Genomic DNA, 114,060 nt, shown 5'->3' with positions numbered 1-114,060 from the left:
AAAGATTTTCAAGGAAAATATTTCTACATTTCAAATTATAATTGAGAGTTTCAAGGACAGAGAAAAATATGAATTTAAAAATGATACTACTAAAAGTGAATGAATGAGGAAAAAAAATTGTTACTTCTCTCCAGCGTTTAGTTGAGAAGCTTCCTCCTCTCGAGTGTGAATGTTAATTCACACAAAGGTCGACCAGATCATGACTGATACTCTCCTCAGTGACTAATTACCCTTACTTTCTTTGTCCCTTGGTGTGGATCCGAGTTGTCACACGAAGAACTACTACGTCGAGGAAACGATTTACACATCAATAAAGATGGACCCCTATTAGGTGAACTTAATGAGCCAACATGGAGAGTCCACAAGGATAAAGTAAGTAAGGGTTGATAGTCACTGAAGGAGGATCAGCCCGAGCCAGTTGACACTCGAGAGTCCACTTATCAATAAACATCTGTACTCGAATTAACAAAGGAAGGAAACAATAAAACTAAATTTGCCTATCCTTGAAATTATTTAAATAAATGGGGACTTAAGTAAACGGACAGTGTTTACTCCCTACTCCTTGGTAGCCTTGCCCTATAATTGTCCCATCTAAAACATAAAATAAATTAAAGAAGCATGAGAAATAGGAAAAGAAATTATTTGCCTGCACGTCCTCCTCCGACGATGTCCCGATTCCAAGTGACGGTTTGTCATGGTCCAACCCAGGGTGGCAATGGCGCATGATTGGTGCCGACTCGTGTTGGATTTATGTCGATATTGGACAATGTGGTCAATATCCATGGCCCTTTCCCGCTCCAACTGAAACAGAAAAAAAACAAAAATAAATTTGAAAAAACGGGTATTCAACCCGAAATGTGGAAGGATTTTCAAGGAAAATATTTCCACATTTCAGATTCTAAATGGGAATTTCAAGGACAGACAAAGATATAAATTAATAAAGCATGCTACTAAAAGTGAATGAACAGAGATGCTAACGAAATTGTTACTTCTTTCCAGCGGTTAGTTGAGTAGCTTCCTCCTCTCGAGCGTGAATATTAATTCACACAAAGGTCAACCAGATCATGACTGATACTCTCCTCAGTGACTAATTACCCTTACTTTCTTTGTCCCTTGGTGTGGATCCGAGTTGTCACACGAAGAACTACTACGTCGAGGAAACGATTTACACATCAATAAAGATGGACCCCTATTAGGTGAACTTAATGAGCCAACATCGAGAGTCCACAAGGATAAAGTAAGTAAGGGTTGATAGTCACTGAAGGAGGATCAGCCCGAGCCAGTTGACACTCGAGAGTCCACTAATCAATAAACATCTGTACTTGAATTAACAAAGGAAGGAAATAATAAAACTAAATTTGCCTATCCTTGAAATTATTTAAATAAATGGGGACTTAAGTAAACGGACAGTGTTTACTCCCTACTCCTTGGTAGCCTTGCCCTATAATTGTCCCATCTAAAACATAAAATAAATTAAAGAAGCATGAGAAATAGGAAAAGAAATTATTTGCCTGCACGTCCTCCTCCGACGATGTCCCGATTCCAAGTGACGGTTTGTCATGGTCCAACCCAGGGTGGCAATGGCGCATGATTGGTGCCGACTCGTGTTGGATTTATGTCGATATTGGACAATGTGGTCAATATCCATGGCCCTTTCCCGCTCCAACTGAAACAGAAAAAAAACAAAAATAAATTTGAAAAAACGGGTATTCAACCCGAAATGTGGAAGGATTTTCAAGGAAAATATTTCCACATTTCAGATTCTAAATGGGAATTTCAAGGACAGACAAAGATATAAATTAATAAAGCATGCTACTAAAAGTGAATGAACAGAGATGCTAACGAAATTGTTACTTCTTTCCAGCGGTTAGTTGAGTAGCTTCCTCCTCTCGAGCGTGAATATTAATTCACACAAAGGTCAACCAGATCATGACTGATACTCTCCTCAGTGACTAATTACCCTTACTTTCTTTGTCCCTTGGTGTGGATCCGAGTTGTCACACGAAGAACTACTACGTCGAGGAAACGATTTACACATCAATAAAGATGGACCCCTATTAGGTGAACTTAATGAGCCAACATCGAGAGTCCACAAGGATAAAGTAAGTAAGGGTTGATAGTCACTGAAGGAGGATCAGCCCGAGCCAGTTGACACTCGAGAGTCCACTAATCAATAAACATCTGTACTTGAATTAACAAAGGAAGGAAATAATAAAACTAAATTTGCCTATCCTTGAAATTATTTAAATAAATGGGGACTTAAGTAAACGGACAGTGTTTACTCCCTACTCCTTGGTAGCCTTGCCCTATAATTGTCCCATCTAAAACATAAAATAAATTAAAGAAGCATGAGAAATAGGAAAAGAAATTATTTGCCTGCACGTCCTCCTCCGACGATGTCCCGATTCCAAGTGACGGTTAGTCATGGTCCAACCCAGGGTGGCAATGGCGCATGATTGGTGCCGACTCGTGTTGGATTTATGTCGATATTGGACAATGTGGTCAATATCCATGGCCCTTTCCCGCTCCAACTGAAACAGAAAAAAAACAAAAATAAATTTGAAAAAACGGGTATTCAACCCGAAATGTGGAAGGATTTTCAAGGAAAATATTTCCACATTTCAGATTCTAATTGGGAATTTCAAGGACAGACAAAGATATAAATTAATAAAGCATGCTACTAAAAGTGAATGAACAGAGATGCTAACGAAATTGTTACTTCTTTCCAGCGGTTAGTTGAGTAGCTTCCTCCTCTCGAGCGTGAATATTAATTCACACAAAGGTCAACCAGATCATGACTGATACTCTCCTCAGTGACTAATTACCCTTACTTTCTTTGTCCCTTGGTGTGGATCCGAGTTGTCACACGAAGAACTACTACGTCGAGGAAACGATTTACACATCAATAAAGATGGACCCCTATTAGGTGAACTTAATGAGCCAACATCGAGAGTCCACAAGGATAAAGTAAGTAAGGGTTGATAGTCACTGAAGGAGGATCAGCCCGAGCCAGTTGACACTCGAGAGTCCACTAATCAATAAACATCTGTACTTGAATTAACAAAGGAAGGAAATAATAAAACTAAATTTGCCTATCCTTGAAATTATTTAAATAAATGGGGACTTAAGTAAACGGACAGTGTTTACTCCCTACTCCTTGGTAGCCTTGCCCTATAATTGTCCCATCTAAAACATAAAATAAATTAAAGAAGCATGAGAAATAGGAAAAGAAATTATTTGCCTGCACGTCCTCCTCCGACGATGTCCCGATTCCAAGTGACGGTTAGTCATGGTCCAACCCAGGGTGGCAATGGCGCATGATTGGTGCCGACTCGTGTTGGATTTATGTCGATATTGGACAATGTGGTCAATATCCATGGCCCTTTCCCGCTCCAACTGAAACAGAAAAAAAACAAAAATAAATTTGAAAAAACGGGTATTCAACCCGAAATGTGGAAGGATTTTCAAGGAAAATATTTCCACATTTCAGATTCTAATTGGGAATTTCAAGGACAGACAAAGATATAAATTAATAAAGCATGCTACTAAAAGTGAATGAACAGAGATGCTAACGAAATTGTTACTTCTTTCCAGCGGTTAGTTGAGTAGCTTCCTCCTCTCGAGCGTGAAAATTAATTCACACAAAGGTCAACCAGATCATGACTGATACTCTCCTCAGTGACTAATTACCCTTACTTTCTTTGTCCCTTGGTGTGGATCCGAGTTGTCACACGAAGAACTACTACGTCGAGGAAACGATTTACACATCAATAAAGATGGACCCCTATTAGGTGAACTTAATGAGCCAACATCGAGAGTCCACAAGGATAAAGTAAGTAAGGGTTGATAGTCACTGAAGGAGGATCAGCCCGAGCCAGTTGACACTCGAGAGTCCACTAATCAATAAACATCTGTACTTGAATTAACAAAGGAAGGAAATAATAAAACTAAATTTGCCTATCCTTGAAATTATTTAAATAAATGGGGACTTAAGTAAACGGACAGTGTTTACTCCCTACTCCTTGGTAGCCTTGCCCTATAATTGTCCCATCTAAAACATAAAATAAATTAAAGAAGCATGAGAAATAGGAAAAGAAATTATTTGCCTGCACGTCCTCCTCCGACGATGTCCCGATTCCAAGTGACGGTTAGTCATGGTCCAACCCAGGGTGGCAATGGCGCATGATTGGTGCCGACTCGTGTTGGATTTATGTCGATATTGGACAATGTGGTCAATATCCATGGCCCTTTCCCGCTCCAACTGAAACAGAAAAAAAACAAAAATAAATTTGAAAAAACGGGTATTCAACCCGAAATGTGGAAGGATTTTCAAGGAAAATATTTCCACATTTCAGATTCTAATTGGGAATTTCAAGGACAGACAAAGATATAAATTAATAAAGCATGTTACTAAAAGTGAATGAACAGAGATGCTAACGAAATTGTTACTTCTTTCCAGCGGTTAGTTGAGTAGCTTCCTCCTCTCGAGCGTGAAAATTAATTCACACAAAGGTCAACCAGATCATGACTGATACTCTCCTCAGTGACTAATTACCCTTACTTTCTTTGTCCCTTGGTGTGGATCCGAGTTGTCACACGAAGAACTACTACGTCGAGGAAACGATTTACACATCAATAAAGATGGACCCCTATTAGGTGAACTTAATGAGCCAACATCGAGAGTCCACAAGGATAAAGTAAGTAAGGGTTGATAGTCACTGAAGGAGGATCAGCCCGAGCCAGTTGACACTCGAGAGTCCACTAATCAATAAACATCTGTACTTGAATTAACAAAGGAAGGAAATAATAAAACTAAATTTGCCTATCCTTGAAATTATTTAAATAAATGGGGACTTAAGTAAACGGACAGTGTTTACTCCCTACTCCTTGGTAGCCTTGCCCTATAATTGTCCCATCTAAAACATAAAATAAATTAAAGAAGCATGAGAAATAGGAAAAGAAATTATTTGCCTGCACGTCCTCCTCCGACGATGTCCCGATTCCAAGTGACGGTTTGTCATGGTCCAACCCAGGGTGGCAATGGCGCATGATTGGTGCCGACTCGTGTTGGATTTATGTCGATATTGGACAATGTGGTCAATATCCATGGCCCTTTCCCGCTCCAACTGAAACAGAAAAAAAACAAAAATAAATTTGAAAAAACGGGTATTCAACCCGAAATGTGGAAGGATTTTCAAGGAAAATATTTCCACATTTCAGATTCTAATTGGGAATTTCAAGGACAGACAAAGATATAAATTAATAAAGCATGTTACTAAAAGTGAATGAACAGAGATGCTAACGAAATTGTTACTTCTTTCCAGCGGTTAGTTGAGTAGCTTCCTCCTCTCGAGCGTGAAAATTAATTCACACAAAGGTCAACCAGATCATGACTGATACTCTCCTCAGTGACTAATTACCCTTACTTTCTTTGTCCCTTGGTGTGGATCCGAGTTGTCACACGAAGAACTACTACGTCGAGGAAACGATTTACACATCAATAAAGATGGACCCCTATTAGGTGAACTTAATGAGCCAACATCGAGAGTCCACAAGGATAAAGTAAGTAAGGGTTGATAGTCACTGAAGGAGGATCAGCCCGAGCCAGTTGACACTCGAGAGTCCACTAATCAATAAACATCTGTACTTGAATTAACAAAGGAAGGAAATAATAAAACTAAATTTGCCTATCCTTGAAATTATTTAAATAAATGGGGACTTAAGTAAACGGACAGTGTTTACTCCCTACTCCTTGGTAGCCTTGCCCTATAATTGTCCCATCTAAAACATAAAATAAATTAAAGAAGCATGAGAAATAGGAAAAGAAATTATTTGCCTGCACGTCCTCCTCCGACGATGTCCCGATTCCAAGTGACGGTTAGTCATGGTCCAACCCAGGGTGGCAATGGCGCATGATTGGTGCCGACTCCTGTTGGATTTATGTCGATATTGGACAATTTTGCCACTAGGAATAGTCCTCTTCCACTCCACCTGAAAAAAATAAATGTTAGTACAATTTGAAAAAACGAGAATTTAACCTGAAATATGGAAGGATTTTCAAGGAAAATATTTCCGTATTTCAGTTTATAATTAGGATTTTCAAGAACTGGCAAAAATGGTATTTAATACAAAGATTCTACCAAAAATATATGAACAAAAAAAAGAGAAAATGGTATTTGATTCTAGTTATTAATTGAGAAACTTCTTTCTCTCGAGAGAGTGAACGTTAATTCAATTAAGATGTACTTCCATTAGTTGAACTGGAAATGTGAGAAGAGAGAATCTCCGTGGAGAATGATGTTGAGGTGATTCCCTTTATTTTAAAAAGAAATAAGAAATATGAAAATGATAACCCGCCTAATACCGAAAACTTTATTGCCTAACTAATTCGCAAAGCTAAAGAGACTACATATGTACAACTCAAATCTAAACCTTAAAGAAATACAGAATATACACGCAAAATAGAGATAGACGCAATAAAGGACCAGAAATAACATGAAAAACAAAAACAAGAAATGATTTTAACCGAAGAAGGACAAATTGCTACCTACTGGTAGATTTTCGGTCATTCATCAGTTAACAAAAAAAAAAATTCCACGGATTTGCCCCGTGGGACTCACTTATTCGGTGAATTTCTAGCCAAAATCCATACATATTCTGCAATAATACCGACGATGGGAATATCGATGTTATTGCCGGTCATAATGAAGCTGGAGATGACGACGCTGATGTTATTCACTCGCGAAAATTGATATTTAAGCGATACTACGCGACGCGATTTGTTTTTAACGTACACTACTAGGGACAACCGCACTACGCGACGAACACTTCTCAACTGACACTATGATACTCGGATTTTTCTTACGGCAGTGCGCGACGCGATTTGTTTTTAACGTACACTACACGGGAGAATCGCACTACCTGACGCGCAATTAACGACTGATACTACGAGACTCGGAATTTTCTAACGGCACAGCGCGACGCGATTTGTTTTAAAGTATACTACGCGGGACAACCGCACTCCGCAACGAACACTTCTCGACTGACACTACGAAGCTCGGATTTTTCAAACGGCACTGCGCGGCGCGATTTTTGTTAAAGTATACTACCCGGGACAACCGCACTCCGCGACGAACACTTCTCAACTGACACTATGATACTCGGATTTTTCTTACGGCAGTGCGCGACGCGATTTGTTTTTAACGTACACTCCGCGGGACAACCGCAATACGCGACGTTCACTTAACGACTGACACTAGGAGATTCGCGCTTTTGTAACTGCACTGCGAAACGCGATTTTTTTAAAAGTATACTACGCGGGACAACCGCACTCCGCAACGAACACTTCTCAACTGACACTATGATACTCGGATCTTTCTTACGGCAGTGCGCGACGCGTTTTGTTTTTAATGTACACTACGCGGGAGAACCGCACTCCGCGACGAACACTTCTCAACTGACACTATGATACTCGGATTTTTCTTACGGCAGTGCGCGACGCGATTTGTTTTTAACGTACACTACGCGGGAAAACCGCACTCCGCAATGAACACTTCTCGACTGACACTACGAAGCTCGGATTTTTCAAACGGTACTGCGCGGCGCGATTTTTTTTAAAGTATACTACCCGGGACAACCGCACTCCGCGACGAACACTTCTCAACTGACACTATGATACTCGGATTTTTCTTACGGCAGTGCGCGACGCGATTTGTTTTTAACGTACACTACGCGGGACAACCGCACTCCGCAACGAACACTTCTCAACTGACACTATGATACTCGGATCTTTCTTACGGCAGTGCGCGACGCGTTTTGTTTTTAATGTACACTACGCGGGAGAACCGCACTCCGCGACGAACACTTCTCAACTGACACTATGATACTCGGATTTTTCTTACGGCAGTGCGCGACGCGATTTGTTTTTAACGTACACTACGCGGGAAAACCGCACTCCGCAATGAACACTTCTCGACTGACACTACGAAGCTCGGATTTTTCAAACGGTACTGCGCGGCGCGATTTTTTTTAAAGTATACTACCCGGGACAACCGCACTCCGCGACGAACACTTCTCAACTGACACTATGATACTCGGATTTTTCTTACGGCAGTGCGCGACGCGATTTGTTTTTAACGTACACTACGCGGGAAAACCGCACTCCGCAATGAACACTTCTCGACTGACACTACGAAGCTCGGATTTTTCAAACGGTACTGCGCGGCGCGATTTTTTTTAAAGTATACTACCCGGGACAACCGCACTCCGCGACGAACACTTCTCAACTGACACTATGATACTCGGATCTTTCTTACGGCAGTGCGCGACGCGTTTTGTTTTTAATGTACACTACGCGGGAGAACCGCACTCCGCGACGAACACTTCTCAACTGACACTATGATACTCGGATTTTTCATACGGCAGTGCGCGACGCGATTTGTTTTTAACGTACACTTCGCGGGACAACCGCACTACGCGACGTTCACTTAACGACTGACACTAGGAGATTCGCGCTTTTGTAACTGCACTGCACTACGCGATTTTTTTAAAAGTATACTATGCGTGAGAACTGCACTCCGCGAGGAACACTTCTCGACTGACACTACGAAGCTCGGATTTTTCAAACGGCACTGCACTACGCGATTTTTTTTAAAGTATACTACCCGGGACAACCGCACTCCGCGACGAACACTTCTCAACTGACACTATGATACTCGGATTTTTCTTACGGCAGTGCGCGACGCGATTTGTTTTTAACGTACACTACGCGGGACAACCGCACTCCGCAACGAACACTTCTCGACTGACACTACGAAGCTCGGATTTTTCTTACGGCAGTGCGCGACGCGATTTGTTTTTAACGTACACTACGCGGGAAAACCGCACTCCGCAATGAACACTTCTCGACTGACACTACGAAGCTCGGATTTTTCAAACGGTACTGCGCGGCGCGATTTTTTTTAAAGTATACTACCCGGGACAACCGCACTCCGCGACGAACACTTCTCAACTGACACTATGATACTCGGATTTTTCTTACGGCAGTGCGCGACGCGATTTGTTTTTAACGTACACTACGCGGGACAACCGCACTACGCGACTTTCACTTAACGACTGACACTAGGAGATTCGCGCTTTTGTAACTGCACTGCGATACGCGATTTTTTTTAAAGTATACTACCCGGGACAACCGCACTCCGCGACGAACACTTCTCAACTGACACAATGATACTCGGATTTTTCTTACGGCAGTGCGCGACGCGATTTGTTTTTAACGTACACTACGCGGGACAACCGCACTCCGCAACGAACACTTCTCGACTGACACTACGAAGCTCGGATTTTTCTTACGGCAGTGCGCGACGCGATTTGTTTTTAACGTACACTACGCGGGAAAACCGCACTCCGCAATGAACACTTCTCGACTGACACTACGAAGCTCGGATTTTTCAAACGGTACTGCGCGGCGCGATTTTTTTTAAAGTATACTACCCGGGACAACCGCACTCCGCGACGAACACTTCTCAACTGACACTATGATACTCGGATTTTTCTTACGGCAGTGCGCGACGCGATTTGTTTTTAACGTACACTACGCGGGACAACCGCACTACGCGACTTTCACTTAACGACTGACACTAGGAGATTCGCGCTTTTGTAACTGCACTGCGATACGCGATTTTTTTAAAAGTATACTACGCGGGACAACCGCACTCCGCGACGAACACTTCTCAACTGACACTATGATACTCGGATCTTTCTTACGGCAGTGCGCGACGCGTTTTGTTTGTAATGTACACTACGCGGGAGAACCGCACTCCGCGACGAACACTTCTCAACTGACACTATGATACTCGGATTTTTCATACGGCAGTGCGCGACGCGATTTGTTTTTAACGTACACTTCGCGGGACAACCGCACTACGCGACGTTCACTTAACGACTGACACTAGGAGATTCGCGCTTTTGTAACTGCACTGCACTACGCGATTTTTTTAAAAGTATACTATGCGTGAGAACTGCACTACGCGATTTTTTTAAAAGTATACTATGCGTGAGAACTGCACTCCGCGAGGAACACTTCTCGACTGACACTACGAAGCTCGGATTTTTCAAACGGCACTGCACTACGCGATTTTTTTTAAAGTATACTACCCGGGACAACCGCACTCCGCGACGAACACTTCTCAACTGACACTATGATACTCGGATTTTTCTTACGGCAGTGCGCGACGCGATTTGTTTTTAACGTACACTACGCGGGACAACCGCACTCCGCAACGAACACTTCTCGACTGACACTACGAAGCTCGGATTTTTCTTACGGCAGTGCGCGACGCGATTTGTTTTTAACGTACACTACGCGGGAAAACCGCACTCCGCAATGAACACTTCTCGACTGACACTACGAAGCTCGGATTTTTCAAACGGTACTGCGCGGCGCGATTTTTTTTAAAGTATACTACCCGGGACAACCGCACTCCGCGACGAACACTTCTCAACTGACACTATGATACTCGGATTTTTCTTACGGCAGTGCGCGACGCGATTTGTTTTTAACGTACACTACGCGGGACAACCGCACAACGCGACTTTCACTTAACGACTGACACTAGGAGATTCGCGCTTTTGTAACTGCACTGCGATACGCGATTTTTTTAAAAGTATACTACGCGGGACAACCGCACTCCGCGACGAACACTTCTCAACTGACACTATGATACTCGGATCTTTCTTACGGCAGTGCGCGACGCGTTTTGTTTTTAATGTACACTACGCGGGAGAACCGCACACCGCGACGAACACTTCTCAACTGACACTATGATACTCGGATTTTTCTTACGGCAGTGCGCGACGCGATTTGTTTTTAACGTACACTTCGCGGGACAACCGCACTACGCGACGTTCACTTAACGACTGACACTAGGAGATTCGCGCTTTTGTAACTGCACTGCACTACGCGATTTTTTTAAAAGTATACTATGCGTGAGAACTGCACTCCGCGAGGAACACTTCTCGACTGACACTACGAAGCTCGGATTTTTCAAACGGCACTGCACTACGCGATTTTTTTTAAAGTATACTACCCGGGACAACCGCACTCCGCGACGAACACTTCTCAACTGACACTATGATACTCGGATTTTTCTTACGGCAGTGCGCGACGCGATTTGTTTTTAACGTACACTACGCGGGACAACCGCACTCCGCAACGAACACTTCTCGACTGACACTACGAAGCTCGGATTTTTCTTACGGCAGTGCGCGACGCGATTTGTTTTTAACGTACACTACGCGGGAGAACCGCACTCCGCGACGTTCACTTAACGACTGACACTAGGAGATTCGCGCTTTTGTAACTGCACTGCGATACGCGATTTTTTTAAAAGTATACTACGCGGGACAACCGCTCTCCGCGACGAACACTTCTCAATTGACACTATGATACTCGGATTTTTCTTACGGCAGTGCGCGACGCGATTTGTTTTTAACGTACACTCCGCGGGACAACCGCACTACGCGACGTTCACTTAACGACTGACACTAGGAGATTCGCGCTTTTGTAACTGCACTGCGATACGCGATTTTTTTAAAAGTATACTACGCGGGACAACCGCTCTCCGCGACGAACACTTCTCAACTGACACTATGATACTCGGATTTTTCTTACGGCAGTGCGCGACGCGATTTGTTTTTAACGTACACTCCGCGGGACAACCGCACTACGCGACGTTCACTTAACGACTGACACTAGGAGATTCGCGCTTTTGTAACTGCACTGCACTACGCGATTTTTTTAAAAGTATACTACGCGGGACAACCGCACTCCGCGACGAACACTTCTCAACTGACACTACGAAACTCGGATTTTTCAAACGGCATTGCGCGATGCGATTCGTTTTAACGCATACTACGCGGGACAACCGCACTACGCGACGAACACTTCTCGACTGACACTACGAGACTCGGAATTTTTAAACGGGGCACTTCGCGTTCGAATTGTTTTTAACGTACACTACATACGAGCGACAACCGCACTACGCGACGAGGATTTATAGAATGACCCTATGAGATGCGGATTTTTCGAGCTGCACTTTGTGACGCGAAATTTTTAAATGCGCACTCTCACACGATAGTGAGGTCGCCCACCGTAACGGAAATAAATTATTCACAGTTAATTTTATAGTATTAATTTGAATTTATATAACTTTAAAATAATACGAGTAATACTGACAGGCTATAACAGTCCTTTATGCTTCTGGCTTTAATCGCTACAGCACTCACACACACATACATAATAAACGCGCTACGCACTGACTGTAGTCACAAATTTTCTAATTATTACGCGAATCGCAGACAGATAAAAGCTTTTATTTTCATCACACACTGCATTCTATTATTATATATTCTATTAAAATGTGCCAACTGCATTACTTAAAGTTCCCTCTTGACATAATTAAATACGCGGAAACTATATAGAAAAGTTAAGTTTAATTTTTAAACAATTTGCTTGTCACCAATGCCGAATACTTATAATTTTTTTACAACACTAACTATTAAAAATTTGAACCAGAATTTTAATATTATCTAGAAATTAATAATAATTATTAAAATCTTAATTAAATTTAAATAACTTGTAAAAAAATAATTAAAGCTAATTAAACTTATTTAAATTTTATAAAACACGGCAATATTTTATTAATATTATAAAATAAATAGCACATATGTGACGAATATAAAAAACTAAATTATTTTTTTTTTTATGCTTTTAGGAACCGCTCTGAAAAGATACCAGCGGCACAAGCGCTTTTACTTCGCGCGCCTAAACTCATCCTTGCTTGCTTCGTACATTATGTATGTATGTACTATGTGTATAATGTATATACAGGGAGGTTCTCTAACGGCGGCATATAGGAGATTCGTGTTAGTTGACTATAGCGCTCAGGATGATGGTTTCTGAGAACGCTGATTGGTCAATATCATGTAGTGCCAATATGAAATGGTCCGTTACCAATAGATGAATAAGTAAAATGAGACCCATCCGCCATTTTGGAGTGGAGAAGTGTTTACATGCTAGTTGTAGCAGAAAGAGGAGTGAAATGGAAAAATGACAAATAGTGAGGTTACTAAAGTAAAAATAGAAAATAATGAATGGAAAATAAGAATATTCGAACTTTCCATTCATTATTTTCCATTTTTACTTTAGTAACCTCACTATTTGACACTTTTCCATTTCACACCTCTTTGTGCTACAACTAGCATGTAAACACTTCTCCACTCCAAAATGGCGGATGGGTCTCATTTTTCTTATTCATCTATTGGTAACGGACCATTTCATGTTGGCACTACATGATATTGACCAATCAGCGTTCTCAGAAACCATCATCCTGAGTGCTATAGTCAACTAACACGAATCTCCTATATGCCGCCGTTAGAGAACCTCCCGTATGTATATATATTGCAATTATGGCTGTGTTCCATTATTTACTGTGATTTACTGCCAGTACTGACAGTAGAATCTTCATCATTTCGAATATTCCGATCAAACCCTCTGTAGCCGCATTACGGAACGAAAAACGAGGGAAAATTATCCAGCGTTATTTTTCGTCCGATTTCAATGTTTATGGGCTTGTGTTGGAATCGTTATGTGTGTGGCACCTTGTCGTAAAAAAGGCCTAATTTTTTTATTTGTTTAGCGTTTAAATATTATTAATGCAAATTTTTAAACAATTTTTTTTTTTTCATTTTTTAGAAAATGCGGCTTTTTTATTAGAAGGTACAAGTCCTAACGATTCCAATAATCCCATAAATATTGAAATCAGACCAAAATAAAGCCTACGGCACACTATGCTGGATTTCGTGCTAGAATGCTTGCTAGATCTGTGAAGACCAATGAGATTATTATATTTAATTCACAACTGAATCATCATTGGTCTTCACAATTCTAGCAAGCATTCTAGGCATTCTAGCACGAAATCCAGCATAGTGTGCCGTAGGCTTAACGCTGGACAATTCTCTCTCGTTTTTCGTTCCGTAATGTTGGCTATAGAGGGCTTAAGGGTCAATTCGACCAAGTAGGCTAGAGCCCAAGTCTGACTTAAGTTGGTATAGTCCCCGTCACATTAACTATACCAACTTAAGTCTGACTTGGGCTCTAGCCGACTCTAGCCTACTTGGTCGAATTGATCCTAAGGGATCCCGTTCTGTTAAACCCTTATAATGGAGAAACAGTCACTAGCGTCACTGGCCGTAATTCAAGTCGTTCGTTATACTTATATTAAGGCCGGTATTCATAGTCGTTACTTATACGTCTGACTTTAGTCTCGATTGTCCTTTTTTATATAACAGTAATAGAAAATCTAATATTAAAAGTATGTCTATATTTTTAAAATGACTCTCATCGGATTCAGAGTTTAATAAATTACAAATTTCATTAACACATTTTGCTACACAAATTTTATTGTCATGTCCATTTTTATAACATCTTTTTCTTGCTTTTTAAAGTTAAAATAGTATGTATTTTATGTATGTACGGGTCTTTTCCTAACAGCGGAGCATAGGAGATTCGTGTTAGTTGACTATAGCACTCGGAATGATGGAATCTGAGAGCGCTGATTGGTCAATATTACGTAGTACCAACAGATAATAGGCCGTTACCAATAGTTAGGTACAAAAAATGAGATTCATCCGCCATATTGGTGTGAAGAAATGTTTAAATGCTAATCCTAGCAGAAAGAGGTGTAAAATGGAGAAATGTTAAATGGTAAGGTTACTAAAGTAAAAATTGAAAATAATGAATGGAAAGTATGAATATTCTTCATTTTCCTTCAAAGTATTCAATTTTTACATTAGTAACGACAACATTTGACATTTTTCCATTTTACACATCTTTCTGCTACGATTAGCATGTAAACATTTCTCCACACCAAAATGGCGGATGAATCTCATTTTTCGTATTCAACTATTGGTAATGGCCTATTATATGTTGGTACTACGCAATATTGACCAATCAGCGCTCTCAGATTCCATCATTCCGAGTGCTATAGTCAACTAACACGAATCTCCTATGCTCCGCTGTTAGGAAAAGACCCTTATACATATGTATATGTATGTATGTGCTACTTGAAAAGAGCGTTCCGTCGTTTTAGTTAATTGCATTAGACTCACAGCAATTCACTCGAACGAAAGAAGGGAAAGAAGAAGCACGTGGTTCATATAGAGTCCCAGAGAGGCTATCTTCAACGGCCTGCGGGGTTGAATGGTATAAAGCAGCATAATATATTTAAAGTATAAACAATTTTGTCTCTATTAAGTAAATCTAAGCACATCGAACAATAGTTATATCATTACCGGTTAGAAACTACTTGGGTTGAAGGTCTAACCTTCTCCCCGGGAGTTCATATAACCACTCAGCCTGAGCATTACAAAATCATTCGTTAAAAATTATATTGTCTTATGAATTCTGAGAAATTTAATAAGAAATAGTGATATAAGCAGACGAAATCAAGTGATTAGCTTTCTGCCAGGAATCTTACAACAGAAGAACAAGTAAATTTACAAAAAAAAAAAAAAAACCAATATGGAGTTCATCAAACATTCCAATAATATGCATATAAGCGAAAATGGCCAGGAAGGCTACTCCTCAAGAAATGAGACAGAAGATAGAAGAGATATTCAACAAAACACAAAATACATCAATAAAGCAAGGGAACAAATGGAAAATAGATACAATGGAGATCATACAGGCCCATATGTAGTAAACCTGATTTCATCAAGAGAAGCAGATAACCTAGGTAATTACCATCTAATGAAGGTAAGCCAAATAATTAAATCATATTTTAAGGAAGATTACAGCTTATCAAAGGTGAACTACAATACTATAAAAATTAAGCTCAATAACTACAAACATGCAAACAAATTGGTGGAGTTACAATATAAAGTGGAACATCGTGACTGGATTTTCTATATCCCAAACAACGCTATAGCTAGAATTGGAATAGCAAGGTACGTTCTTACAGACTTAAGTCTGGATGAAATTAAAAATGATATAAACTCCAATAAAAACAACTCCCAAGCCATTTCCTTGGAACGCCTAACAAGATGGGACCATACTAACAAAGTACCTATTCCCACAAATACTATAAAGATAACATTCCTCACTAATATTCTGCCTTCATATATATATATTTTTAATGTGAAACTAAGGTTAAAACCATTTATTGATAGGATCAAAAAATGTCAGAAATGCCAAAGATTCGGTCACACCAAGATACAGTGTCGTGGACATGAAAGATGTCAGAAGTTTGCAGGGGACCATACACAGGACAAATGCACAAACAAAATTAGATGTGGAAACTGCCACAAAATAAATGAACATGAAAGCCTCAGTAATCTGTGTCCTACGCTTAGATACCTTAAATTAATAAAAAAGGTAAGAGCCTATAATAACTGTAATAATAAAGAAGCGAAAAAGTTTATAAACGGACAAAGATTCACTACTGAATTTGAAATAGATAGTTACTTTGAAAGGTCTAACAACGATAAAAACAACTACTTATTCGAATGGATTAATATATATATGGAGAAAAGGAATAATAATATGACTTTTACAACCAATAATAATGAAACAACAGAAGAATTGATTGCATATCAATCGGAAACAGTTCCATCAAAACATCAAGAAGACAAATTAAATAAAAAAGTCTCAAGAAAGAAGGAATATATGGGAAACAAAGAAGAACATGAAGAAACCCACACACCAATAAGCATACCGGAGATATATCAAGATATAGATATTGATAAAGAAATTAATCCAGAAAGGGAGAAAATGATTATCCAAGAAATGGAACCCTCTGAAACAATTAATTCTAACATAGATATTTCCCAATCATTGGAAGATTTTGTTTTTGCTGAATTAAACAATATTAAGGAATCAATTAAGGATAGTACAAGTACTCAAGAAATTTCAGATTTCAATTATAATTCTCAACAATCAGAGAAACTAAATTCACCTCATGATGTAATCAACGTACTAGATATTAACACTAAGAAACAAGACCACATTTCAAAATTGCCTAAAATAACAAAAATATCGAAAAGAAATACTGATCATATAATTAAAAAGAAGAAAACGGATATTAGAGACCTGGCCCGCAATTTATATTTTCATAAAGAAGGGTAAATAATAAGGTTAAACTAAATAACAAACAATAAAAATAATAACATTACACAAACGAAAGGATTAACCAACTAAAATGAGCCAAAAAAAAAAAAAACTCAGATATGGTAGTAACATTAACCCTATGGAACTCAAGAAGTATTAAATACAAAAAAGGTTCGGTGTTACAAATTATCAATAACAACAACAGTGATATAATCTGTCTAACGGAAACATGGCTCTCACAAAATGATGCATTTTACATTAATGGATATAAGATAAATAGAAAAGACAGGGATAGTAATGGAGGGGGAATAGCTACACTTATAAGAAATGATGTGTTAGCATACACAGTTCCTCTAGACACAAGTAAAATTAGCATAAAAGAAATAAACTGTACCAAAATATCAATCAAAAATCGAAGCATATATATAGTGCTTATATATAATAAGCCAAATAACTATATAAGAGAAACAGAACTTAACATCCTACTAAAGGAAATTGAGGCAATCACAAAAAATAAAAAGAATTTTATAATACTGGGAGACTTAAACTGTCAACACAACAATTGGGGATGCTCAAGAAACAATTCTAACGGAATTACACTAAATAAATTTCTGGAGAAAAATGACCTTATAGTAGCTAATAAAAATAAATCCACCCTAAACAGTCACCCAAACATTACAAGTATCCCAGATGTAATAATACTTCACAAAAACTTCCCAGAAATAGATTCATATATGACTATGGTGGATGAAGTTAACTATGATAGCGATCACTATCCAATCACGATTAAATTGTCATTAGGAGATTACAATGAAAATATATCATACAGGAAAAAGATAAATCACAAAAAATTAAATACCAGCATATTCGACAAAGAAATAAATAGCGAAATAGTAGCTTCGGAAATCAACAACAATAATTTCTTAATAGAATATAATACTCTATACAAAACATTAATAGAAATAATAATAGAAGCAAGGGGATTATATGATGACCAAAACAACTTAAAATTACAGATGAAAAAGAAAAATAAAAAATCTATTCCGAAATCATGGTGGGACGACGAATGCAAAGAAGCTTGGTTATTGAAAAACATTGCATATAAACATTACTTATTAAACACATCCCAACAAAACCTAGAAATTTATAATGAAAGGAATAAGGATTTTACAAAAATAATAAGAAATAAAAAACGTGATTCATTTAATAATTTTATTGAAGGTATAAATTTCAAAACATCGATAAAAGAAGTTTGGAATAAAATAAAAATGCTAAAAAACTCAAGATACTTAGGAGAAAATATCATAATAGAAGCCCCATTAGAGAAATCACTAATGAACACTATACGTGATTTGATACCACCAACAGTTAATATACTACCAGACTTTAAAACCAGACAAGACCTATACACAGAAAATAGTGGAACCTTCACTCCAACATGTAAATGGGACAACAGCAACATCACCCTAAAGGAATTGGATTTCGCCATTAAGAATCTAAAACCTTCCTCGTCTCCGGGAAGAGACATAATTGATAACAAAATCCTTAAGAGATTAAACCTAAATTGGAAAAATAGATTACTATCTATATTTAACCAGATACTACAAACAGGAGATTTTCCCAAACAATGGAACGAAATGGACACAATCCTATTAAAAAAGGATAAATCAGATAAATTCAGGCCAATATCTCTACAAAGTTGTGTGAAGAAACTATATGAAAAAACCTTAACAGAGAGGCTAAAGAAATATATTGAATTAAACAAAATTCTACCAGACTATCAATTTGGCTTCAGAACAAGTAAATCATGCAATGACTGTCTGATAATATTTTCATCCCACATATATCAGGCATTCATAACCAGATCCAATCTAATCGCTACATTCCTAGATATTCAGGCAGCATTTGACAAGGTTATACCACACATCCTAATTGAAATCCTTAAAGAACTCCATATACCTGAAAATATTCTTAAATATATATTCCACACACTAATAGACAGAAATATAAAATACTATTATAACAATACATTCATTACAGAAGGCAACTCATCTATTGGAGTACCGCAAGGCTCCTCACTAAGCCCAATACTGTTTAATATATACGTCAGCAAACTGCAGAAAGGATTGACGGGAAATTGTAAAATGATGCAATACGCGGACGATATAATAATATATACGATAGAGACAAACCTAGAAAAAGCAACATTGGACATGAAGGAATCGATAAACAACATTCATCAATACCTAAAGGATATAGGTATGAAGATATCTGTAGACAAGTCTTCACTGATGCACTTCACAAGGAAAATATCTGTAAATAAAATAAGAGAGTTACAAGTAAACTTTGGCAAAATCAAATTTGTAACTAAACAAAAATTCTTAGGTGTCACATTTGATGAAAAACTACTATGGGACCAGCACTTTAAATCAGCAAAAGGAAAATTCATCCCAATGTTCAATCTGATAAAATGGCTCACACACTCCAAATGGGGATGTAATCCAGAAACCTTACTGAAAATCATTAACACCCTAATAAGACCGAAAATAGAATGGGGGTCCATAATATTCCTAAATCCTTCTAATAATACGGTTCTTAACTCATATGATAGTCTAACGCTAACAATAATAAAGAAAGTTCTAGGGATTTTCCCATCTGCATCCAATAATATAGCATGGTTCTTATCCAATGACATTAATATACTAGCCAAGACTAAGATTAATCTAAATAAAATGATACTATACAGACTAACTATAGCCAATCACCCAACCATACTAGCAATTAAGGAACTAGACAATCTAATCAAATCCAACCAACATACATCAAGAAGATATATTCCATTCTATATATACTCCTTTAGGGAATTGGCGAAATGGTATAGAAATATTCCAATTTACAAGGCATCATCAGAGCTCCTAATACCACAATTCAATAAAGACAAGGTTCTGGATACAAATATAGAAATAGGAACAACTTTAAAACATTCCACAAACCCAGATACACAATACAATAAGTTATTGTCAGAGATCAAGCAAAAAATGACAAAATTTTCAGGTCTCTACTACACGGACGGCTCCAAAAAAGGGAATTTTCCATTAGGACAATGCTACTCCGCGGTGGTGGATCAGGAAAATAAAATAATACATAGACTAAAGTTAAATGACCTAAATGACATTTTCTCGGCTGAACTTTCAGCAATATGGTTCACTCTCATAAAGATCAAAAAAGAGATTATCAATAAAAAGGAAAATAATGATCAAGGCATTAGTAACTTTATAATAGTAACAGACTCTTTATCTTCAATCAAGAAAATAGAGTCTATGAACTATAAAGGTATACATAATTTCTTCCTAATCAACATAAACCTAATTCTGGCAGAATTGGAAAATTTAAACACAAAAATAACAATGATTTGGATACCCAGTCACAGAGGGATAAAAGGAAATGAGCTGGTAGACAAAATAACCAAGAACAACAATATTAACCCACAACTAAATATACAAACCATAGACCCAAGGAACATACTAGATCTAGAAAAGACCAAGATAATAAAAGAATTCAATGACAAAACGTCAACCCCAAAAAACGATACAGAAATTCGTTTTTTTAGGGTTTTTAAAAAGGCTAAAGAGAAAACCTATTGGTTTAATAGTGACATTATAACCAGGAAACAGATATCCACCATTAACAGAATAATGAATAATCAATATACAACTAACTACTACCTACATAAAATAGGACAAATTGAATCACCACTATGTGAATGCTCCCTAAGAGTAAATCAAACATTAGACCACATATTTTGGGACTGCCCAATTTGGGATGAAAAAAGATATCTCATGATAAAAGTAATAGAAAACTGTCATTCACCACATGAATTTAACATTCTAAAAATTATAGAACAAATAGATCTAGCTCATGTAAAAATCCTATGCAATTTTCTTAACAAACCATAAAAAAAAAAAAAAATAAAAAATAAATAAAAACAATAAAAAATAATAATTTGAAGATTAAATTAGCAAATCCCAAATAATAAGTTTGAGATAAGTTTGTGATACTAAATATTAGAAAGGTAAAATAATGAACAAACATTGTCATTACAAACACATTGAATATTAAACCAGAAGACAAACACAACAATAGTAAATTCCCTGGAAAATCACCTATTAAGGTGGTATCCATTGAAAAGAAAAGAAAGAAAGAAAGACTCACAGCAATTCACGTCAGTTACTCTCATCCAGTATTGTATGTAAACTGATGTAAACTATGTACTGTTACTGTAGTACACTATTGCTCAATAATCTTGCGTCAGGCGAGGGGCAGTGGGGATAAGAGAGGCAAGGGGTTATCTAGGGAATTCTAGTGGACACCGTCAAATTTTTGATCGGCTATCCCTTTGACGCAAAAGAGCTGTCAAAAGCTAAATTAACCTGTATTTTGAAGAAATACAGAAACATAAATATTTTTAAAAAACAAATAAGAAGAAAGAAAGAAAGGATTTTAATAAATATATAAAGAAAAAATATCAGATGAGTATTAGTTAATAGGAAATGTTAAAGTAATTGTTAATTATTAAGAAAATATACTTTGTGGTTTTTTTATTTCTGTTACAGGTTAAATGCTGTTTCTGATGAGCTTAAATTACAGAAAAGAAATATATATAGACCAATAAATAAAAAAGGACTAATTTATGAAGCATTTCTGTGTGGACCAGTCATTTCAATAATTATGATGTAATGTTCTAATAGTGAATGTGTAAGCGTTTGGTGTATATACACAAAGAAATTTTATTATAAATTAATAATTATATATAATAATGTGTTGATTCTTATTACTATAAATTAAAGCTAGTTCAATTAAAATATTCTTTTTCTTTCCTCCTTATCTGAATTCTATACATACATAGTAATTACATATTCTCGTAGAATCTATTCTTTAAACTAATTAAATTGTAACTATTTGGAATGTGCAAGTCATAACTATTTGCTTCAATGATATTTATTATTCATTGTAAGAGAAATTGCATAGAGCCTCTGCAAATTTCTTATTAATATGTCACATCCTTCTACATATTATCTTTTATGACATTTATATGCCTCCTTTGCACTATTTTCTTCTAGTCTATAACATATAAAAATAATTTTACAATCATTAATTATTATACGCAGATCTGATGATTCTGCTGATCTCTAATTAATTTTATAAATATTGAAATCATTGATAAACCATTGTCTAGTTAAATTTGAAAAATAGGCATTTGAATGATGTTATTTAAATTTGGTATCTCTTTTGTGAGATATGTTTTCATAGTACTTGGGAAGATAAAGTTCTTTAGAAGGTATGTGTACACTAATGAGTTCATTTTGCTTTCAGCTTCGAATAGTTTTTCAACTACGTGTTTGGATATACATTTTGAATATAGAATATATTTATTTTGTTACTCCTATTATAATGTTGACAGAATTGGTAGTAAGATATATCAATCATCTGAAAATAATAGAATATATATATGGCGACTAGATAAATTAAGGATTTAAGACAGATAATTCTCAACAACAAATAGGAGTAACAAAATAAGTATTGTATATTAGGAATGGATATCCAAATATGTAGTTGGAAAATTATTTGAAGCTGAAAACAAGATTAACTCAGCAGTATACATGAATGTATTGGAGGACAATATCCTGTCAAATGTAAAGAAAAGATATCATGTAGACGAAGTACCAAACATTATATTTAAGTACAATAAATTAAGTGAAGTGTCTAGATTCTTCAAATTTAATAGAGCAATAGCTTACCTATCATCCTCACATTGATAGAATCAATTAGACAGCAGAATAAGCATACTTCAGCGTATTTGAAAATATCTAGAGAAATATTGGTATATGTTGAAAACTAGAAGAAGAAGGAACAATCAAGGCAAATAAATGTCACACAAGATGTGAAAGAATGTGACAGATCAATAAGAAATTTGAAGAGTCTCTATGCAATTTGTCTCGCATTGAATAATACAAATAATTGAAGCAAATAGTTATGACTTGCACATTTCAAATAGTTGCAATTTAATTAGTTTAAAGGATAGATTCTATGAGAATATCTAATTACTATGTATGTATAGAATTTGGATAAGGAAGAAAGAGAACGAGTATTTTAATTGAACTAGCTTTAATTTATAGTAATAGGAATCAACACATTATTATATATAATTATTAATTTATAATAGAATTTCTTTGTGTATATACACCAAACGCTTTCACAATCACTATTATAACATAATTAAACCATAATTATTGAAATAACTGGTCCACACAGAAATGCTTCATAAATTAGTCCTTTTTTATTCATTGGTCTATATATATTTCTTTGCTGTAATTTAAACTCATCAGAAACAGCATTTAACCTGTAACAGAAATAAAAAAACCACAAAGTATATTTTCTTAATAATTTATAATTACTTTAACATTTCCTATTAACTAATACTCATCTGATATTTTTTCTTTATATATTTATTAAAATCCTTTCTTTCTTTCTTCTTATTTGTTTTTTAAAAATATTTATGTTTCTGTATTTCTTCAAAATACAGGTTAATTTAGCTTTTGACAGCTCTTTTGCGTCAAAGGGATAGCCGATCAAAAATTTGACGGTGTCCACTAGAATTCCCTAGATAACCCCTTGCCTCTCTTATCCCCACTGCCCCTCGCCTGACGCAAGATTATTGAGCAATAGTGTACTGGCAGACAGCAGTGAATAAATGAACACGGCCCTGTAGTTAACCTTCTTTCGTAAGGCGGTATTTCTGGAAATAATTCCGTTTAAATTATAAACATATGATTAAATATTATTTTTATATTGTAATAAACCAATAATGTAAAATATTGGTAGTTTATTTCACATTATATGAAATGCTAAATGCACATTCGGTATATCGTTGTAAATATTTTTGTACTACATGTTTACTGATAATTATTTCAACATTTCAACTCTCGCGGTGCTCGCGGTTTGACGACAGGGGTGAATGTGTTGTGTAAATTTGTTAACTTTTTCTCGTATTATACGTATCATACAAATAAGTGACACGTGCACTGCATGGATTGGTCATTGAATCTTATGTATTTTTATTTATATTTGTACGATTTTTGTTGAAATCTTTAAAGGTACGTAATTCTTTTAAATGTAAATTATATCTATGGTGTTAATAAAATGGTTGTATCTCGAATATAAATGTTTGCAATATAAATATGACTTACTTCAACAAATTTTTTTTTTAGTTTCTTTGTAAATTTATATATTACAAGTGTAGTAATATATTTTATAAAAAATTTATTTTGATTATAATCATGAATCTATTAAGGATTAAAGTTAGTACATTTTATGATTGTTCAAGTTATTATTTGGCTTAAATTCATTTATTTATATTTATATAATTATACATTTAATTGATTAGTATTAATTAACTGGCTGCTTATTAATTGTTTTTTGTTACAGATGTGGCTGCTTGCAGTCTTTTGCTCGCTGCTGCTTTGTTCAGAACAACTTGAAGCAGATAAGAAAGTTAACAAATATGTAACTACTTTAATTAATGCAAAATGGAATGATACCCCTTTGGTTTTGGAGGCAGTAGAATACTTAAGTGATGAAAATCCAAATTATTTTTGGAAATTTATAGACGAGTATTCAACTAAATCTAGAAATATTAAGGATGGTAATTTTATTTTTTACTTATACAATTGATATAAATAAGACCTACTTTTATTAGTTTTGGTTTATAAATTAATTTTTGCAGCTACTGAAAAGGAACAATATGAATTAATTATTGGCTTAGCTAGTAAGTTTTTGAGTACTACAGAAATTGCAGTCTTTAAATTAGGTTTATCTTTACGTATTTATGCTGCTCGTGTTGAAATGTTTTCACAAATGGCAGAAAATAAGAATGCTTCAAGTTATAACTGTACTAATTTGGTATACATTAATGGACAATTCACTTGCTCTTTAGAAGATTTAGATAATTTGATTACAAAGGTAAAATACTAATGTATTTCTGGTTTTTTGATAATTTCAATTATTATTGCTATATTTTATTTTCAGGATAATTGGATCAAACCAAAAATTTATGCCATAGATCATAGATATTTAACTACACATATGACTGATAAAGTTATAATATTTTATGGTCAAATTGGAACTCCAACATTCCATCAGTTTCACCTGAAGCTTAAAGATTTGGCAGAAACCAACAATATTAACTATATATTTCGTCATTATGTGAAGGATAGACCTGTGAGAAAGTTACAATTATCTGGATACGGAGTAGAGCTACAAATGAAATCAACTGAATATAAAGCAACAGATGATTCTGATATTAAAGATAATTCTGAAGAGAATAAGGATGATTTATCTGATGGTGTTGAAGAAATTGAAGGCATTAACTTTATAACATTAAAGTAAGATGTATTTATGTAATTATGGTTTGATAGGTTTCGATTGTAGTCTTATGTAAATTATTTATGACACTGTTATTATTAGAAAATTATACCCTGATAAACATGCAGACCTTGATAAATTACAAAACTATCTGCTTGAAACTAGCCATGAAATTGGAGCATTAAAAGTATGGCAGTTTAAAGAATTAAGTCATCAAGCAGCTGAAAGAATAATGAATTCCCCTATGAGTGAGGCTATAAGAGTGCTTACAGATATATCACAAAATTTTCCGATGCAAGTGAGTAAATGATTTTCATTTTATTGTCTACATAATATCAAGAATCACAGGAGTGTTGTTGTGATGGCAGGTATTTTTAATAAGTAAACAAGGCACTGCTGTCTTTTATGGAAAGATTGTTTATTTTTTTTTTTAATCACCTTTTTTTTATAGGCTAAATCATTAATTAGAACAAAAGTAAGTAGTGATATGAAAAAGGAGATGAAACTTAATCAAGAAATTTTTTCTGCTAGTTTAAGTATTCAACCAACAGATACAGCACTTTTCATTAATGGTTTATTCTTTGATTTGGAAGCAATAGATGTACTTACTTTATTAGAATCTTTACGGGGTGAATTACGTGTAATGGAGGCTCTTCACAAAATTGGTAAGATATGAATCTTCTTATCTTGTTAAAGTTTCTTTATGTTGGTTGTGAAATTAACTTGTGCCATTCAACAAACCATAAATAATGATGAATCTCATAAAAACAAATAAGGAAGAAGTAAAAGGTTTTTAGTTTTAGGTTTTCTATTAATTAACAGAGAGAGAGGGAGAGAGAGAGATTGTCTTGATGATTTCTGATCACATAGAAAAGTGTTTAATCCTTGACAAATTTTTATTTAAGACGTAATTAAAAATTTTATAGAAATGTTCTTATATAATTCTTTTCCATATCTATATTTTTTAGGCTATCGCGAATTAATCCTATACGTCGTGTATATGTATGTGTATAATAAGTTGTTTATTGTCTTCCTTTTAAAGGTTTCAGCAATGAAAAAATGGGCAAGCTATTAGCTTTGGATTTATCTGGACAAACAGATTATCAAGATTTTGCAATGGACATTAGAGACTCTGCTATTATTTGGATAAATGATATAGAGAACGATTCGCGATACAGTAGATGGCCACCTTCTTTAACAGAACTGCTTAGACCAACATTTCCTGGCATGCTGAGAAATATAAGGCGTAATCTTTATAATCTGGTTAGTTTATATTTTATTTAACATTGTTTTAAGTAAAGATATTCTTGTAAAAGCATATATATTTATTAATGTGCTATTATTTTTCATTACTAGGTATTGATTATTGATCCCTTAAAAGAAGAATCTATACCTTTAATTAATTTAGCAATTTCTTTATATGCATATAATGCGCCATTAAGAATAGGATTTGTACTTGTAACAAATTTTGACACTTCTAAAACAGGATTGCAAGATGCTAGTATTGCTGTAAACAGTGCATTTCATTATTTTGTAGAAACAAAGACTCCTAAAGAAGCAATGCAATTTTTAGCTGATGTGAGTGTGTATGCTGTGTAATCATTCTTATATGAAGCATATTAACAAGGATAATTAAAAATTACAAAGCTGCTTAATTTTAGTTAGGAAATTATATTGGAATTTTTGGGGCTGATGTGAATGATGTTAAAAAAGCTATTAAAGGGAGAGATTCTTCAGCTAATATAAATTATATTCTTGGTGAAGAATCGGAATATGACGTTGGACGGCATTTAGCTAGTGACTTTGTAAAACGATCAGGTTTTGTTAATTTTCCACAAGCTTTGCTCAATGGTATAGCTTTGCCATCTGATCAGTTAAATGCTAATTTATTCGAAGAGGTTGTTTTATCTACTATTATGTCCCAAACTCATGTTTTGCAAAAAGCTGTTTATAGAGGAGAAATAACCGAAAGCGATGATGTGTTAGATTTTATGATGAACAAGCCAAACGTTATGCCGCGGTAAGAAGTCGATATGATATGTTATGTATTACTAACATTAAAAATAAAATATTATTTATTTATTTATAGATTGAACGAACGCGTGTTAAAAATTGACAAACACACTTGGTTAAATCTGATAGGTTCAGAGCCCGAAGACAAAGAATTTATCAAATGGACTCCCCAAGATATGTCCACGTGGTTAATGCAAGAAATGCATTACCTGTATGTTTCTCGTCGCAGCCATGTAAATCATTTGTACAGTTTTTGGATTGTAACAGATTTGAAGACGTCAAAGGGCAGACAGCTGCTTAAAGAAGCAATAGAATATGTAGTATGTACATCAGTAATTTTCTGTGGTATTTGTGATTTTATAAATTATATTAATAGCAAATCTTGAATAGGGATTTAATGCTGATGTTAGAATATCTTTTATTATCAATGCTTTCGAAGATAGTGTTGATCCTGAAAAAGATTTAAATAACATAGCTCTTGCTGCATTAAATGTGTTACCTGTTGACCAATCTATTCAATTTATTAGTAAACTTATTACTGCTGAAAATGCTGCTTTAGTGGAAGAAGGCAAATTTACAATAGATGTATGTACTTATGTTTAAAATATTTACATTTTTGTTTGTATGATAAAATACAAAATTCTTATGCGATTATTTCTCATACAGAATGCTGAAGTGAAGAAACAATTAAATCAACAAGATTTTCTTCTCAAAGTACACGCACATTATGTTAAGATTATTTTAAATTTAGAAAAAGGAGTGAGAACGGTAATTTGCAATGGTCGTATAATAGGTCCATTTGAAGAACATGAAGAATTTACTACTGAAGACTTTTCATTGTTAGAAAGATTTAGTAAAAACACATATGGCAATAAGTTATTTAAGCATTTGTTACAATCTAGCCTCTTTGGAGATGATAATGAATACGGTAAACTTTTCTTTTGCATTGTTATAATTTAGTTGTAATTCTTTTCAAAAGTAGTTAATTTTTTTGTATAGATAAAACGGATATCACGGATGACATGATAATAAAAATTGCTTCATTATTGGTACCTCGACCTCAAACTCGTAGTCGTTTTGATGTCACTTATCACGGCGACGAATACAGGTATTATATTTGTTTAAGCTTGTCTAAAAGATTTTGTAATCAATACTATTGATTTCAGTGCCATAAAAATTCCGGCTAAAGATCAAAATGCTGTTGCTTTTAACTTAATTGCCATTGTTGATCCTGTTTCACGGGGAGCCCAAAAACTTGGTCCAATTTTAAATACATTACAACAAGCATTAAATTGTAACATTAAAGTATTTCTTAATTGTTTGGATAAAAATAGTGATATGCCATTAAAGAGGTATAACTAAAATTAATAGTAATAATTGTTGATTATTGTATCATTAACATTTAAAATTTATAGCTTTTATCGATTTGTGCTGGAACCAGAACTTCAGTTTACTACTGAAGGTGATATTAATGGAGCTATAGCTAAATTTACAAAGCTCCCTACATCTTCATTACTTACACAATACATTCATGCACCAGAGAATTGGCTGGTTGAAGTTGTCAAAAGCGTTTACGATTTAGATAATATAAAACTGGATAACGTGGCAATGGGGGTACACAGGTATGTTTTTGAATTTAATTTTATTGTTAAAAGTAGAATTTATTTTTAACATGTAAAATATTTTTTCATAGTGAATTTGAATTGGAATATCTATTGCTTGAAGGCCATTGCTTTGAAGCAGTAGTTGGAAATCCACCCAGGGGCTTGCAAATTACTTTAGGATCTGAAAAAAATGGGCCGATGGTTGATACCATTGTAATGGCTAACTTGGGTTATTTCCAACTTAAAGCAAATCCAGGAGAATGGATCTTAAGGCTTCGACAGGGGCGTTCTGCTGAGATATACGGTATAACCAGCGTCGATGGCCAAGATGTTATTCATGATGGCGATGATGTAAAAGTTTTAATTAGTTCACTCAGAAGTCATGTTCTTAAAGTAAAAGTTTCGAAAAAACCAGATAAAGCCAATATGGACCTTTTATCCGATGATGATAAAAATTCTGGCTTATGGAATTCTATTTCGAGGTACATTTGCCTCTTTGTAAATATTTTTGCTTTACCTCAACTTGAAAACCTTTCTTCTTTTAAAATCTTACAGTTTTCGTCTCTCTCACACACATAAATAAGATATTTATTTCCTTCATTTAAATTCATTCTATTTTATTGTTTTAGCTTTACCAAATTTTGGTAAGCGTTTAATTATTCTGTATACTCTATGTTTATTCGAAAATGCCCAACCCCTAGTATCTTTTTCACTGCAGAAAATTTCAAAATTCGTCACGACACGTCGATTTTTTTTATAAGTTGGACTGTTTTTGACGCAAATAGGATCATAATAGATATATCCCTCCGACCGCCAGCATTCAAATTTTAATAAGTATAAAGGATACTAAGCATGGGGAATTTTCAAATGAACACATTGTATAATTGCAAATATTTAAGATATTTCTATTTTATTAAGTACTATATGGTCAGTCGTATATACTTAACTAAAAGAAAAATTTCTGTCAGTAATTTAAAGATATTTTATATTTAGTAAAGTTAAATTAATTATTTTATTAAAAAAACATTGTTTAACCGTATAATTTTCTATAATTAGGACTTTTACAACTGCAGACGAGGGGGAAGAAGAAGAAGAAAAATTAAATATATTCTCTCTCGCATCGGGACATTTGTATGAAAGATTTTTAAAAATTATGATGCTAAGTGTTATCAAGCATACTAAAACCCCGGTGAAATTTTGGTTCCTTAAAAATTATCTGTCACCTACATTGAAAGATTTCCTACCGCATATGGCTAAGGAGTATGGATTTGAATATGAGCTTGTACAATATAAATGGCCTCGTTGGCTGCATCAGCAAACTGAGAAACAAAGAACAATCTGGGGATATAAAATTTTATTCCTTGATGTACTATTTCCATTAAGCGTAAAAAAAATTATATTTGTTGATGCCGATCAGGTATGTAGCAAATTGATAATATACCAAATTGTTAACAATTTTAAGGAAAATCATTTTTCCTTGATAAAATTTCTGATTTTAAAAAGGTCGTTCGAGCTGATTTGAGGGAATTAGCTAACTTGGATCTCGGTGGTGCACCATACGCTTATACACCATTCTGTGATAGTAGAAGGGAAATGGACGGTTTTAGATTTTGGAAACAAGGGTATTGGAGAAATCATTTACAAGGACGTTCCTATCATATTAGTGCATTGTATGTAGTTGATTTAAAAAGATTCCGACGCATAGCCGCTGGTGACAGGCTTAGAGGGCAATATCAAGCTTTAAGCCAAGATCCTAACAGTTTAGCCAATCTTGATCAAGTACTTGTTATTTATATAAATTAATGTTATACGTAAATCTATAATTTTAAAATAAAACAATGTTCATTTATAGGATCTTCCTAATAATATGATTCATCAAGTGTCGATTAAAACATTACCACAAGAGTGGCTGTGGTGTGAAACATGGTGTGATGATAAATCCAAGAAATACGCAAAAACGATTGATCTGGTTGGTATAGCTTTGATAATATGTACTCAAGATTATAAAATTTTATCAGCTTTTTCAATTTGGACATTTCGACTAGTTAATCCTTTCCATCCAATTTCAGTGTAATAATCCAATGACTAAAGAAGCAAAACTTCAAGCTGCTATGCGTATTTTACCAGAATGGGTAGGATATGATGAAGAAATTAAGGTTTTACAGCAAAGGTTGGAAAATGAAAATAGGCAGCTAGAAAAAGAAGTTAATGGTAAGCATAGTTATGAGAAGCTTTGTACATTCTTAAAAATTATATGTTTTTATTGCAGAAAGTATCACCGACTCTTCAAAGCACGAAGAGTTATAAAACACGCCATTTATTAAATTAAGAAGTATCAAGTTATAAATGAATTGACTGAGTGTCTATATGTTTTTACACATTTTTTGAAAAGTCTGTACGTGTTATTGGAAAGGAAGGCCCCAAAAATTGATTATATTCAATCAAAAAAATTAGCCTTTCATTGAAATTTTTTATTCATAAACATGTCAGTTATTTAAATTACATTGATTGTAATATTTCAGTTATATCAATTGTCGATTATACATTCACGTTATATCACGTTACTGAGATACAGAGATTTTTAAAGTTGTGTACGAAAATAAAAATAGTCGGTGAATACAGTATTGTAGCTATTCAAAGGCGCTGATTAATATTCATGCCGTTGAAACCATTGTGATTTTATATTGTCCGCATTATAATAAATAAGTAATACAATTGTAATATTTGTAAATGTGATTTAATCATATTTCCAGATTTACTGAAATATACATATTAATTTTTTGTACATCTACAAACAAAAGCGCGTTGATGCTCATTGAATATTTGTAAGTGCATATTTTTTCTTACTTATTTCATATTTTTCTGTACACTTTTGTGCGATACCATGGTTTTTAACTAACACTCTAACAAAACATACCAATCATACGCTAGTAAATGAATAAACGATTAGAGAGCAGTAATGACATCTTTCGTCAAAGCAGGCTAGAAGTTACTTAAACTTGGGTTGACGCGTATACCGAGCGCGTAATCCGAGAGTGTCTTCGATGTTTCAGTCAAACGTACATTAATAACGTTTAAAGTACAAGTTTTTTTTCTCTGTTGAGTACTATACATACGCCAAAAGTTAATTAATAATTAACAAAGATGGCCGAGAAAGAAGGCAAAAACATCGGGACGTAAGTTTGATTTTTCAATAGCTAGCAATATCATTCTCCTCGAGAACTATTCCTTTTTACTACAAGCTGTTTCACTTTTTCCGCGTCAATATTATAACAAGAAACAAACTATGTCGAATCCGACACAGGTAATTTAACGCAATTAAATAGCTAAATTGGTATTTAGAGGTGTCAAGTTCATTCTCAAGATTACGTTCAAGTACAACATTATGAAGGTAGGTTTTCTTTACTAATAAAATTCATTTATACTAAATTAGTTGATTTAGCACAGCGAACGTTGGCAGTCTGTTTATTGAAAAAACTCTTTTTTGCGCTACGGGAACGAATGTCAATCAAGTTATATTCACATATTATTAATTCTTCTGAAAATTAATTATTAGAGCATGAACAGGGGCTCGGTGTCATATCTTTGATTATATCTTTTTGTTATGAAACAAACTCGGAAGTCGGACTAGTCGGAGGGAAAAAATTGAATTTTAACCTTCGGCTGACAGTTTTGACATTGCAGCTGCGTAAACAGATATTTAATAAATGTCTATTTATCATAGCATATTATTATTGTTTATTTTGGACTATATTCATTCATGATATACTTTATATCCCCTGACTGATCCAACTAGACACCGAAGATTCCTGTCTGATCCATACTTTCGTAGGTCTTCCAGGTCTTCCAGCTTGAAACAAGTTTAAATGATAAATTTATTTCTTGGTCAACGCGCGATGAGGGTTTTCCCCAATATCTATAAGTATATCTGAAATATTGTTGTACCTTGAAGGCTCACGAGAGTCCAATGAAGTAAGGCGTAAGCAATGTTTTGTTTGTTTTGTCTGCGGAAAAATGTAAATAATCAATTGAGATATTGCACGACTTAACTGAATTCTTTTCTGATTTCGCACCAATCAGCTATTCGTGATCCCTGTGTCTTCGCATCAATCCCGATAATAATTTCAAAATTCATTGCGCAGATATAATTAATACATCAATGTCAAGATAATTTGATGAAACTAATGACTTTTATTTTAGCAACCTGTTCGCTTCCGTATATAGCCTATACTATATATTAAAGCGCATTCGGTTTATTTAATTTGTCCGGTCAAGAGACACTATCGATTTTTCAGGTTTTAAAAAGTTTAAGAATTGAAAAACGTAGCTTACATAAGCTTGTACTACTCCTAATTGGTTCCTGTATATGAAAAAAGTGTTGGTGCATTATTTTATAAAGATCAGCTGGTATGTTCAGTGTTTTTAAGTAATTTGCGATACTTCCGTTATACATGTATAATACAGTGGAAAATGCAAGCTTGTACATGCATATATACATATTCTGCTTATAAGGTGCTGCGCTAACGACGTTACCCTACTCCTGCAGCTTTTATACATATATATATATATATATATATATACACTCCGTTTAAGAAAGGACGAAATAACAAACTGGGATTAGAATAGCCGGTGCTAATAAAGGGAGCGGATGGTTATTCCTCTGTTTTTAAACTTTTTTCATCACTGGACCTACGGATGAATCTTCCATCTGCAGAATAGACGAGTATGTTTCAACAATATTTTCAATACGATTTTTATTCACCGATCATTTTTATGCCGGGTACAATCAAATCTCACTCCAGTTTAAAGGGTGGTCGCTCTTCTTACACTGCGGCTGTCTAATTAAAATCCTTTAAAATTTCAATTAGCAATTGTCCATTCTCTATACAGAGTTACGAGCTTCGCAAAATTAGTGGTTTGTTTTTTTGTTTTTAACACTTGTGATTAGCTGCGAGAACGAGTCGCACCAATGCTAATACGTCACTCAGCTTGACATCTCGACCAGCTGGAAGCCTCCGCTGCGATTTTAATGATACTCGAAGGTTTTTAATAAGACACCTGTCAGGAAGCATACACCTGCCTAAATTTAATACGATCTTTGTGTTTTACACTCTGTAAGTTATTTTTCTTACGTACATTTGTTAAATTTCATCGGTCCATCTAGCAATCGACATGGATCTCAAAAAGATTATGATTTCTTTAGCTATTTTCTTTTGAATAATGCTATTTATATAATACGTATACGTTATAATTGTTATTCTTGTATTTGAGCATACTGTTGTGAGAAAGGAATATTATTAAATTGAGATTAATGCAACACTGACATTACAATAACATGGGTGCTTAAAATAGCTATCTTATGCACAACAATGACACTTGGAAGCAATCAATAATTATTCATCGGTTTATCGCATCTTTTTTGAAAAATCTTAATCGATACTCTTTATCAAATAATTCTTATGGTAGGCACTTTAACAATGCCAACAGTAAGATTCTAATAGCTTATTCGGTACGATTTAATACTGTTTCTTCTTGTCTTTCTATTATTATTCATAAGAGATTCTACAGTTTGTACACATGTTTGAGTTGAATACGTAAACATGCACTGACATATACATATATTATTTAACTAATTAAAAAGACATTTAAAATTGAAGGATGAATGTTTTATTACGTAAAGAGAATATCAATGTATTATTTATATCCAAGTGCTTCGGTAGAATAGTGTATACTACTGTAACCCATGAGTCGGATTGTTTTATTCACAATTAATGAAATTTCAATACCAGCAGACGAAACCCTCCGTATTAATTTTGCCAATTAATCGCGAAACCGAAAATGGTTTCATGAATAAAAATTTGAAGTTTTACAAAAAAGAAACCCGTTACAATTTACGCAAAAAGTGCTATTTTTCGTCCTCCTTGTTTCCACGAAGTTAAATCTTAATTATCAACCTTCGATTTCTTTGTTCAGCAAATACACCGTTTATAATTTTCAAAGTCATATATATATTACCCTAGTTGAAATTCCTTGTAATGCTGAATCGTATATGTATAAGTTCAATCAAAATTGATCCTGCTTTTTTTTTCTTCTATTTGCTTTTATAATTAAAACCAATTATAGTCCACGTGGAATTTAAAAAAGACTTTAATAACACTCGATAAATATACAACAGGGATGGTAGATTAAAAAAGGAGAAGCTTAGTGATTCGGTTTTAAAGAGCTTATCATTGATGAAATTAATTGTAATGTTAGTCTGTAAAGTTGGTCGATGAATCAGGGAACGCGCGACGGTGAAACGCTGAAAACGATCGAACACTACGGGATCATGAACAATCGGATAGTCGACGATCGAGGCTTGATTTAGACGCATCTGCGCAACTTGTATTCCTATACGATCTGATAACGAAAAATTTTTCGCGCGTTACGTATAGCATCACCGGCTAATAAGATCGATGAATTAACGTATTTTTTTTGCGATAACGATATACGCGGTGTGCAAGAAAGTTTGGACCCCCGTAACTTTGAAAACAGCGATTAATAAAAACTTGGCTGCTTTGGTGGTTCCACTGTAACCATGGGTGAACTGTTGAAGAAACACTATTAAGGCCAATTTAAGTTTGATATGTCATTGAAAATAGAGGCTATCCAGAAAAGGTAGACGTTTTTTTAAATTTTGACACACACACACAAAAGGAGGGGGAAGCTAATAAAAATAAATTCTACAAGAATACGAATAGTAAGCATAAAAAATACAAAATATAAAAGAAAAAAAGCAATAAAAAAGAATTCCATTTAAATGGAAGATCGGTAAGTACGCCAAACGGGAGATTATAACCACGTTGTATATATACAGTAGAGATTGCACTAAATTTTTCGCACTCTTTTGAACCGTGAATCTTCCTTTAAGAAGAAAAATATTTTCTGTATAATAATAAACGGTACAATTGCTCTCTCTCTCTCTCTCTCTCTCTCTCGGTTGAAGCAGATGAAGATACGAGTATTGCGAAGCGAAGACTGAGAGAGGGAGAAAGTGAGAGGAGGAGAAGAGTGGGAGAGTGGAATAAAAAGAGATTTGTAGAGAGAGAGAGAGAGAGAGAGAGAGAGAATAAATAGTAAAGAGATTGGGAGAACAGATGGAGGATTGGTGGGGTGGTGGCAGCGAGAAATGGGAAGATGAGGGAGGGGGGTGGTGGTATCGGTAAGCAAGCGGTGGCGGGAGAGGCGTCGAGAGAAGTGGAGAAAATTGGTGAAAAGCTGCGAGTTAACTGTGAAGAGAACGTAAGTGCATGGGGGAAGGACGACGCGATGAAGAGGAATGGGAAGAGGAGTCAGAATCAGAATCTGGTTGCGAGAGTGTAGGACGGTCGAGCCGATAGGTTCCGGACGGCGTACTTTTGCCGCTGGATTTTCTACTCTACTGCTCAACTCGTCGAGTCGAGCGATTGAGCAAACTAATAGCGACGCTGCCCTTTTCTCTTCTCGCATCGTTATTCCCATCACTCTCGTAACCGTAATACGTGTGTTTAGTCTCCGCCGACTGGGCCGCCGATCCATCGCCGAAAGACGCGTGCCGCTCAACACTGCAGATATCAGATCCGTCCGTTCGCTCGCGAAGATCAGTGCGATTTTAAGGAGCACCGAGGAAAAACTGTGAAATTGACGCTCTCTCGACACCTCCGATTCGGATTATCACACTCGCCAAGCTCTTTCAGTTTTTCCCTCTCTCCAATTCCCATCGAGATTGTTTCCTCTGAGCAAAGTGAGCAACGCGAAGGTGCACGCGCGCGCGCGCGCGCGCGTACGGGCCTACAACCGGCAACTTCAACCTTCCGATTCTTTTTCCAATCTTAACAGGTCAAACACAATACGGTCTGGCTAACGTGCAGCACCATGGACGACGAAAAAATCAATCTGTGAGTTTCATCCACTTTTTCTTCCGTTTCCTCTCTACCTGTACATGCATACACTCTCTCTCTCTCTCTCTCTCTCTCTCTCTCTGGAGTTTCTCTTGCGATTCGCACCAATAGAAACCTATACCGATAAACACTCGACTTTCTCGCACGCCACTCGCGATTCTTTGCCCAATCGAGCGTTACGTGTACCTGTACTTCTCGTACCAGACTCCTGCAATTGAGCTGCTGCAACCGTTCACAATTTTCACCACTCTGCGCCATTTCGTTTCTTCTTACGTCTCAGTTCTTAACCGCGCGAATCTCCGAAGAATTTTCTCGATCGTTTTTAACGCGTTGCTTTTTTTTCTATCAGAAAAATGTATTTACCATCCATCCTAGTAGGTAGTCACAGCTGTACAGGATTTCCAGGCGGATTCGATGTTAATTATCATCCGGCAGTTTCAACAATAGTGTTTATTGAATTATACATATGCTCGTTAACAATAGGCTGTAATTATTCTCTCATATACGAGATGTCGTAAAGTATTTTTCCTTTCCATCGCGAGTACGCGATCCATTCATTGTTGCATGTGAATCGCCGTTCGATAAACTCTCAACCGATGCTTATTCCACAGTCTATATAAGATTCTTAGCAGTTTCTTGGCTCTGAATCTTTGCAAATTTTATACTCGACCTCTTGACCTTTCCTTTTGTAGCATGATCATCGGGTTACAATAACGTGCATTGTCTCGTATATTGTTATGATTTTTTCTGTCGAAGCTTCCAGGATCGGTAGAAATGGGATTATTTACGTAATCAACTGTTTTTTTTTTACGCAGATTGATGATTATTATCGTAATTATATAATTTAAATTACAATTTTTTGTTCCGCGTAATTTGTCTCGTAACTCGACTTGCAATTGTTGTCGACCCTCTGCAGTATTCTTGCGGATGTTCTCCAGTTGAGAAGATCTAATCTGTTTGATAACACACGTCCGTTTTTCTCTCTTTTTATACTACAGGCACGATTGAATTTATTACAAAATTTTCATCGAGCGTTATCGCGTGATGCAGAAAAGTCAGGGTTCTCCTCGAGATTTCCATACTCGTCGCTGGGTTTCTTCAGTCCCGTAAATTGGCCGTGCAGTTTGTTTCTCTTGTTTTTCCATTGTTATTATTATAGAAGAAAAAGTATAGTAATTCTTTTCTATCGGTTAGATTGAATAATTGGAATGAACGTTACCGCGCACACTCGTCGCTCATCAGCAGCATGACGTATCGGTAATCATTGTAAATTTGTATTATCGAGAGGAGGGTGTAACATCCTTCTCGTCGAAGGATTTCTTTTAACGAACAGATTGACGGAGTTTTATTGATATATACAGTAATACGAGGCAATTGGGAAATTTACCGAAAACGAGACAACTTACATGCTTTTCTTTTCTTTTGCTCGCAATGATTGAGAATTGATTTACTCTCGACGAAAAGATCTTACGAATCCCAAACATGTTATAATAAGAGTTACATGCACGAAGCGTTGGTATAACGGAACCAGTTACGGTGGATCCGAATTATTCCGAGGGAAATAAAAAGTATGGTTGTGTTGTAGTAGTACTGATGAAAAATATGTCCTTGAAACACTTTCTAGTGCCACTGTGCTCCACGCTTGTGTTATGATGTAACTTTCTCATCCTCGCGTGGACAAACCAATAAGAGGTGTTTTTGTTTTAAATAATTTCTCTCTTTTTATTGTTTACCAATGAAATTCGTTTTAATAAATTAAACATGTGTCTCATAGGTAAAAAAGCTTGGGGTGACAAACGCTGGGTATCGGCATGTTGGTTGGTGAATGAAATATAATCTAGTGGAAAGAATATGATATACTCTTGACTGTCGTCGATTAATATGTCGCAGTAATTTTGCGCTTGCTGATATTTCGCATATCAACTGAAATACGTGTTTTCCATTTTGCTATTGTGGTTTAATTATATGTATGCTTGAAAAAGCATGTCTACCCAAGCGCAAGGGATTTGTTTAGTCATTTCCGTATATATATATATATATATATAATATATGAGATAGAAATTGGTATAAACTATACATATAGTCAACGTAAATCTGTTTCGTTAATTCTTACTGAAATTTATTTTCATAAATGATCAATGCACTTATTTAACGTATACAGACTTGTTATTAAAAATTTTTGGAGTAAATCTTAAATTGAATGTGTTGATGAAAAGCAAAAACAAATTTAAACCATTACGCAAGAGAAATTTTTTATCATTTTCTTTAGGGGAATAATTTATCAAATATTATTTCAAATAAAATCTATCCTGTTTAGGCACGTATCTTATCGGTATCAAGATACTAGATACAAGTAGCGTCTTGCCTGATGAAATATTCTTCGCTCGCTACGCGTACGATAAACGTCTTAGTATGAACTAAAAATCTATCACCTTTGACCAGTAATGACCATGAATATTATATACATTTAATTATGAGCAATAAGTTCGAGGCTCCAACTACTTATGTTGTGTCTACAAAGAATCGATTATTACATTGTATTTGCTGTTAATCTATTGGCTATAAATGGGCGTTACTTGAAATAATTTACAAGCTTGTTTATACATTTTTGATAAATAAAGAATTAAAAATAATAGTGTATCAATATAATTGCACGCAATGAAAAAGTAAAATAGACTCGTTGCTGTGAAATCGCTTTTCATACTGTCCTCATAATAATATAATACTGACATGCAAGGCCGTTCAACTTTCGCGAGTAGGTACGAATGAAGAGTAGTATTTAAAGAAAAACTGTCAGCAGATTAACAATATCGCTTCGTTAACAGCTGAAATATTTAAAGTAGTACGTACTGTTAGCGATAACAAGAAAAAACAACAATTCTACCGTTAAATATTACTTCTACGAATAATTGATTTTACTGTTCCAACAATCTTACGAATATCTCCTTCCACGAAAAGGTTTTATAGGGTTTTCGTTTATTTTTGCTCTCTGTAACGTTAGGCAAAGCAAAGCAGATAGGAATGCAGATAAAATATCGTTAGTGAACGGAAGTCTGGTGAAGTTCGTGGACGAGGCTGTCAGGGTCTACGGATACCGAGTGACAATCGTTGATAATGATTCAAAGTCACTGAGAGATTCTGATTAAAAAAAGTACAAAGGACAATTCTTAAAGAGAGGAGGCAATGTTACGAAATAAATAGGTCATGGAGAATCACGTTCGGCCACTCTGATACGAAGGCTCCTATATATTTAAATTCTTTGCTGTTGACCACCCGTGGAGAAATTTGAAACAGTAGTGTCGATCTCTACCGACATCTAGATCTAATAAATTTATGCCGATTATTAAAATATTTCTTATCGCTATCATTCAATTCAATTAATGTTCTGCCAACATTTTTTGGCAGGCTATTGAAATTACTTGGATATAGCTATATAAATATTTAACCTTATATATATATATATATATATATATACGATTTCTTCTATCAAAAAATTTCAAAAATTTATTTACTGTTATTATTAGTAAACCTTCCATGATATTTTTAGTGATTACTAAACTCTGGATCTTTATGCAAAATATAACTTTTTTTACATTTTATCGACTGGAAATAAATGATAAATTTTAGTATATTCTATTTTTAGTTTGTAAAAATTTCATGAAAGTTTGACGTGAATCAAAGAGATTTCAAAAAATAAATTTCTAAAATTATCTTGCTTATTTGCTCGAAGAGCAGAAGTCTAGCAACTATATACGCAAAAGGGAATTTGAAATCTTGGAGTATTTAATGAAATCAAGTATAGCTTTGCTATGAATTGCATATAACGAATGAGGAAGATGAATTGTATTTATACGTGACAAAACAGAGATTCTCCTGGATTATCTTTGCGCACGACTTCGCGTAGATAGATAGTGTTTCACTTTTGTTGAAGATACCAATCGCGCAATTTCCAACTGTTTATGTCACATGATTTGCACGCGGTTCACCTCTTTCGCTGTCCTCATCATCGTTTGTATCGAGTCGAGCCTGATACGACATTACAGTTTCTTATATATTGCGAAGAAATATACGCGCTTCGAATGCGCATTTGCACACGGCGTCATTGACTTTATATCCCGCGAGATAAGGAAAATCTTAGAAATTTGATAATGATGAGAGTGCAGACAGATCAGAGATCAATCATGATATATAGAAATTCTATATTTAACTGTTAACTTCAATCAAAGAAAAGTTCAATCATTTTCATACGACATAAAATTATTTTTAAATACTCGAGTCACCTATCCACGAGAAACATTTATTGGGACTAAAAATATAATTAGAAGATAAATTTACTAAAACTTTTTGTTTAATTAGAAGTGTGCAGTACTTATTTTCACTATTATTTAAATGATAGGCCAAAACTCTATCCAAATCAGTATATAAGGAGTTGTGACTGTATCGATGTATGTTTGTCAAGTACTGGATGCATGGATGGTGAGTTTTTGAAACTCGTGATTCTCTTCTAGACTTATTACAAGCTTATCGCTTAATAATGTTATTACCCCTATACACACGAATATGTGAACAATGTTGCACTCTTGAGTTAATCGGACATTAATTGCGGAATGCAAGCAAAATTGTAGACAAACAGAGTCATTAATTAAACCTAACGTTACAATGACATTAGATAATCATTGACGAACCAAAATATAGGTATATATACACATATATCTATAAAATTATACGTTTATAATTTTATTTATTATTGATTGAAATTAAATAAAGTACAATATTATTTCAGAGAAATGCGCTCACTCTCATAGCGAATTAAATTTATTATTGGATCGAGGATTAATAATAAATCATTAAATTTACTCACTTAAACCGAAAGACAGTAGTAAACAATAAATGGAATTTTTATCGCAATTGAAAAAATAGAAGTAACTTACCGAATGACTAATAACCAAGTAACCTCCTTTAGACTCAATGAGAGTCTTATAAAAAAAAATGTGACGAAATTTGTACTAGCTAAAGGAATAATACAATGCATATAAATGCATTATAATACAATTGAACTGATCGATTCGTTTCAAGAGGGCAAGCATTTTAAATTATTTATGAAGGCTACAATAAGTATCATTGCTTCAACAATTAACATTGTATTGTATATGAAAATAATGATGGTTGGATAATTTTTAAAAGAACAGGGTAAAATATTTCTTCCTACTAGGCAATTCTTCAAATTGTCCATACGTAAACGTAAGTGTGTGTATTTCACATCTTATATGTATATTTATGTAAATGTGATATGTAATGCTATCAGAGTAATAGCCCTATTTTTAAATGTGACGTCAAGTATTATAAGGCTATCACTCTAACCCTTTAATTAAATACAATGAGGTAATTATATTATTAAACTTTAATTATGTTATGTTAAAAAAACTAATAAAATAATTAAGGTAGCACTAGATAGTTTGAAAACTGTTTGTACAATCATTCGTTGGATCACAGATTTATCACGGGTTAAAAACTCGTTACTAATTGCAATAAAAAAAAGATCCCACCCATTAGTGCTTTTTTGCGAACAATCATTTTTGCTCCACTTACAATAGAATGTTAGATGTCGAGATTGAATAACACACTTTTTACACACTTCCAATTAGATCACTAGTTGCTTGACAAATTGAATTGTTAGTTGAAAAATAGTGAACGAGGAGGGAGCAGTCTCTCTTTAAAATGGATAATAAAGTGTTATTACTACAAATATATTTAGTACAGATAAAAGAATATAGCAAAACACTAGATAAACAATGAAATTGCTTTAATCCCTTTCTTCGTAAGCTTTAAGAAGCAAAGTGGAGTATAACGAAGCTTGAAATAATTTTGTTTCAGATTTCAAGACAAGGCGGTGTTTGGTTATGGAACAAGCATCCCGCCCAACAATAACGAAACTGAAGACGCAGAGGTGACATCGCGCAAGGTGATATTCTGTGTTCATGGGAAGTTGTCTGGCTGCTGTACGCTTGTCAAAGGTGGTACTATCGACAATAACATGCCTGTTGCCGATTATCAACAAAATCCCAATAGTAAGGATATCGCTTAATCTGTAAACGTAAACTATACAGATAGAGGGTCGAAGAAGAAGAGTCCAGGCCCTCTTTTTCACCTAATTAAGTCACCGCATTAATAACAATTACAAGCAGATATGATTGCCATTAGAAAAAGTTTGTTGATTGTCCCTTAAAAATTTGTGAACAAAAAAAATTGTCAATCAAATCTATAAATTTATCATCCACCATTGTCATATGAATTATCAACTGGCTTCTTGTTGTTTCAGTGTCTCTGGAAGACCACTGCCATAGAGAGAGAAATGAAGAGATAGACAAAAAAGCTAGAAGGAAACTGCTGATTGCCAGTATACTCTGTGTTATTTTTATGATAGGAGAAATTATAGGTAAACAATTAAGATATAAGCAGTTTTTCTATTATATATATATATATATATATATATATACATATGACATGAACAATTATTCTAAATAATAATATGTCTATCAACAACAGGAGGAGTTTTATCGAACAGTTTAGCAATTGCGACAGATGCAGCTCATTTATTGACAGACTTTGCATCATTTATGATATCGTTATTTTCGATATGGGTTGCGGGAAAACCCGCAACAAGAAAAATGCCGTTCGGCTGGTACCGAGCAGAAGTCAGTATACCCTTATCGTTATTATTTTACTATACGATAGCAGCAAAATAAATATATAGATTTGACGTGCTGCTTCGGTTCTCAAGATTCTTATTGCACGTAACATTAACACGTTTAACAATTTCAGGTAATCGGAGCCTTAACGTCGGTGCTATTGATATGGGTTGTCACGGGTATTCTCTTCTACATGGCTATCGAGAGAGTGGTTCACAAAGATTTCGAGCTCGATGCTACCGTGATGCTGATCACGTCTGCCATTGGCGTTGCGGTAAATCTGGTGTTAGTGCAGATATCATTATTGATAACGAGTATTTAAATTTTCAGTGTCAATGTTGGATGCTAATGAAATTAGTCAGCGCTTTCGCGATTAGAAAATTGCTATTGCATAACGCGTCCCGCGTACAATGTCAATCTTGCGCACTGTAAATTAAAAAAAAAAAAAAAAGGAAAAGAAAAAAACAAATGTGAAAGAAAATTGAGCTCGGTGAAAGACTGATAGAAACGTTGAACTCTTACAGGATGGGCTTGACGCTTCATCAGCATGGTCATAGTCACGGTGGACACAGTCATGGTGGACACAGTCACGGGGGTGGAGGAGAAGAGAAAGACCCTGAAAAGGCTGAAAAGCACCACGATGACGGCAGCCACCAACACGAAGATAGCAAGAGGAATATCAATGTTAGAGCTGCCTTTATTCATGTATTAGGAGATTTTATACAAAGCATGGGTGTTTTTATCGCTGCCTTAGTCATTTATTTTAAGGTAATTATCGTTTCATTCTACGTGATTGCGATTGATCGAGAAAGTCGAGTAACATTGAGAATATTGCTTCACGAAAAGTACTTGAATTTTTGCAGCCGAGCTGGAGTATAGTCGACCCAATTTGTACGTTTCTCTTCTCTATATTGGTGATTTTAACGACCGTAGCGATTATTAAAGACGTTATGAACGTACTTATGGAAGGCATTCCTAAAGGCTTTGACTACTCTGAAGTTGAAACTACGTTTATGCAAATCGAAGGAGTCGTTAAAGTGCACAATTTGAGAATTTGGGCACTTTCATTGGATAAAACTGCCTTATCTGCTCACCTCGCCATTAGTTGGTTTCTTTAAATAACATTCTCCAACGCCCTTGAGCTGTTCTGTGTGAACTCCATACTAAATAATTATTTCTTTTCTATCTTATTTTTATAGAGCCAGGAGCAAGTCCAAACGATATTCTTCGAACAGCCACGAGAAATATTCATGATCAATACAACTTTTTCGAAATGACGCTGCAAATAGAAGAATTTAATGAACGAATGGAGAACTGTAAGCAATGCAAACCCTTATCGAAATAACAATTTTTTATCCAATCTGTTATATGCATATGTGTTAAAGGTGCAAACCGAAATGCTTCTAATTTAATACTACCGTTATATTCTTATAATGATGCTGTTTTCATAAAGCGAATACCATCAGAATATCAAACAATTGTAACCATTATTATTCTTCAAGTATTGCGAAATTGTACATTACCGTTTAGCATTTCGTTTCTATAATAACACAGTTATTTTCACAAACGAGATCACCCTTCATTGTATTAAATAAGAGATTAATTAATTTAATTTCGTCATGTATATTTTTAATAAGCTACGCGCTTGAAATGTATTCCAGAAGTATTTATTTTAACACTATTATATTAATAATACTGCTTCACTGTGAAAACAAAAACATTTCTTATTTGTTTTGTGCAAAACGAGTCGTGAGGAAAGACTGATTGTTGAAATCTGCAGTACTTAAATACCACTAAAGGATAGTCGTGTATGCTATGTGTTACAATTTTCAAGTAGATTTCGTACAATATAGAACAAGCTTTACTTGGCGTATAAGAACGACGCGAAGTTCTCATTCAGTAGTGTAGCTGTGTGACTTTGTAAGCGTTATACATGTATGAACGGTTTTAAAAATGTTCATAGGCATAGTTTCAGTAATAAAATTGGTACCAATGACGTCAAAACGACCAGCAGAATTACTTAAAAATGACCAATTTTGCTGCTGAGATATGAGCACCAGGTTGAACGTTAATCTAACTTTTGTTCAATTTTTCTTTCTTAATGGTTATTGTACGTCTTGTTTAATTATAACAAAATATTTTTTACTTGTATTTTTATGTAGAGAGATAAAAACATGAAAACGATGATACGTATTTAATAGTACATATAGAATATATTTAATATAAAATATGCGTATAATATATCTATTATATATATAGTATATATATTTTTTAAATTATATTAATTACGGTATTTAACCGTCGTACAAATGATGGATTTTCCTGAATAAATAATAAGCAGGTTTTAGTTCATTATTTAAAACATACGTTGATCAGATATCGAGAACATTGAAAACAACACACAATTTGCATCTTTTTCTTCATCATGATCTTGGCATCTCCTTCTCCTATATAATAATAAAATTTTAAAATATATATTTATTCAAAAAAGTTTACATTTATTAAACATAAATAATTATATTTAAAACTTGTTGTTAAAAGCTTTTTATAGATGAATTATTAACAATAAAAGATACAATATAATAAATAAGTTATTGAATTGCTACATACAAAACTGATCTATTAAAATAGAACCCAAGCCCGATATTTTAAATGGGCCAAGAAACCCGTCAGCTATCGAATGGTCCTAACAAAGGTCACCGGGTCATCTTTTGTTCGAATCCTGTCACTCCTGTCAGACTGTCAGATGATTCTCCCCTTCACAGATCACTCTACATATGTATATACGTATTTAGGCAAAAATCTATAAACGAAACTTAAGCCCAGGAAAAATATACAGTCTATTTTACATATCTCATAGGACGTATAGATTTTATGGTAAGCTTAGACTTATAACTTTTGACTATGAATTTCAGCTTAGACATTTTAGATGTTTGAAAAGCACATGGTAGGGTACCGTTCCTAAATGCATCAAAAAAAAATTGCGAAATCCAGATTCCAGCCGGCCCGTCAATCTATTGGTCTGATTCTGGCGGCCAACTTTACGGACAGCAACTTTGTGTATTCAGATTGAGGTTATCATTTGTTGACTTGTGATTGTTACGGCTATTAATTTGGACTTTAATTTGGTTTGGAGCAAACAACTCCCGGAGGATTATAAGACCTATTTAGTTAGAGTTGTGTTATTACAACTGTTACAATGGCTTCAGAGAGTCAGATAGAGACATCTGAGAATGATTTTAATGATGCAGCAAATTTAACAGAGCTGTTTGACAAGGCTTTTGCAATGTTCAATAAAATTAATAAGACTGAAGAACCCACAAATGGTTCTAAAGTACAGGTAATATTTGTCTGTTTTTCGTCTCTAATTTAAACTGTAATGCCTTTGACAAGTTTTTAACATTTATAATTATGCTGTAGGCTGACATTAAAAGAACAATGAATATGCTTGAAGATGCAACAAAATTGGTATCAATTGTAGATATGTTCAGCGATAATGAATCCTTTGAGGATGTTGCAACAGAAAACATTAAATACTTTTTACTGCCTGCCTTGCTTGGCACGCTTACTTTAAAAATATGCAATATTGATGACAGAATGCATATTGTAAATGTAGCAGAAATTTACTTTGTAGACTTTTTAAAAAGAGTCAAAGATTATGGTTTGACGGACATTCACATCCCAGATATTAACAAAGGCAGTGATACAAGCAAAGCTTCTGATGAGCGTATAAAGTCAAATGCTGAAATGATAACTGAAATGGTTAGTAATTTTCATTTAGAATTTTTTCTTAAATATTCTTTTGATAAATGGAGAAATATGGAAGTTGAAATATTATTTTAGGTGTTAAAAAGGAACACAAAATTACAACGTTATAAAGAACAGAAAGAATTGGAGTCAAAACTGGAAGTATTGCAAAAGAATTTGTCAAATCCGAATATTGATGATGAGATAAAAAGAGATTATTTTGTTACATTGATAAAGCTGTATGTATCCTTGACGATAGATGAGCTGGGGTCTATAGCTGCAGAAAAGCCTATCTTGGAACATATGAAGTTGATGGATAAAACGGAAGCTACAAGTTCGCATAATTCCAATAAACATAAATCATCTAGTGCAAAATTACAGCCAATCATTATTACCAGAGATGAATTACAGAAGCAAGTTTATGGAGCAGGTTATCCAAGTCTTCCAGTTCTAACTGTGCAAGAGTTTTATGACCAAAGAGTCAAGGAAGGAGAGTAAGTATATATATTTAATGCTACTTTTAATTTGATCATCATGCTTGATTTCAAACAAATATGAAAAATTTAGTTGGCCTGACCCAGCTCAACGGAATCAGATGAATGCGCGCTCGCTACAAGACATGGCAAGCAGCGAATCAGGCAGTCGTACTCAAGAAGAAATGGAAAACGAAGAAAAAGAAGAAAAAGTGGAAAAGGACGATGAAGAGTTAATTCAACAAATGAGAGCTATGGATGATTATAAAGATACCCATCGCCGTGGATGGGGAAACCGTGCGAATAGAAGTTAAATATTTCTTATTTTCATCATTCTTAAAACCATGAGTATTAGAGTATTACTAAGACTCATCCTATTAAGCACGTTTTCTTATATATTTCATTTTATAAAGCCTCCCTGTATTGTTTTATAATTGTATTTATATAATGATATTAAGCTAAGATTAGCATTTATATTTGTCCATTATAACAAATACAATCGTCAAGATTTAATGAAAAATAATAAAAGAATGCTGAAAGAGCGTAAATTAAAAAGATTCATATGTGTACACGTGTTGTACGAAATGTGTCGAAAGAGCGCGTAACCTTCAAAACCGCATTTAATATTATATCCTGCAACTATTCATACCTGCTGACGCGTGCAAGCATGTAAATATATAGGTCCCCACTCTTCGGTTCTAAGAGTGAAAAGGATATTTCTTTGAAGTGGTTGTGCATTGGTGTATGTATTGAGCAAGGTGTGATCATTTGGAAGATGGCGCCCAGCCCTGAGTTTGAGAAGCGCAGGTGTCACTTGTAGTAAAAAAAAACGTGAGTGTGTGTGCAACAGGTTGTTGAATATTGTTGTGGCTGCGAAGGGAGTTGTGCAAACTGCAAGAACGGGGACGAACAGAAATAATTATATTTACATGTCAATATATGTGTATTTACAAAACGAGCAATTTGGTCAAAAGTAATTTAATTCGATTCGAGTGCCCTTTCGAAAAGCAATTGATGTTTTTTGAACGTGGACGATTTAGCGATCTTCAGCATACGATGGGTGCGATTCCACATCGTGATTGGAATATATTACGGCTTCTCAGAAGTAGATAGCCTCGAAAAATGCTTAACATTCGTGTCTAATCCCGTTCAGTTTCCATTAATAAAAATTCGTTCTACGTAGTTGAAGAAATTGATGAAAACAGTATACGCGTATACATATATATATATATATATATATAGAAAGAGTGAGATATATCTGTTCATTTATATGTATTACAACTTTTTGATGCCTTTTTTTCGGAGATAAAAAAAATAACACTGATCTCCTAATACAAAAATTATTTTTGGCTTACGATACTAAAACACGTCATTGATGTATTCATTAAAGAAATTTTTTCAAAAATTTTAAAGATCCATTCATAAACATATTGATACATATTTATACGGCTTATTTATGTAATTGTTTGCTTTGTGAGGAGGTTATGTTTCGTAATATTTTTAACGTGTATTCATCTTAAATCAAATCATCTTTTGCCTTTCTTTTTTAAGTAGTTGTCTTTATACATTCGGTTTGTTTTAACAACAGTCTAGTAGTGTATAATTAGCATATAGTTTTGGAGTTTTTTAAGGGGATAAGGATCACATTTGCAACAGTTGCCTGACTTTAAAGTGTTTTAAAGTTCCCTTAAAAACTATAACATATTGAGAAATAGACTATAGATCATAAGGAAACTGAAGAGAATGTAGTGCTATGAATACGAAACTCCAAAATTTATTACATTGGTTTTATATTCTCTTGTTTTGGTTAAATTGCTTACATGCAAATACAATCTCTTTTAGATCAAGAAATTTTGTCACTCATTTTTGATGAGTTATGCCAAAAATGGTTCTGTTTGGTTGAGAGTAATAAAGATATGCTTTCAGGCACTGCAAGAGTCTAGTTAATTTCTGACCAAGTTCAACATTCAATAATAAAAAAAATGGATAAAGATCATGGTGCTACTTATGGTGGTGGGGGTACAAATCTCCAGGAATACTGGGAAGAATATCAGAAAATGATTGAAGAAACTAAAATACTAGAGGATTATCTTGATGAGGAATCTAGTCCAAGAAGCTATGATGGTTTTGTTAATTAATTTTTTAATGTTTATTTTACTCTTATCAGATAAGTGTTTAATGTTATGCCATTTAATTACAGAAGGAGAAGAAGAGGCTGAATGGCTACGTTCAGCTGGCTTAGGAGAATTAACAGAAGCTTGGAAGGAAGGAAGGGAAGTTCAGCCTGAAGAACTTGGAGCAGCTTTAAGGCCTTTATCTAGAGCTCAGGCAGAAGTTGTTAAGCGTCGTGTTAGATCTTTAAATCATACTGTCAAGCAACGCTTTAATCAAAGACAGCGTGTGAAAAAACCAGATATTAGAGATGTTTTTAAGGATGTTGAGGTAAAGTTTATATGTAAATATTTCAATTTGGAAGGAAGCACAGCTATTGGACTTGTTTTATAAATACAATTATGATGCATTGTAGGTATCAAGTACTGGTACTAGATCTCGAAGTGCTACACCAGATTCTTTAGATTCTGTACCAGGAGCTTTATTAGAAAGTACATCACCTCCATCACCACCTACAGTTAGTAGTACCATTGATAGTCATCATTCAAAGTAAGCAGGTGTAAAGATAAATGCAAGAAACTTTCTCTACTGTAAGTTAATTATTGAATAAAATTTATAATTTTAGTGTTAATGTTCCAAGCTTTGTGTCAATATTTCACCGAGCAACGAATGAAAACAAGGAAATAGTACGTAGAACACCAAGTGCCCCTACTTCAGGTCCTAATTCAATGCCTGCTGCTCCACCTGCTCCAATACCGGTTCAAGAAATATTCAGAAGAACAGGTCACTGGTCAAAGGGAGATGTTGCAAACGATTCTGGTAATTAAACACTGACTCATATGAGTTTAAAATGAATACTTAAATAATTTAATAATGAGTGCGTTCGTTTGTAGAAGGTATACAATTGACTGGGTATCATAGATTAGGAACAATTCATGTTTCAAGGCCCGCAGTACAGAGACGAAGTGGTAGCGATCCTAGCGAAGTTGCAAATACAACACATTTGGACGTAGATCGTACTTCAAAACGATCTTCAGTCAAAGAATCAACATTACGGTATTATATTTAGTGTTAAAATGCCTTTATTAGATAATTATCTTAAAGTTTATTAACAGAAGAAGCTCGGGAAGTCATGCAGCGGTAACACGAAGTCACAGTAGCTTATATGGCCTAAGCAGACCAGCTGATGAAAATTTGATAACCCACCCTCTTAATCGTACTTCATCACATGGGCATTTAAGTTTTGAAGAAATGTGCAGAGTGAATGAAACTGCGTCACAATGGACTTCGGAGAGCCTTCCGCCTGATAACGATTATTCGCGTCAAGGTGTAGAATTATTGTCACAACGCGATCTTACCAGGCTACAACCACTTTTGTGGTTAGAACTGACTGCAATATTTGATAAATATAATATACCTCTTATTAAACGAAAGCCTAATAAGCGGCGCCATAAAGGTAAAGAATAATAATACTTACTGCGCATATAATTATGTTGCAAATTTTAGTCATTAATGAATACATTATTTTTTAGCTGGCAATTTATTTGGTGTTTCTCTCTCGACTTTATTACTCAGAGATAGTCAACTTACGACCGAAGAAAGTAATATTCCTTTAGTATTCCAAAAGATTTTTAATGAACTGACAACACGGGGAGTTAAAGAAGAAGGTATCCTGCGTGTTGGTGGTCATAAACAAAAGGTAGGCTATCTGGACTGATTATGTGTGATGAATCTTTAATTACCAGATGATATTTTCTTGAATAATTAAACAATTTTTTAATTAAAAGGTTGAAGCGATTTGCACAGAATTAGAAATAGACTTTTATTGCAAGCCTAAAGAGATGGATGCATTATTTAAACGTACGACGTGTCATGATTTATCAGCTGTATTAAAAAAATTATTAAGAGACTTACCTCAGCCTCTTCTTACGGTGGAGCTTATTGACGCTTTTTATCAGAGTCATGGTTGGTTAATGCACGAAAATTTATATACAGTAGAAGTTATTCTATAATAATAGAGTATTTACATATTATTATTATTTTTGTTGTAGGTGTTAAAAATCCAAATGACGTATCATATTCTTTAAATCTGTTAATACTGATGTTGCCGATTGAGCATCGGTGCACACTAAAAGCGCTACTGACTTTCCTGAAGCTGATTGTTGAAAATCAAGATTCAAATAAAATGTCGATACATAATGTTGCTATGATAGTGGCTCCGTCATTATTTCCACCGCGTTATATTCATCCTGGTGATAGAGCAGATTTAACCGCTCAAGTTAATATGGCAGCAATATGTTGTCAAGTGACAGAAGCTTTACTTAACAATGTTGATAAGTTATGGTATGTACCGACAGAATTAATTAATCAGTTACGCCGGCAGACTCAAGAAGAACGATATCGAAAGTATAAAAAAAAGTATTATTAGAAGCAATTAAATTGCATATTCATGTACGTACACTATGAATGAACTTCACGTGGCCTTTTTTCTTCAGGCTGTCCTATTTAAACCAGACGGCTGAGCAATGCCTAAGGAAAGGGGAAAATTGGAAAATGTTTCTAATCAATGCCTCTTTCCTTGAAATAAATCAGTAGATAATGGTTTCTGGACCGTTAGATTTTTTTTAAAAGCACGCAAATTAACAGCTTTGGAAGTTATTCAGCCATTTGATTTATACGAGAAAGCCTGTATATCAATAACAATAATTTCGGTGCCTAACTTCAATCTCTATGTTAAATACGTAATGTTTATTCACGTTATTACGAATTACTGGGATGGAAGCAGTTACATTTATTCTTGTGTATCTACGATTTTATAATAAACATTATGTTTCATAACTATTTGATAATAGTTTACGCTCGTGTATCGATGGCATATATGTCTAGTGCAATAATTTTTTAGTTTTGTGTGGTGCAATATAATTAATATGACTAGGTCTTACCTTTTGTATTAAATAAGTTTGGTTCGTTTTTTAAAAGAATTTCTCTTAGAGAATCATATAGCAATAAATTGCTAATAATAGAGTTTGTCTCATTATAACTCATAGCTTAATAATTTTTAAAGAATCTAATTTTCAAATATTTATTATACGCGAAACCTTAAATAAAAGTTGCGGTATCAAGCTTAATTGTTTTAAAGCTTAGCAATAAAATTTGAAAATTTTGTAGTAATGATATTTTATGTAATATTTTTAATGCTCTTCTTGCTATTATATTGCATAGTTTACAAATACTGCTCAATAGCTCAGTTAGGCATAACTATTCGGTACATATTAACTACGTTTCTGCGTGCACATAGCATGCGTGCTATTTTAAATTTTAAATCTTGTTATTACTCTTTTTATTTATTCGTAAAAAATTACATTTTTAATTGTAATTTTATAAACCTCATTTTTAAGTAGTTGTGTTTAAAACACAATTCCTTTTATTATATTATATTAATGTACTATTCAGTTTTTTTTAAGGATAATAGTACATAAATACAAATACTCACAATTAATTATCACAAAAAGATATATGTACAAATTTCTTTTCAATTTTGTTGTGATACTTGTACAAATTTAACATAATTCAATTGAAATTACTTTAACGAATTTTTCTAAAAAAAAAAAAAAAAAAATCAATTATAAATTAACAATGCACATGGCATTATTCCTAATAATCAAGTTTCCATTATTCTCGTTAATGTTTTAAGACGGCTCTTTTTTACTGTTTCTTTGTAGGCATTTTATATTCATTATTCTAGCCAATACGCCATATTACCTTAAGAATTTGTATATATAATTTTTACGTAATTTGTTATAATTGCATAAATAAAGTGCCAAAGAAAAAGACTTTTATTGATTTATTCTTTTCTGCATGAAAAATTGTTCTACAAGTATTTTAATTTATCATTAGTTTACGCTATACTTTATAAATTTTTAAAAAGCTATCACTAATCTTGTGAAACATGTCATTGAAGCTGTAATTATGTACAAAATTACAGAGTATAATAATGTGACACACCCTAGATGTATAAATTAATTGCGTATTTTCTTTCACACTTCTAATCATTCTAGAGTGGTTGGGAATGGCTCAGTCACTGATAAATCTGAAAATAAATTATTGGTAGAATTAATTTGATACTAGAGTGGAATTTTTTTTATTAAAATCAAAGATAATTGATTTTTTTGAGCACTAAAGAATAAAGTTGTTTTAGTTGGATTTTTCACTATATTTTTAAGTACTTCGGTAATCTTAAAAAGAGTAAAAAAAATTTTTAATTGATTATTATTTCATATTTTTAATAGTATCATCTTATGACAAATTTTAATAAATATGAATTAAGAGCGATACCACTATTTTTTAGCCGAGTGTATGATTATTTTGTAACTCACCGGTTTCGTTGATGATTTTTATCTCTGGCATTATAAAAGTTGCCGATTCCGCCATCTTCCAAAAATAGACAAACATGCATAATTATTAATCTGATAATCCTGAAACAAAATTATTTAAAGAATATAAATTAACATACCTGTTCTGGCAATTGTGTAGTTGTTCCCTCTACATTTGTTTCAGTTTGTGAGGGGGTATACGTTTCAGTTTGCGAAGGGCCAGATGTTTCAGTTTGTGAAGGGCTAGACGTTTCAGTTTGTGAAAGGTTAGTCGTTTCGATTTGTGAAGGGTTAGACGTTTCAGTTTGCGAAGGGTTAGACGTTTCAGTTTGCGAAGGGTTAGTCGTTTCAGTTTGCGAAGGGTTAGTCGTTTCAGTTTGCGAAGGGTTAGACGTTTCAGTTTGCGAAGGGTTAGTCGTTTCAGTTTGCGAAGGGCTAGACGTTTCAGTTTGTGAAAGGTTAGACGTTTCGATTTGTGAAAGGTCAGAGGTTTCAGTTAGTGAAGGGCTATACGTTTCAGTTTGCGAAGGGTTAGACGTTTCAGTTTGCGAAGGGTTAGTCGTTTCAGTTAGTAAAGGGCTATACGATTTAGTTTGTGAAGGGCTAAAGGTTTCAGGTTGTGTAGGGCTAAACGTTTCAGTTTGTGTAGGGCTAAACGCTTCAGTTTGTGTGGGGCTAAATGTTTCAGTTTGTGAAGAACTAGACGTTTCAGTTCGTGAATGGCTAGACGTTTCAATTTTTAAAGGGCTAGGCGTTTCAGCTTGTAAAGGGCTATACGATTCAGTTGCAGTTTCTGTTATATTAGTCGTTGCAATACTAATTGGAATTCTAGTTGTTTCTTTAGAAATATAAGGCACCGTCACTGTAGGCTCTAAAATAATTATAATTAATTGATTAATTTGTATATAATTTCTATACGGAAATTTAGAATTTTTTTATTCCTTACTGAGTGTCGTAGTAAGCTCTTTTTCAGTTTCATTAAGTTTTTCCGGATGTCTAACGTTTTGTTTATCAGTTACAATCTCTTCATCAAAACTTAAATCTGCAAAAGTTGCAATAAATTTCCGTCAGCAATAAGTGGTAAGAGTTAACGTATGTATCTTATAAAATTTTGTTGAAATTGTTTGAAATGAAAGAGAAAAGTGAGAAGACGGGAAACGTCTTCCATTTTCATTACATATTTATAAAGGGTCTTACTTATTTGACAAACAAATGGTTGTTTGCTACTACAATCTAATCCATAAAAATGAGGCTTCGTATGATCTGTCCTATCCAAATTGAGGCATTTAGAAGCGCTCGCCTGATAGTCAAGTTGTTCGTTTATGGTTACCCATGGCGGAAAACCAGTAGAATCTTTCTTTGTTTCGATCCTTTTTCCACTGTGAATCCATTGCCATTCGTTACTTCTATCTTGAAAATGTCCACCCATCCAAACGTGAGAAATCTCTGCGATAAAATATTATCAAAATCAGAAGTTTCGTATTTGTGCAATTGAAAAAGGAAATAAATTTTAAAATTAAAAGATTCTAATTACCTTTGGGATGATCGCCCATAGCTTCAATGATCACATTGGTTGTATGAATATCATTTATGTATGCAAGAACACTTCCAGTTTCTTGGCAGTATTCACGGCTCTCTTCCCAAGTTTTCTCAACCGGATTAATAATGTATGTGCTCTGGTTATAAGTAAATTCCACCGGTTCATTTAGCCACTCTTCTTCCTCGTCCTCCGGATCTATAATTTTTCACGCTCCTAACTAATTCCATCGAAATTTGCTTTGCAGGAATTTATTTTTTAATTTTTTATTTGTGTACGTGACTGATTATATATAACTATAGTGTGAATAATTTTTCTTAAGAATCGTGTATCTGATATAATTTGAAAAATGTATTTTCTTTTTTTCTCATAATTAATACAGAATGTTATTATGAGGTTTAAATCTAAATGTTTGGACTTTTGGGATGGCTGTACTTTGAGGTGAAGCCGGCACTTGTTAATATTTTCCAACATATCAAGTACTTGTTTGAAGACCGAGTTATTAGGTCGAGTCGTGAAATGTTTAGAGGGCATGCGTATTTTATGAAAAACTACCCCTAATAAGGGACAGCCTAAAAGGTAAGCAGATTAGATGAAATTGAAATACTAATTTTAGTTATTCGCTTACATTTTTGGCAAATAAAGTCGCGTTTCCTATCACAAGCAGTTTCAACGAAAGTGCTGCCATTTCCTAAGTGTCTATCGAGGAGCAAGCATCCATCTTTCATTTCAGAGTAGCCGTTTTGCCACGGTGGATATCCTTGGGTATTAGTTTTATCACTCAACGAAACACCAGTAGCTATCCATGTCCACCCACCATAGGAATAATGGGCGCCGATCCACAGATTCTCAAAATCTTAAAAATTAGAGTGTTAGCACTATACCCTCAGTAATTTTCTAATTAATCTTTGTTAAATTTACCAGGTCGTGCTTTGGTCATGCTATTGCTAATTATTTCGATCGTATCCGGGTTGTCCAAAATGGCTAATCTAGTGCCGAAAGATCTGCAATAGAAAGCTGCCTCCTGCCAAGTCATCCTGGCATGATACAAGATGTACGTATACCTGTTCAACGAAACCCAATTGGACGGTACAGGTTTCCGGAGCACGTCGTCGGGGTCTGCTCAATCGATAATTCAAATGTTTATTATTTCATTCTGAAATATTAGCTGTGTGGAAAATAGCTAGAAAGGATAAATTGTCCAAATATTGAGGCACCGAATCTCCTTCATTAAGATATGCTACTTTTTATACGGTTTTGAAAAGACAATTTTTCATATTGCATTACAGTGCAAAATCGTTATACAATTATTATTTTCTCACTGTAATGTTTACGCAATGCATGTTACAATGGAATTATGCGTATTTCGAGATTCTTGTAATAATAGATTTGAAATAATTAAACCTATGGTAATTGTAAATATTATACAGCGTGGAATAGCAAATTTATCGATTCTGCATTATTATTTTAGAACATTGTCCTTAAAATTTAAATAATTGCTGTATCGCAACCGAGAAGATTTTGTGCTTTTATATTTTGGCAATCTTTAAAACGTGACTTTTTTCCTTTTTTGCTGGAAATATTGCACGGAAATAAAAATCAATTTGAATGCAAATAAATAAAAGTAGAAATTTATAAGAAAAAATTAATAAATCGTGCGAAATGAAACAAAACTGATGAATACAGGGTGTTCCACAAACGATGGCTATGCCAATACCATCGGATAGGGGACAAAATCTAAGTAAAAAAGTTATAAAAACTTTTTTGCTAGCACCCTTAGTTAAAAAGTTATTTGCAATTAAAGAATCTCGATTAGAGTAGCCTTTCTTAAAGAGGAAGATTGTTTTGGTCGCATTATAAAGCCGAAAATGCTAAGATTTTGTGAACTAAAATACTAAGAAAAACACAAAGCCAAACATCCACTTGAGCCTATGAAGTGGTTGAAGGCCGATCGGCAGTTTCGAGTTTGAGCGCCATAAATACAATCAAAACATAAACACTGTCGAGAAAAGCTATAAGCTAAGATTGAAACTTTTGCAATTTTCGTTTAACGAATTAATTATTTATATTTTTGAATTGTGCGTATTTTTACGATGAAAATGAGTCCAAGCGCAACATAATTACGTCAATTCTAGAGTTAATTAAAAGTTTTAATTGATTAATAGTATCGCTAAAAATAGTCGTAATTATGTCATGTTTGAACTCATTTTCATCGGAAAAATACGTACAATTCAGAACCATAAATAACTAATTTGTTAAACGAAAGTTGCAAAAGTTTCAATCTTAGCTTATAGTTTTTCTCGAAAGTGTTTATGTTTTGCTTGTTTTTATGGTGCTGCTTGCACTCGAAACTGTCGATCGGCCTTCGATCACTTCATAGGCTCAAATGGATGTTTGGCTTTGTGTTTTTCTTAGTATTTTAATTCACAGAATCTTAGCATCTTTGGCCTTATAATGCGATCAAAACAATCTTTCTCTTTAAGAAAGCCTTATGTAATCGAGAATCTTTAATGGCAAATAACTTTTTAACCAAGAGTGCTAGCCAAACAGTTTTTAAAATTGTTTTGCTTAGAATTTCGTACCCTACCCGATGGTATTGACATGACCATCGTTCATGGGACACCTTGTATAACAGGATTGATAAAATTAAGTTAATATATGAGTGACGTAGTAAACCATTGGGAAGGTGCAAACGGACCGCAACGATATATATGTATACATATATCGCTTTTATTGATTCGCCATGCTTCTTGCGATAAAAATTGGACACGGTCTTAGGAACAAATCTTTTATCTTAACGTTATAAAGACTGAAATAAAATTAATTTCATATGCAGGGCTCAAACTCTTATGAATTATTTTATACATTGAGAAAAATAGCAGTTCAAGCGAAGAGCAATTTTCGCATTAAAACAATGAACAAAATTTATTGACATAATGAAAAATTAATTCATCGTTCCAATGAAAAATTGCTTATTAATTGCAGATTACTAGAAAACTTTATCTCCGAATAGTTCATTTGGTTAACCGGTTTTAATATAAAGCAAGAAAAACATATTGCTTTTCTGCTTCATCGAGCAGCTTTCGAAGTTTCGAGAGAAATTCTTCAAACAAGAAGGAAAAAGATGGCGAATAAAAAAAGATGATTTTGGAAAACATGAGTATAATTATAGTAAGGTAATGAGAAGAGTTTAGGGTCGCTTACTTTTTTCGCAAATAAATGAGCGTTGCAGTCGACAATCCAGATCGACGAAATTTGGGTGCGAATGGGCACGGCGATCTATTGCTAAACATTCTTTGGCAGGCCTATCAGGTTTCCTGACCCAAGGTGGATACCCCCTAATATCATCTTCCATAGGTATCTGTAGATTTCTTTTGGAGCTCGTTCTATCGTAAATCCACATCCATGTAAAGTTGGTTCGTCGACCTCCCAGCCACATATCCTCCAACACTGACATTACGTTCAATATTTTCGTGATTAATCGTTCAAATTGCGCCTCTCATTAATGCCGTCTGTAAGAAAATATCGCGATCCTCGCTCACTCTTACCTATATTCGAATTAGCAATCGCTTCAGCAGCGAACATGGCTTTCTCCATATTGTCTAAAATTGCTAGCTTCGCATTATAATTCGTGCAAAGCATACGAGCCTCCACCCACGTGACTTTCTGAGAGAAGAATAAATATTGCTTCCCATTCAAATAATATAACTCTACCATCGACTGACCATCGTCTTTGGCTAAAATGAAAAAATTATGCTTTAACGACCAATCACTCGATAGATTTGATAACTTTATTATTATTATTTAATGAAAAATAAGTAAATAACTTACAATTATCGTTCCAAAGACCATTTCCGGCCCATCCAAAATTTTCATCACCTATTATTTACAATTAATCAAATGTCTAGTTTTATCTTTAATGACCTTTGAACTTGCGCAATGTATAAAATAATTGACCAACTTACTTTTTGACGTGGGAAACGTGAAGAAAAATACGAAAGATACTATTAAGAATCTAAAAGACATTAAAGACTTCATTTCATTGAAACTGATATTTTCTAAATTAAATCTAATAACTACGCGATGAACTTTATCAATGAAATTTCCCAATCAACACGATATGTACTTGCTGCTTGCTTTTCAATGTCTCCTACTCTTATGCGATTGAGATTTACGTAGAGTCGTTCTAGTTTCACCGTAGTCTATAAAACATCGCCATCCCCAGTGCAGTTTTATACCTATTTTTATAGGCTACCACTATGCACGTGATTTGTGACCTTGATCTATAATGATTAATCAACATTGAGAATAACGACGTTTTATGGTTTAACAAATAAATCTTGGCAAAGTTTCGGTTCATAAAGCGCACATTCGTTCCGTGTGCACACCAATACAGCAGCATCGAGGTGAGAATATGTGCATGGTAGTGTATATATGCATACGATCACAGTATTATCTCCTATCGACACCCATGTCGTTTTGAGTAGATCTTTTCGTTATAGCTATACACACCCCCCAATAAATTCTTACGTCATTGTACTTCTGTTGGTGCATATATGCGTGGAACGAAAAAAAGAAAGTCAACTATACACTTGTTCATGGGTATAATCGATTATTGAATCAGTATAGCGTTAAATTATTTTATTCGATTAATTAAGCGTTCTTATCAACACCAGTAAACAGGAAGGGACTTTAAGATTCATGTGGATTTATTTAATAGAAGCGATAACACGATCAAGGTTAGCATCTCCAATGATCGGTGCGAATAGATCTGCGACTAATTCTCTTGGACAGCATTCCGTTAAAATCGGTAGGAGAAATAACAAGTCCAATAAACGTTGTCCTTTTTCGCCCTGAACGTGTCGGGCAAGATCCTCAGCTGCTGCATTTCTAGCATTTGACAGTAAACGTGATCCTTTTGCGCTTCTGCTTATCTCTGCGTTTAAAAATTTAATGCTTCATTTTATCGATCTTAATGAAATTCATTGCTAAAAATTTCTATCAAATTTCTGTATCTATCCTTCGATGAATAATACATAAAAATGCATAAATAATTCTTTGAATCGAGACTATAAATTCTGGACTTTGTTCTCTATTTGCTTATATACATAAATTTTAATTGTTAATAATATTTTCTACTGTATAAGAGGATCGAGGCTAAAAATTGGATAGAAATTAACAAATAAGGTTTTTTCGGTGAGGAACCAAGCAGAAAATGGCGTTTAGTATCCCAGTCAGGAAGAAAAATATTTTTTGGGTTCCATTTTTTGAGATAAAAAATTACCGACTTCTTTTTAGAGTCTAGTGGCAGCAGTAAAATTTCTGTAGAGTTTTTAAACAGTTTTAGGGCGAAATACTTTGTTTGTTTTATCAAAAAAGAGGCCCACAGTTATTTTAAAAGAATATGATCGCTGAAGATTATTGCCTTACCGGGTCTACAGAGAAGGAAAGTTTCTATGGTGGACAGTTCGACAAGGTTTGGACGCAGGTTGGAAAGAGCATTGCGTGCGTTGGCTAAACATGCGAAAGTTTCGCTGCTGGTTTGGAAGGTGGCCAAGTCGATTGGCAGAGTAGCTGCTCGCAGTAGAAAAATCGCGGACCATGCGCGACGCAGAATCGCATTCTGCTCTTCCAACTCCAACTTCGAGAAGTCCCTGTGCCGTCGGGCACCGCGAATCACGTCCAAGAAGATCTCCGCTGAAATTTCGTACTGGACAGATCCTCCACCTACGATGGCATTGTAAACATGAATCGTTCGAAAAATTATTGGGTTTCTGAGGTAAAAAAAAATATATATATATACAAGGTAGTCTCCACTTGATAAAATGATTCAGCCCGTCGACGCAAACTTCTATTTATTTTTCTACATTTATATAACTATATATATAGAAAAGATATCAAGTCTTGTGCTAGACTATATAGCTTTCTGACTTTAAATAAAAAAAACCTTCAAAAATTTCTCGTAGAAACAATCGATACATTTCTTATGGTTACGAAGTTAAGCAGAATTTCAAGTTGATTGTCTGGGTTGTTTTATCTAGCGGACTATACATGCGTATTATAAGACGATCGAATTATTCGCACCTGTAACAAACAACTTTGGCGTTTGACCGAAGATCAAGGGGACCAGAGATCGATGGTGGTCACCAAGTTCGTAAAAGGATTTCGTGAAAGGACGATTCAAATTTAAGGACTGAATTTTCCAAGCGAGCGAAGACCCTGAAGAGTCGAACTTCTCGAAGGTGTGTCTCGATTCCCAGGTACGATTCCAAGTACGCGATGTGGACGAAGCTTTGTTCCTATTACGTGGACCTCTCTCTTCCTGCACAGCTTAAAAATTATATTCTTTGTGTAAATTTTATTGGAAAAAAAGAAAAGAGAAAATCCTGTTTTGGGGTGTGGTCAATAATGTGATTGTAAAGTCGACTGTCAATTAAACCTGGCGACTGTGCTGAAACGCTTGACGACGCGTGGACGCCACGCGCCATTGTTTGCATCGCCCTCAGACTTTCCTATTTGTCTACCGCGTTCACACGTATAAAAAAACTAGCGTCACGGGCTTATATCTATCTCGCAAATAAACCATCTGTAAATATAGTTTTATAACAAATAAAGTAATTTATTTGTTACAAAAAGTTGTAAAAGAGTTTTCTGTAGTTAATTACGCAGAGACAAGTAAAGATTATGGCTTAACTCCATAATTAAATTTAAAAAATCTATCAATTCCAACAGTATGGTATAACCCAGCTGTTATGTAAATATTAAATTATGTTCTATTATTATTAAGCGTCTGTATGCAATAAAAGAATTTCTTGTAATAATAATAAAATGTATGACTAACCTGCTGTATTCATTCCAGCCTCAAAGCATTTTTTCAAACGACAATGAGGGCACCAATTTCTTCTCGCTTTATCAATAGCGCACGTTCCTCTAGTGGCTAAAAAGGATTGCAATAGGAAGAGAGTGAGTATGAAACTATATACGAATAAATGAAGTAAAGTTTTTAAATAAAGCATAGGATATTTCTCAACTTATACACGTGAAGAGAGCACCGCGACGAATGGATCTTTTAAAAAAGCACGAACAACCATCGCAACAATATACTCCATAATGCTTCCCGTACGAACGATCCCCGCAAACCCTACAAGCCACTGGCGTAGGTAATGCTCTACCTACAATATAATTATTGTATACGGAGAAAAATTAATTTCTGTCACTATTTCAATTTTTCTCTATACCATTTCATACCCATTTTAGTAAATTTTCTTCCACACTCCGCCAGTAAAATAATTAACTTGGCTCTAACACTTGAAAAATTGTGATAAATAAATGTAATTGTTCGTAATATTATATGCTTTTTATGCGAGTACGGTGGAGTTGAGGGAGACTAGGAAGTCCGATCAGTTTGATGGACAAAGTTAGACTTGAACGGTTCGGAGGAGGAAATCTAACAGAGAAGTCTGCCGTACGTAGCATATATATGGTGAAGGGGTTGGGGTTGTCCAGTTGGGGTGAAGTGGGAAGCGACGTTTGTTATTCGAGCGTCATTGCGCTCTGGCATAACGACCTCTAATAATATTTACCGACCAGTCGAAGGACGCGATCCTGTCATCGTCAAGCGGGGGTGTTTAATAAATCACTAATAAGTCATCGGAAACTGACCTCGATGGAAAAAAATCATAATCCATCCTTGGTGAGAAAATATTCTGCAGAAAAAATAGTATAACGGAGCATGGTGATTTGTTAAATAAACGATAAATTATAGGGAGATTGAATAAAAAAAACTTTATTTTGTTTCTTGTATTTTTTCGTCTTGCAAGAGAAATCTTGATTGCTTACATACATGAAAGTTATTGCTATAAATCGACAGTATTACTAAGTGTCCTTCAAGTGGACTCCACTATTTTTGGCCGAAAGACGCGCGCGCGCGCGCGCGCTCGCGACGTCTCTACGCGATCCATCGATTCTTGCATGGTAAAACTGTAAATTCGTGATTCGTCTTTTGGCCACGCACAGTGGAATCTAGTCTTAGTACGAGAAAATCAAATAATTCTAACACTGCAATACTTCATTTATATATATATATATATATTACGGTTATTTACAATTAAGTACTTCCAACGCACGAGCATTTAGTGCAGCGCTACAATTGATTATTTATTGCAAAACTATGAAATTTCTTAAGTTTATAATAATGAGTCGAGCAGAGATATCCGTTGACTAAAACATGTATCTTCGAGTGTTCTCTGCTAACGCGGAAAGGGTGGATGAGTGGGTAGTGCATTGTTGTAGGGGTGTGACGCGAGTAGCGAATAAAACTGGTCTCGAAAAATATTTGATGAGAAGCTCGTTATGTGCCGCGCGCATTTGTCACTCGCGAGGAAATTTATCAAACTAGTTTTAGACGTCGATCGATTATGTACAGTTTGAAGTATTTACAGTCGTGAAAACTCTCGCGCTTGAAATACGCCAAAATTATCAATGATTTTAAATATTGAAAATCCACTAATCTAAATGCTCTAGTTTTCCTTCGTCTCTTTTACGATTATTAGACAAAAATCCTCACCCGAGTCGACTTTGCGACAGTTTTTAACGGGATCCAACGTTGATGTGGTCCGAAATCTCTTTACACTGTAAAAAGAAGAAGACAAAGTACAGTGTGTGTCTCGATGGCGAGTATTGAAAAGAAAAATGCCTCGCGCGATTACGTTACAACGCAAAGTCAGGCCACTCAAACCTATAATTTCAGCGCATTCTAATTATCACGGTAGCAGTGCGTATAATTGAAAATTGAATGATGCAGTATAACGATAGATTGTTAGCCTAAGCGTCCACAAGTCTATCATTTCTTTCCCATTTGAGTAAAGGGTCAACACTGACCACCCCCGGTCGATTGTTACACGATATAAAAGTATATTTCTGTCGAGATTCTTCGATGCAGGATCAGTCTTTTTTATTGTACAATTCGAACGCAGTCACCACACAGTGAAAAGATTTAAGGGCGCACATATTTCTTTATAGGAAAGAAGTAGTAGCAAATTGTCGAGCAAAGATTGTCAATATTATATAATAACAATAGTTTCAGGATCCATGTTTTCTGTCGCTGACTAGTCGGGATCCAGTTTGCAAAACGTGAGTTAATCGTATATTATTACAAGACGAATAGTTTCGAGCAATTTTCTGCTTTCGCCTCCACTATTCGTCACTTTTCAACACATATTTAATTGCCAGTTACAAATAGTGACATCGTCATAAAGATATGCGTTACAAGCAGCCAATTAGCTTTATCGTATCTTGCCATTACCGGCATTTTGATATCATCGTGTGTCATAGATTCAGCAGCATATTCGCACAATCCCGCTTATAGAGGCCAACAAACCTATATATATATATATTTATACATACTGCATATCTCTCACCCTTCACAATTTCAAGTATGAACGATTTCTTCTCATATCAACTCGCCATTACCGTCATTTTGATACGATCCTGTGTCGCAGGTTCAGCATCATATTCGCGCTATCTCACTTTTACAGGTGAACCAATCTAGTAAACATACTGCAGTATCTCTCTCACTCTCGTAGAAACGACTCAAGCGTGTCTTCGGTAACCGTATACGCGTATAACTGAAAAGAGTTCGCTTCTTGCACGATTTGATCGCTGGTAAAAGCAATCGCTGAAAAGCGTTGGACAGTTCTCTTTCGTACTGGTCCAAAGGCTTTTTCAAGCATCCGTAGTTTTTTCCTTCCAAGGCAAAATCACTGAAACTTTCTATTGACAATTGGGGAGGAATTACGAGGACGCGAGGAGTTTGGCAGCAGCGGTCACGTGGTGCTGGTGATGATAGGGAGCTTCTTGTGTGGCGTAATAAGTTTGCTGCTGATGCTCGCTGGTGGGGATTCCAAGTTGGTGGGGATGTTGGTAATAGGAATAAGGCTGGCCAACTACGCCGTCGCAACTGCGAGGTTCCGTTTTGACCGACGGGACACTGGCGATGCTGCTAGACGCCAATAGAGGCGTGTGCCCCAGGTACACAGGTCTGTCCGCCGACGACACCGAGCTCGTTGTCTTCGAGGCCTCCATGTGTTGCTGCTGTTGCTGCTGCTGCTGCTGCTGACTGCTCTTTAGATCTGTAAGTATATAGTCGTTTCCCCTCATTTCTCCAAATAGCGAAAAAATCCACGAATCAAATTATTCGGTAATCTACGTGATAGGGAGATTGTACCTATAGTAAGAACTTTTCTAAAACATTCCAACGTGCCAAATTGATTCCAGATGCGTTTTAAAAGCATTTCTGACAATATCGTCCAAGCGCTGGTATGCGTAAGCAGTTGATTCATTAGGATTTGACATTTTTGAAAAGTATGCTTTGGGAGAAATCGTTTCAATCTAGATCTATTTGGATTTGAGGTAAAATTGTTCCCTTACCAGTAGGCGTGGAGGATGCTGTAGAAGCCGCTGATTCATGCTCGGCAGTGGAGGGCCTAGCGTTCGGTTCCGGCGTTTTTTTAGGTTTTCGTTTCCGCGTTTGTATGCCGTCCTTCCTCATGGCGGGGGGTCGATTGACTCCGTGGAGCTTGAAGTAGAGTCCACAGGCGTTGCAAACCGGCTCACCCTCGTTGTTGCGCCTCCAGAGAGTCGTGGTCCGCGTACCGCAATTCGTGCAGCATAAACCCAGTCGTCTCGTTGCTGTCTGAAATTCCGATAGCTGTTCCATTTGTAACGAACGCCGATGTGCAACTTTATTCCACCTTCTTTTACTACCAGCCGTCGAAATTTTCCAATTTTATACCAATTCCCCATACATTGTACATATCGATCGAGAGACAAACAATTGAGATTTTCTGTTTTATTGATTTTAATAAAAATTATCTACATGTGGAGAAGCAGCATAAGAATAAAGAAAGTTAATTGCGGCTGGTAGCAGCTTGAGCGTTCATGCGGATAAACTTACCAGGCGCTTGGAAGGTTTGATGAGCGGACGATTCATGCCATTTATCTTATGGTAGAGTCCACATGCGTTGCAGAGGTAATGGCCAGTGCCGTCTCTTCTCCAGAGAGGCGTCGATATTGCACCACAATTCACGCACTCGCGTCCATCTCCAAATTGAAAATCCATTGCGGTATCTGAAACCATCAATTTTCACGCTTTTTAATCAACGACTCGAATGGTCAACTCAATGAGACTTTCATTAAAATAAGATTATTTTGTTTTGCTCAAGAACTAGCAAATCATATATGGCACGCATAGCTTTAAAAATGTTCCTAAAACGTGACAACCTATTAAAAATTTGTCCCCCTCCCTCCCGAGAATGTTTTAGGAGTATTTTTAAAACAAAGCATGTGCTGTATATGTATATATGGGAATATTACACTTTCCTTACACACTGGATGATAAAAATGATAAAAAATGTAACATCGACGAAATTTTGTTGTCATTTTCTGCGGAATGTAAATCCCATAAGGATAATTATAACTCTATCAATTATAAACTTTTTGTTAGAGAGAGGGTTGATTTTTTTTTTATAAGTCTGGACGTGAATTTAAGTTGCAGGGCACTCGAGGTTCGAGTCATTTTGGGCTTGGGTAGATTGGTCAAAGGCGCCGCTATCACTTATTCCATGCACATGGCCCGACGCTCCACATCAACGTTGGTTTCGGGGTCAGCGAGAACTGCGAGAACCTCGGTTAAGAGCTGGGTTTTACTCGGAACATTTTCAATTCGTCCGATGACGGTATATGAAAGCATTGAAAAATTTTCGTGGAATCGCGTATGTGTTGATGTATCGACTATGAAATAATTACTGGTGTATAAACATTGCAAAAGGTCATGCAGAAAGAGAACGAAAAAATGGCAAAGTCCAAGATACTGTACTTTTTTGTTTCGTTCAAAATCAAAGTGACTCCATGTGCCTATAATTGACGATTACCACTGAAACTATAGCTCGTTCTTTGGTAAAATAACTATTTTGTATATATAAATTTATAAACAAAATTACAAACGTATACAAAGTTTATCGGTAGGTTATTAGTAATTAAAGCTGTATATATATATATATATGTGTTACACTGATTGAAACAATTTTGTGCTCAAACTCCCATGCATATATATATATATATATATGTGTGTGGTACATAAATACCTTTATAGTTAGAAAACTTAAGCTGTTATTATCGTGGTCGCTCGTACTAGTTTCCTCACTCCGTGCGAATAAGAAAATGTATTTCAACGTGTATTTATCCTGAGCTACCGATGGTTAATGTATATATTATCGAGGCTTCGAGAGGATAGAGAGGGGAAGAACAGAAGCGTGAGTCGATTGAGGTAAACGGCGCAAGTGACTGCAAAAGCTTTCCGTTTTCACCCGGAGGGAATCTAATCGACCGCTAGGAATGCACGTGCAGTTACAATGTTGCGGGTAATCAATCAGTCTACGATAAACTTGCTGATAAGCTCGCAGTCAATTTGACAAACTAACAAACGATATTTTTGAGTATCACAGTTTACTTTGGAAGACTTTTATTGTATTTTAATCGTTTGTCACGGCAATTTCTAACCTGGACACTGTTTATTCCTCGAAAAAATTCCTATTTGTTTTTCAATCGACGCACTATATATATATATATATATATATATATTCCATTCAGGATTGTTGCTTATTTTGGAAAACGGTATTTTTGGATGATGCAATTGCTCGAAGAGCCTCCGTACTTTGTACTCGAGTGATTTATCAAGGGAATTTGCTATAGGTTGACACCGTTTCCTCGCAAGAGTTCCTTATATATTTGCATTTGCATTGGTGCACTTTGCCATTCATGATCGTTCCTTCCTCTTAATAACTAAAGTGGTTCGTTTGGGTGATTTAGAAGCGCGCTTGGCTAGGAAGAAATGGAGGGAATCGTTTTAGTGGCCGGCTGAAAATTCCACGCGGTCACCCTCTCATGCAGGCTAGAGATATAGCTCGAGGGTTCGATAAACTTAATCGGTATACGTAGGAAATTGCATGGCTTGGTATCTTATCGCTCGACGTGCGGGTAGTTTGCATAAGTTTTTTCTTCGTTTATCAAAATTTCACGCGTGATGCACGGCAGCGCGTCACGCCGTCCGGCAATGCTTGAATTTCTACGCGAAAAGCTAAATAAACAAACTTTTCCTTACATCCCCACCTCCCTCCCAAAAGCTATATTTCTTAAATTCATCTTTCGGAAAAATTGCACGCTATATACTCCTCTCTTCTTTTTACCCCACCACTTTTGACGACGTTTGCGTAGGAGCTGCCGTCCCTCCAGATTTAACTGCCACGAGCCATTAGGCATCCCGAATATTTTGCGGAAAAAAAATCCATTTAAATGGTATAAAAAACCCCTATAATTGGCTCTCGAAACCTGAATTCCCTGCTGCTTAAAATGTTTGCCAATTTTCAGTTTTTTCTTTTTATTATTAACCTCATCGAGAAAGATTTCATCTTTCTCGTTCTAGAAAACCTTTCATTTCACTCTGCTGTCATGAACTTTTAGCACGGAATTTTAAAGAATTCTGGGAGAAAGAAAACATATGTGGCCCAGAACAGTTCTAACCAGTCGAATGTAAGACAACCAATAAGTCTCGCGTCCCCAGGAGCTTCTTATCTATTGAAAATTTTTTTTTAGTTACAGGATTGTACAAGAAGAAAGTTGGGCAAGAGGAGACTCACGTATATCAAAGAAAATGATGAAAATGAATAAAGCGATTATTGGTAAGTAAAAAGAATGAAATAATAAGAAATGGATTTGTGTGTGTACAAACCGTAAGGAGAGGCCCGCTGAAATCCAGCGCTGTCGTATGCTCGCCAAGAGGACATCATCGCCACGTTTTGCGCGTAAAATGGCGCAGCGGCTGCGGCAGCGAGGCTGGAATGGGGGTGGCCCGAGTGTGGATGGCCCGCGTGAGGGTGTGCGTGACCCGCGTGAGGACCCATCCCCGTCGCAGAGGCTGACGCGTGTCCGGCTAACGCGTGGTGAGCCGCGTAGCTTTCCACCCCATGTTGCCACGATGCTGTCTTCTCCCTGATCAAAGTTTCCAAACCAATTTTCCTTTTATTCCAATGACCTTGGTGACAATTCAACCAAGCGGAACAATGCGAAAATGAAACGTGGAAATATGTAAGAAATCTCGCCGAAACGTAAATAGTTTTATTTACAGAGAGAAGAACGAAACTTAAAAATAGTCGCGTCCTTTACCGCGATTCGTCCGTAAAGCGGAGCATTTCCACGTTTGATATACCGAATGAGATCCGAATGAAAGTTGAGTGTTGATTGTTTGGATAATGCTTACCAGGCTGGCGAGGCCGAGCCAGGAAAGGTATGATATTGCGCCGCCGTGGCTGCGGATGGTAGCGCTGCTCTTGAGGAAGGAACGTAAACAGGAGTCTGGAGCTGCTGGCTGTGTTGCTGTTGTTGTTGCTGCTGAGATTGTTGCTGGTAATCGGAACCTGCGCCGTACCCGCCACTTCCGCCCCCGTGGAACATTCTCCCCGAGAGCTACCACTGCATTGGCTGCAAAGAGAAAAGAAAACAAATTCGTGTCATACTCGCGTTGCTTTTTTTAACCATATGTCTATATATATATATATATATATATAGCATGACTCGTTATAAACACGAGAATAAACGATCAAAGGGAAGTAGTAATGGAGCAACGAGGAGAGAATTTTTGCAGCGTATATACCTGTTTTAATAATAGAGTGGATGGAATAATAAGTCTTGGGGTGGATAATGCTAATGGCATCTTTAGCACTTTGATAAGGAAATGTGCGCGCGTGCATTTGGCCACAAGTTTCCTTGCGCGACGACGTAGGACGAGAACTACGTTGACCGCCCACGTGAGTCGAGATATACGCGCGAAGAAGAAAACTCCACTGTGCGAAAGAGCCAAACGATTTACTTTGTACTGGAAGATTCTGCCTAGAAAACGTCCCTCCGACAATTGCCACGTTTTATCAATATAAGCTTTACTCGGAACGGAACGCTCGTAAAATTGGACGCGATCGAAAAATAAATCACCTCGGTCCTTTCCAAATGGAATTAACTCGCGAGTTTATAACGATTTTTTCCACAATTTTTCTTTCCTCTTAAACGCAATTGTATATATAGTTGCGCGATATTGTCCATTCGATATATGGGTTTTTGCTGGGAGGATTCTGTTATTGGTATGGATTTGCCATGTACCGCCCACGTTCCATTGTTGAGAGAGCGTTTTGAGAGAAATTCTCTATACGCAGCGACGCCATAGTCGCAGGAGAATTCGTGGTTGGTTATAGGGAATATAACAGCGAGTGGCGGCGGGGCATCAGGAGTATCGCAGGACCCAGTGTCGAGTCAATCTCCGAAGGCTCTCAATTGCGAGGACTACCTGCGCCCTGCACTCCCCCGAGTCTGCGGCTAATTTATGGTCGAGTCCGACGTATGACTCGCGAGCGCCAACTGCGGAGGGCCTGCCTACAAGGCCAGATAACCGCCGAGAAAACCAGAGAGAGAGAGAGAGAGAGGGCGAGGAGGAAGAATGAAAATGTGCAGAATTTTCTCGGAGCTTCGCGCGAGTAGCGGTATTGCGGTGTCCAGCAAAGTCTGCGATGATCTTTTCTCACCATTGTCTATATATATATATATATTTAACTCGCATGATCGCTATAAAATCCATCCGCACAACGTAAAAAGCTTTTTACGTTATATGCATACCGTAACTGAGAATGATTTTTACGACGATAAGAGAAGTAATCGCGAGAGTAAAATCGACCATGTTAAAAACGATATAGATGATCTATTAGATAAGTAAAGAAAAATGGAATTGTGATGTTATTGATATCTGAACAATTTACTCTCTAAAGAAATCGTAAGAATATCATGCGCGAGAAAAAGAGGTTGATAGCCGGTGATAGGAATATGAGAAATATTGCATGTATAAGAAACCAGTGTAAAATTACAAGTTCAATAATAGTACATTTTACAAATAAGTAATGACAGTGAGAAAATTAAGGTAATTTAGGATAATTGTGTAACAATTAATACAATACACTAGCAGATAAAATAAATATTAATTTTGATGAGATTTTTGCTATAATGTCTGATGGTACAAATATACAAACTGAGATATTATATTTATATTATATTGGGAAACTTGCAATTATTCGTAAATTTATTAATTAAACATGCAGCACAAAAACAAATTTTTTCTATGTATATTCAAAATACAAAGACTCTACGACGGTACGTGGTTAAAAATGAGAATTAAAATACTGTTGAAGAAGAGGGTGGAATGAAGGGCGGAGAAAGAATGAAAGGGAGAGGGCGAAGGGTGGGGGAAAGAATACAAGGAGAGGCCAAGGTGCGGTATAGGATGAAAGGGAACGAGCGAAATGCGGAGAAAAAAAGAAGCTGGAAGGGTTATAGAGAGAAAGAAAGGAAAGTGAGAGAGAGAGAGAGAGAGGTAGAATGAGATAGGAACGCGCAGCCGCGTCTCCACCTTCCACACGGCTTCGTTGAGTTTCGTTGGGATTCGTTGGGCGTCGTTGGGGCTACGTTGGGGCCAGGTTGGGTGAGTTGGGTCTCCAGTGTGTGCTGACTCCACCGACTCCACTTCGGCCGTAGAGCCGGAGATAGCGTGATAGCGGCCATCGCGGCCACGAATAAGCATCGTGTAGGCGGGACCAAAACTTTCCTGCCTAGCTATTCGCACTTACACACACTTACACGTGTCTACCAAATCCCTCGATGCATCAAACTCATCCAAACTCTCTTATTGTCGCTCTTACCGCACATCACCCAAAAGGAATTTCAACCAAAGGAATATCCTTCCCTATATTCATCACGCGTTTTATCAATTAATTCAATGAATTATTTCTGGAAATTAAACTTTATTTTCAATTGCTTTAAAGGTTCGAATCTTGCCACGGTCATTGGTTATATTTATCTATATACATATACACGTTAATATTAATCTCTTGCAATGTTATATATCGGATGGACGCTCGATCATCCCTAATTTACAGCTCATTTCGGACACTAAGGCGGATTCTAAAAATTAAACAAATCAAGCGAAAAATTATATTGTAAAATATAAGTTAGGGTTTGAGAAAAAATAAAGGGTTCTGAAATTTGTCTTTTTTCACTGCTGCATGTAGGTTGTCGAGGACTTGGTTTACGAACATGAAACTGTGCAACGCTTATAAATAAAGCGGGAATCGCTGGTAAGTGAGATAAAATATTATTAGTAATACGCGAGAAGTGGTATTGGGTGATTTTGATAATATGGATAAGGCGGTGGTGAGGAGCGCCGCGCGAGAGTATGAAAGCGTAAGTGACGGTAGTATTTATATCGTTTTAGAGTTACTCGAAGAAAATACGCAAAGTCGTAAAGTAAAGTAGCCGGGGCTAATAGATTCATCGGACTTGCGCCTCGGCAATTTGCGAAGCTCGTTAAACACGTCCGCGTGATCCGTTGATTACACCTTGATTACATCTTCGATAAAAATAGCGCTGTAATTACGTATAATGTATATATACGAGTATCCTATTGTATCCGTGCCCCACCCCAATTCCCACAAAGTTACAACTGTAATATTAGCGTAAATTATCATTTACGCCGTGAGATTAGTATTAGCTCGATAAGCATTAATGGTCGTGGCTACTTACAAATTATTCCGCCAATCCCGCATGATTTACAAGGTGGTCACAGCTCGACAAACGCGATTTATCACCTTCACGATTAATGTCGCCCAGTCCTGTGTTCCCCATTACATATTTGCGCACGAGTGAACAGATTTGCTACTTTCAACGAGAAACAAAAAAACATTTTCGTTATCTCCCAAACCTACAATTATCGCATACACAATACTAACCAAATAGATAGTTTATTGCCTACTGCAATATGTAATCAAATGTAGATCGAACGCAGGTTGTTTATTCATAGAAGTTTAAATAATTCTCTTAATGAGACTATATATACAATTGAAGGAGAATTTCTATACGTTTAGCGTTGAAAGGTGTGGCACATCGCTGTGTCAGGGGAGATTTTGGCGCCAGTTGGCGCCGGAAACACGTTTCATCGGTTCCATTGCGTTCGGGGGGGCTTAATGTGCCCGACACTGGACAGGAATAGTGGAGCCGCACGGATACACTTCAGGTATTCAGGTATACATCCTGTGTAATAACGATCTCTGCGGAGAGGCTCCATTATTGAAAAAAAAAAAACAAAAAAAACTATCCAACTAAAGAAAACTGTTCAAAAACCCGAAAAATATTAAAAAATTTCTGTCACGAGACCATATTGAATTATTTCGATGAAAATGCATGATTTCGGGAGCGAAGAAAGTTTATTGCACGCGTGAACCCAAGATTTGGAATATTTAAAGTAAAAATAGAGTAAAGGAGGGTGGGGGGGGGGGGGGGGGGGAATTGAGAGGAAGCGTGGATGGATTAGTTGAAGAATGACGATGCGTCAGCGGTAAAAATGAGCCGAGGGGATCGCGTGCAGTGAAGCTGGAGTATGTACGAGGGCGATGACGCGGTCGGGCCGGCATCCGACACCCGGCGCCCGGCGCCGCAGGCGCTGGCCGTGCGTACTTACTCGAGCAGGAGAGACGCGACGCGATTGGACGGAGACGCGTCTCGCGGCGAGCGACCTACGCAGTTTCGATGACGATGCCACGATGGGAACACGAAATGGACATACGGATAGTCCCGGACTGGCCGGTTTATTGATACATCGCGACAGAGAGGGCGCCGAAGACACCCTCGGTCCTCATCGTGTACCGTGTGTCTCGTGTATATGTGTACCAGTTTCGATAGGCAACCGAGGCGACGCACTAATGGAAATAACTTTTTTTCTTATTCGCTCTCCTTCCCCCTCCCTCTCTACACGTGAAACCGACGGCCAATCTCTTCTTCCGTCCGCTTCGCGTCTCGTGTCACGCATACCACCAAACAAACGTAACCAACTCATTACGAAGATGCGTGATCGGAAGAGGCGATCCTTTCGAAACGTTACGATGACCACGCAAACATTAATGGATTTAGTTGCATTTTTTATAACGTCTTGCTGAAACAAGAGAATAAAAGTACAGAAAGTATACATTTATTGTTACGCATACATCCGCGGAGAGGAGTACTATAATGGATATCAATCCAAACAGTGTATAGATGAAATAAAACGAGTAGTAATTAGGCGCTGTAATAAATAAATACTTGTTTAAAAATAGTAAATTTTTATTAAACGAATAATAAATCGTTTGAGGAAAACGAAGATTATGTTATGTTTCACGTGTATATTTTACAAGTTGAGATAATTTTCTTAATATCGGTTTAAACCAGCCTTTCGTTTATTCCATGTTTCATAGCCGGGATAAACGGCATAATAACGAAAAATGGCTCCATTCCCCCTGGAAATTCCAAATGCAATGTACATCTTTTAATCACTCGTTCCGAAAATCGCGTCGTATTTTTCTATATATAATGTACAGAGAGAAAATGATGTTTAGTGCGAAAAAGAAAAACTGGTGTAAAAGCTTCATCTCCGGGATGGTTATAAATTTTGGTAGCGGTATTTTAGGCTGTGGGTGTGAGGGTCGATCTCGCTGTCTCGCATCGGTGTGGAGTACTTTTGGAGGGCTAAGCTGGTCGACCAATAGCAAAGTGCAGGCGCCACGGCGCCGAGAGCGTAGAAGGGTTTCCTTGTAGCCGTCGCACACCGACTCCCGTGCACCAATACACCCGAGGAGCATCTCGCTGCACGTGCACGGGAATCCCATCAGCTTTGCATTTAGGTGTCCGCGCAGCCTCCGATTTTTCATAGCTCGCCGACCTGTCGACATTATCCACTCTTTCCGCGCGCCACGCAAAAATCACTATATCACTCTTTTATCACCAATTTCTCCTCCTTCTTTATTATATCCACCTATACATTTACCTATATACTGTATCCATACAACACAGATCTTGCCGAACCTCGTGCGAGCATCCCATCGAAATTTTTCAATACTCAACGCTAATTCAATTACATGCCTCATTTTTTTATTTGGGGATATTATATATAGCATTGAGATAAGGGAATAGAAATACTTCTTGGGTAACAAAACCGGAGGATTTTTCTTCAGAATATTTCTTAAAAGCGACGTTTTAAGCGTGAACTTTGGTCTGGAATTTCTTCTTCGATCTTTCTTCTACGATAATATTGTCTTAAAAACTAAAGAAATTGATTGATAGGATATGCAGTCTTCTTATAGAGAGAATATGTAAAGAATTTTCTAGTAAACAAATGTCGTTTACGTTGTAACTGTTTATTCATTTACCAAGTGTTTTTTCCCATACATGAGAAATTATATTGTACGGAAGTTTTACATTGTACAACTGCAGAAAAATTATTGTAGACGAGACGACTCTAATACAATGTTGGCATTCGATCGTCCCATTCGTATTACAGTGTCAATAGAGATATTTGGTAGAGGAAGTACAGAGTGAAGTTAGCTGAAATGTAACCAAACGTATTTTCCTAGGTATTGCAGCTGCAGGAAATTGAATAATTGAAATGCTCCCTTTGTGCTATAGTGCAGTAGAGATTTTTGCAGGGGAAAGTATGGTACGAAGTTAGCTGAAATGTAACTGAATCAATTACCCAAGGTGTTGTACGAGTTGAAGCAGCGGCGTCTCGATAAATTAATAAAAGCATAACGAAGCGATAACTGTATAAGAATGAAAAGAGAAAATAAAGAAAAGCGGTAAGGCTCAGAGGCGCATTCCAATTCTGTTTCTCATATACGCAGATGCGCAGCGCTTATAATGTATGTGTGTGGTAAGAAGAACGGCAGTAAAATAAAATAATGGAGAATTAAGCTCCACCGACATTTCCAATGGTGTAGGCAAAATTTATAAGAATTTCATTACTAATATTATCATTATAAAGGTACAAAAAATCAAAATTATTTTGAAACTTTAATTTCCTTTTTACACCATTACAAATATCCATCAACTGCCCCCTCTCCCCTCTACATTCAACCAAGCGGCGGACCTACCACGATTTTCGGCAAAGTCTAGCATTATGCTAATTGCAAGGACGATAATAAAAAAGCAATTTGGCGTATATCTCGAAAGAGTGGAATTTTAGCGCTCTATTCACCCCCTCGACCGTCCCCGCCCCCGCGATCTTTTTCTGGAGAGCAGCCAGTTCTAGATCCAAAAACCTCAGTCAAGGTGATCGTGTCTCGTGTTTTCCGATCCTATCAAAGTCCTTTGTCGATTTCGCTGGTTCTGCGATAGAATGGGATGGGAGGGAGAGGGGGGGGGGGGGAGGGGAGTCGAAGGAGGAAAGGAAAGCAGAGTCCCCGATGCTTCCTTTAACCGGAGAGTAGCGATGCGAATGCGAGATAAGATCCTCGGAGGATTATTCCGGTCCAGTTTCGGGCACGCGCCTCCTCCGATATGTGTGTTTGTATATCGCGTTCGTATCATCATCAGCCCGAGACTCGCAGGGAGGGAAAAGATTCGCGATTGACGATAAAGATAGTCGTTACAGTCGCACAATTAGCCAGCATCATTGTAACTTTAATCGATCATCCTAGCGACTAAAAATCAAGCGTTAAAAAGCCATATTCTTATCATCCGTATATTGTTTCTAATCTTCGCTCATCCGTTTGCGAAGCGAGCGCGCGGCGTTTAATGGAAGCAACACCGTGAATGCAGCATCACCGAGCCAGCCCAGCCCCTTTTTACCCTCCACGGCAAGTTTCCACTTAGCATTCGCGAGAATCGCACGTTTTAGCTGAAAACGGGTTCGAGTTCGGGCTTAACGAGCTCGCACTTGGATAAAAAAACTTGGCGTAAATGGGAAACGGTTAATTGCCAGCACGAAGAGAGGACTATTCCGGACAGGACGACTTTATATTTACAAAGGGACGAGCACGCGAGCGCACTTACACTTGTGAATTAACACGTACAGTCCCAGCTCTCGCATTGCCTAGCCAATTGTGCTAAGGCTTCCGTGTTCTTCCACTTGGAAACCACGTGGTCTTTTCTAGTGCCACCGCACTCGTATATTCGTACAAATAAAATTACTTTTATCGCAAGATTTCCTCCGTTGACAATTTTCTACGGATAAATATTGCAAAAAGCCTCAGTCGTCCTATTTTCATTAATAGCGAATGCATGCATGTATATATAATAAGGATTTATTTAACGAATCAATATCTTTTGTTTTCCACGAGATTACCTCGGTTGACAATTTTCCACGGATCAGTTGCAAATTTCCATTCATTGCAGAGATATGGCTCGATGGGTGTTGAACGCGTTATTTACGAGAAGAGATTTGATTGGAATGGTTATATATAGTAATTGCGATTATTCGAAGCTTGTGATTTGAAAAATGTGGAGATGATAGAATCTGTGACGATGACTGGTAGTTTTATCGGGATAAGTTTGCGTTATAGGAGGAATAGGCATTCCCTAATGGACGAAGACTTACTTAGGAAGTGTTTATTGGAAGCGAATGCCCTCGGCAACGAGGCGAGGCGAGGCGAGGCGAGGCGAGGCGCTTTCGTCGTTAGTATAAATCTCCGTGAAATAAATTTATTCGCTTTTAAGCCGCGCGCGGATAAGACGCGTCAACGGAAAGACAGAGCTGTGGAGGTGGAGGGAAAGGAAGGAGGACAAACTCGTATTACCTGCACGGTGAGAATTTCTGCGACTTTGATATCCTCTCTTGCTGTCGCAACGAGAATACAGCACACAAACGCCAAGAAATCCCTCCTCTTTTATATATATATATATATATTGTGCGCCCCTTACAAACTTCCGAAGCGTTCCTCTCTTAATTGCTATGCTCCTGCTGTTGCTGCATACTGTACGTATAACCAACGTCTGATTTAATGGCAAATGTGCGCTTCGATCAAAAACAACAACCAATACTCTCCCCCCTCCTCCCTTTCTTCCACCCCTACACTTTCAAAAATTTCTTATCGCACACTGCATCTCGCGCAAATTGGGCAGCCGCTGATGCGCGATTCTTCCACAAGACTCGAAGTCTTTCGCAAAACTCGAATTTCTTTGAAGAAACGGTGAGATTTGTGAAAATCTCGACGTTATCTCACAGACCCATCGCGTTCTTGATTTACGGTGCATGCGTTGTAAATGAAGCGAGTGCATCTCAAATTGCTTTAATTTACAAAGACTGTTTTTCGAAGAAATTTCGTATAGGGCTCCGTCTGCATGCTCTACGTATTGTATATTCCTGCAAACAGAGTTATGTAAGTTAAAAGGGTAAAGGATGCGAGAGCTCTCCTTCTCTCTCTCTCTTTCTCGAAAGAGAGAGAGAGAGAGAGAGTATGACCAGCCTTTTAGATTTACATCGTTTTGAAAACGGCCGGCGAGCAAAAAGGACCATTTTATCAGCACTTTTATAGTCTCCAAGTGCAACAATGCGAAGAGATATGCGAAGGATAAAAGTGTGTCAACGCTTAAAAATATGGCCAGGGAAGACCGTGCTGGTGGATAATAAAACTAGCAGATAGGAGAACATCCGGAGCGCTTTGGCCGTGACTGCTTGCCATTAAACGAAATAGCGAAAAGTAACAAAAAATTCGTGTCACCTAGCTCGTTCTTCTTTATCACCGCCCCTACATAAAACTCGAGGCATTTTCACTGTCATTTTCACGTTCTACCATGACACGTGTGCATCGTAAAACTTATCGAGATACGTTATATGAAAAACCATGTTTACAGTTAATGTTTTTTATCTATAATTTTTCTAACAACGACATGCAAAATAATCGCTTCCCCAACTAGGAAGAATTTCTATCATTGTATTCGTTAAATTCTTCTATTCAAACCATCCTACTTGAAATTTCCACTGCCTTTCTAAATAAAAACTTTTTCTCTAATATAACAATCCTCTTGCTTCCTTACATATATCACGTATATTTAAATAATTTTAGAGTGGCGAAAATATTTCAGCTCCATCGATGAGTGTAATTCGCTTGGACGGTGTAAAACTGTTTGATCGTATACGTAGTGGTGAATCGAATGGTTAAGTGAGGTGCGTAGGAGCAGGGAGGAAAAGTTGGGTTAAGGCTTTAACCTGAGGACAGGGTTCGTTAAGTAATTTGTCGGGCTGAGCATTGCACGAGGCGCGGTCCCTCTACCTAAGAAGTCACCTTCTTCTACTACGTACCCTACACCATTCTAAAAAGTAGCTGTATATGTATAAGCCGTCCGGCGAGAGGGCCAGCGGAGCCAACGGAACCAAAAAGGCCTCCTACGTTTCATGAATGGAACGCTGAAACAATGTTCTCTCTTTCAACTTTCCTTCTTTTTTTCTTCTTTCCAAATCACCGCAGAGCCAAAGAGCCTCGTCCATCGGGCGCTGGCTGCTCGCTTAGGAGGACATTCCAAGGCTGATGCTTTCCGCTTCTCGCTATACTTTCAACGACCTTCCTCTCACGTCACTTTGTCTCAATTACGTTTCTATCTCGATTTTCGTCCATATCGACCGTCCATTTTTGAGCGAACCTATAAGATATGTTACACACGCTAAAAACGATATTCGCTCGAACAATTATTGTACCGTTGAAGGAACGCGCGCGAAGGAGGAGAATTTCACCGAATGGGACGCGTGTTCCGTTGAAAAGGGATTCGCGTTAAATATTGGAGTGTAGCGCGCAGCCTGGTCTTCTTCACAACGCTTAACGGCGTCTCTCAGTTACGCACCAGACCCTTTCGCGCGACTACGAAATGAACGAGATCTCAATCGTGCATATACGGATAACGGCACAGCCTCTCGTAAGTATGAAAACGTACGACTCTTGGCGCCAAAGGAAAACTAGAATTTTCTCTCGTTCTCTCTAACGATTACAGTAAACGCGTACCTCGATGCTTCCTTCGTACGCACACGAATACACATATACCGTGTAAGATAATAAAGTGAAAAAGTGCATCTGATCCCTTTAGAACAATAACTTAAGTGGTTCCAGCCAAATTGTTGTGTTTTTTATCGGTGACTTTTAATCGTAATTGTAAATAGAGGTTAGAAGCCGGCTAAATCTCTCGGAATGAATTGAGCGCTAAAAGGATGTAGAGTGCGTCGGTGAACTCATCGAGAGGCGCAGGGCGACACCTGGTTTGCCTACTTATACGCCTACTGTATCGAGAAGGAACGGTCGATCGCGCTCGTGAATATCAGGCTATAGTGCAACGCGAAGTTGTGCTCGAAGAATTCGGATTAAAATTGCGTCGACTCCTCGGCTTTACTATACATATATAGTATATAATTTGCTTTGATCGTATCCACGAAATAGGCGTAATCTAATAAAGTACACCTGCGGATCTGCTGTACTGTATACGTACTACACACACATACTATGGTGGGGCGAAGGAAGGAAGATGCGCGTTTAGAGAGTTTCGATGAAAATCCTTGGATCGAGAAATGCAGGATATAATGCTGATGGACGTAGACAGGGAAGGAACGTTGAGCGGGACTCCTCCACTCGATCGGCAAAGTCACCTTGAATCGTCTCGCTTGATTTGGTCTTCTCGAAAGGAAACTACCCGTGACTTCCGGCGTCGACTCCTCCTAATGAACACGGCTCGTTAATTCGCGTGTAATAATATTAGTGACACCTAAGCACATTCCTCTAGGCCAAGATCCGCGACGCACCCGGTTTACCTACTTATGCGCGTTACATCTACTTTTCAATTATATCCGATAAGCCGTGTACCTTCTCAGCCTTTATTTACACGATCAAATATTTTCATCTTAATGGCAGCGACGATTAAGCAGTCTGGATATTTCTTTCGATCGATCGATTATATCTGCAGATCCTATCTCAAGTGGAACTTGATCTTTCAGCGAGGCCTCTGGCACGGTAGCTCGGCTAGCTAAATGATTACATTACCATCCAATAAAGTCACCGATAAATTACAAAAATCGCTCGGCAACTTGTCCGTCTTTCTTTATTAAGAGATAATAAACTTGTTGTATTTGTATTCCGAACAAGAGTGCACGCACCCTGCCAATGTGAAATACGTCGGTGAAAGGGGAGCTCTGTTTGTAAATAAGGACTGAGTTTTCTGCAGGAAGGACGGATCGAAGCTTCATTGTATGGATACACGGATTATTCGTGGAAGAGAGGGAAGGAGCAAAAAGTTTAGGCTTCCACTAGCTCGATCCACCGTGGAATAGAGACGGTGAGAGTGGTAGAGTGGAGTAGAGGAGGGAGGGGGGGGGGGGGACTCGAGACGAAGGTTTCTAATTATAGATCGGTAGTCGTCGGCGTAGTCGGATCGGGGGACAGTCGAGTCGGGATACCGATCGAGTTCGCATCGTCGTGTACCGGTGAACTGGTCGTGTTTCGCGTTGAAGGGTTAATGGAGATCCGAAAGCACCGGGATCAAGCGGCGCACGCGCGCACGCGCGCACGTTACCCGGTTTGCCTACTTACGCCTACTTATTTACATGAAATGAACGGTCGGTCATGCTCGTGAACATTCTCCAGGCAGGACGGGTGGCGATCGGCAAAAACTTTCCGCACACCTTTGCCAGCATTCTCCACATCTCCTTCTCGCTTTTCCGATTTTTTTCCCCCGACGAGCAATAGAACCTACCGCTTTCATCCCGAACGGTTTCCAATCGATTCCGCCTCTAATGAAATCGTTGGGTAAAATCGACCGACGCCGGCTAACTGCGAACCGAGCGATTCTCCAACCGTGAGATCGTTTACGCAAAAAGACTCGTCTAACCTTAATCGCGTTAGCTTCCTTTACTCTTTACCTTCCATTAACGATTTAAAATAGAGTGCTGGTAGATACGCTAGTGCTAACTTGACAGATTCCCTTTAATCGTATAGATAAAGCAGGTTGAAACTTTTTCCGAGGAATTGCTGTTGGAAAGCATCGTCGAAATCTTTCTTTGAATCGCTATTCTCGTGAGAAACAGTAAGGATTTCATGAAATCGGTAAATAGATACTGTGTAGAGTTCTTATGGCGATAACGTCTTCGCTAAAAAATCCGTCATGTTTATATTTATTAAAAGCGCTCGTCGAATCTCAGACAGTATTCTGAATCGTATTAAAAAGATGATAAAGTTTTTATTTCCATGTGGAAAAAGTTTGTTCCAATTTTATACTTTTATGACTCTTTCCGATCACGTAGCGATAATCGATGTAGGGAAGCTTAATATCATGCACGAAGAGTAAAAATTGCGAACGGTTAAATTTGCAATTTTTCTTCACTTAATTCAACGTGCCATGGCTATGATAATTCTGTGAAAACATGTCAAGCACCAAACTTATTTAGAGGGTACTTCATGGTATTCCTAAAATCCAGCGTTATCATTTCACTTATTATTTAGCATTAGATGTACAGAGGAAAATTTTATACACGAATGTTTACATTTATAACAGGTCATTGCAGCACTATAAATGTTAACTTTTCAGTAGCCGTAAGGTTTCAGCAATATTCTTTTAACTAAGATCGTATACACCAACCGAAATATAGAGTTGGTCGAAAAGCCGCAAAAACCGAATGGAATAAAAATGGATTTCTATTCCTTCGGGCATTTACCTCCAAAACGTTCAATTTATTTCAAGACCAAAAATACGGGAGTGACTTCGCCTTGAGGAAGTCCTTTGTACACAGAATATTCTTTACAAAGTTTAATGAATGTTGCGGAAACAAACTAAATGTTTGTGTAAGGTTTTCCTTTATAATTGATTTAAATGTTTATGAATTATAGAGTGACCGGCCTTGTAGATTCGCGGACTTTTCTGGAATGGTGTCAAACCAGGAAGCGCGCTCGCACCTTTCCGTGTACCCTCGCTATTCACTCGGCTCTAAAGGAGATTTATGTACCCAGACGCCCCGGGATGGAGAAAATCTTGCGCGACTCTGCCGATGAGTCCGTGTGTGTACGCGTGCACATATGCATTTCGAGAAACGCATTCGTGTGCGCTCCTTGGCTAACTTCGCACCGTGTGATACCCTATACAGTACTATATACATAGTATAGTACAGGCTAAACGCGCACACGAATCAATTTCCCACAGTGTATACGTTCGTTTCTCTGAAAGACGCGTAGCTTCTTGCTCCGTGCAGCATCGGCCTCTTCCAGACCCACAGAGCTACCCGTGTATATCTTCCACCGTACATGAAAGGAACAACCCCCCCCCTCCCCCCACAATTTTTTCTTAACGATTCATTCAATAATTGCGAGGCGCACAATGCGACAAAATTGCCATCTAACGAGTAACTCAGTTACAGAGGCGTTCCGAATAAAATCACCTTTCTTCGATCCTGCCTGCGCTTTTCTTTCATAAAATATTGCTCCTCGCAACCGCGTGCTTCGGTACCGTAACAAACCCGTTCCTTTATCTTGACACGCAAGATTTCATATGTGAAAATTTCACAATGTCAATATCTTATGAAATGCGCAAGAGATTTGTATCGGCGAGCAGAGGAGTTTACGCGTTTATCGAGAAAAATAGTTACGTACGCACGAAGCGCACTGGCGGATCGTGAAAAGTTTACGAGGATATTCGTTTGAGCCATGAATTGGAAAATGCTGTGGAGAATTTGGCGTAGGTGCTGTAAATCAAACGTCGCAGTAGCGGTTATTGTAAAAGCGGAGATGACCACCTCGCCCTTCTGTCATCGAGCCCAGTGCAGAACTTCCGGTTCTAACGGGGAACACGACTTTCCAATAACGCCGAAGTCGTCGATGAACGATGGCCAATGGCGACATCTGCCCGACTCCCTTCGTCCGTTCGACCAGGTACGAAACGGCTGGTGACGCATCCTGCTTGCTTTTATCTCCACGCGATATCTCTGTGTCTATCTTAGTCCGGACTGTCCAGAGGCCCCAGAACCCCCAGAACCGTCGCCGCTAATAACCCAGCGAGCCTCGCGTAGCTTTGTGTTTTTACCAGTCTTCTCGTTGCTACGAGGCTCACCTCACCCCCTCCCACTCCCCCTACACTCTTCTTCCTCTGGAGAAAAAAATGAAAACATTCTTCTAGCTTCGTTCTAGTTTTCCGGCTTTTCCCTCGATCCTCGAAAGATTATAGAAAATGAAACGTGCAAGCGCGAATGGTAAGGACGCTTGAGGTAGACTACAGTGTTCAGAACACAAGTGGTGAATTAATAATTATGATACTGCGAAATATTTGAATGTTTACAAATTAAAACAGATGTCCTTGCATGTATGATTGAAAGAAAGTTGAACGTGTGATATAAATGATTGGAAAAGGCCAGATACAGCATCGGAGTTTCACGAGTGCAATATACAGGTACTAAAAGTGGAAATATTGAAAATGTCAAATACGATTCCAATTGTTAATCCCGCGGTATAGAGGGCAGCATTGTGGGAGAGGAATAAGTGGTCGCAAGAGGGAAAGGCGGTCCTAGACACTGGCCATTAATTAGCACGAATTACCGAATTAATCTGACAGAAGCACGCGAGCCTGTCGATCGTTAATAAGACGACTCGATGATTTATGAATATCTTTGGAAGGCGAACCGAATCGTCACGCGAGAGTGAGAGACTTGCTAGGTTATGTCGTACTCTCGGTTACTTGCACTACCATGTTATAGAGAATATATATGTGTGTATACACATGATATACGCTAGCTCCATCTAGCAACGTGAATCATAGACGCGACGTTCTGCACGTTTCTTGGCACGCACGCCGCGAACCGGCGAAACTCGCAAATCACTCTCGGACATTCTCGCCATTTTTTCATCTCACACACCATCGCAAACTCCCTCGACCGGGACCGTCCATTATGCACCTCCTTTTAGGTCACTTCCTCCCTCCACACACACACTTTTACATTCTATTCTATCTCCGCTTCACAAAGCAGAGCCTCTGCAGCGATCGCTCCAGTTCTCCACTCGTTATCATTTTCATTTTGCAACTTTGACATATCAATGGACTCCTCTAACCTATATCCTGGATCGCGTAGCCCCTATTAACCGAATTTTCATTTACAGTCTAGCTCGAGTCGCATGGAAACTCGCGTTGATTAAAACTATAAATTTCAAGGTGCTTGCTCCACCCTTGCGAATCTTTAATCTTGATATAAATGAGAATTATTTTCCACGTGGAATTTTGTCGTCGCCATTTGTCCATCTTAGGGCAGAGATCTGTGGTGCGCGTTGATTTGTCGAGCGTCTATTGTGTAGCGGGGTGAGACCCTGCTATTATTTCCCATCCGGCCGGCCCCACCAGCCCCTCTGATACGACTCCACCGAGTCGGAGCTGGCTGCCGTTAATTTTAGCTCATCAAACGTGCACACCCATCTGATGCATGACACCCCTCCACTATGGCGTTCAACACGCCATATTGCCATACTGCCACCGCCTCATACAAATTCATTTATCACCGTGTTCCTTTCATTAAAATAATTAAGTAACGCGCAAAACCCTTGGCTCTTTACCTACCATTTAAACACACGATATTTCACTATTAGCTGTGCGCAAAAAGAAAATATTTCTATACTCGCAGCGTTTGGTCGCTCTCGCATAGAACGGCCGCTAAATATATTCTCTTGCATCTTAATAAATAGAAAACAATTCCCCCGGAGAATGGGTCGCGTATTTAGCGGTATAAAGCACCTGTGACTGCGTTTCCGGTCACGAAAGTGAAATTTGAAACGTACACGCGAGCCCTGGCCTCAGCAGCACTGCAGCCACGGATATGGAAGGGTCGCAAAGATAAAACTAAGCGGATTTAGCCGATGGAGAAAATATTTTGCGCAAGTGCCTACGATTTGCGGGATATTGGGGGAAAATTAGTTTCGAGGGGTCGAGGCGAGGATAGCCAAAAATCTATATTATGCAGATTGCGGGCGGAGTGTGTTGTCGTTGGTTGAAATATTAGCTTGGCGTGACATTGGTGCGGACAGCGTATGAAAAAGGTGGTAGCGAGGTCTGTTACGGGGTGTGCGGGGGGGAGGGGGTGTCGAGAGAGCCGGCTCGGTCGAGGCAGGTCTAGCTTCGAGTCGGAGGTGGTAGAAACGGGAAGGGGGGGGGGAGCAAGGCGAGGGTCTATACCCTCGTAAAAATTCACTTAGCTCCCTCGAATTATCTGGGCGACATCTCACTTATTAAGGCCCATTTGCATGAGACGGTGAGCGGCGCCTTTTCAATCGGGTCGAGCGCGCGGATAAATAATTAGGACAAAGGCTGAACATCGATGTAGTAACGAGCCGCGGCTCCGATTCCCTCCGACAAAAGTCGAATTCCCTCTTCGTCGAAAGCCTCTCGCTTAATCTTACGGCGCATCCGAATAGGAGCCGCAGATGTGTGCCGCGCGTCTCACGTATGTACACTATGCAGTCTTCCAAACTGTGCAGAAATCTTCGCTGGAAAAAATCGTGTTCTCCAAAATGAGTGGCGCGGAACGACGCATGCGCAAAATGCGATCTTTTTCCTCCCATCAATACTGCGCTGCGTATAGAGAGGATAATTATATTGTTCCGTATGGTAATTTCGGTTCCTGGAATAGAGGAAGATGAATTTGGCGATTTCCAGCATAGGACAGACGTCGTACGCGACCGGTCCTACTGACAGCCAATCGGCCACCGATCGAAGATCATGTCTGATCATTTATCCACTTGGCATATCGCGAAACTCCTTTCTGGCAGTTTGACAACTGGTCGCCGATGCGAAACGATCACGCTGCCTCGCCTTTTCTCTACACGTTACACGCTATACAGTCTCATCTATATATATGTGTGTATACATATATATAGTACACTTGAGTAATTCCAAAATAATTAGATCATATACATACGTATATTATATTCGAGGCTGTACATATAGAAATAGGAGGAAGCTCAACGTTCCACTCTGTAGATTTTTTATTTATTGCTTCCTCATTGCACTATCTTTATTTTCTAATTAATTATCCCTCTTTAACTCTTGAGACTCGGGTTGCTTGTGTTGCGAGGAAAAACTTTGTTATAACGCGATATATAGTTTTCTAATTAATTACGAGGAGAAAGGTTTGATTATCTTTTTGCGCCAGGAACGAGACGGAGAGTTGACACGTGTCTTTTCGGGATCGCATTTTTGCATAAATAGCGAGAGACTCTTGCGATAATTAACGATAGAGAACCTGGTGCATTCGATATTGTGACCCCGAGCTCTTATTTAAATATTACGCGTATTGCCTTATCTTGATGTTATTACTTTGTCGAGAAGATAGCTTGCATTTATTTATATATTCATCGGCACAAAATTCCATCGAAACGATATGCTAAATAGTTCGGTGCTTTTCTCGAGTAGGCTAACATTTTTTGAAAATCTTCCCAACAGCCAATGTGTTTTCATGAAGCTACGAACGCACTGGAATACACGATCAGATTCAATCTTGGTACATACTCGCACTTTGCGATTTCTCTCCTATACCAACGCTTATTTCCATTATTTTACCTTATCGTATAGAAAATTATTGTTTTTTATACGCCGTCGATAAAAATTTTTATACAATAAAGGGGAGCCACGCCGGAATTGCAGCATTTATTGATATTATACTAAGGATACTGTTTGCATTTGAGTTTTTTGCACTATGATATTCGTGGATAATTTAAGAGTTCCGAAGAGTGGTAATCTTACGATTTCCGATTACCGGTTAATCGACTAAAGCATGCAGGTCGACGTACTAAATGCACGCAGTTAACGGACTCGCCTTTCATTTTCTCTGTTTGCACCAAAGCCGACCTGACACCTAATTACGATTTACAGAGTCCTTTGGCAGCTCGTGCAATAATTTAATAATAAATATAATCCAAACTGTAAAGTGCCGTTAAACGATTTCACAATTTTGCCAATACCAGTGGCTGTACTTGATGTTAATAAATCTTCAAGGTGAAATATTTAAATACGATACGTCTAATGGTGACATTGGTGAAATGTCCGGTTTTTCCAATAAAAATAGAAAAACATTTGTAATGTAGAAACGTATTAATGGAGAGTAATAATTAAAAAAGAAAATAATTCATAGGATAAGAATATCATGGCTAGAATCTAATGTGCAGTTTGAAAATGAATGTAGCATTTTCTTAATTTACGAATAATAAGACTAACGAGCAATTAATTATAAATCGGAGTCTCGAAAATTGTCTCGGTGTATAATATGATCCAGTTACGAAGTAGTGCGGTGGCAAACTCGATACCGAAGACGCGTTTATCATAAATCAAGATTAAGGGTCGAGACGATTTTCACTGTCGCAGCAGCCATAATTTTCGATTTTTCATGCCCATGCACGTATAGCCAGCCATGCGTCTTTGGTTTTGTCCGTCGGCATTAAAAAACAGTCGAAAGTCCTGTGATCAGGTATACGATACTTACACACTCGACGGTATTATAAATAAAATCGTGTAACGCTACACTCGGATCTTTGAAAATTCTACTGGCTGCCCGATATAGGTCGAAAGAGTCGAGGCTATGGATATATCCTCTCTACGAGATAATAAAAATATATAAAAAAGAGGAGGGAATCCCCTATAATTGAGCTAATCGACTTTGATCAGAGTAGCTCGTATATGTAAGTGGATAATAGGCGTCGATTAACGAAGATATAATTCAAACGTGTACATAAATGCAGATGGAGTAAATAGTCTATGTTTTAAAATTCTATAAGCTAACAAATTGAAACCTCGAATCATCCAAGAAGAATCAACTAACACAGTTGTAGATTCGCTTTTTACATACATTAGCATTATTCAGTGTTTTAAAAGAGAGGAACCAGAGGAGAGAAAATTCTGGCAGGTGAGTATCGATTTTCCGAATAATTGGGATGGGTTCGATCGAATATGATAAAGAGAGAGAGAGATCGAGCGAGTTGAGTCGCTGAGAGGCAGAGTTGGCAGAAACCGGTCGCGGTCAGGAGGCGTCCGCGGCGAGGTGGGCAGAGAGCAGCGCGCAGCGCAGCGGAGACTGGCGCTGGCCGCTGCTGCGGCAAAGCAGCCAGCGCGATAAATCGCGAATAACGGAGACCGCAAAGAAGATTCGCTGCCGGGTTCGTGTTAATTTTCTGTTTGTTTTCTAATTAAGTCTCGAGTCTCGGCTCCCACTCCACCCTTCCCTTCCTCCCTCGCTCACTCGGCCGTGACCGTATTACCTGCGCGAGTTTCTCAGAATCATCGCTTTGGATCGTCCACCAGAATTCTGCATGCGCATGGACTCTCTCGATAAATTCAATAATTAAGATACTACTCGCGGATGGGAGAAGAATAATAAATATATATATATATATATATATGTGTAGAGAATCGAAATAAATGCAAACGAGAGCTTTTTTTCTCTCTTAACACGCGTGTATATATATACGAATTCATCGAGCAGCTGCGCCGTGCGCCTCTTCTTCCTCCCCCTCCCCCTTTACTCCCGTTTCTACCTGCAGCCTGCCAGTTTAAACCCACCGGCCACCTGATCGTTCACTCGACACTTCTACCATTATCCGCAATTAAAAATTTCTCACAGCTTCTCCCACTATGCGAATTAAAAATTTCCTTCTTCTTTCCGCCAACTCTATTGTGCAATGTCAAAGTGTGTGTTATTATCTATATATATATATATATATATAAGAGTGTTCCGGTTCTGTAAGCACAATGTAGAGGTGCCATTAAGAGGCTGGCAGACGTTTTGAACTCGGCTTTGCAAGACTGAAACCGGTCATAGGGAGCAGATGAAAGAACGCGAGGGAACACGGATAAATCGTGTGTGTTCTCGCGCGAGTGCGACTCGACTCGTAGGCTTGCTTGGAGAGGCCATGCGATGCTTACTCACGCGCAACGCTCGTCGTGTAAGAAGATCCGCGCGCGGCGCGGCGCGGCGCGGCACCGCGCGTAAGGCGCGCGACCATACTTTTAACCTTTATCATCCAATTAACGATAAGGCTCTATTACCTTTATGGTACCCCAGTGAGCTGTCCGATTATTATTGCTCCAGTGCAACATTACGATTATTGTGCCACGCAACGACCGTAATTTTATCGCTGGGATATTCACAGCGAGAGGCCAATCTGCTCTGCACTGCTTAAATCCTTCGATCCGCCACTCTGATAAAATCACTCGACGTCTCAGCTGTCACTCCGCATACCCGATTCCCCCCTACAACCATCCCAAAACAGCCGCAATTTCATTGCCCAATTCTAATTTGGCCCAATTATTACGTTATATACACGCTAATTACTTTTACAACACTTATATTTATACTTTTTCCTCCCACGCCTTTGTAAACGTTAGACTATATATATATATATATAAGACAATCCGACAATAAAATTTTGTCATCGATTTAAAATTAGATCGAGGTCAAGTTCATTTGCTTAAGATTCGTTAAAGACAGTGAGATCGTAGTAGTTGAAATTTGTACCCTATAATAGAATCAGTAATATTACTCGTGGGAAAAAAGCAATCCGATAGTCAGCTAAATATAAACTATTTTTTATAATAGCGTAATGATAAACTGACGAGATATATTTCTTTAGAATAATGAAACAATGTAATTTTCATGATTATTTTATCATTTTTTGCAAGTGATATGATTGTAAGATTTGGGAAGTTTGATCGCCTTTTTTTTCAACGATTCGTGTCATCGTTGATTTTGGTGAGAATCCTCTGGGACAGTTCGGAGGAGGAGGGGGGGGGGGGGATGAGGCTAGAGTCCAGGGCAAGCGTGGCTCGCGTGTCGATTTTTACGAATCGACCGCTCGATCTTCTCGCTGCTAGCGATTTTACCGTTAATCGGCTTACGCAAGCAACGCGATATATCGAAACTGCCGGCACGCAAATGCTCGTGCCGACTGCCGCTCCTCCAATTCCAATTCCATCAGCTTTTCCGAAACTCACACCGTACGAACTCATCTTTCTCTTTCCCTCTTATTATATATAGGTACCCCTTTATTCCTCTATATTTCTTAACGCATTATATACCCCCCCCCCCCTCCCTCCTCCTGCTCATCCACATCTCTTTCTAATTTGCACCAAAACCACTTACACTTTAATATATAACCAACTAGCAACGATTAATCGACGAATCGACGCCTTATTGATAATAAAGTCTATCCGATACTTCAAACTACATGATTATTATTATATTTTAATTCATTATAACCGATTGTCGATAAATTTCGTTTACTACGACTTTCACGACTACTTTAATGCTTCATTTAATTGCTTGATTAAAATGTCTGTCGCGTATGGATTTTATAGCCTAATTGCACACATTATTTACCGACGAAATAGAATATATCTCTTGCCGTGCTTCGAGCTCTTGGAGGAAATTCGCTGGTTTTGTATAGTGTTTTTTTTTTATTAAAAAGCGCGCGAAAACACAGCATACATTGTCTCTAGTATCCGCCAATCGATTATTTTTCTTCGATTCGTCTCTCAAGGCTTATAAGAAATTTTCTCACCGAGTATCGGCAGCTGTATCAATAATAAACGTATATATAGAGCTGTTGCTCGCTGGATTATTCGTATTGCTGTAAATGTAATTTGAAAGGTTATTTCTCAATAGTGAATACAGTCTTTCCTAATACGTGTATTAAACTTTTTGATGAGATAGATTTGATTGAACTTGCCTTCCTTTGATTTCGGTTATTATTATTTATTAATGCAATACTGTTTTCAATTAGAGTTACAAATACTTTGGTAAAAAGTTGATTTCCCAATTTTTGTTACGAAAATACAAATAATCCTAAACCACACACACGTGACGAATACCTGTATAGTTTGTTTAGAGTGATGAGCAAAATATTAAGGAATTAATTATGGGGAATAGCCATATAGCTTTCAATTAGGCACTCCATTTGTGGGTATATATATATATATATATACGTACGACATTCCTTGCGTCGTTCGGGCGCATTAAGAAGCCGATCAGGGCGAGAATCCTCCACGAGTTTTATTGAGATTTAATGGAGTTATCGGGTTCTCCTGGACGTGACTGCTCATGCGTGCGAATTTATTGCCCCGCAACGATGACTTACCCCCTATCGCTCTCCCTCTGAGAATCCGCCCGAGGGTGCAACCAAGTATTATACAGATCCTCCAATCGAATGCCAAAAACAGCATCGATCGATACCAAAAGTCGAATCGCCAAATGAAGAAGGAGCTCATTTTCTTATGCCGTTCGGTTTCACCAATTTCGAGCAGTTTATTTATCGAACGAGTGTTTGGAAAATTCTGGAGAACCGTGGAAGTACCAAATGGAAAAGGAGTGTCTTTACTGTTAGAGCGGTATTCATTGAAAACTGGTCGGAAGCTACGTATAAATAATCCAGTTGGAAGGTACATAAGGCAAATACCGTTTTGCCTTTGTGCATCAGGAAACGATACAGCGTGCATAGCTTGGCTATAAATCGCGTTTAGATCGCATTGCCATTGCCATTTTGCCATCGTACGTCGCTGCTGTGGCATTAGAAAGTAGAACGCAAAACTTATTTCTTTGCTGTGGGATAATTGTATCGTCCTGTGTAACACCTGCTGGTCCTCTGCTTTGTTCCGCAAACTCTTTTTCCTATTGACCTTTGACCCTATCTTATCCCTTAATCTCCAAACTGATCGATAATTTTCCTCCGTACATGATTCGTGTTTATTTTGGAATGACTATACTTTGTCTGGTTAGTATTTTTTTTTATCTTTGCAGTGGATAGAAGCATTAGGTATGACGATTCGTATCAGATGAGAAACGGTATTATAGAAAAAGAAAATTTGACCAATAAAGCGTGCATTGGTAAATTAACTCGAGAGAATCTTGGAATAGCATGTAGGTAATTTTTATTTTTAATTATTGGATAATTAAGTAACCACGATTGAACCCATTAAAAGTATCCAGCTGTAGTACAGAGTTGGTACCAGAGGAGAGACGGTTTACGATAAACTACATTTGGCTAATAAAGTGTGCATTAGTGAACCGATTGGTCGAAGAGTGCGATGATATCTTATAGTCAGGGTAAATCGAATCTTGGCGAATCTTAAAGGAAATTAACGTTGAATTGGCAACTGCAACTACGCTCATTTACTGGAATGCAGCCTAATATTGTGCTTTATATCGTACTGTAATTCCTAATCGGCTAATTTCAAGTGCAACTTACCTCGCAGTACATAAGTAAGCCACGCGTGCGATTTCCTCCGTTCGATCCTTTTCCTTGCAAATATTTCCACATGCAGAATTATATATAAACACAGATTTCTACTCTTTAATAAAGTAATTAATTACATCCTCGCGCATCTGCACTCATTTCCACTTAATACCTGCGCACAAACGCACCGCGAAGACTGTAATTTAATTCTGGAACTTTGTTTTCTCCACCATTTTTACCACATTCCTTCGATATTTCACGCTTTTACCAAATAAATTCGCGGACCTGTCACAAAACCTTATATCGTCGACAACCACGTTTCGATATATGTATAATGGGATTAAATATTGAAAGAACGTCGGAGAAAAGGAAGCCGGAACACAGGATCACCTGCAGTTCCGCGACTAGGTCTTTTCTACACACCTGCTCATCCAAATTTTAATTCGTTCGACCGCACATATATACATATATACGAGCACCAATGACACCGAGTCTGCAGATATGCTTCAAGCATAATTATACCAAAAGCTCAAATTACACATATACGCAGAATTTGCATTTATTCGTTTTAAAACTGGAGGACTAGAATGACCAGTGCGAAGAAATATCATCGTTGCATGATTCAATTGTGCAGTAATATAATAAGGATCTATAATAGAAAATTTCTCTGACAATCACAATCGCTTATCCCCATCATCTCGCTGATCTCTCTGGCATCCTTCTCGCATCGAATTAACCTTAACTCTTCTTTATGGCCTCGTTAGTATCACTAACGTCTAGTACATTTATTACTCGCATATAAATTTCAGCACGCGTACAGTGAGCTTCGTGTCGTATATCGCGCCAAGACTACGTACGCCACCAACAGCAACGGAGCGGTAGGAGCAGTACACACCTATATATATATATGTCCACACTACATAGAAGAGGGATCGTTCGCGTTTATGCCACAGCAGGATTTTTCCTTTCGTTATTTTCTTTCTTTCCACAGCGGGCTCGTATTTTTCCTACGATCCTCTTCGTCCTCTACTTCTGCTTCTTCCTCCTCCTCCTCCTCCTCTTCTTCTGGCGCTTCAACGATGCATGGAAAAATACCAGGCACATGGAAATGGTGGTTCACGAGCGAAGGTGACTCCGGATGAAAGTCAACTCTTAGTTATGGGAGGTCATATCCTGCTGATAGAGAAATAGAGACGCGGAACGGTGATTGCGAGGAGAGCTCTCCCTTCTCTTCGTTCACCTGGAGAGACGATATTTGATGCGAACGCGATTATTGCTACGGTGAAGCGCGGCTAATCAAGCAATAGCCCAATTAAAAGCCTCCAGTAGCGACAAGCGAACGCTCTGACTTTTCTCAACGCTTCCCACCGACTTTTTGCAAACCAGATCCTCCTCATTTTCCATCCTCCTCATTTTCCATCCTCCGATTTAGCCCGATTTTTCTCAACCTCGGCGCATATCCCGGCAGCGTTTGATTAATCTTGTTTATTTCGCATAACCTGTTCTATCAACAGGTTGCAATTACGAGTACAGTTCAATAATACGAATCCACTTGTATTTCTAATTGCTCGATCATTAACAGTATCTATTTGTTTGTATTAGTATCATAACATTTTTAATAATACAACTATTCTTGATTTCCGGAAAAGCGCATAGCGGAACCATTCAACCCGAAGCTTCGAGAATATAGTCGACATTGAATCAGTGGTACCTATGAATGAAAAGATACAAGAAAAGGATTTTGAATAGTTACTTCTCTGTTCCACGAATGTTTTATAATAATCGGCAGAGGAGAGTATAAAACCTTGAGAAAGAGAAGCTATATATATATATATATATATAAACTTCACGCATTTACCGAAGCAATGACAACGTTGAAAACGTCGACGTTAAAATCTCAAACATGTTCACAATTCGAGTTTTAAAAGTCAGGAAAGAGCGTGTATTTCATTTGCTGGTAGATTTTCGAGTGATAACGAGGAGAGGAGACGAGGGGTGAGAAAAGATCGGTGGGAAAGCGTTCGAATTCCGCGGGGAATATGGCTATGAGCGGCTTGATTGTGACTGAATAATGGTTTGGCAGGAGTGCGGTAGGCTCGCGAGGGACATTCGTGGAAGATTGCGAGAACGTTGTAGATTGGAAAGGGTGCGGTTCCAGCGCAATTAGCGGCTCGCAATAATTTAAGCGGGATCAATTAATGCGCATCCGTGCGAGTTAAGCGTCGTTGCGATAGATCCCCCCCTCTCCCCCCCCCCTCTCTCTTACCACGACACTGCGGCACGTCGCGTTTACATTTAACGCTCGTCTGCTGCAATTAACGCCACGACGCATCGCCGGCTACTTCGTTACTCGCAATCTATTCCACTCCCTTAATTTCTACGACGAACTCTACACTCGTTTCCTCTTTGTAAAACGGCGTATCATCTCGCGAACCAAAACTCGATTAACTTTAAATCGACCACGTCTCGACGGTCGATGAAAAATTGGGTCAAACTTTGCGTGAAACATATAGGGTATATATATACGCAGTGTATCGTTAAAAAATTTGCAGCGAAGGTGCGATGCGCGTTTTCCAACTCCCGAGAGCAAATGAAAATGTTTGGTTTGCGTAGAAGAAATTATCGCGTTAGAATGGGAGGTTGAAGCGTGAACGCGGGGGGGGGGGGGGGGGGACTCGATTGGTAGGTGTTGGTGCGTCGTGTGCACTGGTTTGCCGGATAGCAAGGCGCGCGCTTACATGCACGTTAGATCACGATGGGAAGAAGGTGTTTGCATTGGCCTAGTGCCGAGGCGTTCGCAGCTAAAATTAATTACCTCGTCCTCCGATGTAACGGGTCTTCGGGCATCGCATTCGTGGTGCGAACTTGCCAGATCCAGCTATCCAACGCCCGATACACCATTTTATCAGATTTTATTACAACTTTACAGTTGCGATCCCATTGCGTTTCTATAATCCGATTCAACGTTGCTGCGCTTTCGACAATTGCGTTAAATCACCCTGCTAATTAAAATATAACACTCAAATCGATTACCACCAAATTTCCAATCATCGTCTCATCGATGCTCGATGATTTTTCAACGCGAAACTCCTGCAGAAATTTGTATTATTCCGGTTTGAGATATAATACGCAAAAGACTGTAAAAAAAGTAACTGGATGAATTTCCCGAGAGCTCTCAGACTCCATCGACTCATTAACGATTCATCAATCGTTTCTCATTCGCATTTAATGACGCGCAAAGAGGTCTCGGCTAATCTCCGATATCCCGTAATTAAATGCATAGGACCCTTTGCTGTCTCGAGCGCAACTTGCATGGCTTTCGTATACCGGGTGTACCTGTGTTCGTCGTCACGCTCCTTAATTGCCTCTCTATTAATCAATCTCAACGACAGCCTGCATTTTAGCGGAAAATTGCTATTATTTTCTGCTCATAAATCTTCGGTAAACTCGTATTTTTCAATATATTATTATTCGTGTCAAAGGGCTCGATCGAGACACTATCAATAGCGTTAATATGGTAAGCTTTTAGAGTTAATCTAATTGACGCAAGGGTATAATTTTATTGATTGGCGAGTAGGACTGCAAGACGTGTGTGTGAATCGTGATATCTATAGGTTGTATTTGAAAAAGGTACATTTAAATAAAAGCTTATAATACACTGTCAGGCTCATGGCATGCACGTATATACATACACGGTTAACCATAGATGGCCCATATTTTTTCTCTTTTTTTTTTCTTGCACCACCTCGATTCTTTCAGCCTCCTTTCCTCTTCCTTTCTAAACTCTAAACGTGGTGTCCGTGTCTCCCCATTCTCCATCCATCATTCTGGCCCGCGCGCTTCCACCGAACACTCACTCACACACACGTGGGCGCATCTTGACTGGTTTCGTGCGTGCGTGGCTCCGCTCCGGAGCACGCGCACCACCACCACCACCACCACCATTCTCCGCCTCTCTGACAAGGTGTTGTCATAATTTACGATTGTGACAAGTAGTACACCCATACGTAAACTCGGCCAAGAAGAAATAATCAGTCTCTGACGCTGTACTGCAAGCTGTTGGAATTATCATTTTTTATAAAGGTAAACAACAATTTTTCTAATTCTAAACATTCGCTTTATTCTCGAAAATTTTGTTACGTTCTTTTCTCTCACCGTTTCAATCGCTTTAAATTCTTCCAATAAATTTGTCAACTGTGCAATTTGTAATTTTATTTGTTAAATTCTCGTCGTTGTACTCCATTATATTGCTTTGCCCAATGTGAATCAAAGTTTCTATAGAAAAAGCAATAAGAGAAAGTGGATGAGGTACTAGAGTGTATCGTTTCTCAAAGACACAGAGCGCAGCATCCTTCGGTAAGATATTGTTTACCCTGGCCCGCGCGAATATTACGAAGACACACGCGAAAGGAGCTGAAGATTAACCGTAATGATTTCCTTAACTTTAATGACCCGCTCGCAAACGAGTTTTAAAAAAGAAGCTCGCGGTACGAAGAAGAGCGCGCTCTGCTCGCTCCATCGCAACAGTAATAAAACTAAGTAAGTAGGTTTACCGTAGAATTCAACTCATCGACAAATTAAATTTACTGCAATCAATTATCGTACCAAAGTAAAATACAAATCTACTTTTCACTTCTACAAAGATCTTCATCTTGGTATTTTTCAACTTGGAGAATGAATTTGCCTTGTTTTCTTTCTCCGGTCGATTCGCGCGAGGATTCCTCTATATCTATATATATATATATATATACACGTTTTTCTCGAAAGATCCTGGCGATTGGTTCGATGCGTCATATCCTTGCAAGAGTCTGGATATTTTTGTATATTTCTCTTACTATTATATTGTATACCGCTACTTTTGCGATGGATCAATTATCTTTGAACAAAGCGAGTCATGGTTTTGTTTTGCATAAAACTAATTTTTGTATATAGAGAAAAGAGAGAGGGAGAGAGAGAGAGAGAGAGAGAGAAAGAGAGAGGGGCGGGGCCGTTGCCACCATCGTAGTCGTTGTCATCATGATCGTCGCCTTACGTGGCACACGAAGCTTCTTCCACATGCGAAAATAATTTAACAGCTTTTCAACGTCCGACCAGTCAATTACCAGTCATTATCTTACATCAAGTGGCATTTTTCCTATAAGCAGTAAGCTCATTGGATAAATCAAGACCGGCTTTTAAAGTGCTGGTGTGCTGCGGATAAAAGCTAAAGCATAATAAGTATAAGGTATAGTGTGTATAAGTAGCGAGCACACAGGCCTATATATTCCTATTTCATTACGTACTTGTGATATAAACACGAAGAGGCCTCGCTGGATTAGTACCACGCTTCGTTTTCTTTCTACGGTTGTATCGGTGGTACCGATATGGCAATGGAATGTCGTTTTCATTACTCTCGATGGAATTTCAGGAGCATCTTTTGATCATTTCAAAGGGCCTCTCTCTCTAGGATCAGTTTGATCAAAAAGTGCTTATATATATAGCCTTATATCGATTGATGGTGGGGGTGCGAATCAGAGAGAGAGAGAGAGATAACTATCGAAAGGACTATCAGGATCGAGGAGAGTGCGTCTCAATCGATATATACGCGTGGGTGTGTGTTCTTAGGGACAGAGAGAGTCCTATGCAGCACGAGAGGAACATCCGTGGATAACGATCGGCAAGCTTGAATTACGGCGCACGCCCTTCGCCCCATGCCCCTATCCCCCCATTTCAATGGCAAACTGTCTCGCGGAGTAATGGTAACCAGCGAACCGAGCATTACACGACACTTTCGCGCGAGAACACAATTTGTGGCGATAGCTGAAATCGTCGCATGTGTACGAGCTCTTGTAATTTCTTGTCGCTCCCTTGGAAAGTATGATAAACAGATTTATCGCGATACGCCATACGTAAATAAAGCATTTTCTAGCATTAAACCATATACCTTCGCGTCGCACTCGATTCTTAATTTTCCTTCGCTCTTCCTTGGCCCTCGATAATAATAATATATATACGCATGATTTCACGCTCTGTCGAATTTTGTATTATGCCGTGATCGAGAAGTTAATGGGGGGGGGGGGGGGGTATTTCTCACACTATGTTGACAATAAAATGGTTTTAGTGTATTTAACGTATATATATATATATATAATTGTTTAGAGGTTCGTGTAAATATATAAAATTAATAGGCAGTTAAGTGGGCCATTCATCCAACTGTTACACGGGATGGGATTTGGGCTCTTTGTCGATTTCAGCGTGTCCGCGTACCGTCCGAAACTGGTTTCATCGGCTTTCGTCGGCGTTTTCAAGCGCCTCAAGGCGACATCGGATGTCGCAGAGTCGCGCGGCGCCCCAGACAACATCCCGGAAAGGGTCGCTCGGACCGGATCAAAGAGCTGGACGGACCTTTCGAGCTAGTGTGTGTGCGTGTATGAGAGAGAGAGAGAGAGAGAGAAACGACTCGGCCATCGTCACCATCGACCAACGCACGCACGCACGCACGCACGCACGCACGAACAAGCGTCATAAGAACAAACGGACACCATTAATCGACCACTCGAGCCCGGAGATCACACATTCCCAATGAATCACTTTATTTCGTCGCAAAACAGTCATATTTTATTAATAGAGTCAAACGAGCGAACTCGCTCGAAAAGACAGTTTCGACTGTTTGAAAATAATTTGCAAGGAGGGGGGGGGGGGATTGAGAGGGAAGAAGGCGTTGAATAAATTAGAAGGAATCGTTTTTGGCGCAGAGGAAGCGTCGCAAATCAAACTCGACGTTTACTTGCAGAATTCATGCGAGATAATCAATCCCATCGATCCATCCGGGACGCCCGGGAGGACCTCGTGGATGCTGTAGCGTCGATAAAGACGTCGTCGATGCGATCGATCAGTCGACCGGTTTTTCTTTAATTAATTATAATCCTCCCCCCCCCCTTCTCCCCTGTCCAATCGCTGCTTCGCTCCGCTGTCCAAAGTTAACGAAAAAAATTCCAACCGTGGAATAAAACGATCGAGGGACAAAAATTGGATCGGAGCTACCGAAGCGAGCGACGCGCATGCGTGTTATTGGCGAATAGAGCCTGGACGAGGCATTTATTGTGCGGCTATAATTACGTTATCCTTATTTCCTTTAATTAATATGTCTAACACCGCGCTGCTACAGGCTAAACATTTGAGGACGCTGCTGAATATTGTTGCGATAAATTATAGCAGAGGAGCGAGACTAGTCTCGCTCGCTGCGCGCGCGACCCAACCTCAGCGTATACATATACACACGCTAGATACGATCGTTAATGATGTTATCTATTGCAATCGTAGATATAGCCTTCGAGAGCTGAGAGTCTCGTTGAGATCCTTATCGAATTGTAAAGCGTTGATATATCGTTGCTCGAGCGGTGCGGCACGGCGCGGTGCGGCGCGGCGCGGCGCCTCCGCACTTAAATTCGTCATGCGCAGAAATTATCGATCAAAATTATCGCCTTTAGAATCCCCTAGAGTTTTCTCGACTTTAAAGGAATTTGGTCAGATTTTCTATTCCTTTCTTTCCTTCGGAAATTAATATCGATCCGCTAGTCAAATATATATATACACGTGTGAAAGAGCGTGAGTTTTTCTTATTCAACAGATTACGTTTTCATTAGATGCAAAATGTCGCGTTGATAAGGAGATACTTGTATAATATCGGGCTAATTTAGAGAAAATTACAAGAATTATTTATCAGCAAAGAATGGCAAGGTTGTTTATGGATCAACCTAATATACTATATTAATTCCTAATGTTTGTGTGTAGTATTTTATCAAGTTTATTGCCGTAAGAAGGACAGGCTCCGTTTGAACGATAATGGAAAGAAGCAAGTTTCTATTTGAAACTTTGAAATGTTCAATTAATGCGCGCCATAAATCGATGCGAGTCAATTAAAGCGAACGGTATACAAGAAAATCATTCCAGCTGTTTTCGATACTACATAATAAGGTGCTCGGGGAGAGCATATACAACTATGCTTGCTCGTTGGGAAATAGTTTTGTGTTTCTGGACTTGGCCCACACCGCCTGTGCCAGATATACAATCTGGATTATACCGCGCATTAACCTATCTTGGCAATGGTGGTCCCCCGCCACGGTGAACAGAGAGAGAGAGAGAGAGAGTGAGAGAGAGAGGGGGAGGGGGCGAGGGGGTAGGGGATGACGGGAATAAGCGGGAAAGGAAATAATCCAGTAGCTATCGAGGGAAGGGATCCATGCAAGTTATCTGGTATTAAACCCATTTAAAAAAGGCTGGATGTCACGCGCGTAGAGGTATATAATAACATCATGCACTTCCGCAAACTTTCGGCTCGGACTCGATCGCCGATAGCCTCGCGCAGCCATTTTGATTTTGATTTTTAAGGTTCCCGCTGGAATGGGAAAAAAGGGGAAATTCAAGAAGCTGCGCGGCGCGCGAACACGCCTCGTGCTGCACAGATTTAGACGAGAAGATTAAGCCGGCAACTTCCTGTAGTACGCTCCTGAGAACTTTCGGCTCGCGATAGCCCGACAAGGGGAAACCTGGCCGTAAAATCTCTAAGGTTATTCCGGTTGTTCCCTCGCTTAATTGAAACGTGACAAGTGAAACTGCACTGAGCCAAATCCCGCTGCAACTCGCCGAGAGCTTTTTCTTCTTCGAACCTTGCGCAAATTATTTGCTATTTTTATATTGATAAGAATTCTAATCGATTAAGCCTGGCATACCAATAACTATATAATACCGCTCGGCATACCACTCGTAAAGTCGACCGCGTACTCGATTGTCGGCTCTTTCGTTTATTGAGTATCGCGCGAGATTCCTTAACTCGATCGCGAGACTCTAATTATTTAGCGATTGTTACAACCCTGCCGCTTTCCTACTTTTCCACCTCGAACATTGTCGAGCGAATTAGTCTATAAGGATGTGGAAGTTTGAAAACGTGCGAAAATATAATGAAAAGTCTCGCGCGATTCGACGTGTACTTTAAATTAGAGAGATTAGTGCAGCGGGGCAGTTTATGCAGCTATATCGAAAGAAACCAAACGATTCTGAACACTTCTGTATCTGTAAAGGTGATTTGATGTGGTAATACAGGAGGCTATGGTGTTTATCTAACAAAGTTTAAAGCGTTGAGAGCGCTGAAAGTACCCTGCCGCTCTATATGGTATGCTATATATACAATATACAGGGTGTTCTTTGAAAATCTCACGATATTTCAACTAGTGACTCACGAAAGCTAGAGAGAATAAGGTTAACTTGTGAAATTTTAAGATACGTCGAGTAGTTTATAAATTATTGACATTTTAAATTGACCAATCGGATAGCGGGAAATTCCCGCCAAACATTATTTAAAGTCATGGATTTCAGTAGTAAGGAGAATATGCAGAAAAATGTCAATGGTTCGTCATTATTATACGTTTATATAGTTGCTGCTGCTACTGCTTAAGTTAAAATGTCAAAGAGATTTTCTTTCCTCACCTTGCCAGTAAAATTCATTTCCATACACCCTGTATACGTATATATCTACTACACTACGCAGTATAAGTGTTTTATAGATTTGCCAATGATCCGCGGACAACGCGAAATACTCTTTAGAGGGGAATGGTGTGTAGACTCTCGCACCTTTAAGCACTTTAAAGGTGAATCGACTTCCCTCGATCCCGACGTCATTAACTATTTATTACTGCACGGTCTACCGTAAAACACACATACTATCCTTCTTCTTCTTTTCCTTCTTCATGCATATTCATATAGTTACGCTTACTGTGTACTTTCTTATTACCATCATAAATCCATCCGCTTTCATTACGCCTCACTCTTATCCTACGATAAAATTTATCACCGCTCGGATGATGAAATATCATTCTAAAAAACTCTAACGATAGATTACACACTACTCCAAATTTCAGTAGTGTAAAAGCTGCCAAAAACATGGACTTTCGTATGTCTATCAAATCGATATGAATAGCCGTCGAGAATAAATTCGAAGGGTTTGGAGAAAAATGAATAAGTTTCAGAGGTGTAAGATACGTAACGCAGTAGGCGGGAAGAATAAAGAGAACGTAAAGAAGGAACGGGAAACAGAGGACAAGGGTTACCGATTTTTAGATGGCGATGAGGAGAATGGGAAGGATGGGAATCCGAGAGAGCCGCGCCGTCCGGGCGACAACTATATAATTAGGCCTAAAAACTGAACGAGCGCTTTTTCATAGGGCCCGCTCTACGAAACGGAGGAGGCTCTCACACGCGTACATATATATATATATATATATACAGCGTTTTCCTATACAACGTTATATACCAGAACAAAATCCACTCGACTCTCCGCAGCAAGAGATCCCCTCTGCCACTTCAGATGGTCCGCACACCACCACCACCCCCCCCCCCTCACACACACACACATGCACTCCTTCACCAGCGCGTCTTCTTTCCAAAAGTGTTTTTCCCTGAACCGATCGAAGCCCGCGCAAGCCTTTCGTACCGCGTCACATCTCGCAGCCGCAAAAAACCTCGAAACTCCGATGTATTTGGTCGGTTAATTGCGTCAAGCAAAGCGAAGGAGTACTCGACTATCGTTAGGTTTGCGATAGGCTATCGCGCGCGCACTACCGAGTGTTCTTTCCCGATTACTCCACATCCGCTTTTTCCTTCGAGAACCTCTCTCTCGCTTCTTTTCAAACAGAATTATTTCCTAGCTCACCGCTGATACTTCGTACGTATAAATATATATATATATATAGTATATATACGTGCTACAAACTTCGGTGCGAAATTTAGCAAAAGACCTATGCGCAGATTTTCGCTCCACGCGAGCCAACGAAATTCGCCAAACGACACTTATAAACATTATCGAAGAATCCTCATTTCCGTATCGTTATGTCTTCGATAACGCTCGCTTATATTTAATTGCTGAAAGATACGATTGGAGCATATTTATGTAACTTTATCAAGCGCGTATATTATCGGGACTGTAATAATATGTATTCATTCTCGCCGCAATTATATATACGCGGCAGCGATCCAATTGAATTCGTTCGTACTACACGTTATAATAATATTATAACGGGTGTTCCGAAGAAAAAATAATAATTCAACGCGGTTGAAGTTTTTGTTGATCGAGGACGAATGGGAGTGAGGCCCGCATTTATGCATGCTGTATAGTTGTGTGGTGGGGTAGGTAGGAGGGGGAGGGGGGGGGGGACACTTGTCGTGGCGAGTAAGTGAGGAACGGGATGGGAGCGAACTGCGAACATCGTTGGACGATAAAAGCGAGCGATAATAGGAAAAAGCTAGCCGGGACGTGGCGCGCGATACGGATAGGTATTGTTTCTTCGCGCAACGGTCAACGGCGCGATGCAGCGCAAGGAGAGTTTAAGCGTTGCTTTACGATCCGTTCGGACTCGTAGCTTTTCCAGACAGGAACACACACCTACGTCACCGTGCTCGTACCTATATTCTCGAAAATAAAATAAAATAAAATCACTCTCTCTCTCTCTCTCTCTCTCTCTCTCTCTCTCTCTCTCTCTCCCCAAGTATTCTCGCCTACAATTCTTTGCCTATCTAAGGCCTCCGCGAGAGCTTATAAGAGGAAATTCACGTGGCGAATGGGGCACAACTCGAGTCTCCTCCCGGATAGAACGCGCAAAGTGCTGTGTGGTTCCATGGGAGATAAGATTAAAAGCGTTTCTGGCTAAAGCTCCATATTTAATATAATATCGAGCTACCCCACTTTGCTATACATATATATATATATATGGTAAGCGCGCGACTATGCAGAGAAACGAGTGCAAGGATTTCATTTTATTTCTCCACAATTTCCTTTTCCTCGTATTTACTATATATACCATGTACAATAGAGTACGCGGATATCTTGCTGGCTGCGAACGGTGCGCTAGCCACTGCTAATTAGAGATAAATAATTAATAAATAGGGGCACGGTACGTTAGATATAGGTAGCACGCACACTGACTATACTACAGTGTACTATCACGGAGTGCTGTATCCCCAGGCGGGAAATTGCTGTTTAGATAAAATTTCTATAGAGGAAGAATGCCGGTGCCGGCATGTTTTTCGATGTCTCGCGATACTTATTCATGAGCTCTGATAACTTCGGACCATTTCACTTGTCCTTCCCATTCCAAATATATATTTATATAATTGTTTTATTATAAATATAAATAGAGAAGAAGATTGGCCGTGAGGTATTGTGAATTTGAAGAATGAAAATACTTGTTGAAAGTGCATTGAAAATATTTGCATATGTGCGAGTGAACAGTCGTGGTTCCAGTCTCTGGTCGATTTTTTAATTGCCTGGTAGAGGGGAGTGACGAAGTAGCTGAAGAAGTACAGATGGAACAAGCGAGCTGGATGAGAAAGGAAACAGGAGAATATCCAGATATCTCGCATTCTGATAACGCGCTGACGGCAGTGGGCCGCCATTAGCACCAGATGCTAACTTATCCGGAAGCCTATGCTGCCTGGCAACATACTTTCTTAATAGAACCTTTGAAATATTATTCTCTAAAAGCAAAGCTATAGGCATGCGTATTAGCAGATGGACCAACCTCGTAAAAGCTTTCCCTGATTGATCATAAAATATACACATATATCTATATACTATTTCTCACTCGAATCGACTTTTACCCTTTCAGAGGAGGCAAGCAAAAACACATTGGAAAAAGTGTATTTCGTCGCGCAAGTGTATACAAAAATCCAAATGAATGATTTTAGATCGAGCATGCTTTTTGCTTTTTCTTTTTTTTTCTGTCTTTTTAAAGTATGCACCGGATGACGAGTACAGCACCACTCAGACCAAACAGTGAAACAATAAACTATTTCATATTCCAGATTCTTCTTAGCCGATAAATAATAACTTTTGCTGATAATCCTGTAAACGCGTGACGTCATTGACGACCTCGAATTATCTATCACCAAAAACCAAAATTACCTGATAACCAATCATCGAAGCAAGTCTCGTTGAAAATATTACCAGCAAACCGATTAATGTCAAGTGATTTATTGTCATTCTGCATTCATTTTAATCTTATGCTAAGCGTTGTTAATTTAAGAAATTAATTTGAAAAATAAAGCAGATTCTTAATTGACATCAGTTACGGTATAGAAAGTTTGGCAACTGGGGTTTCCTTTCTTTTGGTTATCATTTATTCAGCTTGATTGTTTTATCCAAAGTTCTACTGGAGTTTGAAGCAAATCAATACTCTCATCAATTGTGCATTGAGATTTCTTCAAAGTTTTTAGATCTGCATTGCCATGCACTACTGCTTTAATTCTTGAGAATTAATCGAATTGTTTCTTCATTATCGAATGTTTCGATTTTGTTATATGATCCTTTGCAATAGCATAGTCGAATAGCAAAGAGACAATTCGTAGTCTATCCCTATGCAAATTGTTCTGTTATCACTGTTATCCGATATCTGCCATAAATTTTAAGAGATTAAAACGATATTAACAGTATATACCCATCGGAATCATTTGCTTTCAACTTTGATTGTAAACCGTTGGTACACACGTTGATGAATGTTTCCTTTACAGCGCGTCTTGCAAAAAACTAAAATTGAATTATTAATGATAGTAAATAATGATAACACACAGATTTTACGTCGTGTACTTTAAACAAAATCATACCAAATCATCTTTTCAATTTAACGTTGAGATACGAATAATTTATAATAAAACTATAAAAATGACACAAAAACAGACAATAAAATATTAATAGAAGTTCTAATATTTCCACTGTATACATGGTTACTCAACATTTTCAATGTTTTTACAAATAAAGAATTCTCAAGGAAGATAATTGCCGCCATTATTTTAACATTAAGAAAATTTGTTAAACATTGACTAATAACGTCATTGGATAATATTTTTAAAGCGAAAAAGGTTAATGTGTCTTTATTGCTAATTTATATTTACACAATATTTACATATAAATGCGTCGCTCTACCCTAATCAAGCTCGAAATATCAGAGAGGTTTCTCTTAGATAAAGTTGATTGAAAAAATCAAAGGGCAAATTTTGACAAATGGCATATATTGTATGATAAAATATCCAAATACCATTTTCGCGCTAGTCTATGCACACTACAAGGTTTATTAAACAAACGAGAGTCCAGCCTCTGCTAAAAATATAATCACTTGTAAACTAGCATTTTATATTTTTGAAAGCTTCTATATTGCAATAGAGCGTTTCAATGATTGACGCGTAAAATTTATGGTTTCAGCGATATCTTCGTCTCTATATGTAAATTTCATGTGTTTCAGCAATATAATTAATGCCCACCGTACTTTTCTCTCTGTGACACGCATGTTAAAATTCGCGTTACGAGAATATCTAAACATTAGTAGCGAGGTGTATATGGAGCTTTTAACGGCGACGTAGCACGCGAGCTCGGCGCAAACGTATACACTAAAAATGTAGCGATCGGGCAAAAAGAAATAATTCATTAATAAATATTGCAATTAATTATACACGCTATATAGGACGATGGACTTTTTGCCTTTACGCGAGTGCTTAACATTTGGAGGAGAGAAATGAGAGGGATTTACTCACGTTGAATCAATAAAAAATTGACATTCTTCCCGTCGGTATTAATGGAGCTGTAGTAGGCGGTCCCCGGACAGCAGGATTTATCGTCAACTATCGGTGTTTGTCCACCTCGTCGAATCAACGCGACTGCAATCCAGCTGTCAGCATTGATTTCTCGGATTTCACGTAAATCGCTAATTTCACAACGCGTAATGCGTCTGATTGATCAGCAATTCTATTATTACCGCCAACGGTTGAAAATATTCTCTGTAGATCGCTACCCTCACACACTGCACTACTCTTATACATAAATCTCTGTCCACAAGATCTCGACGTGACTAGTATCGAAAATCGAATAAAAATTCAACGAAGGAAAGAGTGTGTTTGATAGAATCGCGCAAAGTGCGCAGGTTCGCTGCTTCAGTCCATCGGAGAGCGACTCTCCCAAAGTAATTCACTGACAAAGTTCAAAGGGGCTGCGCGCACAGAGTTGAGAAAAAAGCAAAGAAGGAGTGACAGCGTTCGGTCCACGAGCGGTCCGTCGATCGCGCACTGACAGCGCAAAACACTTTTCGTGAAATTCCGTGAGAGAGAGAGAGAGACACATGCGCGCAGCTCGAAAAGGGATTTTCACTGGATGTGGTTTATTGCGTAGCACAGAGAAAGTTGGCGAGAAAAGAGCGCGGCTTTCGAGGGTTTCGATGGAACGTCGTAGGAGAGAGGATGAGACGTGCGACGTGTGCGACGGCCGAGAGAGCCGCGAGCCAGCCGAGCGAGAGAGAGTCGGAGAGGACGTGTAGTGCAGCCGGTGACTGCGTCTCAGAAACTGTCCTGCTCGTGGTCAGTCACCTCTGCGGGGCCGTTGGAGCGAGCGAAGAGAAGGCACGCAGAGGAGGTATCCGAAGGAGAGGGCATGGCATACCCTCTAGCGACTGAAACCACCAAGACAGAACACCTCCGTGCCTCTCATCGAACGCTCCTAGCAACCTCCCAGAGGCGGAGTTTCGACGCCCACGGAACTCGGAGGTCGGCCCATACAATTTTTACCCACGCCTATATACACCACGCTCTTTTCTTCCTTCCTGCAAATCCTTCCCCTCGCTACGTGCGCTTTATATGCACAATTCTTTCCATCGCGTATCTTGCACACTCTTGCGTTTACCGATGTGCCACCTTATTTCTACCCCCCGCACTTCAACCCTCCACCAATGCTTCTATTTTCGTATATTAATATATGGTACATTGGTTGTTGGGCAATTTTTTCAATTGTAAATATAGTGGAAATAATAGTTGGAATGTTTCCTTCGTAAGAAACGCTCGAGAATTTAATCGGTACGAGTTTGAGGGGATTATAAGGTAAATTTATACTAGAAATACTGGTATATCTCATATTAATTACGCGTTGTAGCGTCATTTCGCGAGTCCGGACGGACGCTGCAGCGGCGATTGGGGGCTTCTTCGTTAATTGGAAGGCTGCGTTTAATTGCGAGTTGATTAGGCAACGATAACCGATTTATCGTCAATCGTTTACTGTGAATCAGTGACGGTCCTATGGATAAATGATAGATTATACGCGGGATGGAGATAATAATTAGTCGCCTGCAGTGCGTTTGTATAAAAGAGTCAATTAACATTTATGCATATATACAATTGCCAAATTGCGTATAGGGAAAAATCTTTGGGTTTTTCTTTTCGAGTTCATCCCTGCATTTAGATGAGTAAGATTTTTTGTCATCGGGGCGCCTCCCCCGAGATAAATCTGCTCTCGAGTGGAGGAGTAGTTATTGCGAGAGATAAACGTGGGTGGATTTGTGCCGGTGCTCATAGTCGAGTTAATTTACACTAATTCTGATCTTATCTGGTGGCAGCGAGCGGCAGTTTTGCGCGCTGACCGTACACCGCGCGCGGCCAAAGACAAGACGCGCTTTTGCATCGGTTAAAAAGATATTTCCAGTTGGCATTCTTATTCCTCGTATCTTAGGCTGCATTAATCAAGCGCGCACCGCCAAGCTTTATGCAATTATATGGACGCCGCTGCGCCTACCACTTATTTCAATAAATATTGTCCCAGACCAATTAAAGGCAACTCCACACACCGCCTCTCCTCTCCTCTCTCTCTCTCTCTCTCTCTTTTTTGCTTCTCAATTCTCAATCCAATGCAAACTCTATTCGATAAAACCGTGTGTGATCCAGCCAACTGTCACAGCTCAGTTGTGATTTATTAAAGTAATGTAATCTTTATAGATATATGTATATACGCGTCTTATAGCATAGGTATATGGAGAAAAACTTTCTCTAATACGTAAAAAGAAAGGAGCTTATTCATGGCGTAATGGTACGTGTCGAATGTTGCACGTTCTGTCTGTATAAATGACGCGAGGAAGAGCCGGAAATGGTGCATCAGGTAAAAACCCCTGCGAACCTATAGATAAGTATCGAAGTACAGGAAGTAAGAATAACAGGCAAACCTCTAATTTCCACTCTGCTTATTTCCTGAGACCTTCGTAGCTCGTCCTTCCAAGGGTTTCGATTTCGCATCTCCGAAAGTGGGCCAAATATTTTCAGTGATATACCTGGAGCGAAAGTTAGATTTCCAACTACTGATACTTCACTGGACTTCCCTATTATTACCCCCCTTAACTCACTGTATATATACACACTTTCCTACATAACTTCTTCGTAACTTTTTACCATCTTATTTTCATTCACTTATTTTATTTGGTTGCGATTTAACTTTAATATTTATTTCAAAAATTAAATGTTATTTATGTTTGTGAATTTTGCGACCTTGAGTTTTGATAAAAAATAAGAAAACTTGGCTCCTGGTTGGTTTTAAGAGATGCCGTTGAGCTTTTAGGTGCAATTAGCTAAAGGAACGTTTTAGTAGGGGTCTTGGATTACATCTGCAGAGAGAGAAAGAGAGAAGCGATTTGAAAAACTACTCCCTGACACGAGGACATCGACGACGAGCCTTGGTGTAATGGAGCTGTTTGCCACGGGTCGAGAGATTTCTATTTTATCCGGACACGATCTCGGCTACCAATTATCATGCTCGAATACAATCTTTTCCACCCTCCTTCGGAATATTACATATAATCGTACGATCATATCCGATCAAGCAGAAATCCTCTTATCTCATTACTACAGTAAACAATATAGCATCATTATCTTCTTTCAACTGTCAAAATTCGTCACGTATACTATAATATTACTAAAATATTCCAGTCTATAATTATTAACGTATAGCGAAGATTATTGTTAATTAATTAACAAGTGATTTGAATATAGATTAAGGGTTGAACGTAGAGTTCTTTTTTTAAAGGAATGTCACAGTATGGCGACGCTCTCGGGGCGTTTTCCCCCTGTCCAGCCAGAGTATCAGGAGATTCCTGTCTGGTTGCTGGGGATCGGAGTGCACTCCGCATGCACTCACATTCAGCCAGAGGGCCATTCGTCGTCCATTAGCCCTCTACGCGAGGAATGCAATGCACCTCTCTCTCTCTCCCTCCTTCTTTCTGGAAGAGAGAGAGAGAGAGAGAGAGAGAGAGACGAAGTAATGAAAAGGCGTGACAGAGAGACTAAAAGAACGAAGGAGACCAAAAGTTGAAACGCCAAGGAGGAGGTCCACGCCACCTCCCTATCATCCTTCCTCCTCCCACCCCCATCCCAACTAGAGTCCTCCAACGAGACAAAAATTATCTGTCGCTTCCAAGAAAAAGCAAACTTTCTCGCGAGGACTCCAAGCATTAATGTCACTCTCCTCTTCCTTCCCTCTTTCGTCTCGCTTTTTACCTTCAAACTCAAATTTTTTCCGTTGCTAATAAGCTCTTCCTTATTCGTGCAAAATTACAGAAATAACAATTTCAATCCAATTTGTGACGAGTATCATCGAAACTTTGGTCGTAAGCAAAGTATTTTGATCTACGATGGTCAGGATCCATCGATTAACCGAAAATGTTACCAATGCCTTTCTCTATCAGTAGAAATAGACATTGGGATAAAATATGGCTGTTGCAGTGAGCCGTTAAGTAACAGAGGACAGATAGGCGTGGCCTCGATCAGAAAATTGGAGGGTGCAGCTTTTAACGTGGGGTGGCCACCCTTCTCTCTTTATATATATTTAACCAATAAATTCTTTTCTTTCCCAATCTATCAAGACTCGCGAAATGACGAAAAAAGAAAATACTTTAAGCATGCCATCAGCTGTTTTTCTAATTAATTTCAATAGTTATAATACATATTGCGTGTCGAATAAAGAAAGGATTATTTCCGAAAAAGTTTTGTTTACATTATAAATATTAGAAAAGAATCATCGTCCTCTTGTTAAAAGCAAATCGTTGCTATATATCTGTATACAATAATATTCACATATAAAAAGGTGTTTTTCGCACTAAAGTTTCAAGAATGATAAAAGTATTTAATAGGCGGACTATGAAATGATCGATATGAAAAAAGTGGGCGGGATCTCTGACTTTACTCGTGATTTCCGGCTGCGTGTAAACACGCCTTTCCTCCTGCAACCGCGTTTTCATGCACGGATACTACGATCTGATAAAATTATACTATAATATACATATCTATAAAGATATATTCCATTGAACCCATCCAACTTCAGTTTTACACGTCATTCATGATTCTTCGCCGGACGCTGATACTTACACGCCTCGTCTAATAAATGGTGTAATCTACGGATATCAGTCGTTTAATGTATAACAATGATAGACGGAAAAGGGATACATATATACCTATGTTCCATTGAGTCGATCAAACTTCAATTGTCATTTATGAATTTTTTATATAATAGACGCTGAAAATTGCCTGCTTTACGTATAATAACAGATTTATTCTAATTAAGATCTTTCGTGTAATGAGCATTCAATGGAAACGAATTTTTGATTTACGAATGAACTATTGACTTGCAAGAAACTACGTTACTGCATCTAGTGTAACGGTGAAAGAAATATGAATTTATTGGGAAAGATAAGGATGGAGAGATCCGGACTATTGGAATAATGTTATAGAAATACGGGGATCTTTTGTCAATTGGAAGGATCGAGGACAGCTAGGATCTAATCGTAGGTCGGAAAGGCGTTCTCGTCGCTTCCTGGAAATTGGTTTGTATTTTCATGTACAAACACGAATGTAGTAGTGATAGCTGAATACTATGTATGTGTTCTCGAGGATCGACGAAAGGATTCTGTGGGCGAACAGGTCGCGGGGTCGAAAAAAATAAAATGGACGTTAGTAAGGGGTGAGAGAGAGAGAGAGAGAGAGAGAGATGAAAGTGCAAAACTAAAAGCGCGAGTTAAAATAAGAAAAAGGTATGCTATGTTACACATATCTCAAAAGAACTACAAATTAATTC

The 114,060-nt window shown here is 37.8% G+C and overlaps 7 protein-coding genes and 1 long non-coding RNA gene across 19 annotated transcripts; 4 read left to right on the top strand and 4 right to left on the bottom strand.

Annotated features, from left to right (window-relative positions):
* The first annotated feature begins 21,532 nt into the window (after positions 1-21,532).
* On the top strand, positions 21,533-31,925 carry LOC136784246 (UDP-glucose:glycoprotein glucosyltransferase 1-like). The gene is made up of 22 exons (XM_066744808.1): positions 21,533-24,318; positions 24,433-24,522; positions 24,650-24,866; positions 24,948-25,183; positions 25,250-25,605; positions 25,688-25,883; positions 26,037-26,250; positions 26,628-26,848; positions 26,942-27,163; positions 27,247-27,605; positions 27,675-27,918; positions 27,989-28,183; positions 28,265-28,526; positions 28,598-28,706; positions 28,765-28,950; positions 29,014-29,220; positions 29,292-29,684; positions 30,259-30,619; positions 30,706-30,981; positions 31,055-31,171; positions 31,272-31,413; positions 31,472-31,925. Exons 2-22 carry the CDS (start codon positions 24,502-24,504, stop codon positions 31,507-31,509), a joined length of 4,572 nt encoding a protein of 1,523 aa, XP_066600905.1. The 5' UTR covers positions 21,533-24,318; positions 24,433-24,501; the 3' UTR covers positions 31,510-31,925.
* Positions 31,926-32,212: 287 nt separating this feature from the next.
* Positions 32,213-46,375, top strand: LOC136784250 (proton-coupled zinc antiporter SLC30A2-like). 6 transcript variants are annotated; one of them, XM_066744819.1, is made up of 9 exons: positions 35,582-35,859; positions 36,733-37,118; positions 42,996-43,189; positions 43,441-43,557; positions 43,668-43,816; positions 43,944-44,095; positions 44,335-44,578; positions 44,674-44,914; positions 45,010-46,375. In XM_066744819.1, the coding sequence occupies exons 2-9, from the start codon at positions 37,096-37,098 to the stop codon at positions 45,153-45,155; spliced, it is 1,266 nt and encodes a 421-aa protein (XP_066600916.1). In that variant the 5' UTR covers positions 35,582-35,859; positions 36,733-37,095; the 3' UTR covers positions 45,156-46,375. The 6 variants fall into 6 exon arrangements, with proteins under 6 accessions (XP_066600914.1, XP_066600918.1, XP_066600916.1 ...); XM_066744817.1 differs by lacking the exons at positions 35,582-35,859; positions 36,733-37,118 and adding an exon at positions 32,213-32,378; XM_066744821.1 differs by lacking the exons at positions 35,582-35,859; positions 36,733-37,118 and adding an exon at positions 33,754-33,925.
* LOC136784254 (uncharacterized) lies at positions 46,002-46,728 on the bottom strand. The gene is made up of 2 exons (XR_010824386.1): positions 46,421-46,728; positions 46,002-46,257 (listed from the first exon to the last, which is right to left on the bottom strand). It is a non-coding gene; the product is annotated as an uncharacterized lncRNA (long non-coding RNA).
* Positions 46,729-46,868: 140 nt separating this feature from the next.
* LOC136784252 (immunoglobulin-binding protein 1-like) lies at positions 46,869-48,585 on the top strand. Its single transcript, XM_066744823.1, has 4 exons — positions 46,869-47,150; positions 47,231-47,572; positions 47,654-48,051; positions 48,125-48,585. Exons 1-4 carry the CDS (start codon positions 47,010-47,012, stop codon positions 48,342-48,344), a joined length of 1,101 nt encoding a protein of 366 aa, XP_066600920.1. The 5' UTR covers positions 46,869-47,009; the 3' UTR covers positions 48,345-48,585.
* A 124-nt stretch (positions 48,586-48,709) lies between these two features.
* LOC136784248 (rho GTPase-activating protein conundrum-like) lies at positions 48,710-53,830 on the top strand. 7 transcript variants are annotated; one of them, XM_066744814.1, is made up of 10 exons: positions 48,710-48,861; positions 49,957-50,154; positions 50,231-50,472; positions 50,558-50,691; positions 50,768-50,961; positions 51,036-51,198; positions 51,258-51,598; positions 51,675-51,841; positions 51,930-52,107; positions 52,194-53,830. In XM_066744814.1, the coding sequence occupies exons 2-10, from the start codon at positions 50,013-50,015 to the stop codon at positions 52,568-52,570; spliced, it is 1,938 nt and encodes a 645-aa protein (XP_066600911.1). In that variant the 5' UTR covers positions 48,710-48,861; positions 49,957-50,012; the 3' UTR covers positions 52,571-53,830. The 7 variants fall into 7 exon arrangements, with proteins under 7 accessions (XP_066600911.1, XP_066600910.1, XP_066600909.1 ...); XM_066744813.1 differs by having other exon boundaries at positions 48,710-48,961; XM_066744812.1 differs by having other exon boundaries at positions 48,710-49,090.
* A 141-nt stretch (positions 53,831-53,971) lies between these two features.
* LOC136784247 (uncharacterized) lies at positions 53,972-60,263 on the bottom strand. The gene is made up of 12 exons (XM_066744809.1): positions 60,018-60,263; positions 59,884-59,931; positions 59,601-59,789; positions 59,257-59,502; positions 56,974-57,171; positions 56,681-56,908; positions 56,050-56,250; positions 55,713-55,961; positions 55,462-55,557; positions 54,656-55,386; positions 54,519-54,573; positions 53,972-54,232 (listed from the first exon to the last, which is right to left on the bottom strand). Exons 1-12 carry the CDS (start codon positions 60,088-60,090, stop codon positions 54,192-54,194), a joined length of 2,355 nt encoding a protein of 784 aa, XP_066600906.1. The 5' UTR covers positions 60,091-60,263; the 3' UTR covers positions 53,972-54,191.
* A 498-nt stretch (positions 60,264-60,761) lies between these two features.
* LOC136784253 (uncharacterized) lies at positions 60,762-62,954 on the bottom strand. The gene is made up of 4 exons (XM_066744824.1): positions 62,894-62,954; positions 62,137-62,382; positions 61,483-61,779; positions 60,762-60,988 (listed from the first exon to the last, which is right to left on the bottom strand). The coding sequence occupies exons 1-4, from the start codon at positions 62,904-62,906 to the stop codon at positions 60,762-60,764; spliced, it is 783 nt and encodes a 260-aa protein (XP_066600921.1). The 5' UTR covers positions 62,907-62,954.
* An 872-nt stretch (positions 62,955-63,826) lies between these two features.
* Positions 63,827-109,594, bottom strand: LOC136784186 (GATA-binding factor A-like). The gene is made up of 6 exons (XM_066744705.1): positions 108,720-109,594; positions 70,367-70,587; positions 69,839-70,098; positions 67,007-67,179; positions 66,481-66,760; positions 63,827-66,182 (listed from the first exon to the last, which is right to left on the bottom strand). The coding sequence occupies exons 2-6, from the start codon at positions 70,558-70,560 to the stop codon at positions 65,845-65,847; spliced, it is 1,245 nt and encodes a 414-aa protein (XP_066600802.1). The 5' UTR covers positions 70,561-70,587; positions 108,720-109,594; the 3' UTR covers positions 63,827-65,844.
* Between the last annotated feature and the right edge of the window lie 4,466 nt (positions 109,595-114,060).

Source organism: Prorops nasuta, unplaced genomic scaffold (genome assembly GCF_024137725.1).
Source record: "Prorops nasuta isolate Cenicafe-Biocafe unplaced genomic scaffold, Cenicafe_Pnas_1.2 PNAS00050, whole genome shotgun sequence".
Classification (NCBI taxonomy): domain Eukaryota; kingdom Metazoa; phylum Arthropoda; class Insecta; order Hymenoptera; family Bethylidae; genus Prorops; species Prorops nasuta.
This window is presented reverse-complemented; position numbering and strand designations above follow the sequence as displayed.

Excerpts from the sequence above, each read along its gene's own strand:
- LOC136784246 (XM_066744808.1), top strand. The coding sequence starts at position 24,502 with ATGAATCTATTAAGGATTAAA. Across the intron at positions 27,606-27,674 it reads AAGCCAAACGTTATGCCGCG|ATTGAACGAACGCGTGTTAA; the intron begins GTAAGAAGTCGA and ends ATTTATTTATAG. Across the intron at positions 28,184-28,264 it reads AAGGCAAATTTACAATAGAT|AATGCTGAAGTGAAGAAACA; the intron begins GTATGTACTTAT and ends TTTCTCATACAG.
- LOC136784250 (XM_066744817.1), top strand. The coding sequence starts at position 32,347 with ATGGCCGAGAAAGAAGGCAAAAACATCGGGAC. Across the intron at positions 43,558-43,667 it reads TATGATAGGAGAAATTATAG|GAGGAGTTTTATCGAACAGT; the intron begins GTAAACAATTAA and ends TATCAACAACAG. Across the intron at positions 44,579-44,673 it reads CCTTAGTCATTTATTTTAAG|CCGAGCTGGAGTATAGTCGA; the intron begins GTAATTATCGTT and ends GAATTTTTGCAG.
- LOC136784252 (XM_066744823.1), top strand. The coding sequence starts at position 47,010 with ATGGCTTCAGAGAGTCAGATAGAGACATCTGAGAATGATTTTAATGAT. Across the intron at positions 47,151-47,230 it reads CAAATGGTTCTAAAGTACAG|GCTGACATTAAAAGAACAAT; the intron begins GTAATATTTGTC and ends ATTATGCTGTAG. Across the intron at positions 48,052-48,124 it reads CAAAGAGTCAAGGAAGGAGA|TTGGCCTGACCCAGCTCAAC; the intron begins GTAAGTATATAT and ends TGAAAAATTTAG.
- LOC136784248 (XM_066744814.1), top strand. The coding sequence starts at position 50,013 with ATGGATAAAGATCATGGTGCTACTTATGGTGGTGGGGGTACAAATCTC. Across the intron at positions 50,692-50,767 it reads ATTGATAGTCATCATTCAAA|TGTTAATGTTCCAAGCTTTG; the intron begins GTAAGCAGGTGT and ends TTATAATTTTAG. Across the intron at positions 51,199-51,257 it reads GTCAAAGAATCAACATTACG|AAGAAGCTCGGGAAGTCATG; the intron begins GTATTATATTTA and ends GTTTATTAACAG.
- LOC136784247 (XM_066744809.1), bottom strand. The coding sequence starts at position 60,090 with ATGAAGTCTTTAATGTCTTTTAGATTCTTAATAGTATCTTTCGTATTT. Across the intron at positions 55,558-55,712 it reads ACCATTTGTTTGTCAAATAA|ATTTAAGTTTTGATGAAGAG; the intron begins GTAAGACCCTTT and ends CAACTTTTGCAG. Across the intron at positions 55,387-55,461 it reads AGAGCTTACTACGACACTCA|AGCCTACAGTGACGGTGCCT; the intron begins GTAAGGAATAAA and ends TAATTATTTTAG.
- LOC136784253 (XM_066744824.1), bottom strand. Across the intron at positions 61,780-62,136 it reads GCCAAAGTTGTTTGTTACAG|GTGGAGGATCTGTCCAGTAC; the intron begins GTGCGAATAATT and ends ATGCCATCGTAG. Across the intron at positions 60,989-61,482 it reads TTTCCTTCTCTGTAGACCCG|AGATAAGCAGAAGCGCAAAA; the intron begins GTAAGGCAATAA and ends TTTTAAACGCAG.
- LOC136784186 (XM_066744705.1), bottom strand. The coding sequence starts at position 70,560 with ATGTTCCACGGGGGCGGAAGTGGCGGGTACGGCGCAGGTTCCGATTAC. Across the intron at positions 70,099-70,366 it reads GGCTCGGCCTCGCCAGCCTG|GGAGAAGACAGCATCGTGGC; the intron begins GTAAGCATTATC and ends AACTTTGATCAG. Across the intron at positions 67,180-69,838 it reads TCAGCGGGCCTCTCCTTACG|ATACCGCAATGGATTTTCAA; the intron begins GTTTGTACACAC and ends TGATGGTTTCAG.